Source organism: Solea senegalensis, linkage group LG11, assembly GCF_019176455.1.
Source record: "Solea senegalensis isolate Sse05_10M linkage group LG11, IFAPA_SoseM_1, whole genome shotgun sequence".
Classification (NCBI taxonomy): domain Eukaryota; kingdom Metazoa; phylum Chordata; class Actinopteri; order Pleuronectiformes; family Soleidae; genus Solea; species Solea senegalensis.
The window spans coordinates 14,412,292-14,556,470 of record NC_058031.1 but is presented as its reverse complement, the minus strand read 5'-3'; the positions used below and the strand labels follow the sequence as shown (position 1 = coordinate 14,556,470).

The following is a 144,179-nucleotide window of genomic DNA, read 5'->3' as shown; positions in this document are numbered from 1 at the left end:
TAATGTTTGAGTAAAGTTCAAACCCTGGTTTATCAGTGCATTTGTGCAGATTGTGTCAAATCCTCACTACGAAAACGATCAATAAATATTAGTGAAAACAAAACAAAAAACAAGCAACAACAACAACAAAAATGAAGTCTGCTTCCACACACACATCAATAAATAACGACAAACACAACACACACGCGGAGACAAACTCTCTCTCTGCAGTATCTATCGACCACTCGACACAGCGGAGGTCCCCAAAACAAAGACACTGCACCAGCCTACTGAATATGAAAGTCATGACGCTTGCCAACAAATGCATTAATATGTGATGTGTAGAGCAGAAACGTAAGTCAAACGTCTCGCTCTAAGGCATTTGTTTGTCTCCTATAGCCCCAGTGATTACTAATCAGTGAAATTAAAAACAGCTGGGGGCTCTGCACGCACCTGTGAATAACTCACAGTAAAGCAAAGACTCTGCGAAGTTTTATTAGTGGCAGCGCGTTTTCTTACCTTAGAGGTGTTTGATTTGCTCTCATGTGTAGAAGTAGAACAACTCTCAGGTCTCACATTCACCCCCATCATGGTTTGGTTAGCTCCAATCCTTTATAGGCCGCGACATCACAAAGTAACACCAAGCAAATGTGGTTGACTTTGTTTCTTAGCCTAGCATTAAAAACAACGACCATAAAGCTCTACAGCACATAACTTGCATAACTATTTTAATTAAAGCACTACAGAAAGTTTAATCTTTACTCGCCCTGATTAAAAACACAACACATTCTGCTACCGCCTTCAAGTCCACTGTGGTGGCAAGTCTGGTCCTAATTGACTCTCTGGATTCACAAAAATAAGAACACAATTATATTACTTTTTGTTTTCAGCAAGTAAACCCTTGTTTCCACAGATAATGAACCGTATTGTAAATAATCTACAGGAAATGCTGCACACGCTTTTTGTGGGGACTACTTTTTTTCACTAGAAAGTAGTTCCAGTAATAACTGTGTGGAGCCTAACATCATACACATTTAGTCTTTTCTTTTGTGGTTCTTAACAAGAATCTTCATTTTCTGTCCTTATTTTTTATTATCACTAGTGGTAGGTGAAGTAGAAACACAAAAGTTGTCCATTTGCTCTGTATGTACGACTAAAGTGAATTGGTTCTGCAAATTATGAGACTGATGAATATTTAAGTGGAAAACATTTCTAAAAAAGACATAAATGTAACACTTTTACATCTTTAGTTTACAATCCACTGATAATCTACACTACAAAAAAAACGAATTATACAAATTTGAATGCAAATTACTTTTTTATGGCATTCATTTGAGATATATTAAATAAGATACATGTTTACTGCTAACACTGTAGTGGTGCCATCAAAAAAAAAAGAACTGCATTTTCCTCGCAAATTTAAATAGTTCCAGGTGCAGTTAATATGGTGCATTAGTGATCTGCTGTTTCAAATGCAAGTGCATATCAGAGTAGAGGCGCAGCAAGCTGAAAACAAAATGCTATATGAAGTAACACAAAAACAATTTTAATTTTTCATGAATTATGATGTACTGCATGTCTGGAGCTCCAATGCTTGGATCCTATCTGCTGTATTCATTTCTACACATGCTGCGGCACCATATATCAGTATAAAATGTAATACCTCTCCGTTTTTGTTATTTCATTTAAGATAAAATCAGTAGTTCCAAGTGCTTTATTTTCCCCTGACTAACAGCCGCTGTAACTCTTGTTTGTGCTGACTTGCAGAAGAAAGTCAGAGCAAATTCGTGCCACACGTTTAAACGCGCGCAATCTGTATTCACAATGACCCTTTTGTGTGACAGGTCATACGAACACACAAAATTTATATTAGGGAAGTGGTTGGGCAGAGGGCAGAGGAGACGATAAGCGGGATGAGTCTGGCGGATGCAAAGACGGAGCTTGCTGACCCAAACTCTGTTTTCAATCAGGCTCCTGTGAGTCACAGGACTATGCTGTCACAGGCTGTGGCAGCATACTCATTCATCTGAAGGTTAATGGAACCTGGAAGTGTCCACCACTAAGCGCAGGGATAGACAGGAGTTGGGGAGGCATTGTAAATTTTGTGTGCGCCAGGTGTCCCATGGTCTGCCGCTTAAACTCAAATGACTGCCTTGACAGCACTTTTCCCCCGGTGAAGATTTTTGAATAAGAAACTTGGAGGGAGGATGTTTGCTAGAAGAAAACATTCCCCAGAATAACTTTGTCACCAAATGCACTGCTGCTGAACCGAGTTTCATCCAGTTCCCATCATATTAATGCAAATATGACTCTAAGAGTAAATTAATTGCAGAGTTTGTGGGTCATTGGTAGCTGAGTGAACACAGTGCAAAGTTGTTTTATATTTAACATCAGACTCTGATGCTTTTGCAGGATTTATGTACTCCGATGACCCCACTCAACAGCTGCTCAAGGATATGCAAAGACCAAGGGATTGTATCAACTAGTCAGAACTGAACTACATGCACTGCAGTATCGTGGTTTCTCCTTCATGTAAGGAAGCGTATAAGCCCCAATGATGCAAATGACTGACCTGCACTGACCTGTCAATAACTGGTCTAGACATCAAGTATGTCAGGGTTATGTTGCATAATTATAATCTCTGTCTTTTCCGGTCAGACAGGCGACTGCTTTTGTTCTTGAATTGACTGTTACACCTGAGTGGAAACCAGACATCCACAGAGGAGAAAATGGGCTTCAAACATAAAAGCAGTTCCATTCTCAGTAATACTGAGTTATGTTGCGGTAAGGCAGAAATAGTGTTGAGATGCCACTGTGAAAACACCATATCCTCCCTAAATCGCTGTGTGTTTGAGAGCAGAAGGAAAGAACAGTCTTCTGAGGGTTGCAAACATTACTTATGCTCTTTGTAGTCAGTGCAACTTGGTGTGATATTTTGTACTCACATTTCGTAGAGTTGAAATATTAATAAAGATACATAATAATGAATATAATACAGAAATGAATGAGTTTGTAGTATTCTTCTGCAAGATCCGAACCTCAAGGTCCGTTGTGAGCTATTACAGCACAAATTGACTGATTATTAATACAAACAGTGTCACAACAAACCTGAAATTACACCAGCAAAGTATCCAAAAGTATCAAGTATTGCATGTTTTGGGAATTATGCTTGTGGTTTATGGCAGTACTTTCTAACCCTGGTGAATCATTGTTCCCCCAATATATGAGAATGAGAGGATGAGACATGCAATATTTGAGTGGCATTATTTCTTCAATTAGTTCTAATTTGATTTAATATAATATTAAAGACCGTGAGTAATTGTGTTGGTGTACCGGTGGTGTATCTTGCAGGCACACAGTTAATGCAGCGCTTAATTTCCTTTTAGAGCAAACTCCAATAAATAAATAAATAAATAAAAGCAAAAACATACCACAGTCATGGATCGGCAATAAACACGAGGGAAAAACTGACATCACCTTAACTGAGTGCACACCAGCAAGCCCTTTTTTCCACGAGACTGAGTTGCAAACTCTCTTGCAGCATGACTCCTTCCACATGATTAGCAATATTGGGAGCATGAAGCTAATCTCTTGCTGCAGGAAAACCTGTCAGGAGGTGTGCAGAATCTGTGACTGTGCTGGAACCACAACATAAGTGGAGGACGGAAAGGAATTAAGCACCTTAAAGAAGAGCAAATTACGTTCTATCACCTGCAGCGGTCACATATATGAAAATTTCAAATCATGTTCACCTCTCCTGTGCAGGGATTTGTGGTTTATTGAGCTATTAGAGGATATTCAAGGGTGAAATGGTGGGTAAGAAAGAGATAACTCAAACTTTAACTGCTAAACTACATACTCACACTGGGATTTCATTGGAAATACAACCGTAATAATAACAAAATGGCATTAAATCGTTTATTAAACACACGTCACATTCTGTCCAGGTCAGATTTTTACAGATAAATGTAATCTAGCTTAGTTTATAAATTAACATGATTAAGAGATATTTTTTGGACTTTTTTTAATATGGATTTGATTAAAGCACTCTAATTAAGAAATAACATATTTGACCACGTTAGAGAACAGAAGTGATGGGAAGATATGGGCTTACTTCAGTATAGCACTGCAGCACAAGTCCAACTCAACAACAACAAAAAACAACCAACAAAATTCACTGTGCTTGTCAAAATCACTGTTGCACATTCATTATTTATGTTGATTTATTTTGTAGTGCCTCGCACTGTTGCCCTGCAGGAAAAAGACCTGGGTTCGCAACCTAGTGAGAACAAGGGTCTTATTGCATGGAGTTTGCGTGTTTTCCCCTTTTGCACGTGGGTTTTCTCCGGGGATCTCCAGTTTCCTTCCACAGTCCAACAACACAGGTTAATTGGACACGCTAAATTGACCGTAATTGTGATTGTGTGGGTGAATGGTTGTTCGTCTCTGTATGTTGGCCCTGTGATAGACTGGTGACCTGTCCAGGGTGTATCTTGCCTTTCACCCTGTGTCAGCTGGGACTGGCTCCAGCAGCCCTGAGACCCTCATGTGGAGGATAAAGTGGTGCACAATGAATGAGTGAATTTTGACTGAATCTAATTTGTGATACGAGATCCACAATTTACCCCACAGGTATTTCAAGTAATGATCTGTGTTTGAGCAGGAAACTCCTATTGGCATTTTGAACAGACATTTCTGCACTAGTCTTTATAGGAACAAATAGTACAAATACGATTAGTGAACTAGATTACCACACTCCCGTGAAAAAGCACTGGAGCATCTGAGCTCCTGAGGAATTTTCTGATAAAACATCACAGGACTGGAAACTGCTCAAATCACAATGGGGCACAACAGCAGGGTAGTAGGATTATGCACCTGGCACTGCCACGTGAATGTTATTTGTCAGGGTACCATCAGAATTATGTTAATGTTAATATTAAAGTCTTTGGGCACGTGCAACACTCATGAAATGGATTTTCTCTCTGTAATTCCGGTCTTTGTATAGCTGAGGGACTTCTGATCCAATGATGGGAGACAGCCAATGATAAAAAAAAAAAATCCCTCTATTATTGTTGTTCTCAAGCCAGCACTACTTTAGATTAGACTTTCAACAGCTGTGGAACGGTATCTAACGTTGTTGCTAAAAATAGAGAAAAACACCCATTTCTTCTTTTCACACAGTTTGCTCACTTTCGAGCCCCCGTCCCCTGCTCTGCCTCCATCTCCCCTTCACTTCCCTCTCACACACATTTAATATCGCAGACATTCAGCACAAGCTTCAAAGAGCATAGATAACTTGGCGAGAGCAAGACTGACGGTAATTCACCACAGCACATTTTCACAACCTCACTGTGGCGCTTTGGTTTAATACACCCTGAAGTCTTACCTACAGTATCCTGTGACTGAAAAGATGGGGGAACCACTGTAAATGAGCATCATTGTTTGATATCAAGTTGTTTTAAAGTTTAGTTTGACTGGGAAATGGGACACCGATAATTCTATGCCATGTGTAATGTATAAATGTGGAAAAAAAACTGAACATTTAATATGAATAGCATGATCAGCCTGTGATAGTTCAAAGGGAAATCACATCAGCTTGATAAGCATCCAACCATTAAATCAGATTTACTCTGCCTGCTGTATTCTGCATTTCAACTACGCTGATTACAAATAAGGAAATCGACACACACAAGGAGTAACAGCAAGTGTCTAATGTAAAATGTGTAACTGAAAGAAATCAAACATTTTCCATTGCTATCCGACTGCAACAGCAAACCACTTTTTATCGATGGATGAGAAAAGACACAATTCACTTCGCTCCAAATAAAAGCTCGAATTTTCTCTTTTCAAAATTTTTTACAAATTTCCTTTATATGGCAACAAAAAAAATCAACCAACTTGCTCAGCAGATACACATGCCAAGTCCATGTGTCTTTGAGGGCGTGGTAAAATATGTTGCTACTGCAAGAAAATACCATCATATAAAAACAGCAGCATGTACAGCTCAGGGTCTGTTCATTCATCCATATTAAATGGAATCCTGAAAACCATGTACAAAAAACACAGGAACAGCATTTCCCCACAGAGAGCAGAAAGGTAATATGAAAAACAATAGAAGCCACACCGTGGAGTAGCGGTTAGCACTGTTGCCTTACAGCAAAAAGATCCAGATTCGCGACTTGGTCCAACTGAGGGCCTTTCTGTATGGAGTTTGCACGTTCTCGAGATTAATTTGACACCCTTAAATTAAACGTGAGAGTGAATAGTTGTTTGTCTCTGTGTGTTTGCCCTGTGCTGGACTATAGTGACCCGTCCAGGGTGGGTGTACCACGCCTTTCGCCCCGTGTCAGCTAAGACTGACTCCAGCAGCCGTCACATGGAGGATAGAGCGGATAACGTCTGTGAGAAATCACAGTTTAGTCTGCATCAGGTCAGCCAGGGCCATGCGCTCTCATATTCTGTTTTATGGGAGGTAAATATGTGACGCCCTGTAACTGTAGCTGACCACCTCAGAATGATTTGTCATGCTGTTGGAGATTGGTCCGGGGGGGAAATAGCCTCATCAAAGTTGAGGCAAACAATTCACACTGAACCAAGTCACATATACTAATGATAAATACATGCACCCATGGGGAACGCGGTAAACATAAATAGCATCATGTAATGTATTATTTTTCAGTCATAATCATAATATGTGCTAATTTACTCACAGCCTCAGCTGTGTTTGACAAGACAAAATCTTATAACAGTGAATGGGAATCCATAATATATAGTCTTTCCTGTTTAATACCGATGCGACACATATTTAAATAGAACAGTATCAACATCGTAAAAGGCATTTATTCCTGGACTACTGATTAGATTAGATTAGATTTCTGTTCATTTATTCAAACTATTGTATTTTAACTCCATCAATTGTAGGTTATAGCGTGCGGGTGACATTTTTATTTCTTCTTCTGCTAAGACCTGTGGCACATTTGGTCAGACACTCATCAAAGGGTTTTACTCGGGGTGAATTCTGTGCCTGCGAACCCATTCGCTCATGCTCGTGTGCGTACACACACACACACACACACACACACACACACACAGACGCACACATAAAGGCAATATCACATTCTGTCAACATTCAGATATTGTTGTGTTGAACTGCAAACCACTACAGATGATTCATTCAAACGTAAACGCTACGCTCTATGTGGATGTAATGGATGTAAGTATGGTATTGAAACTGTAAAATATGAACTGTGCCTTTTCAGAAGTTTTGCAGGATCCACCTTTCTGTAATCATGAATAGTCTACTTTGTACACAGCCTGGCCACTCGGAATCTTTATTTAACATTAATACAAAACAACAGATGGACGCCGCCTATTATTCAAACACGCATGCTCTCCAACCAAACAACCTAAAATCAAAACAGTGCAAACAAAACTTTGTCATTTTTGCAGACTTTCTGTGTGGATGTGAACACTCACTGGCTTGCATCAGTTGACCCTGACGCCCAAACACCTGAGAGAAAGGGCTTCGTCTGCAGGTGAGCATCTCCTCCATGGCTGAGCTCCTTGGGGAGGAGAGAGGTTTCCTCCGCCTTCAGAAACAGACAGTGCACCGAGGGTCAGTCTCCGAGTGTGGAGAAGGTTGGCTGTTGTACTGGAGCAATCCTCTCACTCTCTCTCTCTCTGACTGCTAATTTGCCTTTGAAGCCACCTCACAACCTCTCCTCCGCCTCTCCCAGGGCTGTCATTTGCTTTTTTTTCCTCTTTTTTTTTTTTTTACAGCTGTTCCCCCACTGACTGCAGATCAGTCATCTGTCTTGTTGCCTCAGATGCCGTCAGAGCTGCTGCTGCTGCTGCTGCTGCTGCTCCTCAACTGATGGGTGATCTGCGTTGGGCTGCACTCTGTCTGCTCATTAGTGCTCCAGTTTGGTGCTGCTTCAGACAGGGAGCACAGGAAAAAAACCCAACATGAATAAAGCGGGAGGAGAGAGGGAGAGAGAGAGAGAGGGAGGGAGAGAGAGAGAGAGATGAGAAGGAGAAGCTGCTGCAGAGACAGGACTGAGTCTCTCCCCTGACAAAAGTGTGAACAGAGATGACTGTGTGTGTGTTTCTCTTTCATCTCTCTCTCTCTCTCTCTCTCTCTCTCTCTCTCTTTAATACAACGACACCTATATATCGTGTTGACAATAAGCACAAATATAGACTCACAATAAGATAAGTGTGACAACATTTGCCTTATAGGCTGAAGTTTAATGATGTGATAGCACAGCCGAGAACGCCAGCATGTGTGGTCTAAGCTCTCATCATTCAATTGTCATCCATTTTAGATGGAATCCTTGATATGATGGTGAAAAAACACACACACACACAAGTAAGAGCTACACTGAAAGCATACACTAAACGTAAAACATTACAGATTCAATCAATATGGTTTTGCAGCTTTCCCACTTCACTAATTTGCATGTGCACTTTTATTTTGAGTCCATTATCCACTACAATAGCTTGCATCTCATTCTTGTCTTGTCTGTTAAAATCTAAAACCAAATATCCTAGTAATAATGTTATATAAAAGTTATATACTGTATATATCTTTTTTTTACCCCTCTCCTAAGAACTATTTTTCCAAAAATAGACAGACAGAGACTGTTCTTCCATCTCTCAATCTCTCACTCGCACAAAAACAGTCAGGTGTGCGTCGATTTTAAGCAGCAGTTTGCTTGTGGAGGCAAAAAAATAATAAAAAATAGCACATGCACAAGCCCATCTCGAATCAAAGCAGGGATTGTGAAGAGAAAACGAAATCTGTTTTAAACAAAAGGGGCCGGTGGATAATTAAAAATGGATCCACATCCTTTATTCATGACCTTGTTACCGTGTCTGTTCTGCTTCCACATAAAAAAGCACACAGAGAGGGAAGACGAGGACTGTACAAAAGACTCGAAGGCAGTAATTCACTTAATGACTTCTCTAAAAAGTAGATCACTCTCACTCCAGCCGGAACAAGCAGGGACAGAGGTGACGTGAGCGTCTCCTCATGCTTCATACAAAACAGCGTGATCCCGGCTGGTGCCTGTCATCTTCTCGAGCTCTGTTCACCTGCAGATGCAGAATTAATCCGCACCTACAGATGAACAGAGACACACAGACTCTAACTGACAAAAACAAGTGCAGGGGAAGGTGTCCAACTCCTCGACAGACGTGTAAATAATACAGTTGTGTTTTTCCTCAGGATGATGAAATTAACGAGACAGATATCAAAGGTTTCTCCTCAGACTTCTGGGATGGAGGCTTTAGGTTTTCAATCATCTCTGATCATGTGTCCTCACTTCTCATCACAACGTTCCACTGAGAATACAACCTCGCCCTGGGCTAAGTTCCTAAGCTATGTCGAGAATACAAATGCAGCCTCGCAGGTTTGAGGTTTGAGGCTGAGCTGCTGACCTCGGGGAGATTCTGTATCTCAAGGCTGTTGGCCATGAGATACAGGGTGCAAAAAAGGTGCAAATTGCACCTTTGTTTTCATAATTACCGATGACTCTGCTTGATCTCTGTTTGACAACAAAGCAAAGTGTTCAGTTTTACGCTGACATAAAAGAAAGAAAATAAATCTTCTGCTTCTAAATCTTGTGCTGATTTGTGCTAAAAGCTTCTCTGCGGTGGAAATATATTACGCCGGTATCCTAATAAGACACAGTCAGTTTCACTTCACCTGCCTTTTATTAAACTGCAAGTTAAAGCCTTGACACGAGGAGATGGAAGCAACGGTGTTCCATCAATGTAACGCTTTTTGATGGATCCTCATAAGACGGATGGATCGTTTATTCATTTATCTTTAAATAAAAGTGTCGTGCACTCGAACCCTTATGTTAGGCTCATAAAAGATTCAACATAACTGCCCAAAGTCCTATTAAATGTCCGCCCACAGCACTCCATGTTAACTAACAATTAAACTTAGGCAGAGGTGACTTAGTCATAGTCTGTTCAGGTTTGATTAAATAGATATTCAACAGCCATATTTGTATTGCATATTTCACGGGGTCTGGGTACAAAATACATACTTTCTTTGCTGTTCTATGATTCATTTCAGTGAAATAAAAAACCCATGGAACTTTTATCTTCTCATTATCATCACGGTAGTTTGCTTCACAGTCAGTTAGACGAACGTTTTATTAGAAAGGAGACATTTGTGTTAGCAGTGTTGCCAGGTGTGTACACATACATATTAATACTTACAATATTGGTACATTAATGTGCCATAGGCACAAATTATTACACCCATAACACTCAGTAATCAAATCAGCTTATGGTAAAATAAGGATGTGTCTTACACTGTGGTGGTATGATGGGTTGTTATTATTGTTTACATGATTATTTACACCTGAGCCTTTTTGTTTGCCATATGAAGGCTTAAAGTCTATTTAAAGATTTTCATTAGGGAATTAGAGAGCCCACGTCATATCACAGAAGCAGCACCACTATTCATTATTTAACATTATTTTTCTCATGAGCTCAGAGAATGGATTTACAACAGATTTACTCAGCGTCTTAATGCTGCGTTTGTTACTACTGACTACCACTACTTATTATTATCTACTACAGAAGAATGGAACGTGTTACTGGGCTTAAAATAAGTGCACCGGGGTGGCTTGAGCCTTTCCTCGTCAGATATATATACTAATTTGCTCATGAATCTTCCATGCACACGTGAAGGTAATCATGGAATTTTGCAGCGTTCTGTTTTCCCCAGTCCTGGTCCTCGGGGACCCCTGCTCCAACACACCTGATTCTAATGAACAGGTCGTTATCAGGCTTTTGCAGAGCCTGCTAATGACCTGTTCATTTGAATCAGGTGCGACATCTAAAACATGCAGGACAGGGGTTGATTGGAAAACACCGTTTACAGAATTATGCAAGATATTATATCATTTCATTCTTGTTCAAAAATAACTCATGATATTGACAACAAATGTGATATTTAATCACAGGCTAATACAGATTTTAACATTAAGATACTAAGAATGTAGTGAATTCTTTAAAAAAACGTGAACGTTAATGTATATTTCAAACAGAAGGTGGGGGAGCAGAGAACACGCAGCAGTATTGCAATGTTCCATTTTTACTGAACCCACTGCTCTGGAGGTTTAAGTGAGGAAAGTGTGCCATCACCTGGATGTTTTGGTACACTGCAGTCAGGTCAATACTGCAGTAGGTTTGGTAGAGGTCTCATGTAAACACTAAAATATGAGCCCCTTATAGTCTCAGCTGCCCTACACCGGCTTAAAGATCTTCCTCCTGTACAAAGCACTTCATGGGCTAAGACAAGCCACATTGCTGCCAACTCCCTTGTTAGCTGTACTGCAAAGAACACTGCAATCGTCCTGGGTTACTGTAGGTTCCCCACAACAGTCCAAAAAAAAAAAAAAAGATTGGGGACGCCCCTAAACTTTCGAACACACAAAAAGAAGACCTGAAAGTTATCTTTTTACTCTAGCCTTCAACTAGCTCCTTTTTATTAACAGGATTTTTCCTTTTCCTTTTCATTCCACTCCCGTATTGTGCTTTTTAAATTTAGTTTTATTGTGAAGCACTTTGAGCTGCAATCTCAAAGATTATTATATGACTGTTATTTGACCCAGCAGAAAAAATAATCTACATACACAATCTTATTATTACTAGTACAGATTTATTAAGGAAAGCTTTACACAAATCACACATACAACCTTAATATTCTCACTTTATTTTTGGACACACCCTTGGTGGGGGAGGGGAGAAAAGTGCAAATTATACAAAGTAACCATTCAAAATATTGATAATGTGATTTTAAATTATTAATAAATATACATGACTCAATCCCTACTTTGAAATGCTACAGCACTTTTCACAGTTAAATCACAGTCTCCCAGACCATCCTGTTCATCCAGCACTTTACAGTGTATCTGAAACAAAGGTTACCAGAAGCTTGGAAAGGCATGAACACAACATAGATGTAAATTACCCTTTCAGATACAGACAGTTGTCAAATTTTAGTTTATCCAAATAAACATAACCCCGTTCAGTCATAATGATAATTACCCTGTATATCAATGCACCTTTAAACCAGTAGCTTAAAAAATTAAATAGATACAATGCATTACTTATTCTTTGTGGCAAACGTCTCTCAACACATTTTAATATGCATATAAACATGGATTTAGCAAAAAAACAAAATAACCCCATCACTGATCTCTCATTTGTTGTTGTGATTTATAAACATAGGAATACAGTAAACATAATTCACACACTGTTGACAACTCATATAGATTATATATATATGTATACACAGTGATGAAGTGCACGTATGCGATATGTGATAGGTGGCAAAGACCTCAAGACTGCACTTCTAAGATTAATATTTCTTTGAATGGGGGAAAAACAAATCTGCACAATCATATATTTAAGGGGATATGTATAGGAAGTGCAACGTAAAGCCTAAAAGTAAACTTAATGCTGGTTTTAACCGTGTCGGAAAACTTCTTATGGAAGCAGCATTGATAGACCAAACTGTTAAATACTTTTAATTACTTCTGTTTGATAATCGAAATGCTAACACATCAAATTGCAGTTTTTTCCCCCAAAGTTCAGAATTTATTTTCAATGTCCATGAAAATGGAAAATATCTTGAATAATCTGCATTTTCAGCTGCTCCCACAAACGTGTGAAGAAATAAACACACAAATCTGCGTAAAACGGAGGTGAATCTATTTTTATTGCACCACCTAAATAAGTTCTTTATGGGGAAATCAATTTAACCAACTGACCTGCTCATGCTTCATCACGATTATGCCATCATTTACATTTCATGGGACATAACCAGCATTATTTTTCAAACCCTTCAAATAAATAACAAAGAAACTAGGCCAAGCAAGATAATGAAGAATTTGATTCGAGAAGGCCATAGCATTAAATCTACAACTTACATTCATACAATAATCTACACATCAACTTCCTGAACAGTGATCAACAGTGCTTCTGTTCTACAGGAATTTAATCAGGTAGCTTGTGACCATGCTTTACTATAGAGCATGTTACTTTTCTATGATTCTCTAGTCATGTGTTCAGAAACAAACTTATGCACGTATTTGATGCAATTACACTTACTATTCTCTGCCATATCAGAGCAACACTCAGTGTTTAAGGCCAAATTACATCAACAAAATCAATTCCAAATTAATTTAGCCGCTATACGAGCTCACAGCATGCAGTAAGAGTTTTAACCAAAAAGGCCACAGACGACAGATAAGGAAAAGTGCAAATGCATGCTGAAAATGATTGCCACCTACTATCCTCTCAAAACAACACACATTTGCAACATGAAGCGGTCAGATCAACTTCAAAAGTACAAATCCAAGCTGTTAACACAAAGTTTTACAGAAAAGGAAATATAAACAAAACTTCAAGCTACTATAACAGCTAGCAAATCCTCAAATTAAACACGTTCACTCACAGCAGGAGCCTGGGACATCTGTTTTATCCGTTATATGTTCGGCCGTTTATACTACGGTAAAATACGATCTACGTGGTTTACACTGTGAATAGCAGTTATCTCCCTTTAGTAGGACTGAGGATGTGTGAGGATTTCCATACAGCAGGGTCCTGAAAGTGACAAAAACACACACACACACACACATCACAACACTCACCATGATTGTGACTTAATTTTGTGCATTAAAGGTGATCTTGTAATTTACAGTATCTCCTACATACACAGCACGTGATCACTAAGCCCAGCACACAACACAAGAAAACAGTCAAAACATAAATATCAATAGACGAACCATAAAAAAAACCACCCAAATAACTACATCTTTTATAATAAAACATCTTTCATTTTGCTGAGGCAGAAATTCAGTGTGATTACACAACGGTACTCCCGAAAAGTCACTTTTTAGTTGTATGTATGCAGGGTATAATCGCTTTAAAATAAAAATGATTTTGTTTGCGTTGCCTCAGAATAAGTTGTTTTAAAGAGGCCATCCATGTTTCTACAGCAGCAGCAGCCTGAACAAGTTGAAGCTTACTGCACAAGGGATGAAGAACGGCTCCTCACACATAAACCTGATGCATAAACCAACAAAGAAGGATGACAAAATTGCGGAGAAAGTAGATGAGTTGTGTAAGTATTTATATAATTACTGACACAAAAAAAAAGGCCACAAATAATTTATTTGTGCCCCCCCAGATTTTATTTAAATTGTGCCATTACTTACTACCTGCTGATCGTGTAGTGGCCGTGGGCGAGTCTTCATGTTGTAGCTCTTTGTTCAGTGTTGCTGGATATGTCTCCAGCTGCATCTTCTTGACTCTGGGTGGGGAGCAGCTCTTCCTTCTGTGGTGCAGTCGGCTGTGGTTTCACTATGGTAATTTTAAGGGGAAATCCTTTAACACCATTCTGCACTCTACTATACTGGCGCATGGAAGGTTTGAAAGTTCGTACAAGAGGAAGTTCATTCAGGGTTGGGGTCTCTTGTTTTGGCTGCATGCTCTCCTTTATGACTATTTTGCTTCTTTTGTTGGAAAAGACAGTCTGCACAGGGAGAATAGCAGGCCTCTTAGTGAGGCCAGAAGTCTGGAATCGTGTTTTATGCTGAGGTGATGCCTGTTGCCTCTTCTCTTCAACACACGTGATGCCACTGTGCAGGTGTCTATCGTTTTCCTTTGTTACAGAGATACCCCCTTCTCTTCTTTTCTTCACCTCTTTCGATTTCTTGGGGCACACTGCCATGTGTTTGGTTCTGCAGCGACGCATTGTGAACTCCCTGCTACAGTGTGGGCAGACAAATATCTCATGCTGTTCACCCACCTGTGTGGATGAGGATTTATTTGACGAAGAGACTGACTTGTGTCTCTGTGGCATAACCCTCTGGACCAACCTTTTCTTCCTTTTGTTCAGTACTTTGAATTTCATTTTTACTGCAGAGTCGGGGTTAGGTTTGGACCGGTTTGATTGGCTTGCTCTATTCGACGCATTAAGTCCAATAGTGGAATTCGTAGTCGACAGCACTCCATTCTGAGTTTTTGCAAAGTGCCTTAGAGGGATGGGATTCTTCTTAGGTGTGTATCGCCTTTTATCGCTGGCATTTGCACATGCCAAAATATGCTTGTGCAGCTCTGGCATATTGTCAAAGCTCTTTCCACACTTCGTGCACCGAATAGCTGTACTGAAGGTTTGTGGGATGTTATGAGTGGTGAAGTTTGTTGCTGAAGCCATGGAGCCTGCAGGTGATCTGTTATGGTAGGGAAATGGGGGTGGCTTGAAGCTGGGATAGTGTTGGTTAATGCCCAGACGAACATTGGGTCCTTTGATATTCCCCCCATCTGAGGCCATGATTTTTATTGTTGTAAGCAGCTCCTCGGCAGCTACATCAACTTCACTTTCCTCCTTTTTCACCGGTTTCTTTGGTTCCTCTAGAACAAGTGGCACTGAAGGCTCCTCAAGAACCTTTGGTGAGTTGTTGTAGTTCTGGGGTCTTAGTTTTCCCTTCTCTTCTTCTGTGTATGTACACTGCTGGCCAGGATGCAATTCCTCCTGATGCTGTTTCAGATTGCAGAGGTAGACAAATTCTTTTGTACATGCGCTGCAAACGTACGTCTTGCCAACGCCATGGAGGGCCGATCGATGTTCAAGCAGAGCGGAGGGCTTCCCAAAGAGCAGCACGCAGAATTCACATTTGTAGGGCCATCTAGCAGCGTGGTCACCTACATGATGGCCGAGTTCTTTCATTGAATGAAAGAGCTTATCACACACATTGCAGATGAAATTCTTCGCAAAACTCTGCTGTTCATCACTTAATGCGTCATTTAAGGACTTGTCCTCTTCAGCCTTCTCAGAGAGGGGTGGGGTTTTACATGGCATTTCAGGTTTGGAAACAGCATAGTCAGTCGGTTCCTCCTCTTTTATGGTCGGTGGCTCTGCATTAACAACTGGGCTGGGACTCAATTCAGTCACAGGTGGACAACCAGATACCACTGAAGTCGCGGTGGACAGAGTTACGGACTCTGCAATGGAGGACACAAGAATAGTAGGATCCACAATTTCAGTGTTGGGCACCGATACAATTTGTTGCTGCTCAATGTGATTAACAACCATCTGTGTAGGTAGCGGAGCATCAAAAGTGTTTTCTTGTAAGGGAGTTGCCGAGGGGACTACACTACCTGGAGTTTCAAGAGCTATTGTGCACTCTATCAACACTGTGTTACTGGTAATGTTATACGAGTTGATGAGAGAGTCGTTTAAGTTTACAGCAGGTGTGAATGGTACCTCTGACATGGCAGAGGATTCACCTATAGGCGGATTGAGAGCAATTTGATCAGTGAGAAACACATGGCTAGGTAAATTCAAAGCCGAGTCAAGGGGTTGGGAGAGAGTCACAAGATTTGAAGAATTTGCAGTTGCAAATGCAGCAGCTAAATCACACTCTGAAGAAGTCAATGCATTATCTGTGCAGATTACTAAGTTCTCGGGTGTTATATTTGGGGACAATACCTGGATTGGTTGACTTGAAGGGTTTGTAATAGGTGGTGTTGGTGCTAAAACTGTGATTAATGAAGGAGTAGAAGAGAGCATGGTGTGTGGGGCTGGGGAAGCAAATGCTATAGTGCACGGTGAAGCCGACTGCAAGGTTACAGGAGTAAGTGAGGCAGATGAGGGGGTTAGAGAATTGGGGGGTAGAGCAAGCCCATAAACAAGACCATCTGCAACAGGTTCCACTGGGGTCATTATATCTGGACCTGTGACAATGGTAAAATCTGTAAGTAAAGGAGCTTCAGGATTCCCTAAGCTGACATTTTGCTCTCCAACATTCATAAAGGGTTTATCCACCACGCACTTAATTGATGGTCCTTCTTTCAAAACTGCCTGTGAAAACAAATTTAAGGTCAATTCAGATTCATCAAGGCTCTTTTTTTGCAAACTCAAATCCAGCACGGCATCAGCTAAAGCTAAATCACTATTTCTCTTAACTGTATTTGAGAGATCCAGTGGTTGTTGATTACAGGAATTACCACCAGTCATGGGTGGCCAGTGCTCGGTTAAGACAGGTTTTACCACCGGCATCTCCACAGTTGCTTTTGGGTCATCTTTTTCACTGGCTGTTAGTTGCACAGGTGACATATTCTCTGTCTCCATATGTCCTTCAATTACAGCAACAAAATTACCTGTGTCAGGTGTAGGCATTTCCTCCGATGCTAAGTTTTGAGGAGAGCCTGATGGAGATCCGGTCCTTCTCTTGAACTTTCCTGTTCCAGTAGGCAGGACAGAGAGAGAGACCGGCGAACAAGGCGTCTGTCCATCTGTGATAAGGGCAAGTGTAGGTTTAAGGCCATCTTGCTTTTCCAGAATCTGCTTTAACTTTGGAGACAGAAACACTGTTCTTTCCTTCTGCGCAACTGTGGACTCGGTATTCAGGGGAAGCAGATTCTCGATTAAAGAGGATACAAGTGTGGATGAGGAGGAAGACACCACCACCTCAGACTCAATTTCAGTTTTAATTTGTGGTAAAAGAGGTGGTGTTGTAGTTCTTCTCTTCGCCAGTAGTTGACCTTGTATCTCTTTGCCTGATACTGAATCTGGATTCAAAACCTGGGTGATATGGGTAGGATCAAGAATCAGGGCATCGAGTCCAACTACACCCGTAGAACCTGCATGAACCTCAGCCACTTCACAGCTACTCACTGTACTTGTTGACACAATCTTTCCATCAAGGTAAAAGCTGAGATTCTCTGAAATATTACTCGAGACATCTAGCATGTATTGTTCAGCGTGTTCCCCTTCATTGACCAGTTGGGTTACAGGTGCTAGACTGTCACCAAGCTGTGTCTCCTGTTTAGACGTTTCACTGAAACACCTCTGAAAAGTTTCCTCCTCAGGCAGCTGTTCTTCTTGCACTTGAGTGAGCTGCAGGTGCGGCTCATGGATCATACACCCATGATGTTGCTGGTTGTCTGGTTCTATGTTAGTTTCTCCTTGATAAATATCCTCCTCCTCCTCCTCGTCTCTACCCTCATTGTTGCCAAATTTAGAGCAGTAGGTGTGAGGGAAGTCCGCCATCTCCCGTGATTAAATCCACTTATCGGTGGGATTTGTCACACAGGCCTCTGATAGGTTTTACACCTGTTGGATGGATGAAGACACCGTTATGGAGTGGAATTGTAATTTAAGGAGATTTGTGCAAATTAATCAATTATTCAACGAAATACACCAATGAATATGTTTTAATCAAAACTTGTGAAAGTTGTGAAAAAGGTGTGTCCCGAGATGTATTAATGTTTATAACCTAAGAGTGATTAATTAATTTTTTTTAAACATACAGAATAGGACCACTCGCTTTAGAAAATTTTACTTTAATAGTCTTTATTCTACAGCTGACCATGATACTGGATGAACTGATTATGTAATTTTTTTTTATGTATAGGCTACTACTCGTATTTAATAGTAGCAATATTAGTAGCTACACAACTTAAATAATTTTACCATATTAATGGTCCAGTACATGTTTCCTTTCACAGACGATCACCAAGGTTTGTCTCATCTTTCTAATAGCCCATAAAAAACTGTTAAGTTTCATAATAAATGAAAGACAATTTCCTATATGTCCTTGGACACCTGGCTGATGATTAAGAATGTATGCTCATGACCCTCCTCAAGTAATTGAATGAACCAGCAAATGCAGCATGGGCCCACACTTCATAGGAAAATGAATTAGAGTAAATGTTCAAAAATAAAGTTCATCCATCTCTTATCATTTCATAATTACCACTGGCATGGTTGCTTTACACCACAAGCGACACTGATTACACATATTCAACACCTGGCAATTGCAACTTACACAGCTGTTCTTATTTGGACTCTGCATTTCGTTTGGACAGCTTTACCAGTGAATGCCAAACCCAACAAGATCAACCCAACTATTTTTAATATCTCAATCCTAACTTTAACCAGAGCCCCAGAAATAAGGTTATGTCTCATTAAGACTGGGCTTTGATCTAGACCTAGAGTCCTCTTCAATATAACATTATGTGACAAAATGGCAGTCCCATCAACCGTATCATCGTGCTCTTGACACTTTGTAACTGTATACAAGACGCTTTTTTTATTTAAATCATTGTTTAATTTAAATGTTTGCTCGTATAAAAAAAAAATCGAAATATTCTTTATTTATCCTGTAAAACATCGTGAGGCTGTTGGCATATGCGTTATATTCCGATTATTTCAAGAAAATGTGTTTCCGGTTTCACAAAACAATCATGAAATCAAAGCGAAAATGCTGTATAATCTCAACGATCGAGCTAGTTTCCTAATATTCAACTTCTCTTTTTATTAATCTCCACTGCAACAGACTTGTGTGACATATATCACACGTGACAGGGATTTAAAACAATATATATATACACACATATGTATATAATTACCTATTTTATCCTTGCATAATATGTCGGTTTAGCGTTGGGGTGCAGCTGCTTCACCTGGTTTGATGACGCTCCCCCCTCGTCCTTGCACCATTGCTAACTGGTCACACAACACGTCGTCACATTTATGTTGTGCTACTAAACGCTCGTTCACGTCAAAGCTCAACTCCCTTCCCCACAACAACAGCTCTTCTGCTGTCCTCAACACTTAAGGCTCGTTCGTGTTGATTGCACACTTGAAACAGTGGCGGTTTAGTGACAGTTAAGACTTCACTTACCAGGTGAAAGACATCAGCTGTTTAAATTAGATCAACAACACAGTGCTAGCAGCAATGCTAGCTCGCAACGCTGTCATCACATGAAGAACATAAGTCAGCTTTGCTCGGCTGATGTTTGAGTGTCTATCAGATGAGTAGGTCAGATAGTTGGACACTTCGACCGTTGCAAAATTAAATAACGAACGTTACATACACGACCCAGTGGCCTGTCTAACCGTCATCTGTGTCTGACTGGTCCAAACAGTCGTCGCCGTATTTCCAGTGCGCACTGCTGCGCAGCTGAACTAACACTTACGGTAATCGCCAAACGACAGCGGGCTTCTTCTCTTGTCCTTTAAAAGCGTTTTGCAAACCGACTTTAGGCGCATTACCGCCGCCTTCTGGACTGCAGATTGATATGAGTGACAGTATGTGTACAGCTTCACATTCTCAAAAAACCTACATTAGAATTTTCAAATATCCCAAAAAAATTTACAGAATTATTGTTAAACATTTAAATAGGTCTGATTTTGTGCAAAAATAAAATCCTATCTTATTTTGAAGTTTGGCTCGACCAGTAGAGGGCGCAATATACCAAAGTTTCAATAGAAAGAAGTTGATCATAACTTCAGTGCCTTCTAGCCCCTTAACACATTTATTATAATTCCCCAGCTTCCCTAAATTAACAGCATTGGTAATTATCAAAATCCTTTGTTGTTTCAGCAATGGTTAATAGTCCAGTTTGTTGAAACTCTTTCTCCGAAATTACATTTTTAATGCTAAAATATCATTATTATTGTTATCCATTCATTTTCAAATGTACTGTTTTACTAAAAGAAACAAACTAACAAAAAGACAACAGAAAAATAGTAAAGCCCATTATTATTGGTTGAATGTTTTGCTTGATTAATACATAGCATTATACTGTACATAGCATATGATATATACATATATATATATATATATATATATATATATATATATATATATATATATATATATATATATATATATATATATATATATATCTTTTAAGTCTGAAGTTGAACGTGGACCATATACAGAACAGTTAGTGTCTATATATAATATATATAATGCTCACACCTACACTGATGGAAAGTAATCCATTATGTATCTCATATCTCTGCCTCCACAATCATGCCAACATAAAGCCCGTCTTGAAGAGAATGTACAGGAATTCAGCAGATCCCACATACATCTGTGAGCACATGGGTGGTGTACTCATGGTGCATGCATGGTATGTCTCTTGTAATACACTGTATGTGGGTTGAGGGGTGTTTTCACTGTCAAACGACATGCCAGACCTCTGCGAGCCATAATGAAAGTTCATAAATAACAGACCTCTTTTTACTCAGGCGTTTCTCTTTCTCTCGCTCACTCTCTATGATTCAACTTCAAACACTGCCTGACACGTTTGCTGTCTGCTTGGCACACAGTACCCTCCCCAGATAAACTAAAATGTTGCAGACTCAGTGGCAAGTTCACTGTGATCATGTTTGTTTATAGTTCTTCAGAGCGAGTCACTCTGGCCTAAGGCTCCAGTGTGTCTTTCTTTGGCAATTGCAGGTGTTGAATTATGATGACTTTGTTGGTCAGACACATAAACCAGATCCCTGCATAGGCAGGTGCTGACGTCCTGGAAGCCATGTCACACAAATGGCCAAGCAGTCAAAAATTGTTGCAGCGTGTTAATAGGATTCAACATATAATAATCAATTAAGTCAAATGTATTATTACAATGGTACCGTGCACATGATAGCACTGTAAATCATATGCTAACTTGGCGTTCAGCGATATTATGTGTTTCATTTTGGTGCCACATATGCATCCTCTTCTGAGAAGTTGTCAGTGGGGAAACATTATCTGCCCCGGATAAAATTGGCAACTTGTTTCACTGCCCAATTTAAGGTCAACATGTAACCCTCACCTGGTTTGACCGTAAATAACCCTGCTGCTGTTGTTGTCATATTCTTGAGAAGAAAATGTTAAAGTGATGAGAGTGCATGTGGGAGAAAACGTGGACCTATTCACCTTTTTCACCTCCTTCAAAGACATTATTTTTCACCTGTGTCCATCTGTTGGTTTGTTAGTATGGGATGAAGAAGAGCCCATTTCATTTTTGGTATGGACTCAGATAAGGAGGCAAATCCAGGAGTTAAAATGGAGCGGTTATTTATTGCATATTGCACATTTGTACATGCATATGTCATAAATGCACGAGTGCAAGTGTACGTGTACATTTAGCACGGTAAACTGAGTGACTGTGAGACAAAACCTCTCCACTGTGCCCCAGATTAGATGCATGGTAACATATCATGTGGCAGTGGGCACCGGTTTGTGCCGAATGTGTCTGTGCACAAAGAAACATTAACAATGCACATGAACACACAGAACAAGAAAGACAGATAGGGAGAGGTCCACAAGCAGGACGTGATGTGCTCCACACAGACCACACAAAGGCACGCCTGTTACTGGACAACAGGTCATGTCACTGGAACAAAATCAACATTTTATTGCGTCGTGTCAAGATGCCAGATGTGCTGGGAAGAACATGCAAATGTGGAGACATTAGAACACAGATTACAATGCAAAGGCACACAATGTACATGCACACAACACAACTGAAACCCATTGTACTCCTGAGTTATGTTGTGACAGTACATGCACTCACACATTATTTTACAGCATCCTTTGTATCTTTGTAACCGTCACAAACAAATACCGAACACTTGCTCTTAGCCGAATCCTAACATAAACCTTCACCCTCGACCCTGAAAAAGCCATTTAAAGTTATGCTTTATGTATTTTTTTAGGGGGTCCTCGCAATAATACAAGTGTACACACACACACACACAACACCCATGCCAATAATCCCCCAGAGTCCTATATACACACATGTGCCTTCCACAGTCCTGCTGCCCCTTCTCAGTTCTGCCCACACACACACACACAAGCATGCACACAGACACGAGTGTTGGAGATGCACCCTGACCCCCATAAAGTAACACGCCATATGCACAGATACTGTACTCACACACTTAACATACCACACACACACACACATCACTAATCCCTCTCCTCTTTCACTGTCTCTGCCTCTCTGCTGCCACATGCTCAGCTATTCCCTGCATTATCCACACACACACACACACACACACACACACACGCACACACACACACACACACACACTGTTTGTGCCTGTCACCTAACTTTTGTGCTCCTCCGCCAAACCCACCCCACCCCACCCATGCCATCCACCCTTACACCCAGCTGTCTGTGGCTCTCAATGCCTACACTGCCACGGGTTGACACTTTAACACGACATCCCAAATCCATGCGGGGCTGACATATCACACTCCTCGCTCTCGCACACACGCAGACCTACATATAGCTGGCATTCACGTCACATCCATAAGATGAAGAGCTATGCGTGCAACACACTTGGAGAAAACTATATGTACCAGGGCCTGGTCAGTCATATGTGATGTAAATCTATTTATTCTCTTGTGCTTTTGTGTCTTGCACCTGTAAAAATAAACCACATAAAAAGTGATAACTCACTTGGTGGCGTCTCTCTTTTGTCCCACACCTAAACACCTAATGGAGAGGTTTTATAAAGGCACAGAATTGAGGGCATTCGATGGTTTCAGGTTTGATAATAGCAAACTCGATATGACATAATACTTTCAAGAAGGACCAGGTTCTGTCCATGTGCAGTTTGCAAGTTCTCTGCTTCTCCTCCACATACTTTGATTTTATTCACACAAGTCAAAGACATGCAGCTGATGAACTGGCACATGAGTCTGCCTACATTAATGACCTTTGACATATGTAAGCGGAATCTTTTTAAGTACATCACCTTCTCAGAATTGCACAACCTTGTCTATGTTTTCAATAAACCCACACAATGAACAATAGAAACTCACAGTTATGTGCACACTGGCAGGACTCTATGCTCAATGGTTTGTTTTTGGTTGGTTTTTGTCCCTTTAATGGTACACATTAAGGCACATGTAAAGATTTGAACTAGACATTATTGTTTGCAGAGAATAAAACTATACAAGGCAATACAAAATGACCCTTTTAGCCACCTAAGATACTGGTATTGTGAGAGTTTTAGTAGCTGCTTAACAGTAAGGAGAACTAAATGAAGTCACTGTCACCACAGTGCAAAAACATTTTTTTTATAAATCCTTTCATAGATGGATTGTGCCTTTGTTTTAAGTATAACTTGTACCAGTGCTATGTAATTATGATTTAAAAAGGGGTAGTTTCATCATCATATTTTGAATATTCATACTAATATTTGCACTATTTTGAGATTGTTCATTGTACCTCAGATAATCAAAAAACCTCCAATGAGATAAAAAAAAAGTGGGCATTTTTTTTATTATTTATTAGCAACTTGGGTCATGTGAATGCTCACACTTTAGCTGTAAGCCAAACACGTTTTGTAGGACAAACAGCATCATCACCCAAAAACAAATGCATGAGCGTCAGCCTGATGCCTTGTGTTCATTTTCATTCATGCTTTTGGAAATCCTCATTCATCCGTTGTTATGCAATCTGTATAATCCACAGTGTGAGCATTATAACTTGCTGAGTGGGCACCAACAGTTTTCCTGCAAGCCACAAGTTTTTGTGCAAAATGGAAAAAAAAAAAAGGAAAAGAAAAAGATCAGACTGTAGTTTTCCTCTGTGTGGAATACATCACACGCAGTCAGCTTAAAGTAGTCGTGCACTTCTGGTTGCTACTGTATGGGCAAAAATAAAAACGCATTCTTCTTTTAAAATCAAAATACACAAGTCTGGTTTTATTTAGAGGGAAAGATATTGCCTCATCCATCTGTCTAGAGCTCAGCAGCTTCTTCCTTCCTTTCAGACAGATTTCAGTCACCTCCAGATGAGCACAGGAAAAGGGATGGAAACTGTGGGGACTGAAGTCTGAGGACTCCCTTACTGGGATACACTTTTTTTTTTTTTTACATGCATACATATGTGCTCACACATGTTGTAGTTATTTAGAGATACTGTATGTAACCCGTGCAAACCAAACACACACAATAGACCACACAAAAACACATGTTTTGTCCGTAGCCAACACATAAGCAGTGGTTTTGAATACGATAGTTGGAGTGTGTGTGTGTGCAATTTGGCCGGTCCTCACACTCTGTCACACCATAAAGGGCTGTTTATGGGCTAAAGTCTGGTTTTAATGTTAGGGTTAGAATTAGGTTTAAGTTAGGGTTAGGCATTTAGTTGGGATGGCTAAGGTAAGGATAAGGGGCTAGGGAATACATTATACAACATTCACACACTTTAAGACTTTTTTGAGGCTTCATAACTGCTTTTCTAGGACATTTGGTCGGAGCGTGATGGGTTTAACATGCTCATCTGGACAAAGTCTCTTGTCTCTGAGCGTGTGTGTGTGTGTGTGTGTAAGTGCACATGATCAATGTTGGCATGCCCACCAAGGAAGTGGCTCCACCCTGTTGCGATCTACAGAATTCCCCTTTGCTGAAAGAGGAGAGAGGGAGCTACTGGCGAGCAGCTTCACAGCCATGGCCCATAGCCTCTCCATCTGCCCGTCTCAAAAGGCTTCATTGTTCCCAGCAGTCTGAGGCAAGAGAGAGAGAGCTGAGAGCTAAAGAGAGCTATAAAGCTCACCGGTGGGGCAGAGGTTGGGGTGGTGGGCGTTGGACTGCTGCCTAAAACCACATGGAGGAGAGGGAGCCAGACACAGAGCATCTCTGTGCGACTCACAGTCTACTATTGGAGCCTTGCCTTAGCTTAACAGCAGCGTATGAAAAACTCCACAACATGACATAAAATACACACCTAACCGTCAAAGGGCCCAACCGTCTCAACGGTTTGAGGTCATATGGTCCTACATATTTGATGCTGTTTGTTTGCCTTCAAAAAAAAGTTGTTTTTTGAATTTGAACGGCCCAATCAGAGTGGGCAGCTGGGCGTTGTCCCTATGGAAACTTCTGATGTGTGTGAGCTGCACGAGTGTCATGTGATTTCAACTGTCACAAGTATTTTGGACTGATCCCATATGAGTAGACTGCTGCTCACAGATGTGTTGACTGTTGGGCATCGCCACGGTAACTACATAATCAAAGATAGGAAATGGAGGGCAATTGGAAAAGCTCAGAGGTATTTCATGAACAAAAGACAAAAGAAAGCTTTCAGAGAACTAACTGCAACCATTTGGGGATTGTTTTCAGTTTTTTTATTGAAACAGTATGAACCAGAAAAAAAGACAACAACACGGCAATTAAATACAAGGTTCAAACAAGTCAGATGGCACAAATTAAAGAGCTAGAACTGATAATATGTGGCAAAGCAGAAGGGAGGACACAGACTTGTCGTTGCAAACATTTGCAGTGTCTAAAGCCTATTCATTATACATTACGTCATTCACTCAGTGCACATATTAAACACGTTTGTAAAGCCAGCAGAGCCGAGCTGAGACTTCATAAATTGTACACCCATTTAGCACACTTACAATGCAAAAAGCCATTGCTGCCTAACACTGTGCACTAACACTAAGTGCAACTATAAACTGTCATCCTGTGCATGCAATCTGGGTTTAGCCCAATTTAAAGATGAATGTCTGTTCTGGTAATCTACCTATTAACAAAAATACCGTGGACACATTGTCAAGACATGCCTGACAGTCACTGGCTGCATGAAAGGCTTCAGCCAGACGTCAACAAAGATGTTCTGTTTTTGGAATGGGAGGCAGTTAATTAAAATACGGTCAATTCACATTAATAACACAAACATCAAAACTTGAAAATCCTCTTAACTACCTAGAGAATACCAGAGACAGTGGCACAAACCCTTCTGCTGAATTTCACAGATATGTATTAGGTTTTTATAAGTCAGTGTCAAAGTGGGCAGAATGTCACGTTACTCTTGCAAATGAGGGCGCGTTTTCCTTTCTGCTAGCCCCATGCTGGCCAACAAAGCGTGTGAGTGTCATGTCAGGAAACCTTCTGCACATGGTGCTTCATACAGTTGGCCAACATATCCGGGATCTTTGGCTTGTTGTTGGAACTGGTGCTCAGGGGGGTGTGTTAAAGGCCACAACAATTAGCCAAGGCTGCCTGTGTGTGCTCTGTATTCCACGCTATCAAATACTAAACTATGCTAAACTGCATTATGAGAAAGTCATTAGCTGTATACTGTGTAGTCCCCTTGCATCGTATATACATCCGGAATTAAGTCGCTCTTGCATTTGTCCTGTTCCCATCGTCCTTGTGTGTTTTTAAATTCCTTTTATTTTGTCTGTATTTTCCATTTGTATGTCCTTTTCAGAAACTTAAATTCAGGCCCCCACACACATGTCAGAAAATCCCCTTCTACTCCTTTCTTTTCATTTTTTTATTTATTTATTTATTTTTTAACAAAAATGCATTTAAAAGCCTTGAAATTCTTTGTGACATCCTGCTGTCACCTTGTTTTGTTTGATGAGAGAGTAGGGAAGCCAAAGCCTTTTGTATCTCTGGCTTGAGGGGGAGTCATGGAGATAGCGGGGGAAGGTGAGGATGTGTGCTCATGTACCCCTCTTGTCTCACACTCATATACATTACATACATACACATACACACAAAGTCCCTCCCCCAGTTTCTCTTTCTTTTCTTTTTTTTGGCAGTCCAGAGTCCTGGTTAGATTGGATTAGTCCTGGCGTTGTACTTTTTTTCTAATGGTTGGAAATGACGTCACAGTTCAGTAGTTCAGAATTTCCAGAACTTTGGGTTCTCATGCTGCTTGGCAGATTTTTTCTTCAAGGGCTATGGAGTGAGACGAAAAGAGAGAGGAGAGAGAATCAGTATTTGCACAGTAATGAATCACAAAGTGACGGTCACTGGTTAAAAAAAGGGGGTGGGATTAATGGTGTATTATCTTACCTACAGTATCACCATATCTGAGTTGCAATTTACTTGTAGATTAAAGGAGCTATATGTAAGATATTCAACTAGAGTCTAAACAGGGTACTGCAATACAAATGAAAAGCATTCCCTGGTGTTGTCCCCACTCACCCTCATCCCTACAGATTTAAGGCCCTTGTATACCCAAACTGAATTTCCGTTAATTTTATGTGGAGTATTAAAACCCCGCTCACCAAGCAGATAAACTATTTCGACAACAGAAGAAGTAGTCGCCAAGGATAGTCATCCGAGCCTCGACCTGGCGACCCTCGAACTTCCTGACACCCCATCTCCCCTGCCTTTTACAGCCGATGACCCTGACACGCGGAGTACACCAGGGTCCGCGATATGTGACGCGCAATGCGGCACGTGATACGGAAGTATAGCACGGCCTTTAAGGTAGTTGGGTAGTTTGAGGAGCGACACGCATGAATCATAAACAGTGAATATATTGGCTGTACCATTGTTTTGGATTTCAGTTTGGATTCTTTAGTGACATACCATGGCCCTTTTATGAATTCAAACAATACCTTTCTTACATATATGTCCTTTGGTTCACCTGTTACAGTACAATTAAAGAATTATTAGGGCTGAGGGTAAACACACATTTGCAAGATGATTAGTGTAAAAAGATGTTGGTAAATTTATAGAAATAGGCTACAAAAAGGAAAAACAACATTAGGCTTTAATGTTTTATCAAAAAAAAAGTATAACATGTATAAGTGTATAAGTGTTTTGTTTTAAAGCAGTTGGCTTTAGTGTTTAGTGTTGTAGACTGCAGGTTTAGACAGCAAGATTTCAAGATATACAGTGAAGTGAATGTTTGTAAAATAGACCATAGGAAGGCTAATAATGAGAACTTTTTTTTTTTAAGAAGCTGACGTCTTTACCTTGCTGCCCCATGTCTGACAAACACAAGCCCTCTGTTGATCTGAGATCAGATTAAACTGCTTGGTGACCACTAGCCACACAAACGGACACTGAGTCAACAAACATGTTAATTTCTCGCTGTGTCAGCGAGAGGTGCAGCAACCATTAGGCCTTGGTCAGTAGAGTTTTTTTTGGGGGGGTGGGTGGTGGGGTGGTTATCAGACTGTTACACATCTGAGATGATAATCAGGGGGTTCAATAATCAGCTGAAACAACCAGAAATTTACAGAAATCATAACGTTGTCTTTTTTCACAGGTTTTTTGTTCCTGACAGACCTGTGACACAAAAAGAATACACATCATTAGAGAGACATGCAGTTGGAGAAAATACTGCCAATGAGATAAGTCCTCCTTTACTTTCATGATGTTTGTTGTAATTCTGCACTGGAGAACAGTTATAATGTCACTCCTATACAGTATGTGTTGGAAGTCTCTAATTGGTCGTATCAATAAGACTTGACAACTCATCATATTTAGAGGAAAACAGAAGATATGACTTGTTGAACACATCATTACCGTAACTGTCTGTTGTTACATGGATTCAAGTCCTGTGCATGTGTCTGATACGTGTCCACTGGGAGAAGTGAGGTACTTACGAGTATTTTCCCATCCTCCGCACCACGACAATCACTACAGCGATGACTATGACCACTGCCAACAGAGCGCCAATAACGATGCCAACCACCTGACCAGAACTCAGCTCCCCTGTGAGACAGAACAACAACAAGATTTTTGAAGATTAAGATGGAACAGGAATAAGAGATATTTAGTTTAAAGCCATCATTGGTGTTCAAAAACCACATCAGTCAAAACTAACACCTAACTTTAAAAGTAAAATCTTTGCACTACCCTAACTTCCATCCTCACCCTCTGTGCCATTTTCAACCACAACCTCTTCGTCTTGTCCCATCTTGTCTGCGTTGGTGGCTACCGTCAGCTCGGGTTGGACCTCGGGAGCTTCTGTCTCCTCGGGTTGGACCTCGGCAGCTGCTGTCACCTCGGCTTGGCCCTCGGGAGCTTCTGTCACCTCAGGTTGGATCTCGGGAGCTGTTGTCACCTCGATGGCTACTGTAAGGTCCTCAGTCTCTGTCTCCTCAGGGGGGGTTGTGGTCTCCTTAACAGGAGCATCACTGGTGAGAGGTTCTGCTGGAGCAGCAGCAGTGACAGTTTCTGTCCCAGAGACATTCTCTTCAGTATTAACATTCATGGCAAAGGTGGACTCCTCAAGTAGAGCTAATGCTGTGGACTCAACAGGAGCCACACCTGGCAAGGTTGGAGGGGGACCAGTGATAACAGTGAAGCCCTCTCCTGTAGCCTCAGTTTTTTCTTCTACATGGTCTGTCTTAGAGAACAGGGTCTGTAACTCTGCAGGGATTTCTGTGGGACCTGGGGAGAGCAATTGGGACAAAGATCACAAATGGGTTCACATCTACAGGTGTAATTGCCACTAATACATGGATTTGGACGTTGCTGTTTGGTTTTTACAGTTTACAGTTTATTGTTTGGTGTCATATATGCAGAGAAACCACATTAATAGAACTTGGATGAGGCCCGTTGTTTCTTTCAGATGTTACTGTATACGACACTCATGTTAATGAGTAAAATGTTCAATTCAAAACGAAGCACAAGTGTGTATGTGCGTACACAAATCACACCAGGATACCATCGCCCTAACATATGGCACACAGTGATCCACTCATATCCACATATGCTATACAAAATACCAGGGAGTATTCCAAGTTCATCATCTGTTAAAAGCATGACATAGTCCTATAGAGAAAGTAATGTTGTAGGATATTAATACAACATTTTTAAATGTTGCATAGATGTTCCTCCCACTAAGATGAGTGAAGACATTTGACTGTGAACCTCACAGAACAGAATAGAATATGGAATGATTGTGATGACACAGTACAATGTGCATTACCTCCTGAACGGTCATGTTAATCTCAGTGTGACGACAGCAGAGTGTTTTAGCACGGGTCCAAATAAGGTCAAAATGAACAAGGCAAACATTGGGATTCCTCCGTGACATGTCATGAAATGACTGTTCCCCCTCTCTCTCACGCACAGTCTCTTTTGATGATTCTCCCATCATCTGCGCATGGCCAACGTGACCACCACACCCCATGACTTCATTAAACCTACATGCCACCTCCTTCCCTCCAGCCCTCCATCCTGTCTTTAAGGCTTTGTGTTTGCACACACACACATGCCACATCCTCTGCCTCATTTCCTGTGGATGGAGCCGCTGCCACTGCAGCAGCAGCAGCAGCAGCAGCAGCCGACATGTAAGGAGAGCGTGGAAAGCCTTGTTAACTCTCAGCTGCTTAGCGTGTGCAGACATTGGAGGGTGTGGCTGCAGAGATTGTGCCCGACTGTGTGAGAAACACCACTTTTTCAAATTTGCAGTTTCCTGACATACATTTGAAGAAATGGTGAACTGGACACACGGCGAGGAAAATTCCAGCCATATATTTTGGTTGGATGAGACTTTTAACTAGCAGTAAAGACACTGGTAAATGTTAAATACTTTTTATATAAATAATTAACGTCTGAAGAAGTCTTTGTCAGAGCTCAGAGGTTCTATGCTTGCACTAAAATGGAGGACTTCCATGTTGTATTTAAAACATGTATTTATCCTTGTGTCTTTTCATTAAGGCCGGGGCTATGAAGTGTCCTGGGCTGAACCTAATCATTTCCCTCCAATAACCCGAGCTCCATCTCCCCACGTTTAACATCCTCCTAGCCACAACTGAAAACTCTGCTTGGACAGCACTGCTTCAAAATTAAGGAGGTAGATTTCAGTGTGGCACCAAAATTATGGTCTGCAGTTAACTTTCCACTGACACAATGTTGGCCTGGAAATCTGTCTTCTCCTTTGAGGAAAAAAACCCAAAAACCCCTGAAAAAAACCCCTTTAAATCTGAAAAACGTACTTCTTACTGTAGAGAGCAGAAAGAAGCCAGTCTTACAAACTTAGTGCCTGACGTCATGCTTTCTCCATCTCAGTTTTCTCTAATTGTTCTGAATACTTATAAGAAGAGAGAATACTTCACTGGGGTAAAAATAACTCTGAATGGCTGGACACAATCGACGCAGTTATTCCTAGGCTTGTGCTGGATGGCGTATTCATTAGCAACAGGCACTGTAAATATAACAAAACATTTGTTCCCACTTTGGCAGAGTCCCGGGGGTTTTTTAAAAAAAGAAGAAGGAGGGGAAAAAAAAAAAACAGTGACTCAGACTGTTTGTTTGGAGTGATGATAAAATGGTCTGCGCTTCAATGAGTACGGCCTTATGCTTTGTGTAATTGTCCCTTTAAATTGCACAAACAATTCTATCATTATGTGTAAAGTTCCCAGTATTAGCCCCGAGTATAGGATTTCCTCCCCACTGTGCTAAGTACCCTGAGTTAATACAGCTACATGAGTGAGTAACACAGTGAGACTGTTACAGCCCCCAACTCCCCCCATTTCCTTTTAATCATCTTCTCCCTTGTCTTCCTCTCCGTGGCCCTGCCACTCCCTGAGGATACGTTGCTGCTGATACATTTAAAGAAAGATGATTCCCTGGGGTGAAAGGGAGAGAGAGAAACCAAAGGGAGGATGGGGAAGAAACGGTGGGTGGCTGGAATTGGAATTGGGGAGGGTGGGCTCTGAGAGAACGGTATGTTTCTAAACTGGAGAAGCTGCCCGATGTCTCCTCTGCTGCTTGATTTCACTGTGAACATGGCGGGACCTCTGGTATGCTGACTTAACTCTCAGCAAGATCTGTGTGTATGCATGTAAATAGGCCCTGAGCAGGGTCAGATCAGAACAGGACCCTTGGAGCTGGTGAGGATTTCCACCAACATGTGCCTGGGTCTAAGGACAGCCTCTCTTGATATATGAGTTTTGAGGTATATGAGGCAGACATGCCTTTGTGTGCCTGCACTCTTGAGGCAGCTCCAGCTCCTTTTTCATTCTTTCAAAATCCTAGACTGACATTACGTAATCGTGGCGGTGCACTTTATTATTCCAAATTTCTCAGTGGTATGCCCAGGTCATTTTATCCATGACTACATCATTTCGACCACACGTTCTCGCTCCCCCTCTCTCATATCCATTTCCATGTGACGCTCGCAACGGCCTGAAACCATGCTGCCACTCAGCAAACACCAGCAAGTAGCACTGAGAGCATACTGGATGTCTTTTGAAGTACTGTATGTAGGGGAGTGTGTTTTTCAGTCACTTTATATAAGCATTACTAGGATGAGGACCCATGTTTTTGGACAAATATAGTGGTTAGAAAAGTTACAACACAAAGTTTAGTGGCGGATCATAAATTTACTCTGGCCCTGCATAAATAAAACCTCCAAAGCGAGTGGCAAAGTAAGGCAGGAACAGTGTGTACAGTGTGAGACAGGAAAGCAGGGAGTAGCAGCATCCATCCATTATGATCACAATCAGCTGTCACTAAGTTCCCCGTGTGTGTGTGTGTGTGTGTGTGTGTTAGTCAAGTGAGCAAATTCTCAATCCTGTTTAAGAGGGAGAGAGTCCGAGCGGACGGTGTGAGGGAGTGTGAGTGTATCCACCTTTGGTGCCCAGGAATGTTTTCACAGTGATGAAGGAGGGAGAAGTGAGAGACGGGGGAGACCCACACGTCGTACTGCACTCTGATTAGACGCTGAGCAGCATATACTCCCCCACTGAACCAGCGGGAGTTGGCCGTGAAGATACCAGGGCGTGCCATGCACTGCACCCCTGAGGATTTTTAAGCAGCAGACGGCATTGAATATTCTCAGCTCGCCTTATCACAGACGCAACACAATGAGCACAAACAGTCACACGGGAACTGAATTCTTCCCCTGCTGGTCTAACACAGATAAGTCGACGTGCAGCACATCCCATCTGGACTCTATCACTAGGGTTGAGACTGGTACCAGACCTACATCAAGACGGCCTTTAATCTTAGCCCTAACAAGTTCCTAACATGTAATGATTCATGAAATGCAACCGCTGCAGGAAGGACAATGTAAACAGACTGTGTGCAGCAGCAGCAGCAGCAGCAGCAGCAGCAGCATCGCTCTACTCCGAGGGCCGAAACTCTCCCTTTTCTTTCAAACAAAACACTTGACTTGACCTGACCTCTACGGTTTTTATCAAGTCAGCCTCTTAATGTATTCCTAATCTTGCTAACCTTCAAATCCAACTCCCACATCATAAAACATCCACCCAGTTCTGTTAGTGTTACTTAGACAGCTACTCCATGAGGTGCCAGAGAGGAAAGGTGCCAGAGATACATGGAACAGGAAAAAACACACACACAGGAAGATTTTGGGCTGGACTCGGCTGCTTTTTTAGTCATGTTTGTTTTAGGTGCCACAGCTGAAGGCCTGCTGCTGTCTGGAGATGTCAGGTTGGTCCGCACTGTAACGGCCTCTGACTCCTTTCCATAAACAGATTTGTCTTTCTCCATGTGGAGGTTTTTTTTTTTTTGTTAAAAACAAAATGAGACTTTGGGTGAGACGTTGAGGTGCCTCTTTAAAAGCATGTGCCTCATAATTGGAGTCTACGCGCAACATTTGAGTCACCTCTCAACTTGGGCGCGGACAAAGGGCATTGACCTCTGCCTTCAGCAGCCAGATGTGACAGGGATGTTATGGGCTCAGAGATGCAGACAAAACTCATTAAGAAGGAAGGAGGTGGTGGTGGTGGTGGGGGATTGGGCAGCATTGTAAGGGAGAAGGTGAAATGTTTTACAGGATACATGACATTTGCGAGTTAACTGAACAGGCGCAAGGGAACTAAAAGGTCCCATTTGAGAAGCAGAGATGTGAAATGTGCTGTTTGTTATTTTGTCTTCTTCAGGAAACTGAGGACGCCAAAATGAGAATCATACTCAAACTTTACAGACTCCTTTTCAGAGTAAACCTCCATGGAAATGGGGCAGGCATGCCATCTGCGACTGGTAAAGGTTGTTGTTAAACAGTGGACCCAGGGACTCACTGCTCCCCCGGGGTCCAGACTCAAGGGAGGGGGGGGGGAGGAGGGGCTTAGAGAGTTGCAGAGTGGAGAGGGGGTGGACGGGCGTTGAAGTGATCGAGCTTGATACCCCACCAAAGATGGGTAAATGCCAAGGGGCGGCACAGTAAAAGGGTTTAATGGCACGTCACGTAGTGGGTGCTCAGTCTGCTCCTGTCTCTTGTTCGTCACTCATGTGTGTGACCCTCCATATAGAGCTTCTCTCTATTAATACACACACGCACGAACACACGCCCTGCCCTGCCCTGCAGCTCCGTTAAGCTTCAGCCACACACGCCCTCCTCCTCCCCAGGCCGGCTGTTTCCCCTGGTCAACAGGAAGGAAAGAAAGAAAGAAAGAAAAACAGAAAGAAAGAAAGAAGGACAGGGTCCCAGCAAAAGAGAAATAAAAGAATCGAAAATCTAAATGGAGGCTGGTGGATAAGCTTACAATCCCTCCCTCCCTCCGTCCCTGAGTCTGATCACTGTTCTGGGAGACTTCAAAAAGATATTATTTTCTTCTCAGTCAGTGCCAAGAATTTACAGACATGAGGCAGCTGACCTCCTGCTATTACATCACATTTCTCCCTCGTGTGCGCAAATCAAACTTTTCCTCCCGTCCAGAGCTCTGGAGTGACGTGAGAACGATGAGTCAGAGCACGTTCATCCGTTCAAATAAACTTGAGTCACCGCAGCGCTTTGTTGTATTAAGGCTTAAACCCAAAAAGTTTGCTATTTCAACACTGATTCTCAGCTGAGGAGCAACAGCGGTCAAACACAAAAGCAAACAGTGTCCAGAGAAGAGTTTTCAGTGACTTGACAACATAAATAATCCAGAAAAAAAAAAAAAAAATGTAATTATATTTGAAAACATTTGAAGTTAGAGGATACACAAATTAAAAGAGGTTTTTATTTTCACTCTGAAAGCAGCCTTCAGAGTGTGGTTGTACAGTCATTAGGGATTAAATTAGACAAAGAGGGGTTTGGGCACATGGAGGCAGACGGAGAGAGGGGACACAGTGTGCTAAGAGGAGGACTTTACTCTGTTCACTTACTTGCATGTGTGAAGGCACAGAAGGGGCCAGCCAGGGCCAACAGGAGCAGCAGCTGAACATTCATTGTGGTCAAAACTTTTCTCCTCCAGTCACGACCTTTAGGGACTCCCTCAGCGTACACAGAGCACAGCACCAAAGCCCTCACACACGTCGACACACACACCAGACACACACGCCAGCTGGCTTCTCCAGGCGGGAAGGGTGAGCAATCAAAGAAAAAAAGGGTCAAGAATGAAAATAAGGTCTTCACAGGACGTTTGAGGGGAAAATAGAAGCCTGAGGTCTTCTAAACTGGGAGCTGATGATGAATGGGCGGAGCTGGTCACCGGTGCCGGTTGCTCCCAAACCTGGAGGAAGAAGAAGACGAAGAAGAGTGGAGGGATGTAGAGAGGACCAGGGTAAAAAGAGCAAATCTGGCCACTTTGAGGAAATGGGGAGGGAGAAAGAGAGAGAGAGAGAGAGAGAGACTGGCACACAGCAGGAGAGGGAAAAGAGCATGTAAGTGACGGAGCTGAATGGAGGAGGGGTGTTGATACTGGTGGTGGGCTGGGCGGGTTGAGGAGCAAAGGGGCAGGTTAGGTGTCCGATTTTGAGCAGGAGGTGGTTTCAGAGGTTTCGAACCCTGCAATATCAGCAGCACTCACACATGCAGACACACAGATAAACAGACCATCAGATAAAGCGTCTGGCACTTCGCAGCTATAATTCCAGTTAATGAAAGTGTACAGTTAGAGGAAGGTGTCTCCCTTTTTTCGCATGCATGGGGCTTTCTGACTTACAGATCATTCTTAATTAGAGTTAAACAGGTTGTGCCTACGTTAGTGTTAAACAAGCAAACGGTGAATGAAACATGCTTCTGTATTGATCTTTTCAATTCACCTATTCATCTTGTTAGTGCAAAGAAAACACATCTGTGTGTAAGAGATTGCAGCAGGAGAGAGAGAGAGAGAGAGAGAGAGAGAGAGAGGCTTTTTAAACTGGTTTCCCCTCACGAAATAGAGCCATGAATACAGTTGGAAGAATGTGTGACTTTCTCACATGCAAACATGGGTGGTCTCCTGAGTTTAGGGGCCACGACGGTCAAACCTGGACCTAGCCTGACACCTGTTGGACAACGAACTCCGAGAGTCAAAACAGCACAAAGTTATTTTAGTTTTTACGAATTCTGAAACTATGTTAGACCACGCGTCTCACATCAACTTCACCGGCATTTTGAAAGTTCCAGTGTGTAAAATGTAGGGCCAATCATTTTAATTTGACAGAAATTTAAGATAAAATGATTAAATGTTAGTTCAGGTGGCAGGTCACTAAAGATTTTTAGAATTTTGATGCAAACCGAAGGCTACATAGGTTCTCCAACACACTGGAAATGGGAAAACGGAGGTGAGGGACATTCCACTGCATGCAACTTCACTAATAAATGTTGCTAAATAAAATTTCAATGCCTCACGAGTCATATATCTATCTATCTATTTAAGATATAATAAAAACCTGCAAGCAGCTGATGAAATAACGACAGCAGACGCGAAGTTAGCGCAGTAAAAATGGTCAACGACATTTTAATAAACACTGAAACAGATTTGAGCTGTTTAACCGCCATACACAGATTATTTAGGACACACAAAACGCTAATGCCAGCTTCTGCTCTTTTTTTTTTTTCTTTGCTTTTTTTAAACCACTTATTTACAATAGACTGAATGTATGTACATGATGTGTCTCCTGAATTACAGGTAACAAAATACTTTCTCTCCATTCACTGTTTTCATCAATCTGTGTTTTTCAAGGGCAAACAGAGTAACATACCTTTATTTACAAGGACAACAACACACAAACATACTATATATTATGTGTCTATATATATATATATATATATATATATATATATATATATATATATATATATATATATATATATATATATACACATATATATATATATATATATACATACATTTATATACATATATATATAGACACATATATATGTATATATACTGTATATATACATATATATGCTGGTCAATGTGATACAGCATTTAATGGCAACAATAAAGACTATTTTTCCTTTTTTTTTTTCTATAGTGAGACCTTAATTTGACGATCCAAACAATTACCGAGTGCTTCCAAACCAAAGAGCACTTTAAGGTCATCTCACTGTTTACCTACATAATACAAACAAAGTATTTGTTTCTTATGTGTATTTTTTGAGCCATATGAAGCTGTAGGCTAAAGCAAATCAGAGAGGACTATACACACTTGTACACACAGACAAAATTAAACATCACGGTAAAAAAAACAAAACAAAAATTAAAGTTGAACACTTTAAACATTTGCTTAGTCGTTGCTCTTTTGCTAAATGTCTTTTGAGACAAAGAAATTAAATGTTGAACCATTTCCTTTCTCTTTTTCTCCCTGTGCAAAAAAACCTGCTCGTCTTCTCCAAAATGAGGCCTTGTGAAATCACAGGCAGTCTTCTCTGCCTGCTTGTAAGTGATATGCACTTCCCCACAAATGAAACGTCTCAGAACATGATGCACAACTGTTGACAGAGTCAGCCAGCGACGCGTCCTTACTTCAGTTAGTGGTTGTTGTTTGAATTACTCATAAAAAAAAAAAAAACCCACAGTATTTCACATTGTTTAGCTTATGAGCTGAACACTTTTCATTGGGATGCTCGCTGTTTGCCAACAGGAAGTGATCGCTGAGAGCATCGCACAACACACATCACATATAGAGATGTAAATGGCAGAATCAAGATGTCAAGATGCAACACCCTGAGAACATGGCACCATGAACAGTTCCACACACACACAAAGAGACATTTAAAAGTAAACTGTAAAAAAGTTGTAAAGGATAAAGGATTAATGTCCGTTGTGACAGAGCAAAGATAGAGAAAAAACTGATTGTGGTGCATAGAACTTTTTTTTTTTAAGTAGAGGAAGCAAAAACAGTTTGTGTTCACCAGAAGCTGAAGAACAACAATGAAGCCCAAATAGGTGGACAAATAAATGTCACAAGAACCAACTGATGTGCTCATTTTAACCTGCTGAATGTAAATTAGTTTAAAACATTTTCAGCTTTCAATGAAGGACAAGGGTTTTCCATACGTATGCGCAGGTCGTGGAATTTTCTTTACGACCACAAGTTGCAGCAGGATACACAAAATATCAAATAACAAAATGTAAATAATTCACAGACTAAACGATTCAGCAACACTTTGGCAACTTGTAACCCTGTTGGCGCTGTGGGAGACACGACATGAGACAAATCAGAGAAGAATCTGCTCCTTTGTTTACAACTTGGATTGGTCCAGTCCCATTCACGTCTCATTTTTTTTTAAATTTTTTTTTTTATGATTGTCTTTAGAGTCATCGACCACTGGAACAAGAAAGAAATGGCCAGCAAGAAATAAAAACTTCCCTTTTGTTTTCTGTTGGATTGTCTTCCATTTTCACACTGGTGAAAGGAGCAGGTTGGTCCAATTCTTAACCTTACCTGTCATCGCAGGACTCTGTGTCTCTTTTCATCTCTCTGTTCAACCGACGGCTCCATTTAGACAATAGAGTCCCAGTCAAAGTCGTCCTGGATGTCATCTGCTGTGAGCATGCGTCTCACCTGAAAGTGTCCTGGGGGAAGCGTGTGTTGTTGCTGGCTCAGCTGGCTGTGATGACCTGCACATGGAGGAAGGCGAGAGTGAGACTTAATACTGATGAATACTGTGAATTCCTTCAACAGGCTCATTTAAAACATTTAAATTGTTGAAAACTGACAAATAAATCAAATTGTATACTGTATATATTTGCAATTAATTCATAAACATTTTTTTTTTTAAAAAGATACTCAACTACTATGTATTAAAATAAGTTGTTGTTTATTGACAATTAGTATTAATTATCCTGTGATGTTACAGGATGTATACAGCTGCATGTTTTTCCACTTGGAACATTTGAAAAATGTAGGTTCAGGTTTTTATATCATGGACTTTTCTACATAAATATATTGTTTATTGTTTTTAATTGGGCTCATCTTAGTCGCTGACTTAAATCAAGCACCACAAAGTGACTACAGTGATGCCACAAAAGTTTGATATGTAGGACTTAGTGACATCTTGTGGTAAAGTTGCTTATTGCACTATTGCAGTACACTGTACATGATAATCATAACAATGTGAATATAAAGGTTTCATTCTAAGCTATTGCACACAATGTTTTAAGTGATACAACACAACTGATCTCCTTAATCCTTCACAATTATATAATGTATAAGTATTAATAAATCACTAATACTTTTACATTGAGTGTGGAATATTACATTATTTATATATAATGTGGATTTTACTGTTAACTACTGACACTAATATAGAAGAGGTAGAAACAAATGTTGGGCTTCAGTCCATTCCTTTTTAAGGTAAGTGAATCTGGTGGATGATATATTATGTGACAGACACTGTTACAATCCTGATACTGGCAGGTGTTTGCACACAGTCTCCTGTTAGTTGTTATCTCCAGTGGCTCTTCCTGACTTATTAAGAGAGATGGAGGACTCACCTGTCATGGTTGGAGCTGTGTTGCTCATAGGAGGCATGTGGGGATATCCTGGTGGTCCCATCAGTGAGGAAATGCTCTGTCTTGAGTCCATGTACATGTTTCCTGTGGGAGAACAGACAGATTATTATCCCAACTTTCTCATATGCTTATGTGTTATGTGCACACACAGATATATATATCTATATATATATATATACATATATGTGTATATATATATCTATATATATATATATATATATATATATATGTGTATATATATATATATATATATATATATAGATATATATATATATATATATATATATATATATATATATAGATATATATATATAGATATAACTTGATTATACCCTTAAAATGCACCTGTTGTCAGTTAAACATTACCTCTCTAAAGACTCAGTAACATGTAGCAGGAGTAATCAGCAGGAATTTATTACAATATCCATTAGTGTGTATAATAAAAATCAGTTTTTATATAATATAATATATTATACCATTTTCTTTCACTGTTGAGAAACAGTATGGATTTCTAAATTACGGCTTACTATTTTATTTCTGTTGCGTCCCACCAGGCTGATGAAGTGAGAGCTGCACGTGCTTTTATTAGTGTGTTCACACTGACCCGTGCTGATAAGTGGGCCATGCTGGTTGTGTTGGGTTGCCTTAGGGTGCATGGCCCCGTGCGGCTGAGCTGGGTGCTGCGGTGCCCCTGGTGCCGTTGGGTGTTGGACCTGAGCTTGTGGGTGGGGGCCGCCCTGAGGGGGGATGACCCCTGTGGCTGTGAAGAACTGGTTAATGGAGGAACAGAGGTCGGCCATCTGGGCGGCGTCCAGTGACCAGTTGTTGAGCTCAGCCTGCCGCATGCTCTCCTTTAGACCTGACTCAGACACACAGAGGAGGCAGTGATGACTGTGGTGGTGACTCACTGTACAGCTTAGATTATCTTTTAGCTTCTTAAATCAGCTCAGTATGTCACATCACTTTCATCTGAAGTAGCGTCAAGGTTCATTAAAAGCAATATCTAAACTTTAACATCACCTATAATGCTACATTACACTCCATCCATCATCTTCTACTGCTTTATCCCCCACATGAGTGTCGCCATCCATTTCACATAAATCATCCACTAAGAACACCCTGCAAAAATGTACACTGCTTATTTCTTCTGAAGAGGAGCTTTTGAAATAAGTGGTGAAGGATTATTGGTCAATGCAGAAATGGTAAATTCAAAGATGTGAAAACAACTGTATCAGACAGAGATCGGAATCTGTAGATACTCAAGGTTGCCATGTTGGTATTGGACAGATTGGCCCAGAATCAATGTTGTTGGTGTGGCTTGTGTTTGAGAGCAGCAGAGACCAGAGACTTGGTTCCTGCCCTTTGGAGGAGAGACACATGCAGGCGGAGGATGATTGTATTATGGAAGTGTGAGGGAGGTCAAGCATTGTAAGAGGAGAGAGAGGCAGCGGCGGCTTGTGTGTTATATGACCAGCCATCATCATCCATCACATGTGGCTGTTGCCTGCTTTGTGCACTGACCGTGATAAGAGGCTGTTACTGAGCCAGGGACTAATTGGATTATTCACATCCTACAATTGATGTGTGTGTGTTTGTGTGTTTGTGTGTGTGTGTGAGGGACGGATGGGGTGACTGTGGCAGCCTCTCTGATGCAGGAAAATGAAATTTATTAAGCCAATACTGCTACAACACTGGGTATTTTAATATTGTGCCTCAAGGGCAGGTTTATATTAAAGTGTACAGAAGATTCATAATGGTTTAATCAAAATAGCTGATCAGCATCATAAGCACTTTATTTATTCTCTCGGTGCCAAACCAGGATGCAGTAGACCGCTTCATCAGTGCTCCTTTCAGAAGTTATTCACATTGATGGCACCAGGACTCTTAGGCTACATCTAATCCTTGCATACACTTTTCTCCCAGCTACTGTTTTTAATCTTCTCTGTTGTTTTAATCTCATCCTATCTTGGTTTTATACCTTTTTTTTACGAATGTTACACTCTTAACCTGTAGCACTTTGAGAGTTTGATTATGTAAAGTGTGTGACCGATAAAATGTATTACTATTATTGTACAATACAATACAATAATATCAATACAACAGCCTTTGCAGATAAAGAGGATCTGTGACGCAGTGTTTCAGCTCTATATCAGCATTAACACATCTGAAAACCCTTTTCAGAGCCTATGCATGCTGTTGTTTGCTTAGTTTCAGAAAGAAACACTAAAGTAAGAGCAAGAATTTTGGACAATGAGGTAAGCGTGAAAGTAAGGGTTAACAGCGCTTTCAGTTCACAGCTGGTAGTGTAGTAATTGCTGATAAGAACCATTCAGGATGTGAATACTAGGCAAATATGTCATTGTTTCCAAGGGTTTCTGTTTCTGCCCACCCAAGGTAAATTAGAGACTGTTTTCAGACTTCTCTGTTCTAGAGGCTCGATAACGGCGAGGTAGTGTGTGTGTGTGTGTGTGTTACCTTGAAACGGAGAGAGGTCCACGTCAGCCCAGTTGTAGCTAGTAGCAATGCGGCAGCTCTCCCTCAGCCAGTCCAGGTTAGGGTACCAGTCAGATGAAATGCCTGGGAGACCCCACACCCACACACACACACACACACAAGCTTGTTACTTTTCTTATAACAGGTTCAAAAATCAAAGTGGATGACCTTCATGACAGCCAGTGAAGTGAGTGATCTTTTGAGCTGTTGTCCAGACATGGGCTGCAACGGTAAATAAATAGTGAGTGTTATTTTAATAATTAAAACATTGCCTAAATTGACGAAACAACTAATCGATTAATTGAGAAAAAAAATCTATAAGAATTGCAGCTCTAGACAAAAACTTTGACTCTGGGTCTTGCACACTTTACAAATAAGGACAAATCAAATAACTGAGAAAATAATTAGCAGAATAATCAATATAGAGTATATTCAATATCAATCCATCCTTCATGAAGAGATAAAGGTTGCAAATCTGCAAATATGAATTGCATTGATGATTTGATATTGATGAATATTGATATCGGCTGAGACTCAAATGTCATTGTGTGCTATAACCGTTACAATTGTGAGGGTACGATACTGAGCAGTATAACATGGTCAAACGATTTGAAAACACTTAATCTATACAAGAAGTAACATTTGTACCAGTCCAATTTTAACAACAAGCCACAAGATGGTGCCACACATCAGAAAAAAAAAAGAGGAGAACGCTTTTCACTGTCCTTGTGGCCAACAAAAACTAAACATCCAAAGACAGTGGAGCGGATGCAGATGTAAACTTGATGTGTGAGGTGAATTGATTTTACATCAGTTTTCTATATACAATATACTGATAAACTATCTTCTTTTGACTTCTCCCTTTAGGGGTCGCCACAGTGGATCATCTGCCTCCATCTTGTCTTATTCCCTGTGTCCTCTCCTTTTCCTCTTCCTCTTCCTCTTCCTCTTTCCCTTTCCCTTCCGCCTAGCAGCTCCATTTTCAACATCCTTTGTCCAGTATAATGTGAAAACCAAACCATCTCAACCTTGTCTATCTTAGTTTATCGCCAAACTGTTCAAACTGAGCTGTCCCCCGAAATATGTTCCCCTAATCCCGTCCATCCTGGGTCACCTCCCACAACAATCTCAGCATCTTCAGCTCTGCCACCTCATGTCTTTCTGACAGTGCCTCTGTCTCAAAACCATACATCATAGCTGGCCTCACTGCCAATCTTGTAGACCTTCCCTTTCACTTCTGTCACACATCAGCCCTGACACTCATCTCCACCCACACCACCCTGCCTGCACTCTCTGCTTCACCTTGTGCACTGTCCATTGCTTTCGATTTATACTCATCCACGTTCTCTACCTCTACTCCTTGCATCTGCACCGTACCACCTCCCTGTCTCACTGTCATTCACACACAGGTATTCTGTCATGCTCCTAACCTCCACCTCTACACTGATAAAAAAATGACATATTGAGAATTCTATTACAGATTTCCTGGCTGAGGCTCTTTTTCATCACACAATTCCTAATACTTTATATAAATATAAAAGTATAAAGAGTAGAACTAGGAGAGCTGTCATTTGCTGCTTTAATTTATAATGTGAACTGCACTAATCCTTAGCCAACCTTTATCCTAGAATAATGTCAAATGACCCACTCAAGAGATCTTTATTACTGCAAATTCTAAATTCTGTATGTTTTGAATATTTTGTGATAATCACACTTTTCCAAATACTTCTAATTGCATATACAGTATTACTCTTCCAAACCATTGCTGCTTTTCGCTGAATCATTCAGGTATAATCAGCGAGTATTGCTGTTGGCCTGCTTGATGCATTAGCAACCAGCAGGTGTCACCACTGTCAGAATGAGTCAAACCTTTTTTTCCCCCGCCCCCACCAACACCCCCCCCACACACTGTATGCCTTATGACTGGCAACAGGGAAACTGTCCTCACCTGTTGTGGGACAGTTCTGTCCAGTGTGAGTCTGGTGAGAGAGAGACAGGTGCTGCTGGGAATGTGCAGAGTGTTGCTGTCGGTGCTGACCGTGTGCTTGGTGCTGGCCGTGGGTGGAGTGAGGGGAGAGGTGCTGCTGAGTGTGGTGGGGGCGGTGTGATGCTGGGCTGTGGTTGTGTTGATGGTGAAGCCCGCCGCTGCTTCCAGCACTAGGTGAGTGCTGGTAAGAGCAGGCGGTCCGGGCCTGCTGACTGGAGTCACCAGGGATACCCATCAACCCTGCTGAAAACACAAAATTAACAAACTGGTCACGCTGATGTGAGGGGAGAAAAAAAGAAGCACTTTCAACCTTGAACTGTCAGTCACCACTGTTTTCATCAATATGAGCTTTTTTCCCCAGATATTCTTCAGAGTGTTCAGAAACACTACCAAAGATCAGCAAAGTGAAGCTCTGCTGGTGACGAACAAACCTAAGGAAGTCAGGTACAGTGAATCAACCTGAGCACATCTCAGTTAGTTAATTTTCACAGCTGCTTTCAGGGAGGCGTTACTCTTCACCTGCTTCTATAAGAACTTTTTTTAATTCCTATTCCTTTATTCCCTCTGCTATATGGTTATCCAGTCATTTATAAAAATGATTAAGCACTCAGAAAGCTCATTTACAGGACATCTATTTATATTTATTGCTTACCTTGTTTGTTATTCCTCTATTTAAAAGCGCTTTTGATGTCACTATCATTTGTCACATAGATATATTTCACTGAATCATCTAATGACTGCAGATCGTGATAAATGGAAGACTCCTCCGCTCACCCCTCCCTTTACCAAGCGTGTCAGGACACTATGGTGGCCTGTAAAGATGTTCTTTGTTTGAGTTTTTGGCTTTCATTTCCATGATTCCATCCATTTTCTACCACTTTATCCTCCACATGAGGGTCGCTGGGGGTCGCTGGGGGAGTCTACATCTACAAACGCACTTATGGATAGTATATTCCTGTTCTACCAATAAACCCAACCATGAGATTTATCTCCAATTGATGTTTTCAAATCAAAATGTATTAATGCTTCATTTTGTCTCTTTTGCTTGACCTGTAACTTGTGAGGATGAATCAGAATGAGGATCTGGTAGAAACAGTGCTGCACTCCCTTCACCTGAGTCACCTTCGACTCAGTGTGTGGCTGTGGACACACTGCAGATTTTCAAAGGAGACAATGAGCTCCACTGTCTGGGTGACTCACTGTGACTCTCGAATTCTCAAATCCAATGATTGCTGACACTGTTTTCCTGCTCAGCCTCACACTTAAAGGGCCCTTGCAAGCATCTGCTAAATCCATTTTCTCCTTCATGTGTCTCTGTGCTGTCGGATTTTTTTTTTTTTTGTCAGCTTCTCATTGTTTTATCTTTTTTTTTATTATTTGCATGTGCCCCTGACCACATACTGAAGGGAACTTACAGAGCTCAACAGAGAGAGTCAATCTTCATCTACATGGTGGTGACCAGGAAGAAGAAAGAGAGACTGAGGGTGATGGGAGGAATGGTGGGGGGTCCAAGTGGGAGGAGGCCTGGTGACCTGAAAGCTTCAGGAAGCAATTAGCGAGATGCTTCACAAAGTTTAGAACCAATCTAATTAGCTGCTATCAAAGCTGCAGAACCCTTTGCTTTGCTCGACTGCAGTTGTGTTTGAGCGTTTTTTTTTTTCCTTCTGTTGAATTCTTGCTCTTAATTGCCTTTACTCATTTGACTGAGCCAGTGGTAAAATGCAGATATGCGGAACAACAGATTGTTTGTTTATTAATATACAATAGAGTAGGAGTAGTGTGTGGTGGAGGTTAATACTGGCATGATTTTACTGCGAGCAAAGCAACTCCCCACACCTCTATTTCTACAGCAGCTTAAGCTTGACAGTTAATTATGTGAAGTGAAACCCATGAATGGTTTTTTTGTGTTGGTGTGGATGTTGATCGCGGTGACACGAGGAGAACACACTAACACACACAGAGAGGAGAGTTGACGCTCACCTTGCTGCGAGAAAGACTGCTCAAAGACGCACTTGTAAAGACTGCGGAAAGAAGCGCTGAGGTCCTCGAAGTCTGAGAAACAGAGCTGCTTGTCCCGTGACTCTGGGACGGGCAAACCATACTGGGGCTGTTGGGGAGGCGGCGCAAGCTGTGTGGGCTGCTGGCTCATGGACTGGGACGAAGGTTCTGAGTGGTTACTCACCTTCAAAACAAGACAGGAAGACAAGACTGAGACACACAAACGACAAACTGGGACATGATTTATACTGAAGACTTAAACTAAGGATTTCAGTGATACCAATAATGCAAGAAAATGTATCTTAGTTCAACATTCACTGGATTGGATGTATCCGTAAAACCCTAAATAACCTAAATGTAAATGCTTAAAAATGTGAAGTGTAATTTTGTTTGTGTTAAAATTGAGTAGCAGCATTTCAGTCCTGAGTCCTGTTCACACAGGTACATTATCATTGTTCAGTCAGGAAATCTTACAACAACAGGAATAATAAGAATAATAATAGTTATTTTCCTGCTTCTCCCTCCCAGGGGATTTTTACACTGGATGTCCTTCCTGACACAGCCCTCCCATTTACCTGGGCTTGGGAACGGTACTGGATGTAGCCTCCATGGCTGGGTTCAATTTACAGTGTCCAATTAACAATGAGCCATGGGGATTGTTTATCCATCGGTTACAACACAAGTTGCCTTTCCATTTGGCCATGGGCTGCCCCAACAATAATGACAATAATAATGATTAGGGTCCGAGTGCACAAGGCGCAGAGGGACCGTATTGAAACTGAAGGAGTTCGAGTTCCTCGAAATGAATCGCGTTTTGGAGGGCCTTAGCATGCCCCAGCCGAAAAGCTTCTATTAGGTTGTCTGGTGCAAGGTTTAATTATTATTATTGTTATTATTATAATAATATAATACTGGTAATATACCTATGTCACTTAACTTATTCACCTAAATCAGGTATGTCGTTTAGGTAGCAACAGCAGCTTGGTTGAGCCAGTGTTACTACAAAGCTATGAAGCAGCTCAAAAGTGAAAGGAGCAAAAACCCCAGACTTCACTGTGAGAGAAAAACAGTTTATATGTTGCCGATTGAGGAGTGTGAGGCCACGGAAGCACTGGTGTGGGCTGATCCTAACTGTCAGTCAACACAACAGGAAACAGTGCTTTTAATAGCTGGGAAGGAATTGAGAAACCTGAATTTCAAATGGGAGAACTGCACTTAAAAGGAGATAGAAAAGCAATGTTGTGCCATTCAAATTCAAATTGATTAATTCTACAAATAATTTCTCCCCCCTTTAGTTATTCAATGATGATTATACCAAATACATGCAGTTAAAATGAAATCGTTCTCAGGCGCTCATTTCTTTCCATATAAACACACAAAACAAAACAGAGTACTTGAAATTCCGGTCTTGTTTTGTGAACGCAGCCTGTCTTTCCTCCACCCTCAATCATCTCATCCCAGCTGTCATCGTCTTCACCACCATTAAATAGTCGCAATATATGCTGTGATCAGCGTGCCTCCACAAATATGAGCCAACTTAGCATGACCCCCTCACCCTCACATCTACCTCCACCAAACAATGGCAGCTTTCCTATCAACGCTTTTGAGATCTCTGTCAGCGATGCCACCAGTAATCACTGTCAGTCAGAAGGGTATCACCTGCGCCAGGTAATGAGGCAGAACTAACCCCGATCCCACCGGACTAGACCAGAGATGAAGTCTGAAACGATAGAGGAGATGGGCAACGGGTGGAGGAGGAAAACAAAAGATGGCCTCCAGAAATGAGAGGTTAACGAGATGAGATTGCACTGACCTTTGCTAATGCAGGTGTGAGGTGAGTGGGGACAAGTGATAAATGGTATAAAGGTGAGCAGCTGTTACAAGGGAAAAATAATGACTGGGCGGGATCTCTTTTTTTTTCTGCAATGCTGTAATTTTAGTCCAAATGTTTAGGACAGAGACAAAACATATTATAATTAGTTTAACTGGACAAACACACTTTGGCAAGTGCACAAACAAAGGTCTCCATAATCTGATTTGGCCAAATGCTAATTTAATGACTTTAATTGCCCAAAGTGAGCTGAGGAGCAGCAACACGGTCTACAATCAAAGATTAATATCAAAGTGTGATGAGCGGTTTATCCTCTGCGATCATGAATGCAGTATTACATTGATTACAAACCGAGCGTATCGCAGACGGCACGTTTCCACAAGCGCACTTTGCATTACCGTAATTGCACGAGTTTGTGCTATCAGAAAATTTCCAAAAGCTGAGAAGTTGCACATCAAATCCACCATGTGGTCATTACGGTAATTTCACTCGCACTGTTGCAGGAAGTCGGTAAATCGGTGTCTTTTTCCAGAGTTGGAAACACTGCCTACAAATACGGTTTCCAGTTTTTGGACATTGAGACAAAAACTCGAACAAATTCTAACGTTTTAAAATTCAACACACAAAATCTGGTGTTTGTGTATAGCTGCATTGTTTTTCTTCAATGTAAATTGTTAATAAAAGATATTTTACGGTTAAAATAAGCAAAAATGTTCAGGCGGACATTTTGAGACTTAGGTGCTTAGGATTTTCACAGTGGGGCTATAATTTTGACATACCTCTATTACATAACAATACATACGAAAAGATAATCAAATAATTTAATCGAATTTAAAAGATTAAAATAGTAATAGTCGACAAAACAGACATGCTGCTTATTGGACCTGCTAATTGCATGATCTCTCAAAGTTTATCTGCAAGGAACCTTGGTGTTACCTTAGATCCTGCTGTCTTTCAATCAGCACCAACTTCAGCTTCACAATATTTCAGGTCCTTGTTGTCAAAAGAGGATAAGGAAACCCAAATGCATTTGTTACATCTACACCTGATAACTGTAATATTCTTTTGTCTGGTTTTCCCAGGTATGAGCACCAAAAGCTCAGCTAGAATTCTGACAAGAACTAAGAAATTTGAACATCAGTCTTAGCTTCTCTTCATTGGCTCCCCGTTCATGTGAGATCAGAGTTTGAGGCGCTTCTGTTGACTGACAAAATTGTAAATGGGCTCGCCCTGCCTCACCTGTCTGACCTCATAAATCCTTGTGTGCCGTCTCGAGCTCTACGCTCACAAAGCACTGGGCTCCTGTTGGTCCCCTAAAGTTAAGGGCTTTTTCCTATCATGCCACCTTCCTGTAGAATAACCTCCCAGCTGACATCAGATCCGAGAATCTGACTCTCTTGAGGCCCTTGAATCAAAATTCAAAACTCCCTATTTCAACTGTGCGCTCAGCTAATAAATTGCCAATTCTTTTAGCCTGAATTTCTTATCTGACCAAATCAGTGGCTAGTCTCAGTCTTAAGGACATTTCAATCATTGTAATTAGAAGTCTAGGTTATCCTGCTGACTGTAAATTACCTATAAATGATCTATTCATTTTCTCGAGTGACTGCATCTCTTTTACTCCCTGCTGTCCGTGCTTTGTCTCCAACCTTTAAACTGGGTCTCTCTCTCTCTCCAAGGCACATCCAGACTCCTCCCAACTTTCCCAATGATGGACCTGTGATCGTGGACCACCCACAGTCTTGTGATCATGACTAATTGCCTCTCTTGTATTAGTTTGTTTTAGAATTCCTATTTTCTACATTTTGCACTTCTGCGATTTATGTAAATGTGATGTTTTTGCAATGTGCTTAGCTTGTCTGTGTACATGTGACACCTGCTCGTCTATTCATCCAGAAAGAGGGATACCGCCACTCCATAAAGTGTGTCCTGTCCACTGAAAATATCTTGTCTGTGCATCAAAGTCAGTCTGGATGCAGCAGTCAGTGAATGATCCAATATCATGTTACAACCACATGAACAGAAAACACATGATACAAACTGTATAAAATCCTGTTCATACTGGGTATTAACATCTGTCCTGAGAGATCCAATCACATGTGGACAGCATGACGTATGACTCAGGGTTACCACACCTTGGTTGACATCAAAATCAAGGACTTTCCAGGGCCAGTTCACTCAAATTTAAGAACAAAATGTGCTGACAAAACGCAGGGCGTATGAAACTGTAGGTGTTCAATGATCCATGTCTATTTAGGGCAATTCTTAAAAGCTTTCAAGGGCCGCAAATATTTTTTTTTCAAATTCACAAACTTCCAAGGATTGTAAGGACCCATGGGAACCCTGACTATTAAAATGTATCCTGTAAGTGTCTTTATGTGATTATATCTCACATCCATCAGCTGCATGCAAATGTACACCAACATGTTTTTAATGGTTATTTTTGTTATTAATTACTGGTAGAAAAATTACACATATTTTCGTCAAATGCAGCGCTTTATTTAGCAAATATAACTAGTAGTAGCAACAATGGCTGGTTATAAAATGTCCAATTGGTCAACTTCTAATTCAGAGCTGTACTCCATGTTGTTTGCATGTGATTGGATCACTCAGGACAGATCAATCACAAGACTGTCAACCTTAAATAAGGAGGAGGTCTTACTGGTGTGTAGCTGTGGACGCTGCTGCCACTGCTGACGGCTGTGTTCAGGTTGTTGAGGTTGACAGACGCCAAACTCTGCTCTGAAAGACTGTTGCTCAGGCTGCCGCCCAGACTCCCTGGACTCTCACTGCCCTCCACCTCAGGGTTGTACAGAGCTACCTGCGCACACACACACACACACAATGATCCAAGTTAATAAAGAAGACAATGCATCAAGTAATCTTCTTCACAAAACATTTTGAATGATTTAATTGCTTCCCTTCTGGTTGGCACACCTGCAACCCATCATCACATCACCTCCTCGCCAGTGCGTCTTGCGTCTCCACAATTCCTCAGCGCTTTACTTGATCTCTATACCACCAACTAGTATTTGTTCTTTTGTTACTTTTCCCATCGACTTATCGCCCGTGTTTCTTTTTCACTTTCAGTATCCAAACTCAGAGCTCTGCCAGCAAACGGGCAGGACTTGTTTCTTTTGTTGGGCCCTTCAAGGCTTGATTTCTGTGTTTCCTAGTTTTTTTTTTTATATATAAATAAATCCTTTGTTAGCTTTTGTCAAGAAGCAAGTTTGGCTTCCGTTTATTTTGCGTTCAGCTAGTCTTTTACATTTGTGTGAGTGTATAATAACTGTAAACGAAAAAATATTTAGGTTTCAATAGCCTTGGAAAAGATCGGTGCTGTGTCTACATCGACTGTCATGGTGAAGAAACAATTTGCCGGTCGATCTACGTTCATATCCTCACCTATGGTCACGCTGTGTGTTGTGACTGAAAGAACAAGATCACGGATACAAGTGGCCAAAATGGGTTTCTGTGCTCTCCTTTAGAGATAGGGTGAGAAGCTCGGTCATCCTGGAGAGGCTCAGATTAGAGCCGCTCAGATGAGGTGGCTTAGGCACCTGGTTAGGATGCCCCCTGGACACCTCCCTGGTGAGACTTTCCGGGCATGTCCCACTGGGAGGAGGCCCCCGTGGATGACCCAGGACTTACTGGAGAGACTAGCCTGGGAACGCCTCAGGATTTTCCCGGAAGAGCTGGACAAAGTGGCCGGGGGGAGGGAAGTCTGGGTTTCTCTACTCAAGCTGCTAACCCACGACCCAACCTCAGATTAGCAGTAGAACATGGATGGACGGATAGCTTCGGAGGGCCTTGCTTTATTGAGGCTGCCGTATTCCTTACAGTTGCCCAAATGGACAATGCATTTCATGTTTTGAAGCAAGAACTGCTTCCATTCTAATGTGTTGATGGAGGTATGTGGAGGACTCCGCATGTTCACCATAAGATGTCACTAATTCTCAAACCCCAAACATAAATGTCTGTTTTTTCCATGTCAGATCACTGCCCATGTACCATTGACTTATGAGACAATTCACAAGGAAATATGGAAATGAAAGTGCTGAAGGCAAATCAGGCCTGCTGCTGGTGATTGTCCTTAAATTTGGTGAATTAGATCAAGTGTCCTGATCCACAGACCATGGAGAAACATAAATGACTCCAAACCCACCAATGAGGACAAAGGTTTCACTTCAGAGGATGTGTATTACATATTGCTTAGTGGAGACGGATCAGAAAGCGTTTAAAAGCAATGATTCAGGACTGTGTTGAATCATATTCCTCTTGTTTTGTTTGATTGTCGGTACTTGTGAAGCAGAGTGACAGCATTACCTCCAGGCTACATTTAACTGTATAGATAAATCTGAAAATATGGCTTCAGGGTGAGAGACAACACTGAAGGCTCTCTGGGGCAGTTTTCTACCATGTAAAACATCACATTTTGAGTGTTAATCTTTGACATTTCTTTTAGTGAGTGATTCATAGTGAGGGGAGTCTGCTTGCTGTGTCACTCTAGTAACAAGGAAAGTATTTAATTTATAAAGACATTTAAGTATTACATCAATATACTAGTAAAGAAAGGAAAACATAATCAGAATGAAATCCTTTTAGAATAAGCAGAGACTCATTTACTAGGAAATCCAATAAAAACAGTATAATACCTTTCTTGTATCATGTTATATGAATGTACCTTCCAAGGCTGCCACAGGCTGCCCAGTGCATCAGAATTTTAGCAAATGTGTTATTAAAGAGGCTCTGAAACACCACTACGCCTGCAGGACACCACCTGTCTCCATGTGGGTGGATTTCGGTGATGCTGGCACTGGCCACATTATCATCAAGGTCTTCCTGAAATGTGAAGTGAGAACTAAAATAGACAGAAGTTGGAGTCTTTCCTGGAGTAAAAGAGAATTAAGGTGAATGAAAAGACTGCACCTGCCGACAGTGTACCAGTGTACCTTTTTTTGGTAATTAAACTTTTGCAGAGTGGATCAAAACATGATGAGCATTGTAAATACTGCTTAAGGGAGCAGGCAACTCAGTTAAAAAAGAGCAGATGTCTCATAATCTTCTGCTTTTATCAATCCATTGTCTATTCACTTTTCATTTAATAGTCCAAAAAAAAAGATTTGTAACTTGTTACTTAAAAAAAAAAGTAATATATAACAGTAATGTGTTACTTATGTTTCTTCTCAGATATTCAGCTGCAAACATGCTGTTTCACCGTTGGATGTGGCCAAATTCTACACACTGTAACTTCAAGTGAGAAGTTAAGAAACCACTGATCTACTGGGTGAATGCACAGCTGTCCCATGATTTACAGAGAATGGTCAGTAAAAGAGAAAACATCAAGTGAGTGGCAGTTCTCTGAGCACAAATGTCTTGTTGATGGTAGAGGTCAGAGATGAATGGACAGACTGGTATGAAATCAAAGTGACGAATTTGAGCAGCTGGGACCATCAATTGTTTGACATTACAACTTGAACAATAGCTTAAATGTTACACTGATGACCAAAATAGGAACTGATTGTTCTTCTGTTCATCAATTTAAAAGATGACTTCAGTCATATTGCACAACAGCAACACAAAAATGAAATAAATTAAGTTCATGTAAGTTGTTTTCAAAAGGGAAGAATTTTAAATCAGTGCAACAAAATGCAATTTCACAAGAAATTGTGGTGGGATTTCAGGAATCTGATAAAAACTTCTTTGCTGGCTTTAATTTGTATGAAAGAGCAGTTGATGTAGAATTGTGATAGAATAAAATGTTAATCTGTTAGAGTGAGAAGTTGAAGAGAAATGTTAATAAGAGTTGGTCAGTTGTTTTCAAACTTGTGTGAGAGGTCAGACATTAACAGTAGACGTGGACAAAAATGTAAAACTCCTGAGAATCACAAAAATTCCATTACATCGTCTTTGTGTCTTTGTGCTGTGTCAAAGTGCAATTTCTCACAAATAGGTTTTGAATGTATGATTAGAGAGAACAGGACTGGAGATGAGAATTTCTTGTATTCACTCACATTATAACTAAGGGTCAAAACTAAAGTTAAATTAATGAAATTAGTTGAATTTTTAAAAGTGTCTAGTCAGCAAAAACAAAAAAGTGGATAGCCAAAGACTTTGAAGAGGTTCAAGAACAGAACAGATACAGGATGTCACTCCCAACTGAGCTAAACACAACAGTGAAGCAGTTTAAAGGAACACTTCACCGGTTTTAGCTTTTAGCTTTGTATTACTAGAATAGGGGTAGTATTTTTGAAAAATTGTGCTTCCAAACCTCAGTTTCCCCTGAGCGTAACTGTTAGCAAAGGTGGCGGACACTGTTTACATTCTGGGAATGAGGTCATGTTTACATTGTACAAGTGGGACAATGTAAACAGTGTCCGCCATCTTTGCTAACAGTTATGCTAACAGGACCAAGTGTCACTGGTGGGCACGTAACAAAGAAAAGAATGAAGATATTTTTCAAAAAATACTACCCCTATTCTAGTAGCACAAAGCTAAATGCAAACCGGTGAAGTATTCCTTTAAGGGAGTGTTTTAGCCACTACTGTAGCACAACTATAAGTGGAGAGTTGTGTACCTGTATCCGTTGCTGATACATCAGGGCATTCCTCTTGAGGTCATGCTTTTTTCTTTCATGTTTCCTGTTTTATTGTGGAACTTACCTCTCCTCGTGTCAGATCGCTCCACTTCCTGCCCCTGTGTGTTCTCCCTCCAGCTTTGATTGTCTGCCCCGCCCTAATTAGAGTTACCTGTGTCTCGTTGTCTCCCTCTAGCTCATGTGTATACGAGCTGTGTTCCCTTTACCCTCTGTGTCAAACGTTCCAGCCCGTCTAGCTATTCATTGTGATCTGTTTTCCTGTTTTGTTTTTTTTGGACTATTGACTGTTTACTGACTTCCACCTTTGCCTTACCATTTTTGGCTTTGTTTGCCATCTAGTGAAGTGATTTTGTTTGAAATCTAAACTGATTTTGGAGTTGTACTTTTGAGTCCTGCTTTTTGTGGAGTACCAGTCTTAACAGTCTCCAAATCTATGTCCAGATTTTCAGATGCATAAAGGTAAAAAGGTGTAATTCATTTTGCTCCATGGGCTAAAAATGTGATTCATCTCAACTCAGTTCTGGTTTTACACACAACTTGTGTGTCACTAAACCAAGAGTTCCATTCACCTCTTCATGTTCAGATCAGCTGCTCTTGAATTCTGACCTTCACTTAAAATCCATTGAACTGTCCCAGAAAAAAAAGGTTTCTCAATTTCCAAGATGTTGAAATTCATGGAGAGGCTATAAAATGTAAGTGTTCCCAAGCACACCAAATTAAATGAGCCAGGTTTTTTTTTTTACAAGGTAATAATACAAAGTATAAAACATGTCCTTCTAAAATGAAAGGAAATTAAACTCCACTCACATGTGTAAGTATAGTTTTGCAGCATCAGTGGTCACATACTGTATAATAATAAAAAAATAATGTGTTTTTGAACCACAGAGAAAGATATTGTGGAGGCAAATGATCTTTAAAAACTAGAAGTGACCATGCTTAAACTATATATAGCCCTTTTTTCCACCACAGAAGCTCAAATAAAAGTTGGTCAGGAATTACATTCCTACATCTGACCATAAATGAGAAGAATGCTGTGTTAGAAGAAACAACGGCCATGCAGCATTACACTCAGAGAAACATGCCTTTTTTTCTTTTTTTTTTACTGTTTTTAATAACAACTGATGAATTATAACACAGATATAATCTGGCATAGCACACCGGCTGGCACCGTACCTTGTTGGTTACAGCGTTGATGGCCAGAGTGGGAGACGCCCCTCCTGACATGATGCAGTCCATTCTCAGAGACTCTGACTCGAGGCTGTACGGAGTAGATGCCTGGAAGGAGAGCAGTGCAGAGGAGGGACTGTTTAACCAATAAATAATGAAAAATATCAAAATTATAATCTATGCTTCCAGTGCTTTAGATGTGAAAAAATGATCTATGTTTTTTAGAACACAGAGAATTTAGGCTGCTTTTTTTCCATGACTATGTTAAAACGTGTGTCTTCTATCCTTATTTTGTCAGCACAACCGAGGCAATCTGATGAAATATTTTTCACCAAATATTTAAGCACACCTGAGCAAGGAGGTACTCAAACTTTTCAAAGTCTGACTGAATTTGTGAAATTTGGAAATACATCACAGTTCAAAGTCCGCTTGGCTTGAACAAAAGTAAAATAAAAATGATGACTATTACACAATTATCGCTACTCCCGACGAAAAAAAGCATCTTTTAAAGCCTGTAGATGTGACCTATTAACACACCCTCAGTATGTCCATATAAGGAGTTGTATATTATTCCCACGGCAATTCACCAAAGGTACGCCCGTGGCACAGATCCGTGCCGCTTAAGCACTAAAGGTTAATTCCACCTCTGCCACTGTTTCAGAAACCTGACCGTGTTCATTCTGGCTTACTGTTCCACACACCAACATGACAAAGACACTGTATTTCACCTTATTAATGTGCAAATTTATGCAGCAAGACACACAAAAATCTTTGGGAAGTTTCAACCTCCTTGAGGTATCAAGTTAATGAGAAATATCAATCAGTCAATTCCCTCCAAATTAAGTCAATTAAATGTGAAGACTTAGAAAAAGTGATTAGTACAACCACACTACATGAGTGGTATCATACCAGGTATCTTATTATCTATCTCATTAAAATGAGAGCGATGCATGTTGAATATGACTGCATGGTTTATGCTTAACCTTACATAATATAGTACTTTTAAAAACCTAAACCTGCTGCACATGAATGAATCCACACACTATTGTTTAGCGATAGAACAAATGCTGATCTCGAACCAATACCAAAGCCATTATCTCCTATCTCAATCGTGATTCACGGTATTTATATAAACAAAAAAAAGCTGCTGCTAACATTTAAGGTAAATAAATATGTCATGTTTTATCAGGTGAAAGGATCATGAATATATCATGCATTTCTTTTTTTTAATTAGGATCAGTTTTAATAAAACAACAAAAATGTCAATTACTTAGAAAAGGTCCTTAATCAGTGGTTGTGGCATTTAATGGGCATGTCAAACATTTTAATAGTCTAGTACATTTACAGTTTTCATACTACAGTTGTAAAGTGAGCATTAAGGGAACATTAACATGTTTTAACGGGGAGCCGTTAAGTGTTTCCACTTAATTTATATGCAAACGTGTTTCAAATATGTCCTCTGCTGAGTGAAATATGCAGGAAGAGCGTATTCAAAAAACGAGGATGGCAATAAAATGTGACAAAGGTTTTGAGAGTTTCCCTGAATGCTGTGAATTGGTGATTCTGTGCCGGGCCTCCTGAATCACCAGCACGACCCGGGTGCGCTTCATTTAAATGGCTGGACACTTAAACAGCCTTGATCATGGACACATCACTTGCCCTTGATGAGATAAATCAAGCCAAGCACTCAAGAATGATTCACAGATCTAAAATGAATTCACCAGCTGGTTCTTTTTTTTTTTTTTACTGTCCTCACACAGAGAGTTACTAAAGTAGGGATATGAGAGCTGAATATGAGCAACTACTCAAAGATCAATGAGAGGCTAAACTGATGCCCGCAAAAAAATAAAGAGGGGAAAAATGAGGACAATATTTTTTCTCCTTTTCTGATTCAGGGTTCAAGACGGCTTCTCTGCCTTCCCAAAACTGCTTATAGTAAGAGGATTGGTTGGCAACAATGCAATCTTTAATTTATGATAAACACCAAGCAAAACGGTTTGTCTGTTCCCTGGCGGAGGCACTTAAGAAGACAATGGAGAGGTGAAGAGAGGAAGTGAGGAAGGCTTGTGGAGGAATGGGGGGAGAAAAGGACGAATCAGTCGTGAGATAATTGAGTGGTGACGGACAGACAGACCAAAAAAAAAAAAAAAAGATGTATACAAAAAAAATGAAAGAGAGTGATTATGCTAAGGGCAACAGAGACACAGGCAGTAAAAAAGAAAAGAAAAGTGTACACTGTCTACACATTTATACAATGCATTTATGCAGCTGACGTTCAGCCTCGCTGTCAACTTCTAATATTTAGACTTTAAAGACTCTGACTGTGTAGCCAAGGTGCAACAAAACCCCAGTGAAAACAGCACGACACATATTTAGCCCACTCTTTTTTTCCTCCCCCCCGAGCAGTAACACGACTATAAATCTTAGCACTTAAAACCTCCCTGTTTCTCCTTAGCCCATATGACAGCCCCACAGTGTGTCTGCCAGCAATGCAAGTGAGGCGTGAAAAAAAAGAGGGGTCGAAGGGCCCATCCATGTAAGAAAAGATGACAAGCATCTGAATTAATTAATGTTTGTAATAAAAAAAAAATCGTTGGTGAAGAAAATATGTCTAATGGCAGCCCCGGGGCCTTCTGTGGTAATTAACTGGAACACAAGCCTAGAATACTCTCCCTCCCTTTCCCTCTTCTTACTTTTTCCCTCCTTCCCCTTGCAGCTTGACTTTTTCCTCTCTGCTCTCTCTACCTTGATGTCTTTTTTTACTTTTCTCCCCCTGCATCCTTTCTTTCACACTCCCCCCCTCACCCCAACCCTCGTTTTTTTCCCCCCTCTCTCTGTTTACCTCAATTCTTTCTCCAACGAGCAACTGTGATTGTGCACTTTGCTGCTCCACGCCTGCCTGTGTTCCCTGGAGAGGAGAAGGCTAAAGCAGCGATACAGGCAGAGACAGAGGGAAGAGTGGCAGACAAACACACAAACAAAAAGATAATGATCAGGATGCACAAGCAGACAGTGACAGAGACACAGGATGGGGGGGGGGAGGGGGTAGATGACTGGTTGTGATGCACCGTGATGAAAAACTCTGCAGGTTTTCTTTAATGCAACAATACAGACAGTTAGGTCGGTGTGCAATGTAAATCCAGGATGTTTTCAATGCAGCTCGGCCCAACGCAACACTAATTCACTAATTAGCTGCTCAGCCTTGGCTGAAGGAAGCGTTGTCATTCAGCCGAAAGACTGTTTAGTGACGCAGATACTTATAGCGAGCTTCTTTAACCATTAAGACCTTATCTTAAGTATTAGTATGTTACTCCCTTCTTCTGGGGAGAAGTGCAGCTTCTTAGGGAGCACAAGGAATGTCTTCTAACATCTGTGTTGTGAACTCAATCTGCTTTTTAAATTTCGGAAGCACAGCGATAGCTATTTAAATTTCTGTCATAGCAACACGGTGTTAATCAGCCGCTAAAGAGAGAAACATCTCAATGCAAAAATATACAGCAGCCGGAGAGTCAACAACACAGATGCAGGTAGACAGAGGTGAAATGAAGTCACTTTTGAATCCGGATCCTGAGGATAATGACGGGAACAGGATCTACATTCTGCCAAGCTGATGCAGGGTTACGTAGAGGATATTTATAGCCTTGGCCACTGTCAGTCATTTCACCAAAACCAATGCTCATTGTCATATTTCTGTATTCTCCCTCGTCTCTGTTCTGTTTTGCAGCTTGATCCTGCTGTTTCAAACCCCACCAGACCTGGAGGAATATACAATCATGGCACAGTTTGATTGAGACTGTGCAGGCTGTAATTGTCTGTTATGGCACTTGGCGTATTGGAGCAGGTACTGGAGATGATAGCAATTAAATTATACAAAGCAAGGACATGACTCTGACTGGAAAATGCTGCATGATCTGGTGGAGGGCAATGTAGTTTTTTTGTTTGTGGCTTTATTATTAATAATAATAATAATAATAATAATAATAATAATAATGATGCAAACAGAGATCAAACATACTCTTCAACGCACAAACTCATTTTCTTCTGGTACGACTGACAAGGACCAGAAAAAGGACATTAAGTGGAGAACAGGTGAACCTGCACGTTTCCCTCCCTTCATTGAAAGATTATTGAGAAATATGGTCAAAGAAATAGCCCATTATGTGGCTTTAGCATCACAGACAGAAAAGAAATTCACCAAAAAATGTCAAATCACAGGTCTACCACATTCTGTGCATGTTGCTTTTCCACTGAACTGCATCCTGTTCCAGGTGAATAAAGTGTTACTTGATAGACTCAACAAATCATAAATATAAATAAATATAATGACCTGCCTAATTTGATGCATCAGATAAAGTCCTCACTCTGGTTCCACCCAACCCCCATCCCTATAAGGCTTTTATATCTAAAGGGGTTTATTGAAGCTACTTACCCTTTCTCCAGACCGCGGTCTCTTCTTTGGCCTGCTGGGGACTGTGTCTTCTTTAGGATTAGTATCTATGGCCCAGTAGGAACCCTGAAAAAAGAAAAGCTGTTAGCTCTTGTGTTTGGTTGAAGCTGCTTATGTAGTTCTCTGATGCTTTTGATTGTTCTGTAGGTTTAGGTCCAATTTTATATTCTTTTCCCCCCCTTTTTTACTTATAAGGTATATATGTGAAACGTTGAAACACCACAAACATTCCATCAATTATATTATTTGAAAATGTAACACAAAAATGTACCTTATAAATGAATCATACTGAAACATTCACAGAAAGTTGCACAGCATTATTGATGAATTAGAAAAACTTAAAACCAGGTAGTGTGTGGAACTGTACGAGTGCTGGGAAAAACTACGGCAAATGTATAAGTGGGTTTTCTCATTTTTAATGTAAAATTCAAATCAGAAGGGTGACAAGTATTTTCCACACAAAAAAAACACAAAAACTGTGTTTCATATGGTACATAAATGCTTGTCAATGATTTAGATTCATTTATTGATCACCGTATTTGGCAAAAGTGACATGACACAAGTAACACACAGGTTACAGTTAAATGATGCCTCAGCGAGAGGACACTGATACACACACGGACATATACTCTAAGGCAGGTCAGGGTCGCTTGAGACTCTGCATTGCCAATAATTAAAAATGCCGCATTTGGTTGATTGACAAAATGAACAGCCAGCAAAAACAAACACAACATACTGTATTTTACAAAAATATACAGCAAAGAACACTATACAATATAAGAATTGTCTCCTATGTAGTTTAACAGAAAGCACTCAAATTATTTTTTAACACTAATATCTATGTTCCTTTATCCCAAAACCTATATTTGTAATTTCCTCAAAAATGTTCATATTCATCAAACTAAAACAAATGGAATCATTATCCTGACTTTGAATTAACTACTTAACTAATGTCCCCACTGTTTTACATAATGGCATATTTGGTAGATTTCATCATATTCTGTACATAATATTATCCAATAAAAGCTTATGTTGGTTTAAATGTATCGGTTTATATCAGCGAGAGTTATATCCATCACACTCTAAAGCGTTTCCATTTGTCTCTGATGTAAGAAGTATCTCCTCCACTGTGGCTGCTATTAATTCTGTTTTTGTCTCTGCAGAGGAAAAAGCCAGTTTCAGTTCCCCTAATAGGGCGAAGCAAGTGTCACTAAACTAAAAAAAAAAAAGTGCAGTTGATGGAGCTCCCCTGTGTCCCATAAAACCAACGTATATGTTGTTATTCCAGCTCTGTGTCCAATCAGTTTTCTCTAGGTTTAGTTTTTTGTTTTTTTTGGTACGGCGGCGTGTGCTCCTACTTCCTTTCCCCCAGAAAATCCACCGAAAACCTTTTGATACACAACATTAAAATGCAGCAGGCTCCAAAATAAAAACACACAGAGTGAGACAGGAGAAATCAATTGCTTTTAGGTCCTTGATTTCCTCCTGGTCTGATAACCCCCTTCAATTTTCCTTTTCCTTCAAAAGCCTGGACTGATTTCAGGAGGTTCATTTGGGCTATCACGCACACACACACACACACACATGCATTCAGCTCCCCACCTCCCACAACCTCGCCTCTTCTCCTCCCTCATCTCTCAGCCCAACTTCACTAACAGTACACAGCCAATTAACGTTAGCACATGCATGATTTAGCTTCTCTCTCTCTCTCTCTATGGCTTCAAAAAGAGTATGTACATTCAACCGCTTCTCCCAAACACACACACACACACATACACAAGGTATCGACCACTTCGATCCACGTCGTGAGTTAAAGTGCTAGTCAGGTCCAAGTCAGTCTGATCAGGGGGGAGCCTGCTCTGTTTTTGTCTTTGCAGACTATGGACCTCCACTCCAAGATTTAGTTTGAATTATTTAAACCTTCTTCCCCCTAATTCATTTTCAATGGCTCCGATGGTAAACACCTCACCACCCACGCAGAGTGAGAAGAGTTCTAAAAGGCTCGATGAAAAGTTTTTCGGCGTGTATGTATCTATCTATCAGGGTTTTTTTTTTTGTAAAGGTGATAAATTGCTTCTCCCATAAATCATGTGACGAGCTGAAATGTAGACATTTGCGCTTTTATTAAAAAATCTTGTAAGGACAAGCTTCGGTGATCAGCTCTAATTATACACTCTCCCCCGTCGGAGCAATTCCTTCGATTCAGCACAAACAAGGACTTGACAAATTGTTGTTATCAGCGCTGCGCTGTTAAGATGGTAACTGTGCTTCCTAACCACAGCAGTCGCAGTGGTGAAACATGTCTAAAACTCACTCTGATTGCGAACGCGTGTGTATGTGAAGCACGGCCTGATACAGTGTGACAGACGAGTGAATCGCCTTGCATGTGATGGAGTGTATCTACATATACATATTATTCATTGCTGCCCGTACCACATTATTACTTGGCAGAATCAATATCAGACGAGCAGCCGAAAACAAAAAAGCAGCATTACGCATTCAGCACAGACGGTCATAGAGGTACAAATTGTGCATAAGTGCAGACACTCTGCGTGCCTGAGTGTGTGTGTGTGTGTGCACTTATGCACAAACGTGTGCACAAATGCGGCACAAGGGCAAATAAATACATGAAAAGTAATCACTGTAGCCTCTGTCTTATTTGTATGCCTGCTGAAATGGGTTTGCATTTTCACTGTGATTCAAAACATAATTCGAGCCGAGATTCAGTCACATTACATTGTTCATTCAGGAAATACTTACTTTCCCAGGGTCGTCTTTGGAGCGAGGCACTTTGAGAAAGCACTTGTTCAAGGACAGGTTGTGTCGTATAGAATTCTGCAGGGAGTGACAGACGGACAAAAAGAAAACAGAGGAGGAGGAGGAGGATGGAAAAGAAAAGCCGAGGGGGGGGAGAGAAACAAGAAACAAGACAAAAATCTTTAGAGCAAATCCACTAAACCCACATTTACAAATAACTCAATTACATTTACACTCACATTACTACACTAACTGATTCTGGTCCTACTTCTTTGCCTTTTATTCAGAAGAAGATGTGATATTCTGTACTCAAAAGCAGTGGTTCACAACCTGTGGGGCAGGACTTCAGAAGGGTTACAGAGAGAAATCAAGGGGATAAGAAATAAATCAGGGTATCAGAGTCCTTTAGGGCAGGCATGTCCAAAGCCCGCCCCGCGGGGCAATGACGACCCTTGATTCAGATTTCAGACAGCCCGCAGCTTCGGTTTTATAATGTATTATTTGAGGATGGGGAGCTCATGGGGATGAGCCCTGCTCATCCCCATGAGCTCAGCTGGTAAGGAGTTGAGTCCCGGGTTGGAAACCCAGCTATGACACACAGATCCATGCATTCACCTCCTATTATGATATTTGACTCTAGATGTGAAAGAAAGGCAGAATTTTTCACTCCTGCGTGGCTTCGATTTGGTTACATTGCCATTTCAAAATGATGTGGCAATGATAATTAAATTATCATAAAACAGTGCAAAAACATTTACTGTAAAAAAAAGGTCTGAATCTTCACCTTATTAAGTATTATTAACATGATTAAGTACAGAATTCTATCACATTCTAACTAAACAAGACACAGGATGCAAGATACAAGAAATTCTAGTTGTATCCATAAACTGCTTGATATGGGAAGACTGCTGCGGTTGAACTGCTTAAAAGCCTTTTAATAATCTATATCATTTAAGTTAATTGTAGAAGTAGGAGGAAAGAAAGTCATGGAGAAGCACAGAGCTTGTTTGAGTCAAACCTCTAACATCCCAAACACTGAGATACATCCAGTTTCCTGGTGCTCTCAGTCTCACTCGCCTCTGCTGCAACCGCTGCAACCTTTGCAACCCGCTAACCAGCGCGGCTCTGGACCACCGTGTCAACCATTAGTGAAGGTATTAGAAAGTACCAGGTTTTTTTTTTTTCTCTCTGCTGTTTAACCTGCTGAATAGAAAATATGCTTCAGGTCACAGGCAAATGCAAAAGATGGTACTGCACATGTGTACGGCTTTATTGATTAAAATTGAAGCAAATGCATTCCAAGACGGGGGGCAATGTGAGGTTTGTGTGTCAGTGGTTGTGGGGCTGTCCTTGCCCAGTGTTTACCCGGGTTTGAATGGATTTTTTGAATTAATAAAAAGTCAAAGTTCAACCTGACACTGGGGGTGCAAGTGGGATTTATGAATGCTCCAACATTCTGGCCATAATGAGGGAACGTTGACATTTGTACGATTTGTAAGACCTCCTGTAGTAAGAGTGTGTGTTGTGCATAAGAGATGGAGGGAGAGGGAGGAAAAGAGAGACCACTGCATCGGCTAACCAGACATGAACCTGTTCTCTTCAGGCTCACATTCTCTACTCATCTGCTGCTCTTAATTAATACCACTGGGGAGGGAGGAGGAGGGAAGACAGAGGGATGGGAGGATTTTCTCTTCTCCTTCTACGAGGTCCCCACTGCGCAACACTTGCTTTGTTTCTCCAACAACAACCACCTTCTCTCAGCTTGGTCCAACCTCTGCCTCACCCTGCCCTTCCTGGAGAAAAGCTCTGGCAGTGTCTGGCTCCTCTACTTAGCAGGTCACTGGCTGTTTGTGACTGTCCATCAAGGTAATGTTTGACAGCTCTGTGATGAAAAAGGCGAGGAGGACTGTCACCAGCTTGGCACACAAAGGCAGCCATCTGTTCCAAAAACTTTCCTGTGGGAAGTGGCGACGGTTCATTAACACCGAGTCTGCCCGTTACTTCAGCAGCGAGACCGTCTACTTTACCAACCTCTACCAACTCTTTGTTTATTTATTTACATCCCCCACCCCTTTTATTACCCATGCTTTTTTGTTGTTGCACACCTGTGCATTATTTGCAATGTTAGCACAAACCCAATATATTTCTGACTTTGCACACTCTGGCACTTTTCACTTTCAGGCACGTGAAGCCAGGTGGTGCAACTGAAAATTTACAAATGTGGGTGTAGAAAATTTCATATTGGTGTCACTTTGTGGGGCACTAAGATGTAACCCTACAATAAAGCAGGGGTAATTATATTATATTGTATTATATTATAAACGTATACCCTATAACCTAACACATAGCATTCTTGCATCATCCTGGCTTGTTGAAAATGTTAATGTCTTAAAAACCTGCTGCACAAATCTACTTACCTATAAATCTCTCAGGAGAAAAAAAAAACTGCTAATAGATGACATAACAAATTAAACGCGAGGCTTGCAGCCTTACTACTGTTCTATATATTGCTGACCTAATTCACTCTTCACATCTTCGTTGTTTATGCATTACTATTTATTCTTGTAGTGTACTTTTTGCAATTATAGCTGTGCAAAAAAACAACCCACACTGTTACATAAACTGTAAATATCTTGTATTATGTATTATGTATGATAAAATGATACACAGCCATGTTCTGAGAATCTGTATGTTGGCAGAGCAGTGCTTTGAGCTCAGTCCTAACACAGATGAAGATGTTTTAGCTTAATTTCACAGAAAGTGGAGCCACATTGCTGATGGGTTGTTTTTTTGTCAAATGAACACCCACCAATACTCATACCGTTACATCAGGACACGTTGATTCCATGTTGTATCATCAAGAATATACATTTCATTTAAATGTGTTGTACTTAAATGATAATAAGAATAATAATTTACAATGTGATTATTTCTGCTCTGGTCACTGAGTCTAGATATTTTGTCATATATACCACACAGACTCTTTGTCAAATGAAGCCTGATACACAGTACTCTCTCTCTCTCCTCTCCCTCTTTCTCCCTTTCTCTCTAAAGACACCCACGCATTCCCAAAAAGGTCAATGACACATAAAGCAGAATGTTTTTTTCTTGCCAATGACAGCAGCCCCGACATAAAAGAACCCAAAAAAGACCACAATTTCACCACTCAGATAATTGCAAGGACATATGTGTTCAAGACGGAACTGTGAGAGTGTGTGTGTGTGAGAGAGAGAGACAGAAAGAGAGAGAAAGCCCTTATATGTGTAAATGAGGAGAGAAGCTATCCTTCCACCCAGAAAGAACATATTGTTCATGTGGACACAAAAGTGCAAATGCCCCCTTTCCTTCATGTTATGGAAACAGTAATCTGCTTTTACTGAATGGGAATGGTCATCATCAATAAATGTACTGATAAGCAGCGCTGTGAAGTAAGATAATTTGATTCACTGCTGTGTCCTTCTTCCACCCACTCCTCTACAGGCCTGATTAATGAGCTTATTGGGTCGGGCCTGGGGCCATGCCATTGCTGCCCAGCAGCTGATAGATGACACAGTCATAGGCATTGTATGGCACGTGTGTGTGTGTCTGTGTGTGTGTGTGTGTGTGTGTTAGTGAACATAGGAAGGACACTGAAGAGGATGCTCGTCTGGCCCCATCACTTTGGCATGGAAATACGAACAACAACATAAACACAGCATGAAAATGCCTGTGGATACAGTAAATCAGTGTTGGCCTTGTCTGTTTGAGGCACACAAACTTTTGCTTGTGCAATGTTGGCACAATTGTGTTTTCTTACACGTTCAGTCTTTTAAGCTCAAGCTCAGCCCTTAAAATAAAACATAACAAAACTGAGGGGGGAAAAAAAAGCTTAACTTAAAAGATCACTACACTGGTCTGGGTTAGGGTTTCATATAAGTCTCTGTTTCCTATTTAATGCACATGGCTGCTTTTGGTCACTGAACATAACAAAATATGACCTTAAATATTCATTAAACATTTTCTTTCAGATTAAATGTGCAAACGTGTTAAATAAATAAATAACAAATTATTTAAAGCTGCTGAAGGTGATCTGCTGCTTGTAGCAACCCGGAAAATCAACAAGCAATGTGATGCAGCGATAGTCTATTACGTGCTGTCACTGCATTGATGCACACAGTATACGTGATATGTGATAATAACACGTTGGTTTGAGTCATACTGGTCATTTAGAGATTAACTAAATTAAAGATTTAATTTCAAACTTAATAGATTAAATGTAATAATATAAGAGATCCTGTATTTATTTATTTTTTTATATATATCTATATATATATATATACATAGATATGTATATATATATATATATGTACACACATAAATATATATACACACATGCTTATATATATGAATGTCAAAATCGGTATGTGAAAAAAAGGAGTAACTGTGGTAGTAATTGCAGCAATGAGGAATTTACCCCACCATCTTACCAGAAAAATACTCTGATACAAAGTTCAGCAAAAATAAAATTATAGCCCTTAAAGGAACACTGAAACAAATGAAATAAATAAATGACACATCTACAGATAGATGCGGATCATGTGGGTAAGTTCTTTAGATTATGAATGTGTGTGTTTGGTTAATACTGCTTCCTGCTACATACTGGTTGTTATGGGAGGAGTGCATTCCACACAGTTACATAAGCTGTGCTTAATAAGCATGGATGAGTTTCTGACGAAATGTAATGTGATATAATGTGATGTGTGATAATAAAAAAAAAGTCAGGTTTTGGAAACGTGCTTTTGGGTGGAGACGTGTGTGCATGCGTGTGTGTGTATGAAAAGTTTAAAGTTTGACAGCCGTGGTTTAAGAGATTAAAGTATATGCAGGTTAAAGGAGCTGGAGGGATATTCCGGTTAAAGGGAAGTGGGATATTTATGTGAGCGTGTACGGTTATGTACGTCAAGGGATTAGGTCACACTGGGGGAAAGAATGAAGTTACATAAGTTGGTATGATTTGGAGGTTTGTGTCAAGGCAGCGGGAGAAGGCATTTGTACTGAACTAAATTTAACACACTGGCCAGCAGGTGGGTCACATGGAGGACCTGTGGCGAGCATCGTTGCCTCACAGCAAGGTCACCGGTTCGGATCCCAGATCGACCGATGGCCTTTCTGTGTGCCGTGTGCGCATGAGTTCTCTCTGGACACTACGGCTTCCTCCCACAGTCCAAAAAACAGTTTGGGGATTAGGCTAATTGGACATTTGTAGATGTGAATGTGAGAGTGAGAAGTTGTTTGGACGGGCCTGGTGATATATAGTAGTATTATGACAAAAGTCTTTTTGGGTAACTCATTTTCCAGAGGTGACAACCTCATTTGTAGACACTGTAAGGGGACATCAGATGATAGAAATGTTAAATGATTTCGTTCACAGGTACAAACTCATATATATATATAACAACGAGAGAGTCAAAAAGGGCAACTGTGACTATTAAGTACCACCATCTGTTTTGTGAAATCAATATATTTTATTTATTTTTCTTTTTAAATAAGAATCCTCCTTGCTATCTGCTCAGCTCTGTCACACAAACTCAACATAAGCTCCTCCTGCTTCACATTTGCACTCCCCCATCAGTTCACAGGGAATTATCTCTTCTGCCTGGAAGGCTTGGGCTTCATTAACAGCAGCTTAACTTAATTATCAAGTACAACAAAGAGCAATTAGTTAAATTTATCAGTCAGTGAGTGTAATGTGCTACTAAAGGAATAACTACTACTTGTTAGACGCACATTTTCATGCTCCTTACAATACCAATGGTTTTTTAGATCGGCGGGTTTGGGGACTTTTTTAATTTTCTGTTGGGTAAATCCGAGACACCTGCACAGTTGTGAATCCACGGGGAGTTCAAAGGGCAAAAGGTTTGCTGGCCAGTGTATTAACGTATTGACCACTGACGCGTATGACATTCACACACAAACGCACACCCGCGCCGCAGTAGTCAGGAAAGTCTCTCGCATGCCCTTCAGGGTGTCACGGAGGTTTTGCCCGTGAGCCCACAGACGGCAAGAGATCTAGAGAAAGAAAGAAACCTTCAGCGGAACCCATACAGTGCATAAAGAGGGTAAAATGTGGTGACGGTGGAAAGGTAAGGCGCAGGAGAAGGCGTTGAGAAATAAAGAGCCGGAGTCAGCTGGAAGAGCATGTGTGGCGGTGGTGGTTGTGTGTGCACGTATGGACAGGTGTCTCAGATGTGAAAGTCCCCTGGGCTTTGAGCATCATTGAGACACCTTATTATATCCTAACGGTGAAGGAGTGACAGACGCTCTGCGAGAACGCTGGGTTGAATACAAGTCACTACTTCAAACTCCATCTAATACATATTCATTTCATTTGATGGACCCCCCCTCCTCTTCACTCCCTCACTGAAGCACTTCACACGAGTCAACTGAGGTGTGTGTGTGTGTGTGACTGCAGGATGTGTTTGTGAACTGGTGTGTGCATGTGTGTGTGTGTGTGTAGCTTTATGTAATTCTGTTTTGCCTGTGTATACACTTGCACCATAGAGGTGTGCAATATAAAAATATAATATATAATAGATAATTGGTCGATACTCTTTAAAAGTCCGATTGAACAAGTCAGCGAGTTATAAATTGTTGCTTACAGATTATATCAATGATTCAGGGAAGTGATTCTTGTTTGAACGACAGTGTAGAAAAATTTACCTCACGCCCTACTGTGAGGTAAATTGTGCACGTAGGCGCACTAGTGGTCAAGGAGGGTTTTCTACTGCCTGCATTTCAGTGCGTGTCTTGTGGTTTTGTCACTTAAAAACTCAGTTGTGTCAGTTTGCACATATTTAAAACGACGATCGCAACATTATCTCAGATCAGGGGTTCTCAAACACTCAAGGACCACCGGAGAAAATATTCTCAAAGTGACACCGTTATCGCCAACGTTTTAAATACAGTGGTGTGAATGGGTCGAGCAAAGTCAGCTATACAGACTTTTCACAGGAGGCAGATTTATTTACTCCCAAGGAGATCATTTGGCTCCTGTGCGCGACAGCAATCAGTTACACGCACAGCAGTTTATCCGCTGCGTGTGTATACGGAACAATACAGTATATACATCCACAGATGTAAACAGCATACGTATAACAGAGCCTCGTCAAAAGTACGCGCTTGGTTGTATGAAACTAATGCTCTGCAGCAAACAAATACAAGTTTGAAGATTGAAGAGAAGCACCTCTCGTCTTCACCATCTCCCTAATCACAGCATACACTCACTGACCACTTTATTAGGCACACAGGACAACTAATAGCAGGTGGAGTGGAACTGGGCCTGTGTGTTCAGAGATGGTATGCCTTCTGTAGACCTTGGTTGCAATGAGTGGTTATTTGAATTATTGTTGCCTTGCCATAATTTCAAATCAGTCCGGCCATTTTGGGCTGGAGAACTGCCAGTCATTAGATATTTTCTCTTTTTTGGACCATTCTCTGTTAATCCTAGAGATGGTTGTGCATGAAAACCTGAAGTACTCAGATAAACTCGTCTCGCACCAACAACCATGCCATTTTCAAAGTCAGTCAAATCACCTTTCTCCTCCATTCTGATGCTGTGTTTGAACTTCACCAGGTCATCTTGGCTATGCATGCCTAAATACACTGAGACGCTGTCATGTGATGACCTGTGTACCTAATAAAGTGACTAGTGAGCATATGAGCCAAGGGGGGGGCGGTGCCAAATCACCAGGTTCTTAATAACTTAATTAAATAGAATAGAAAAATGTTTCATCAAAGTCATATCTTTTGAGGTTTTCTTCAGTGCACTTTCAAAAATTGTTTGCACGGCAGCAAGAGCTCATGGTGCCACACAAAACTGTTGCTGGTTGTGTTTAGCAGAATGCTGCAGCACAATGACAGTTTCTGTTCGCAGCTTTTCAGGAGAGGGAGAGAGTGAGAAAATGGGGATGAATGAGGTGGCAGTGAGAAGCGCTCTGGGTGTACTGTGCATCACCATGATGTTTGGCAGCTTTCCTTTCTGTTCTTGTTCTCACCTGATGAAATGAAAACGGTTGTACATTCAGTTTCTGAGCTACACAAAGGCCGTTGTGTCACACTGAGTTCATAACTACTTGAACTGCACCGGATAACTAGTAGAGAGAAAATCCATTACAACACCAATTCTCTATTCAACGATAAGTTTTGCAATTTGCAGATAAAAGCAACCAAATCGGCGTTTGCAATATGTGAACTCCTCAAAAGGTGTGATAACGGAGGCTTGCTGTTGCACCCGGTCACAGTCTGCAAAACTCCAATCAAAGACCAGGTCAGGCAGAAGAGTTCGGCAGAAATCTCAAAATGGAATACAACACCAGTCCACCAAAGAGAAGAAAGGACGAGGAAGAGCAAGAAAACATCACCAAACATGGCAGAGGTCATGGACGGCAGTGTTACAGGGAAAGTTCAGTTGTTGACCTGGAGACAAGAACCCGAGCAACATTAAACCTGGTATACCAAGTCATTTCCTGTGGTAGTTCTACATGTGGTTTAGAGATGAGACACAGTGTGGGTCACCTCCTATTGGTAAGACGGTAAAGTGTGTGACCCCTATTTTGGTGTGTGAACACACAACAACATTAGCCCAATCTAGTCGTAGTCGAACTATATTAATATACACTGATGTGTTTAAACATTGCACAAACACTAACGCATGCAATCACTTTGCATGTTTTGCCTTAGATGTGTGAAATGTTTCTGTTTTTAACAAGATCATGTCGTTTCCTGTTCATAAAAACATTTAAAACCACACTTTGACTGTCACTCAAGAGCAAACAAAGTGCCTTTATTTATGCCGTTTTTATCACGATAATAATCCATAGAGAGTCCAAGAGTTACTTGAAAATGTTTTACTAAGATATTTTTTGGTCATCACACAGCTTTACATTTAACCATCAAAAGTTTTGAAAACTATGATAAAACCCTGCTCAAATTTAGCCTGAAAGTACGAATATTAAGTTGAAAAAGTCTGATTAGTGTCTTCCTAAACTCTTTCTGTGATTAAAATGTCAACATCGCTGATTGAGTTATGCAGGTGTTCTCATTAATCCGCATTATGTCGAATGACAAATAGTGTCACATAGTGATTTAGTTAGAATCTTGGTGTAGCAGCACGTGTGTTGATATTTGGTTTCATATTATATAAATATGTAAATGAGAACAAATTAATTATGAATTAGTTTCTGAGGTTTAACTATGTTAGAGCCGTACGCGGCGCATTTGGCCCTCTTTCTTATGTTTGTCAATCAAGCCAAAACTGACGGAAAGATGGACGTCCACATCCGTGTTTGCACAAACTCTGCTTTCAGATTGGTGTGGATGCTCTGCAGTCTTAGACAAAAAGACATTTAAACTTTGCAGTCACAGTGTTCTGAACATAAATAAGCTCAACTGCCAACATCTGAAGAGGTACTTATATCAGCTTTATGTGCTGTATCATTGTTAGTTCAGTATATCCACCATCTTATATTGATTTTTGAAAAGCTCAATGGACCATCAGCAACTGACAGTCACTGACAAAATCAGCGGTGATCGGATGGCGATTCAGCGGCTCTGTCTCACTTTGCCAAACCAAAAACATGTCCTATGAAATACCCTCACGTTATTTAAGGTCACACAAAAGGCCCGTGTCTCTCCACTGCATACAAACCTGGGGACTAGAGGATAAGCTCATTCTGTGGTATAATTATTGCATTCCAGAGAGCTAGGGAAACCAGCCTTAAGCCTATTATTAGCCATATGGAGAGTGCTACAGGCCTGGCTGGTTAGAGAGGGAAATGTGTTGCTGGATGGGTGCCAAATCCTCAAGGAGATAGCAAGAGAAATTCCTTGCTTTTAATTAAGAATTTAATACTGAGACTGCTATTAGTGATTAGTATGTAATTAAACGCTCTAGCAGGGTTTCACATGCAAGTTTAATTAGATTTAATTAGAAAAACTTTAAAAAAAAAAAGAAAAAAAAGAATATGTTGTAGGCAGTATAGTTTGGCTCAAATATCCAAAGATATTTTCATGTGACACAGGTTAGGTCAGTACAAAGATGATGAACATTTGATGATGAAGATTTTCATTACTTTGCTTGTTATGGATATATGCATCAATCTGAATCTGCTTGGCAGGTTCTATTCATAAATGAATTTGCTTTAATAATATAACATAAAAAAAGATATATTCATATAGTCAAGGTTTGATTTGAAATGCAATAAATCAATATCACATACAGTATGTCCAAAACAAGCACAGGAGGGAGACTGTTACCTTGAGGACTACATACACACATCTGGACAGCAGATGGGTCCACATCATGTATACCGGGAATGCCAGGGTACATGTAGCCATTCTGTATGTGTTACTTATGGACAAGGGAATAAACACACTCACATAAGACAGCTGTCGCATTTTCCCAGTCACAAAATATAGACAAAAGGTGCATAAACTGAGACGCATGGAAGTGGCTGCACGCACAAATACAACCCGTACACACACATAAAGTCATCACTTCAAGCTCAGGAGCTTCAGCACAGCTATGGCCAAATAATTATTCCCAGCAGCCAATGACGACAGGCCGTACTCCACATATGTTAAGTACACTTGACACTTTGCACCGAACTGCAATTCCCTCAGTCACAAATCTCAAACAGAGCAGACGGGACACGACTGGAGCCAGAATAATGGCCAAGTGCTCGTTCAAATCAGGTGATGTTCTGTGACGTGGTGTTAAGCCAAAGGCCATCGTGGTTGTGCTGCCCTTTACAACGTCACATTAGGACTAGCTAATTTGCAGGCAATTAGCCTGGCTACATGGGAGCTAGCCCAAGGCCACGGGGGGTCAAAAGAGATCAGGTTAGTCAGCACAAACTGCAACAAACCATTTGGTGAACATACAGGTCTCCACTGCAAAAAAAACAGATTTAAATTACCAGCATCTCCCATCATTATACGCAGAATGAAGAAAATGATATGCACATAACTTACATTTAATTGCAGAGTCCTTAAAAAGTAATACAATAATGAAAAATAACCATCGCCAGTTCCCAGAGCCAAATGTGCCAGAATTCAGTTTGCTTGAGTTTGCCAAATCTGCAATCCAAACCCCAAATACATTCTATTTGCAAAAACACTGACATAAAACAGTGGAAAATTAAAAAAAACACACATCAATAATCCATTAACCATATTGCTCTGACATCTGACTAACTACTGCAGTAATCCTCTCATCTTTAAAACCTATAAACATATAGAAGGCATTTTCTTTTCTAAGACAAAATGTCGGCATTACAACAGAGTATTGCGCGACAAATAACGACATACCCTTTACGATACTGAAACAGCTTGCAAAACAGGCTAATGAAAAGTCCAGGGTGTAACACTTAGAGAGATGTATTAAATCCTGAGATTTAATCCCAGTAAATTAACAGTTTTTTAAACATATCAACATACCATCAACTAAACTGGTCATTTCAGACAACACTAAATAATAATTTACATAGGATTTTTCAACTTTCAATCAAATCAATACAAATATCTCAGGGCACTATACATGGCCACACAATGAAGAAGCACTAGGTGTCAGTGGAGCGGAAAAAAACGTTTAACTTTTAAGGAAGAAATCTCTGGCAGGACCAGACTCAGAGATGTGCAGCCATCTGCCTCGGCCGGTTGGGGTGAAAGGAAAAATGGAAGACAGAGGAGAGGCCAGAGTAGGGACAGTGGAGAGAGACCACTGTCCCTACTCTGTATATATGTATATCAGTTCCTAATCTGACCTTTTTGCATATTATTTTCTATCACAATTAGGGCAAGAGAACACACATTTGATGTCCATCACAGATGCAGCGCACCGCACTGATGCTGTGCCATTAACAACTCCATTAGACTGCACAGGATAAACAACTGCACTGTCATTCAACCTGTCTATAAGGGATGAGGACGGGGAGAGGGACGAGGACCACTGAAGTGTGTCTGTGTGTTAAACAAGCACAGTGTATATGCATCATTTAAATAGAAAATACTGCGCCTTTGACTTTAGACCAGGTTTTTCTTGGCACTGCACCAATAACGTGTCCAACCACACCTCCTTTTAAGACCAACACACCCGTGATTAGAGCAAGGGCACAACCCGGGTGCAGGGCATGAAAATGACAACGGCATCAGTTGGAAACTAGCAACAACAGTCGTGCACGCAGCCATGCACAGTCATGCACTGCTTTACTCCAGGTGTAAGATAGAGTCCCCTTATCTTAGCTTGTATCAAGCTTGCTGTGCAGCGTGATCTTCCAATTTCCTGCACCGCTGATTATGAAATGCCAACTTTACGGCTATGCCTTACAAAAGTAATATATTTTACAGATCTTCATTATGTAAGTCATTTAACAATTTCTAAGCCATTCTCTTAAACTAAGTCTATTCTATGGCTGTTCAGATTGTGTGAGGCTGCAAGCTCAATGATCACTCAAAGTTAAAATAACATTCCGTTATTAGGGCAAGGCATCAGTATTTTTTTTATTTTTTTTTTGCTGCGTAACCTAAAAGTAGTTTATGTAAACGAAGGAAGCAGCCCACAAAATGTACACCTGTTGAGCATGCATGAGCTATTTATTGTTTTGTTTAAACAGGCTGTGTTGCATTTTACTGGCACACAAACATCGGCTGCATATAGTGTGACAGAAAACTGTCAGCTTACATTTATAAAATAATAATATGTTTCCCATTTCCCGTCATTATCAGGAAAACAGAAATCAAGAAATGGTCCTGATTGGATTTCCAGAGATAAAACCCTGCTGGAGAGACGGCTGTCACAGAGAGAGGACTCCTCCGCTCCCCCATCCCTTTCAATAGCACATAAGGAAACAATGATAGCCTTCGGAAAGCACGTTGTTCTTCTTCTTCTTTGAAACATAGCAGCCCAAGATGGCGACCTCGGCAAAGCAAGGCCCCTCTCATGGATAGTATTTTCAATTGCCAATCAATTGCCCATAAGCCTTTTAAAAACATTTTTTTAAAAAACAACAAGAGACAGAATGTTGTAGCTCTTTTTGTGGCATGAACCCAACACCTGAAGTTCCACAGTGCCAATGCATGTGATGCAGACTTTCTCAGGACAGAGTCGACGCTCACCCTGTTGTAAGTTGACGTACCATCAAAATAATATTGGAGACACTACTTGAAGTGGAATTTCCTACATTGCATCGCTTTACACAAAGAATGCATGAGAGCAGGTTCTGAACGAGTGTGATCCCACATTCTCAAAACACCAAATACTGAGTTCATTGAGGATGACTGACTGTTACAAATTGATGAATAAGAGACAAAGACAAAATATATATATATATATATATATATATATATATATATATATATATATATATACATATACATATATATACACACATATATATATATATATATATATATATATATATATATATATATATATATATAGACATACTAGAATGACGCAGCCTGATGCAACACAGTTTGTATTCCACCCCAGTTCAATGCTTTTCTTTAAAAATGCTATGCATGCATGTTACACAAGATAAATTTGGAACCATCAACAAGATCCATAAACAAATAGCTTATGCATGTGTATGTGTTTTAATTTTGTGTCCTTTCTTTTTTGTTACAGATTTTAAACCTCCTCCACAGCTCTGGAGGAAACTGCTCATTATTACTTCTCAGATGAAAAAGAGCTCTCAATATTAATTTCGCAAAAATCTCATGAGCATGGAAAGATGCATGATTGCAACAGCTAACTAGATTTGCTGTTAAGTGCATTTCAAGGTGTGCGTACGTGCGTGTGCGTGCCTACACATGCAGAGAGGTAAGACCGTTCTATCGGTGTGTGGACGTGTGTGATTTCTGACGACGCAAACCTGATGTATGTGTGTGTGTGTATACGTGTGTGTGCATGTGCACAGTGAGTGGGTATGACTGTGCTGCCCTGGTTTCAACTCAGCCGCTCCTGCACTCTCACATTATCATACAGAGCAGACGGAGTGCGTGTGCTGGGTTGTAAAACTCTCCTCTGCTCTCTGACAGTCACCCCCTCATCTCCTCTCCTGCTGAGCTCCCCCTGTGTAATCTGTAGACTGCACACGTACACTGCCTACCTGAGTGGGAGTCTCTCTGTTGGTGTACAAGCCTGTGTGTGTGTGTGTGTGTGTGGCAGAGGGTGGCAGAACAAGTGCAGCACATAGGAGGTCTCTCCTAAAAGTCCGTACATTCACAAAACACATTTCAAAGTGTGTACTCGCGACGTGTGCACGTGTGAGTCAAGCATGTCGGCAGAACATGGCAGCCGGGCAATCTCTGTGTCTGTGTCCTACTGAGCACAGCTGACAACAATCACCTGAACTGGAATGAACCAGACTTGCATAACTTTCCCTGAGATGGTCGTGGCTGGTACACACACTGGATCCAAAAATTCAATTAAAAGTGAAGCCCGGGAAGTAGGAGGGAAGACTGGCCACCAAGGGACGACGCCACTGGTTACAAAAAGAACTCCATTTGAATGGAAGCCTATGGGGAAATGGCGCTACTTCTCACTCGATTTATAACATCAGTAAACATTTTCCTAGGAAGTTAATGGTCTCATTCACTAGTTTCAAGTCTTGTGTTAATCCTGTCTTACTTTGGCGGAAAAAAGATAAGACACATGTGTGATTTATATCATTCAACAGGCGCCTGACGTCTGTGAACTTTTGGTTGCTAACACTATAAAGGTGCTGGTCAAATAGTGAATATCAAAGTTTGTTTAATAACCAGAAGTTTGTATAAAGGAATTTTTATACAAGGTCTTTAAACTGGTATATAACAAATCCACTGTCAGTATCAGGGATCGGTCCAATTCCAGGTGCATGTACTCGTATTCCAAAACAACTCTGATACGACGACATTGGCGATGTGGCAATGGTGGCTCAGTGGTAGAATGAGCTGTCTTTCAACTGGAAGGTTGTGGGTTTTATTCCTGGCTCCGCTTGTCCTTTGGTAAGATGTGTGATAGAAAAACATGCTGCACATAGACGCATTGAACGAATGTGTGAGTGAATGGGTGAATGGCAAAACTGTAGCCTTGAATGGACGTCAAGACGACGTCGATGCAAACTGTTTACCATTTACCACAGTGTGCCCCCTGCATTCATTCAGCAGCAGTGCACCGCTGTGCTGCTACAAAAATTTCACACAATCCTCGGTATCAAGGGGCTGAGCATTTCCCCTGGTATTCATTAGGAGCAGCACATGTTTTATTTTAGTTTGGTGTGTGTCTGTAGAGCACTTCGCTGTTCTCGCTCCTCCACTCTCTCTCATGTTGGCATGGCTTCAAACAGGCACGCACACACACACACACACACACGCACACACACACACACAGCAAAGGAGACACAGCTGGAGTGAAAGTAAGAAACCTGGTCTGTTATGGGGGATAAATACTTCTCGAACATACAGTACGAACATAAGTCGACCCAAATGTGAAAGACAGGCCGAAATATCAGCACTTTCTGAACTGTACTGCTACTTATCCTGCGGCCACACAGTCTGCCACAGCTGCTCAACCTGCACCAGGTTTGCCCTGGCGCAAAGCACCTGCAGCCCTGAACAGCGCTAGAATGGGGATTATTGTGATGTTCTCCTCCTTGCACAGGTTTGGCGTGAAACTAGATCAAAATGTAAACCTACAGTGAATATATACGCATCCTGTAGCACTTAAGACGAAAGCTAAAGCTATGCTACATCTTGTGTTAAGGAAGATGAAGAGACAGAATATAACACATGTTTGTTACCCAACCATTGGGTATAAACAGGGAATATTGCAAAAGTACAGTACTGTGCAGCAGCCATAGGCCACTATTAGATTAGTTGTTTTAGAAATGCTATTATGAACATACAGTAAAATGATACTCAGGCATTTAGCTTTGTATTGCTAGAATAGGGGTAGTATTTTTGAAAAAATTTGCTTCCTAACCTCAGTTTCCCCTGAGTTGAGAAATATTTTCAGTGGGACTATGGGAAGCACGTATGCAATTTTAAAATAACAAATTGTTTACAAAAAAGCAGCTTCTACAGGGTAAAATGTAAAGTATTTAGTGTGACCTACCATCACACTACAAAGGATTTATTAATTAACTAATTAATTAGACTGGTAAAACCTGTGTCTGTCCTACTATTTCACGTCGACAAACATCTGCTGTGGAAAAGGTCTATTTGCCAGGTTTATTCTTGGGCATTGCATACACATGTTGTATGAGTTCAACTCTTTATTTAAAATATAACTTAAATATAACTTTCAGTCAACTAACATTCCAGCCTAAATTATTTTTACTGTAATGACATCATTAATTGTCTTGGTACTCATACAAGTACTCATACTGGGTGGGAGTCAATACAAGTACTCATACTGGGTGTGACAAGGGCTGGTGAATAGGGCTGGTGCAGATATGTGACTGGTGTATGCTTTAACTAGAAATACTGCCGAGGCTTGACTTTGTTCCAGTTCGTAAACAGGTCAGTGTTTGGAAAATCCATCTCCTCCACAGATCTGTTGAATACTCCACTGTCCTCTAATGACTTGACAGATAACAGTCTCAGTATAAAGAAAGAGACAAACTTACTGGAGAAGTATCTCAGAGCCTGGAGTTCTTCACAAGTCCAAACATGGGATTTTGTCAAATACTGTCGCACTGACAAATACAAAAATATACATACGTTGTGTTCATTTTAGTTGTGTTGGTTCAAAAACATAGCCCAGTGGGGGTAATGGGTCCTAGTTTACAAAGCATCTAACATTGCATCAAACCAATTAAAACAAGTGTGCTTATCCAAAATCCTTCACCGTCAACACTGCACTTCCCCAGGTCCTGGCAAATATGCCTGCCAATATTAAATTCAATCAATGGAAGCAAAGACAGAAAGTCAGATGGAGATTTGTGGATAAATTAGCAGGATGAACATGAAGGAGGCAAGACAACTTGGGATGATGCATCTTGCAATTAACTCCCTGCACTGATATCAAGTTATGTGAATGTGTATACACAAAAAGCACAATGCCATTAGTAGAGCGCTTTATGACGCTACTTGAATGCAGTGTCACACAAATCGCTGAATATAAAGGTGTGATTATGGGACACTAACCCTGGCACCCAAACCCAACCAGAAGGACAGCAGAAATGAGCTGAAGTCAAAGAAGGACGGAATTGTCTAAATAACCCCCATTGTCTCAGAAAACTGAATGATTGAATCCCACATGCAGGTAAGAAGCTCAGCCAACACAACCTGGCTTGTATCATAACCTTTTTGTCTCCATTTATGGCATGCATCTCTGCTGAGGGAATGGTGTATTGAAGATTACAGACTGGGAACAAACACAGGTTCGTGCAAAGGAGAAAAGGAAGAGAGGAGTGAGTGGCCAAAGGAGTGAAGGGGAGATGAAGGAGGAGGTGGTGGTGGTGGAGTGCAAGTGCTGGGGAGACGAAGTTAGAGAGTGAAAGAGTGAGAAATAATGAGAGAAGAAGAAAAATGTTCCCGCTCTCAGAGAGATGAATAGGGTGATGGTTTGGAGACAGCCTTTCAATGTGTCAGTGAAAGGACTATATGCATCCCCTTCTTCACTAATAAGGTAGAGAATCCCCAAGACACATCCATAGGGATCTATTCATTTGTATCCAATAACACAGCCAGCCACCTTTCTGCTCATATTAGCCAGAATTTGCATAGCAGCATTTACATAAGGATTTAATAATGTCATCTGAATGAGACAATATACACCTGCCAATCATTCCCGGTTCACTAAAAGGTTTCTGTGCTCTTCCAAGGTACAACAGGATCAGCTTTTTGCATTTGGAGCTCAAGCAACGGGGCTGGGTTTGGGATTATTATTTGAATCTCATATAAAATGTGATTTCTTCTAATCAAATTTCACTTTAGATTTCAACACGTTATTAATAACTAAAACAGGCACTCTCTTATGAATACTTGGGTGTCATTATTGACCAAAACTGGTCTGCAAAAAGACAAAACAAAGGATCTATTTCCTCTGACGCCTTGGGTCATATGGGGCAAGTAAACAAGTTTTTTTGTTTTATACCTCTGTGGTAGTGGGTGTTCTGCAGTACTGTAACACCACGTGGTACAAATGTCTGCCCATTGCTGTGAAACCAAAACGTCTTCATCAAATAAAAAGCAAAATTGTAGGTCAACCAGTTGAAAAACTTTATGAATCATGTTGAGACTGGCTAAGAACATGACCTCTGACCCTAACCATGTCCTGAACCATGAATACAAACTATGACCATCTGGCTGAAGGTACAGGGCTCCAGTTTTTTACCAGTCAATCTTGAAACTAAATGTGGGACTTTAAGGAGCCTTAAACACTAGCATCTGCTCCTCTTATAATGTGTGTATTTATGTTTGTGGTTCTTAGGTGATTGTAATGTTTAATGTCTGTTGTTTTTCCTGTCCCATATGTCCCATTTGCAAACAAAGCTGCGGTGATGCAAGACAAATTTCAGACATGTTCTGACAATAAAGTATTAACATACCGTATCGTATAACTATAAAGATTTGACTGCGATCAGTAATCGCCTTTTTACTGGCTAGGACGGTAAAGAACCATGAGGCCAGCGGGGTCATACTTTTCACATCTGCACAGAAGCAGAGATACACAAGAGTCTGTGTGAACCCTACATGGAATGCGTGCACATGTCTGTCTGCTCTTGTTAGGTCAAAAAATACAACAAAGGAGATGGCATTCAAAGGAACTTGCTTAAGGTTATGGGAGAAAGTCCGCTAGTACCCACACGCATACAACTCAGTGCCCTCAGTGCATAAAGAAATACAACTGAGGACTATGACATATACATTTTATAACGCAGGAAAGAAATTAAACTCATCAGAAGCACAATGCAATCATTTAATGACCGCAGGTGTGAGAGTGAATGGATGTTTGTCTCTGTGTGGCCCTGTGATGGACTGGAGACCTGTTCAGTCTGTACCCTGCCTTTCACCCTATGTCAGCCCCATGGCCCTCGTGTGGAGGATAAAGCAGTTGACGATGAATCACAGCGATCTTCTCAGTTGAAGCACTGACAAGTGTTGTTCCTCATCTATCCTCCAGTTTACCTTATTATCTCTGAGAATGTGTCTTATATCATTTCATAATTGCACCATTCATATCTTGTATTCATTTTTAACCTCACTCAGAATGGGTCAGAATTTCAGTTTAGGACCACACGCGTACGCCTACTTTTGTGCATATATAAATGAGGCCCTTGGCCATTACAAGTCACTTCAACATGAGAATATGAACATGAGTGCAATTAAATACTGAAATAGTAGCATTCACCTGTGCAGTTATTTGAATTCACTTTTTTATGAGCGACCTGCTTCAAAACTGGAGGTCAGAACACGCTCGACAAGACTGTAGAATCAATATTGTGTACTTTGTACACTTTTATATAAAATCTGTTAATAATAGGAAACTGAGTACTTTGACATTCTGGAAATCAGACCGGTCTGTGAGCAGCTGTCATAGAACACACATAAAGAGCAACACCATAAAACAAAGAAGTTCATCTATGGACTTACCTTCCACCCGCTGCCCGCCTCCCGGTAGTAGGGGAAATTGTCACAGATCCACTGGTAGATCTCACTTAGGGTCATCCGTTTGCGTGGTGAGCCATTGATGGCAAAGGTGATGAGACTGGCGTAGCTGTATGGCGGTTTACCGTCTCTGTGCTGTGCGGCCTCCTCCTGATCTAGCGTTGTTCCCGGATCCAGATGAACAATTTTCTTGCCCAGCCCTTGGCCATGATGGTGACCGTGGTGGTGGTGTCCATGGTGGTAGCTGTGGTGGTGTCCTGTGTCTGCCTTCTGGATGGCCGCCCTCATGCTCAGCTGGGGGAGCCAGTCCATTGAGGTCAGGCTACTCTCCAGCTCAGAGGTCATGGCGCTTGTAGATCGAGAGGTGAAAAGGGAAGGTTGAGAGGCTCAGCGACGTGGCGTGTGCAGGATCTCCCGTTGGCTCACTGAATGGGTGCTGTGCAGCAGCCTTGGCTCAAGTCTGGAAGAGCAGGAGGTTTGTTTACTACGCCTATTCATCTCCCTTAGCGGGAGCAGAAAGCACATTTGGCAGAGACACACAGATGATAACTTCCACATTATTTTCCACACACTGTGTAGCTTTGTATTAATGGAAATCTAAATATTTTGGCATGTTCATCACGTTGTCTTTAACACTGACTGCACATAATATGATATATAATGTGAGCTATGGATAAGACGAAAGCACAATCAAACTGTTTTATTCCATAAATTACACAGTGGGAGGGAAAGCTGTGGTGGACTAGGCATGAGTTCAGGGTCTTACTCTTCCCATTCCTTTCCATCTTTCTTTGGGCCAAAGCATCTGGGCAAGTCAGTGAAGTGAAAGGTAGAGTCTTCCCCTCGTGCATGTTCACAAGCTCTTCATGTAGCCACTGCGATGGCCGCTGCTGCTGCTGCAACAAACAAACACAAAACCACACAAGACGGTGAGCTTGCTCTGCCAGACTGCCTTCATAAGATATTAATATCACACAAGCGCTCAACTGGCCTCGGCATCTGTCCAATCCCATTAAAACTCTTCTCCTTTTCTCTCTGTGTTCTGTCTATCTGGATTGCCTCTCACTCTCCTTCCCTCCAAAGTGGAAATGGCAATTGGATCTGCAGAGTGACTAGGAGCTGAGGAATTGTTTTCACAAGTGCCTGCCAAATGGGGGAACAGCTCGGGAGGAATTCAAACCCTCTAGAGGAGCTGAAAGACTCGTCTCCTTCCCCTCCCTGTGTAACCCCCACACACCGTGTTCCCATTCTCTGACTCTCGACGTGCCTCACTCTGCTGTCAAGTCCCTGCCCACCCCTGTACGCCGCGCCTCCCCCCGCATCGGAGATCCATCGGAGACAAAACAAAAAAAAAAAAGCATTTTAACTGGATCGCTATTTTTAGAGTGGCGCTGAACTTAAAATGTGTCTTGTGCAAGTAGCGTAGGAACTCCCTTTTTGGCTGGTGTGGACGACTACAAATAATTTCATTCAGGACAAAAACTTGGGCATTTTGGTATGCATGAGAAATGACACACTAATTGCTCTGCACTTCTCTCACTCGCAGGACATTAAAATTGTCATGAATTGTCATGGAGCTCATGTTACTCGTCATCACTGGAGTAGATGTTAAATTCGTAGCGCGCAACAAACTTCTGGAGTGTCTGGTGCTTCCAGAGGACAAACAAGGGTTTGGCAAGATGTCAAAATAAACTTGATAAACACATTTAAATTGGTTAATATAAATACTTATTGTGATAAGTGTAAGATAATTGATATTTGCTCCAAAATGAAATTAAAGAAAGAAAAAAAAATCATTTTGGACATTTCGCAAACTATTCAAACCACTAGCCCTCCAACAAGTTTGGTAAAAGAGTCAAGGCAGAGTGAGGGTCAAGGCTATGTGTGAACAATTAATAATGCCTCAATCATTTTGGCCTAGACACAGAAATCTAAATCTGAAGCATCATCTACCAATAACCTTCAGATGTCCTTCAGCAACAAAGAGCCTTTTGGCCCACGCATTTTCCAGTGTGTGAGTGTATATAATCAAGATGGGAGAACATCACGAGTCTGCTCGTCAGGAGGAACACGATCCCCCTTGTCTCTCTTTCCACCAATGCCCCTGAAGAGTCACATACGGCAGGATTAAAAGGAAGAGGGGAAAAGCCTCGCCTGATTACAAGTAAAAGAAAAAAAAAACCAAAACACATTTTTAGCAGCAGATTTATCAACCCAAAAAAGCCAGGAAGTGGAACTAAGGAAGGAAATATGCCTGGTGAGGCTTCTCTCACATCATCCCATCTCTTCCTCAAGGCCCTGCCTCTATGAGGGAAGCACATGCTAACCCCCCCTCCCCCAAATCCCAGGAAGCCATCTTAATTAGTGCACCTTTTTTCACTAAAGGGAAGGTAGCACTGCCAGTTGTAGTGGTGGTGGGTAGTTGGGGATGGGGGTGGTGACACACAAGACACAGAACAACAAGTACTTATTTTCCCCTCATTAAAAAGGAGGCACGGGCTGCAAATCAGCCTGCCACAAGCCTCGACCTGCTGTGCTGCCGTGGCGGATTTTTATTTTGTTGAGAAGTTTGGGAGCGTGGGCTGGCTGCATGGCGGCGCGATGTAGCTTTGCATCACCAGCCTGGTGAGCCATTGGAATGATGAGTAATAGAAGAGAGTGGAGAAAGGAGAGGAGGGGCTTTGATTTGGCTTCTGGAGAGAGGGCCTGCTGGGCGGGTAGACGCAACCAATTACCTAGTCGACTCAGTCAACTGGTCCCACAGTGACTGGGCTAACCTCGGCACTGTGTCTTTTGTTTCAGATATCTGTTGTGTTTCACATCAGCCACAAAGGCCTTTGTGGTACCAGGGGAGAGAAATGATGAGTGCAGAGAAGGCGGCTCGGCTCACACTAAATCTCATCTTATCTCGGGGATATCAGTTTTCTATAGAAATGCACAGTATTGTATGCTTAGATCTTCGACTGCTACACTCTCTGAACACAGGTTTGCATGCTTTGCCAAAAATGTCCAATAATTGTTCACGGTCATATGAGTTTACACAGAAAAAAAAGCATGTGTATTTCAGTCTTTAATAATAGTTTTCCTTCTATTTGCAGAGGGCAAAACACGGTCTCACTTACACATATGCCACTATGTGTACTGTATATACTATAAGTATATACAGTACACTTATAGTATATATATACTATAAGTATATACAGTATATATATTTATTTATTTATTTTCCCAGTGCTCAACTGCACAGGCCTATTTAGCCTACTGCTGTATGTGCCGATATCCGATAATACATTTAAAAGCCAATATCTGCCGATGCCGATATTGTGCCATTAATATCACCATTTATTTCACTTAAGATAAGAAAGTCCTTTATTTGTCCTGAGGAAATGTACAATGTTACAGCAGCAAAGACAGTAAAGATAAAGATAATAAATAATAAACCAAAAATGACCCTATGAGACAACGTTAGGACTTATTCAGTATTAAAGCTTCGACTGATTAACTGCTGCTACACTTTGTTCTTTAATTTATTAAGAGATAAAGAGCCATTTTACATATTTAGAGCTAAATACGTAAAATGCTAGGCTTGCCCACTATTTTTATTATAATGATTAATGTTCCAATAACAATCTTGTTGTATGTAGGCATTGGACAACATGACAAATTATCTTAAGTTATTTGTGAAAATCTATCCATACTCTTTATTTGGTACATGACGTATGTTGCCAAATCATTATGGACATTAAAAAAATCACGCTACTAAGATACATATTTTTAGTTAACATTTTAAAGTGAAACATGAATTCCTGGAATGACTGCTAAGGTTACCCCTCGTGGCACTTCAAAATAAATCGTTGTACAGTATGTTGGCAAGCCGGATTGCATTTTCTGCTTCAACTTTTATTTCGGTAATGGAAACTCTCATAAATCGAGTAATTGTGAGAGCTGTAATGTATTTATGTGAGCTATTAAATATAGTGTAGAGCTGAAACGATTAATCGATTACTCAATTAATCAACAACTATTTTGAGAATGGATGAATCGGTTTGAAGCTTTTTTCATGATTAAAACAAGATTTACGATTGTTTAAGCTTCTTAAATGTGAATATTTTCTTAATTTCTTTGCTCTGGATAACAAAGAAATCATTAAAAGTGAATCATTTTGGTTTGCGGATAAAACTAGACATTTGAGAACATCATCATTTCCAGGTTTGATGAACATTTTTTAAGGTTTTCTGATATTTTATGGACCAAACGAATAATGGATTAATCGAGAAAGTAATCGACAGATTAATCGATTATGAAAATAATCGTTAGTTGCAGCTCTAATATAGTGTATTATACAATAATACCATTTTAAAAAAAAAACTAGATAAACTGCATGTTTAGCGGCAAAGCTGGAAATCTGTAGAGCAGAAATCTAAATTCACTTCAGAGAACTGCTGGTTAAAGAGGATTTGTTTGTTGGGGACTCATGGAGTTACGAACCAACAAAATATCTGAAAAACTGACTTTATTTAACTCTTAATCACTAATCGGGAAAAAACATCAGAGAGACATCAGAGAGCTGTGGTTGAATAGGAAATAATAGAAGTATTGTGGGGACATTCTGGCAACTCATCAAACAGAAAAGCAATGTTTCATTGTTCATGTCTCATTAGTCTGAATGATAAAAAAAAGAGTGTACAATAGCTCAGATTTTCATCTTTTACCTGAAGAAAATAGTGAAAGTTGAGAAATATTAGCTGACACATCCAGAGAAGAGTAATGTAAAAAGAAGAGCCACATTTCGCTGTTGACGAACAAGAAATCAGTCTCCTTGAAAAAATGTAAATACATTACTCCCCGCACTCACTGTGGACAAACCTTTCATGACTGGAAACATTGTGTGACTGAATGTATTCACCCATTAGTCTTTGTAGCTGTGATGCGCACATTCAGCTGTGTGCATCACTAACAACTAACAGTCCCCCGCTGCTAGCAGGCTTTTAGAGAGAGAGAGGGGCTTTACAGTTCTGCATTTTAATAGAGAAGTTTGAATGGAAAGACAGGGGGATGGGTGAGTGAAGGGGGTTGGGGAGCCAAAGGAAAGAGGCATCAAAATATTTTCAGAGGAAAATGAAGTAATGACAAAATACCCACCCCGGAGTGTGCACAGCCGAGGGGGTTTCTGGGAGGGCTGCCTTGGCAGGAGTACAGCTAATGTGTCAAAAGAAAGTCTGTAGGCATAGTGTGGGCTGTCATGTCTAGAAGTGTGAGCCATTCAAAAAGAAGGGGAAAAAGGTCCAAAAAGCAGCATTGAATGTCTTAATTACTTTCTGCTTCAGCACCAGAAAACATACCCTTGAAAAGGTTCAATTATAAGACATCAAGGCAAATCAGCTGCCCTTATGGGAGCTGCTTGCTCATCTCTCAATGGAGCTGGGTTAAGCAATTATCGTTTGATACCGTCTCCTTATTTTAAAAGCAGACCTGTGGAGACATTGATGTAATGCACCGTTTCAAATTTAAAAAGAAAAAAAAAACATTTGTGGACTTAGCCCTTCAAGCTATTGGTCAGGCAAACTAATTCCTGAAAAAATGATGAGGGGGATTAAAGTGGACAAATGTTTATCCATGACAGGACACTTTCTTCAGTGATTTCTAAAAAGTGCCTGCCTTCCCCGTGTCACTCAAGTGAATGCGGTGACTCCCCGACAGAAACAGAATGTACTCAGTTCACACCGTTTTCCTCGGGTCTGAAAGAAAATCCGATTGAAAGATGGCAAAAAAATAATAATCAGCCGGTTCCACTGATCCCCCGAGGGCCCAGAATAAAATATTAACTCACTACAAGCCCACACAGAACATAACACCTGAAAACATCTGCTGAGGAAGAGGGAGTTAGCGACCCAGAAGACTTACCACCGCCGACAAGGAAAAAGCTATCACAGTTCCAGATTCTGACAACGGCAAATTTGAAAAGGCATATTTTGTCATAAATAAAACATAGGAGTGCAACATTTCGGCAAACTCCCCCAGCGAAAGGTCCCAAGAGAGAGGTGGGGTACTGTTTGTGAACTCACACTTTGCACAGTGGGGCTGTAGCACTGCGTCACCACAACTCAAACTGCAGCCCCACATCCAGCACTATTCAGCAAGGACTAGTCCTCTTTAAAAATTCATTAATTTACAGCAAAAAATAGATTAAAGCCCCCAACTGCACTAACCTAAAAAGTTTGGCTGGTGAATAACATTAATAATAGAAGCGAATCATCCAAAAACCTAGAGGTCGTGGCTCGGAGGCATGGCTTAGGTTTTGTTGCGCTTTATAATGGAGAGTAATTTACATTTTTTAGAAGTGGTACAGCTTTTGATGCTTGTTTATAATTACATTGTTTTACATGCAAATTGTCTAACAATTGGTGCTCATTAAAAAATAACCAGTAGAGTGCAACAACGCTCTCAGCTTGTGTAAGACACAGGCTTTTTGCGTCAGGTTCACAATGGAAGCTTTGCACTGAGCTCTTGTCGCTTGCAGCGCCACTGCTGAGTTCAATCCAAATGACGGCGTTTAAAAGTGATCACTCCCCATCTTATCTTTTACATCTTTCTCTTTCAAACCAAAGCTGTGCTTTTCTAACAGAATCAAAGAGGATTTTGACAAGATAAAAGGATTTGCTGCATTCGGATTCAAATTAGGTGTACTTTCCAGCGGATGAGACAAAAATCACTGACTGGGAGCACTCAGAGAACTTAAAGGTACTTACAAAGAGAGGAAATCTGCCCGAGTCTAATGCGTTCACATTTTCACCAGATGATGAAGATGTTTGCTCTGGTGCAGTAGTAGGTAAATCAGCATCCGAGCAGCCGCGGATGAAGAGCCAGGGACGAAGGGCGGATTTCTTTCACACCCTGTCAATTGCAGGTGTCTGTCAGGTCATTCCAATGATCACTTTGTCTGAGTGATGATGTGAACAGCTGATTATTGATATGACATGAGGTAATTAAAATGACCTGGAGACCTAGTAATGTTGCAGTAGCCTGATAATTACAAAGGCAGATTAGAGGCGGGCAAAGGAAACATCCTCCTCCTCTTCCTCCTCCTCCTCTTTTTTGAGCCATGTTTGACCAAATGGTTCACTGACAGGTGCTGTAGTGAAAGTGGTCATGATGGTAAAAGAGGCGCAAATCTTTACAACTGAAGAGCATGGCCGAAGGGCGTCTTAATTGGTATTTTTGTTTGGTTTAATCAAGGTTACACACAGATGTGTGTGTGTGTGTAACAGCAGCGGTTGGCAAATGTGTTTACAGAGGTCAGTGGTGCAGTTAGGACGACTGAGCACCTTCTGCGCAGCATGTCAAAGTCTTGAGACTTCTGAATGACACGCGGTAACATTGACCGTGCTTGTGCTTTTCAATAAAATGGGCTCCGTGTGAAAACTGGAGACACACACAAGTACGCCAAGACTGTGTTCCTGCACGTGCCAAAACACAAATATAGAACTTTAAACTGTGTGGTTTGTTTATAAAATAAAAAAAAATAAGCTGCTAAACAAAACTCATTTTAGTCATAATCTGTGAGGAGTTCGGCATCTCAACTTCAACATCATATTTTTAATTGGGTGGCAAATCTTTCTCGACAGGCACGGGGAAGAGGCTGGCTGCCCAACTTTACTTTTTGAAGTCACACAAAAAAAGAATATATTACAAGTCAAAATGATTATGCAGGGATAGCACATAAAATCTTGACAGCCATGACTGATTTATACACTGGCATATGGAGTTCATCTATCAAAGTAACTGAGGTGTACGCAGAGTTTCCACAAATAGCTCTTAATTCAACTTTCAAAAGTCAGCGCCTCACTTGTTTCTTGGCAATGCATTTGCTGACATTGGCATTAATTACAGCGACCTTTCCGATGATAAAACACGAATCAGTAAAACATTATGAGAGTTCCTTCTCTTCACGTTTCACGCCATTCTGCATAACGATTTAATGAGGCATTTAGGGGTCTATGAGTGATCTACTGAGAAAGTCTACAATGGCAATCAGCAGTGAGTGTGGCAGCTGTTCAGCAATTAAAAAGCCAAATTACCCTCAATCAACACCATTTACAAGCGCAAGTAAATCTCAGAGCAAATAATGATGAGCGAAATCTGTTCAGACAGCTCTCATCTTGATAGGAATTAGTGGTGCATCCAAATCAGGAGCAGGGTACTCTCTCGAACACTTTACTTTTTTCTCAGACTGTCATACACAAACACATGCAACGCCTCCTCTTATCTGTACGTTTTTTGTAAGTGTATTGTAGAAGTGTGCACTGCAGCATAATGGAGAATGAGGACTCTTTTTTTGACGATAGGACTGAAAATAAATGCCATAGTCTTTTTTGAGAATGAGTGCACCATCAGAAAACTGATTTTTACAAGTTACAGAATCTGTCACCTCATTTACTTCTTTCACATGCATCAAATATGAAGCAGCATAGTCATTTCAATGATGTTAAAGTCGAATAAAATCTTAATTAGACGTCCCAAAATGTTGTATAATTGCATTATTCTGGATTTAAACTCCCTCCTTTCTGAATATCTCACTTGTCCATTTGTCCTGATCTCTAAATGTTTGTTTGGTCTTGGTATTTTGCAAATACTTATACATATATATATATACACACACAACAAAAATACATGAAAAATACAAAAAGGAAGAATTATTTGTCATCATGTAATCATGACACAATTAAGGCATGTCAGGTGTGAGTGGCCTCATTTCTATCCCCTTCTTCTTATCAGCCAAAAACACATCCAATGTATAATTTCACAGAAGGTGACAAACTTCAGTACAATTACGTTGACATCCCTGTGGAGGTGTGTGTAATCACTTCAAAAGTGTTTTCAGCTGTGTGCGCGCACACACACACACACACACACACCACTGTCTTCTGACCACTGACGTTTGCTGCGTCTCCAAGTGTCCGCATGTGACCACGACACAGTCACTGCGAGTGTAGAAGTTGACTTTATGTCACAGACAGTTTGCACGAAGACAGAAACGCTCCAGTGTGTGTGTGTGTGTGTGTGTGTATGCAACTCTGCACGTTTGCATTATGGTGACAGGCTGCGAACTATAAGTGAACCGCTTCCCTCTTTTTTTGGGGAAGCAGTGCCTGTTTCCCCCGGTAAATCCTCATTTACAACAAACCTGCACTCGTGTCTTGACATCCAGAGGTTCTACTCACCGTCGTGGCTGAACATGAGCCGGTTCAGTCTTTTTTTTCTCCCCTCCTCCTGCACTCTTCCTTCAGAAGCTCCAGACGCCAATCCTGCACTTGAAATTTCACCTCGAAGACAAAAGCTTCAACAGCGGCGTCCAGGAGGCGCTGTCACCGGAGCTGTGTGCGCGCACAGTGACAGAGTGTGTCCAGTCTGACAGGCGTCCAGCTGACTGATTGTCTGTGTGTCTGTCTGCTCTGGTCAACCGACTGTCATGACGGGCAGACTCGACCCCGCGTATTCGCGTTTGCGTTGAACTGCACGAAGATCCCGGGTCTGTGTGCTGCGCTCGTCTGCTGAACCACCGGAACTACTTCCAACCAACGCCAGCCGGAGCACGTTGAAGATGAATTCATGCACCACAATAGGAAAAAAATGAAATCACATCCATTCAAATAGTTCCCAGTTTCAGCAGCGGTTACGTTCCCTTTGGACAACACGTAGACTTACCACAAAGATATGCACCATCGTAAAATAATAACAACAATAATATAATAATAGTCTTCACCTTAAAACTTATATTATATTATATTATATTATATCATATTATATTGCATTATATTATATTGTATTGCAGTGAGTGAGTGAAACAATATAATACCCAGGCACCAAGCATCATTTCAGTAGTCAAACACCTAACTGCCACTTTATTAGGAACACAAGACACCTATTAATAAAGTATCAAGAGTAGCTTCCAGGCTTGATGTGTGCTTGAAGCTGTTTGTTTTGAGTTTCTGTTGCCATTTTATCATTTTCAATCCAGTCTATAGCCTTTTCTCCTCTGAACCCTGGCAACTACAAGGCATTGTTGCTGCCTGGCACCAAACAAACATGCCACATTTGTCCATCCATCTTCTACCGCAGGGCCGCTGTGCCACTCCCAGCTGACATAGGCAGGGTACACCCTTGACAATTCGCCAGTCCATCACAGGGACACACAGAGAGACAAACAACCATCTCACACTCACACCTATGGTCAATTTAGACTGTGCAATTTACCTAATCCCCAAATCTGCATGTCTTTGGACTGTGGGAGGAATCTGGAGAACCTAGAGAACATACCACATTCAAAATCAATTATATTCTCCTTTGTTTACATACAAGGTTTGATGTTTTCATTGTTATACAGTGATGTGCAAAGGTGTGAAATTCAGTGATCACTGGCATCTGTGTTGGAATGATGTGACTGAAAGCCTCACTCCTCCTGTAAGCAAACTGTCAAAGAGTCTTGAATAAACCTGGGGTAACAGCACATATGTTTTGATGTGAAATAGCAGGATAAGCACAGGTTTTTACCAATAATGTTGTAAGAAAGTGTAAGAGGCGGTCACACTAAATACTTCATACTTTAACCTGTAGAAGCTGTTTTCTCCCCCAGAACATTTATTATTTTAAAACTGCATACACAGTTTCCTGTATTTTCTGGATGTGTTCCAAAAAATGCATAGAATGCATTACTGAAAACAACAGATCTAATGGTGGCCTTAGACTTTTGCATAGTAGTGTATATATTGAATGCAAAGTGTAGGACTGGTGGTTTAACAAGTTGGGCTAAAACTGATTCTTGGTTTGTTAGTGAGGGTCATTTTAATGTAGAAGTGTTTGTGGATAACAATATCAGGCAAACATTGTTCCAAGCACAGTATTTTCATTCATTTGCAGCCACTTTATCCTCGGCAGAGAATTTCAATGAACAGTGATGTGTTGCTTTGGCGCTTCCTACTGGTGCTACATGGTTACAGCACATCTAAAACTGACTCTTCCATAGAAGGCCCATCATGAAAAAAATCTCACCAGCCACCACTGTATTAAGCTACACATTTCTCTCATCGTACATATTTTCCATCAAAAGAACATCTAGAAAAAGAGGGATGTGAGGCTCACGTCTGCCAGTCAATGACCAAAATCATTTTAAAGCTGTTGCTTTTAGGTTTTTGGGTTGTTTTAAAGACACAATTTGAAATGGCATTTGTCTTTAAATAAGACAATGTTTACCCCCTCAGTAACACATGTACAATGTTCTTTACTGGGATTATCAGCCACCACATACCTACATAAACGAGGCTGTCAGTGCCAATTTAAATAACATTTTTTTCTCTTGTAGAGATAAAAACTTAGACACAGTAACATAAGACTCTTCGTCACTGAGGTGCTAAATAGATAGATGTAACAAGAAGAGGAATATGACAGTTTCTCACGTCAGGTGTCTGTAAAGCTTGGATGTCTTACTGCATATAAAACATAAATAAACGTAAGATTCCTTTGCTGCTGTCAAAAGAAGAGCATCTTCATCTGGACATGAGCACAAACTTTACATTTTTAACAACACTCTGTCCCCCTCTTTAAAAAAACCTTTAATTATTCATTCATTATCTAACGCTTTATCACCTGCATGAGGGTTGTGGGCCAATTGGCCAATTAACCTCTGCATGTTTTTGGACTGTGGGGAGAAAACGCCAAACTCAACTAATGTGCCCTAGAAATAAAGTTGACTTGCTGTGAGGCAACAGTAGTAGCCACTACACCGCGGTGTGCCATAGAGCATTTGATCACAACTGGAGTTTGCATGTTCTCCCCGTGTGTGCGTGGGCTTCTTCCCACAGTCCAAACACATGCAATATGGGGATTAGGTAAATTGGACATGGTTGTTTGTCTCTATGTGTGTGTGTGTGGACCTGCGACCCTGCGATGAACCGTCCAGGGTGTACCCTGCCTATCGCCCTATGTCAGCTGAGATTGGCACAGGACCCTCTGGTGGAGGATAAAGTGGTAGATGACGGATGAATGAATGTATGGATGAGCAGATTTGAGGACACTGTGTCATTACAACTGTTTTTATGGACCACACAATGGGATGACACAATGGAAGCTTGAAAACTTAAATAATCAATAAATTGACATTATAGGAAACATCTTGCATTCAGCAGCTATACTTGGGAATATCTACATATTGTGAATATAAGGGAGGAATTCCATTTAAGGTAATTGGTGAAAACCCAAAAGACCTTTTGGGATTAGGGTCTATGTTCTCTATGTAATAAACTGTCTTCTTCAATCCAAACAAAACAACTCAGTGCTGCACTCATCTGGATGGAGTGGGTTCTTGCAATGGTTGAAGAACTATTTATCATATAACTGGAGGAGGATTATCAGAGCAGCAGTATGCTGCTATGCCTCGCTGAATTCCTGTTCCTTTATAAAACTTTGGGTGAAAGAGAATAAAAGATTATATAAACATACATACATACATATATATATATATATATATATATATATATATATATATATATATATATATATAAATATATATATATACAGTCCATCATTTTAAAAAAAAATACAGTAACGGTTCAATTACAGCCATGAAAAAAAAACAAAACGGTGTGAAATTTGGAATTCATTGACTCAAGTGTAATTTGTAAATCCACCACCAGAGGTCTCTCTAGGCCAAGACATGTGTGTGTGTGTGTGCATGGCTCATAAAAACCCAAATAAAAACGTGCACGTAGCCTCGTCTGTGTTTAACCATTAGTTGTCAACAGACGTTGGTAAATAATGGTTAAATATAGATGAGGCTACCAACGTCTGTTCAAACACTGTCAACTTTGTTTCAAGTCATTCAATGACTCCTCACATTGCAACAAGCGTCCCTGGTGTGTCCAGACTTCTCTTCAAAGCCAAACACAACGGAACGTTTGTTAAGTCGTTGGTTTCACTGTGAACAGCGTCTGTGTTAATACCCCGGCATCATAAAGTCCACAATAGATATTCCATTGCAGCACAGTCTGTGCCAAGTATGATCCCGTGGTGCCTCGGAACTGCAGCTGCACAGATGTGCGGGGGGGTATTCGTGAATGGTGACAACTGCAGCAGGCTGGTGTTACAGCAGAAATCGTCCGCCTGCTGTTTACTACTAGCTCCATTGTCGTGAGGAATGTTTCCGTTCCGACGCCTTCCCGCCTCTGTGTGGTGATTAGGCAGCACAACTCACTCTGTCCGGTTTGATCCTGCTGTGGGCTCTCATGTGATTGAAAATAAAGAAACAAATTAAGAAGCGTAAACACAAGGCCTAATTATAATATAGTGCATCAGTATAATAGATAGCTACCCATTAGTCCTGCATTAAATATGTTCATAAATGATAAAACTCTGAAAATAGAGAAATACAAAATTATTTAAATACATTATTTTTAAATTCTAAAGCATTATAAAAATAATTAAACCTCGACCACAAGGCCTGTACAAACTAATAGTTTAACCGTGCAAAACTACACTACACTATACAAGTCTCTGGTTAAATTAAACTGGTTGTGATTAAGGTTAGAGACAAAACTTTGGTTAAGCTGTCTAAACGAACGGAAGTCAGTGTACAATATGCACTTAATAACGGCCTACGTCTTAGAACTCCACTTCCCATAATGCTTTGGGAGGGGCTACACAACATTAACATAATGGTGTCGTCTGTGCAATTAAACTCCACATTTGTTCACATTTTGCACCATTACAAGTATGCCGAATTATCAATCAGTATTTCCTATTTACAAAACCCCCACGGGTGTTCACTGAATTATGACAGGATTACTGTAACACTTGATAAAACGTAAAAACGTGACAATTATCAGGCAAGATCGGTTGTTGTAAGGAGTGGATTTGTGGCATTGTTTTGTCAAGTTGTGCTATAAAGTCTGTTTTAACATTCTACGAAGATACCCCCGCCACCAATGATGTCGTGGCACAGTCCCTTTTCACGCCACACGGAACGAGAGGGAAAAGAATAGCAGAAGTGGGTCACTCGCATAATTTCGCTTCATTATCACGCGGAAGAAGTGTTTCCCCTTCACCGAGCCGAGCCGGGGTTGTCCTCGGGTGACACAGTTTAAAAAACAAGGTATTTGTAAAAGAAACTGCCCATGGTCTCTAGAAACACACGAGAGAAGACAGCGCGAGGGAAATGGTGGCGTCTTTGATACGCGACGTCCTTTTTTCATTTCCTGCCACTTCAGCATGGAGACAACGCTGACGGTATTCGCCAAACCTCCTTGCACCGTCTGGTCTGAACCGGTTCATAAAGTGCGCGATCTCGTGCGTACTGCAGACTGACTCCACGCACAGCACTCCGCGCGCCCTCGCCAGTCTCCGCCCTCGCCTACGCCTTCCGCGTGCTGTTTGGACAATGGGGACGTTCATGTTTTGTGATTGGTTCGCGCCCCTCCAAGCCTTTTTATTGTGGGGCAGGTCCCGTTAACCGTCCACGGGCACGCGGAGAAATGGAGTTGTAAACCAATCGTGTGCACTTTTCAGCACCAACACCTCGTGGACAGCAGCCAAACGGAGACGGTGGTTGATGATGTGTGTTCGCTAAGTTTATTGTCATAAACTGAAGATTGACTGCTGCGGTCACTGGGAAACTTTACTGCGAGTTTCGAGTCCGCGAGAGGAGCACACAGCGGCGCAGCTCGCGCTTTGTCCGCCCCAGTGGGCACGCTGAGCCAAGAACTGCTCCTCGCTTGATAGAGGCAAGTTTTTTTGTGGTCGATATCTTTTTGTGTGTGTGTGTGACTCGCCTGTGTCGAATTGGCGCGGCCTGGCTTCGTCTAACAGCAGAGGATTAGATGGCTGCAAAGGAAGGCAAACAAATGTGATAAGGAGCACTAGCTATCCTCGCCGGTTCGGCCCAGACAACGGTTGAGTCGTGGTCGCGTTTCCAGCCACATCGCAGCCTGCACGCACCGCTAGCCGCCGAGGTCTCCATTGTGTGAGCATCTCTTGTGCTATCGCTGCAGCCGCCCGACCAGAGCCCCGGATCCCGCGCTGCCATCACGCACCGGCCCCCCCTTTTCCTCACAGCTACACCCGTTGTGTCTCTATAGCCTTTCTGAATCGACGCATCCAAAACAAAATGTGTTCTCGGGTTTGGTTCGTGACCGACCGGCGCATCAGCCAGGAGTATCCACAAGTTCAGATCCTGCGGGCATTGAAGGAGCGCTGCGCCGAGGAGGATGTTGAATTCCGCTCACTTCTCATGGATCAAATTGTGTTGACGATCACCGAGGGACAATTGGGTGAGTAGCAGGCTGCTAATGAAAGCAATCTGTCTGTTCGCGGGGTTGTGTGAGTTAATACGGCTGTGGAACGCGGGGTATTATTTGAGATCGCGGTCCACACACACTATTGTTTGGGGTCCCCTCCACAGAGTACAGCGAGGGGAGGGAGAGCTAGCTGCTAGCAGAGGAGCGAAGTGTGCCGTGACCGCCTAACCCACTTTCCAGTTTCTTGAGAGCTACCTCTCCGAGGGGAGCGATCACTCTTGATTCAGTTTTGCTGAGTGTCGCAATCCCAACAACGGATGATCAGATTTACAAAACCGAGAGAAACCGAGTCATGAGATCATAGAAGATAACTGGTGTCATTTTTGGGGGGATTTTCTCTCAAATGTAAATGTAGGGAGGTCGCACGTACAGATAAGGGCTGCAATAATTAACCGATTATTAGTTGATAATTGATTGGCAACTGTTTTGATTTTTGATTAGGTTAATTTCTGTTTGATAAATTTGAATATTTTCTGTTTTCTTTGGACAAAAAGTTCATAATTGAGATTTGGAAAACATGTTTTTGTAATTTTAGGCATTTTATAGACAAAACAACTAATTGATGAACAGAGAAAATAGTAAGCTAGCAACATATGAAACACACAATGTTTTTTTTACACTAAATAGTAGATTAATCATTAAATGGTTGAGTTTAATAATTTCTGTATAAAATATCAAATTTGGAATTTGATGCACACCACATTTACATACATTTTCACAAGGGTTTATATAAAATGCATTGAGGTCAAAACAAGGAAAATATCAAGCACATATGCATATATGATACCATTATTATCATTTACTATATTAATCTGTCAAGTCATTATTACTTGACAGGTTACTAACAAGGGACATTGATAATTAAACCAAACATTCTAATAATAATTGTAGTATCTTGGATCCACAAAGTAAGTAAGTAACGACTCCACTTTGATAAATTTCATGGTGTTCATGGTTTTCCATATAATCTATAATCCCTCCTCTGTGCAATCGAGTTTAAGCTCTAATGACACATCTTCAGTCTGTCTTTTGTTTTCCAGCCCACAGCTTTTCCCAGAGCACAATATTTGTGTTCAGCCTGTTCTTCTATGACAACATTTCATGGTATTGAACCCAAAGGCCTTGATTAGGTGATGGTAGCAGTAGGAACACTCGACAAACAGACACACATGGAATTTGTCAGGGCGGTGTGAAGTGGGGCTGTGTCGCTAGATGAGAGGTGTGGAAGTCTCAATTAACATGAGAGTAGGTTGGCATTAGCAGTGGCTGACTAGTTGGGAGAGGATTTGGGACGAAGAGAGGTGAGACAGGGCGCCATGTAATTTTCCTCACTTCTTCACGCTGCCATGTTGTTCTGTTACACCTAGGCAAAGCTTTATATTGAACATTAGGGTTTCAAATACCAGCAATAGAACAGAAGGCCCGATATGTGATATGTGTTTCACATATCCAGCTAAAGGGATATTTGTGACCATAAACAAGTCTTAGTCTTAGTGCTTGCATAGCTAGAAAATCTGATCTCAACTATTGGTTGTAACCCAAAATGCTAAATGCATAGTGTATATATGGAGACAGCTGTCCAGACCTCTCGCGTTGCAAGACACACACAACTAGAGCAAGGCAGTTAGCATGACCTGTAATCCATGCTGGCTCTAAATTGTCTACACAGTAAATATCCTCTGACCCTTGGCTTGACATCACAGATTAACATCCAGTAGACAGTCTAGCCACGTTATATGTTCTAAAACACAGGAAGCAATGGAGTACATGCGCTGCTGCAAGGGATGCTAAGTGTATAATATCCCAGGGCACTCTACATTCACCTAGATATAAATTAACCATGCTTCATTTACATATAATGTACAGAAGCTCCAAAGTTGGAAGTTTCTAAATCCGTTGATAATGAGTTAAATTGATTTTTGTTCAGGTTGCTTTAATCCAAAATGGGCACATTCAACAACTTCTGGCGGGGGAATGGCACATGTAGAGCTTGATTAAAGCCTGGTAAAGGCTATAAATAACCAATTTGAAGTCCACTGTGCCCAAGAAAACACTCAAATTATGGACATTTTGAAATTAAGGCATTTGGATCTCAAGAGAGCAACAGAGAAGGAGGAAGCGGCCACAAAAAGCCACCAGCAAGCTATATTTTTCTGTATTGCCATTGGAGCGTCATTGTAATTTGGCCCCGACATGATCCACTCTGTGCTTGCACTGTCGAATCCTCCAGAGTCTGCAGTGTTTTAGTCTACAACAACGTTACATGTGTATGGTAAGGTGAATGCTGGTCTTGAATGAATTCATTAGCTCATAATGTTCATTTAAATTCAGCTTAAAAACCCTTAAATGTGTTCTTGCACAGAAGTGGTACTTCTTTTAGGGTAGGTCAGGATGCAGTCACAGTCCTAAAACTGCTAACTCTTTTACAGCTCACTATGTCAAATCGTCATTCTGATGGCCCCTTATTGTGTACTCAAGCTAGGTTGAGGTCCGTTTTTCACTGTGAAGTTAATGAGTTCAGTCTGTCCTCAGGAGGAGTGATAAATACACACATGCACATGCAACCACTCTTTTATTTTAATGAGCATCGATGGCTGCTCACATTAAACAGCCAAAGCCAGCCTACAGCTGGCCGGAGGCATTTCACATCCCATGACCTGTGCTGTTAGAAGCTTAAACAGAGCCAAGACATCACTTGATGTCACAATCCTTCGTGATCCTTACACATGGTCACTCCAAACACGATAAATGTAACGCGTCTATGTCAGTGAGTAAGAAGATGGATCATATAGATGCAGGTTTGGATTGTTCATTTACCGCTAGACATGTGAGCGTTTGTACCAGCATCAGCATACATGATATGTTGTAACTTGTTTTGTTATGACTATACAACCACAAACTTTAATTATTATTTTTTTAAGTTTGTAAAAAGACACCACTTTGTTTATTGCACACTTTAGGTTCTTTATCGGGAAGGAAAATATACTCGAAATTTCTTTTTAAGAAAATGAAGTGATTTGATAGCACAGACTAATGCGTCCAGGAAACATCCCGGTTAGTAATTAACACACAGTGTCTCACTTGTAGGAACAGGAACATTTGCATTTTATTGGGTTTGCCAAAGAGCTCATGGCGCCTTTTCTCTAGGTACAATAAGATTGCATACCCTGACATGCCCGGAAAAATCTGTTGACGTCCATGGTGCAGTTTTCTTTGTTTATACAAACCACTAGTTCTGGTGGGTAACAAGTATTTTCACACTAGCATCATGTCTAAATTATAGAAATAGTGATTCAGTAAGACTTGGCAAGTTTATACACTCTCACTCTGCCATTATACTGACTCATCTATTGTCTACAAATACATAATGATTTTTACAAGCTTGACTCATGGGTTTAATGATACATGCATAAATCATAAACGTACATCTATTGCTGTAGTGCTGTGCTTGCCAAATAGCAGGTAAAATGAATACACTGATGTTCACCACTGTGAAGTAGATGTTTTATGGTGCCACGTCGTATCTGCCGGAGATCAATGCAAAGTAGCCAGCAGCCATGTTGGTTCATTATCTCCACGCTTGCCTGGCCTCAGAGTAGGTCCACACTATATTCACATACATATACTGTGTATGCAAATGGAATATTGAAGGCCTTGTTAGCCTACAAAGCTAAACATTCTGTAGGAAATTGTGGGAAAGCCTCATTTAGCGAGGATATCCAGGATTAGACTGAGGCTACATTTAGCACTGTCAGGAAACCACCAGCCAAACCTTGCATACAGCATTTTGTTGGCACTGCTGGCTTTGCGATGTTGCAGCGGTATGGTATGCACAGAATGCTTGTTATGCTTGACAGCTTTTGTCGGGGAGATTGAAAATGCGATGCACATGTACAGTTCGTTGAAGCATGAATAATATGACAGTGTGATGCTGAGGCAATAATGATAATTAGAAACAGGTCACACAAACAGAAAATTAAGACATTGTTCCACAAAAACGACAATATGTCACCTTTTGTTTTTGTGCACCAAAACGTTTGTCTGTGGTGGTCATATGACAGATAGTGCAGTGAATCGGTCCTATTCATCTGGCTGCCGCACTGGTCTCTGTTTGGTTCCCCTGGAGATGCTATGAGCATCACTAACAGTGAACACTGTCAAAAACCATGAGACCACATCCCCTGACACTTGCCACTGTAACACCACTCACTGTCTTCCCTAGCGGCTGCACAATCGGAGCAGTGTGAGAGTGTTGAATAGGGCTAGAAAGACAGTAAATCCTCTCCTACACTGAGATTATGAGGAGGAAGAGGGAACACAAAGGAGGGACAGCAGCAGGCTTTTCATGGCTTCATCTGCCCTTGTGTCACCCCTCCCAGTTGTCCACGCTACCACTACAAGACATCTCTAACCTTTCAACTTAAAGTTTGTGGGTTTGATTCCTGGCTTCGCTAGTCTACATTCTGATGTGCCTTATGGCAAGACACTTAATCCCATGTTGCTCCTGATGGCTGTGCTGGCAGGGTGTGAATGGCAAAAACTGGTCATCAAGACTAGAAAACCGACCATTTACCACGGTGTACCTGCAGATTCTAAGATGGCTGATGAATTCAGGACATGGTAGAGGTGGAGTGCTGCACTGGTGTCTCCTTCCCGTACGTACAGTATACTTTGTGCATACTCGCACGTTCCCACAGGTTTTTGTCACCCACTCGGTTCGTCAGGATGAGCTGTTGAGTCGCATCGCCTGCTGAAAAATCTCACAGTATCTCTGTTTCCTCTTCTCATCCAGGGTGACAAAGTAACACCAGTCACCAGATAAGTGCTGCCAAATCTTTGGCTAAGGCTAGTGAATTTGCCATCTGTGTTTGGGCAATATCGAGCCAATATTCTGTTGTCACAAAATCCTGTTTGGCTGTGTTGCTAGAGACTGAATGATGAAATGGTGACTTTCAGATGTATGAAGAGCGTATCAGGCGAGCCTAATTCTTGCCATCACACACTCACGCAGTGCTACACTGATGACTGATCAGAGGCAGGTTTTTTTTGTCCAGGCGAGCATTCAAACTCCACACTAGAGCATAATCGACAGCCATGTAAATGTGCTTGAAAATGCATCTCTATGTTGCATCACACATGGATGGCACGTCCAGCCCATTGTCACAGACTTGAATAATACCCTGCCCCCTGTTCCGCCCATGTGGGCAGTTTGTGTCATTATGAAATGTAGACTTTAACTGCACAACAAGGTCAGCAACGTGTTTACTTCGCTATCCATGTTGCACTCACCACTGGTAGTTGAAGCAGCCTCAGTAGACCTCCACACAAAAACCTGGGAGTTTACAGATTAAAACAAAATCAGTCTGAATTGCTTGAAAACACTGGAAAAATAGGGATGCAACTCTAACGTGTGCTTCAAAACCTGGACATGTAAAATAGAGTAATTTGAAATGCCACTTGCAATTTGAGTGTCCAGCTGTGATGTAATTTCACTTCCATTATACACCAAATATCCCCCTAATTTTGTTTAAAAATAAAATCAAAAGAGGAATTAATCACGAACCACACAGAGTGGACATTTCCCTTAGCATGTAGGTAAACAAATCACCCACACTTGATGTAATTCACAGTTTCAGTTTTGTCCAAAAGTCATCATACCACTTTCAAATAGGAAACTAATCTCAAGCTGTATGTGGGCTAGGATCTTCATGTGCTCTCAAAGCACATGTTTGGAGTGTGTTTACACTTAGTGCACTAAATAACCCGGAATTTAAAAATAAATAAATGCATGTGTTGTATTTATAACGATGTCTTTACCACGCTTTAAATTCAAGTTGTGACCCTTGGGCTTCCAGATAGGGCTGCCCATTCCTCTGTCCTACAGTGAGACAAGGAAGTTAACACTGCAGGGGAGTAATGTATATGGATATGGTCTGAATGTAAATAATGGTATCAGCAGTCAGGACACGTTCTAAATTCATGGCTGAACCCACAGGCGTTGTAGCCTGGCCAACTCTCTGTCTGGGGCAGTGTGGTGACCAGACAACTGGAGCAATGTCCACAAACAGTCTCCATGAGGAGGAGTAAACTTTTCCACCAGCCGGTAGATGATGGATTCAAAAGCTCACCAACCACTTTTTGTATTATATTATGTTCCCAGCTAAAGTGAAAATATAAAAATCAATTGCCCTGGAGTGTGCAAATGATGTATTTACATCTAATGGTCTATTTTCTATAATCTCACCCTTCAGGTCTGCGAGTGGAACAGGAATTGGTGACATCCTATCCACAGGTGGTGGTGGTGCGGGTGCCCACTCCCTGGGTGCAGTCAGATAGTGACATCACTGTGCTACGCCACTTGGAGAAAATGGGCTGTCGACTGATCAACCGACCCCAGGCTATACTCAACTGTGTTAATAAGTTCTGGACCTTTCAGGAATTGGCTGGCCACGGGGTGCCTCTTCCCGACACTTTCTCCTACGGTAAATCAGTACCTGATGTTAATTATTCTTTTTTTTTTTCTCTTCTTTTCTTCATTGTGTTGATTTGTTTTGTTCGCACTGTGTTGTTGTAACTAAGATGACTGAAGCTGTGAGTCTCCACAGCGCCGTGAGTATAATGAGGGAGTTAGAAGATGAATGTGGTATGTAACCGACTTTAATAACACATCTACTTCTCAGTGTGTGCATGGTTTATTTATGCCGGTAACATTAAAAAAAACAAACAAAAAAAAAAACAGAGTAAACATAAGCCGTAGATTATTTGAAAGTAACAGTATAATTTAATGTCTAAATGTATGAATAAACTCAGTGTAATAAATCATATCTGGAGGCAAATTTGTAATTAATTCCACAATCACCAGTCCACTGAGATTACTCAAACAATTGAGAGAAATGCTCTACATGGACCAAACTTCTCATATGTGTCATTTTAACACATATGAGAGAGTCTGATATGTTTTGTCACCGCTCACACCACAAGCTACAATCCTGTTTTTATTGTTACATCTTGTTGATATATATATTTAAATATATATATATATATATATATATATATATATGTTTATATAAAAAAAAAACAAAGACTGCAAACATCCAGGGAGAAAGATGCAGACAGTGAGAGAGAAAAAAAGAGGAAAGGGGTGTTTGGCCTACATTCCATTTGTCTCTCTGCACAGTAGGCCAGGCAATGCATGCAGAGCAGCTGGAGAGCTTATGTAACAACCCACCCCCACCCCGGCCCACCCCGCCCCCCATTGCTCCACCCCACAACTCATGATTTTTCAAAATACATGAAAAAGAAATCCGTTGCCCCCTCCTCCTGTTCACCGACTCAGCAGCTTGTGACGTGGAAGGGCCTACACTTGGTGTCCACCCTCTCCTTATCCTCTGCTCTCTCTCCCACTCACTGCAAAACACATGTGCGTCTGTAAAACAAAGCTACGTGACACTGTAGTTCACATCTGTTCCCTTGACCGAATGCCACAACGAGACCAGACAGGCAAACTGGGGCTGGGGGTGGAGAGAGGAAGGGGAAATAAGTTGTTGTTTTTTGAGGTTTTTTAAACACATTTTTCAATGGGTTCTCAAGCCAAGGCTGAAAAGGCTTAAGTCCATCTGTTGCTGCAAGCTGTTGTAATGATCCTGTGTTGCATATGGTCAGCTGCTTCATATTAATGCATTCTTCAGCAATCACTGAAGTTCCAATCACACGAATACAGCAGCAAGACAAGTATAAGTGAGGGTCATCTCTCCGGATGACTTGTATAGCAATGTTTGATCCCAGTCTTGAATTCCCTCCTGTATTTTTTTATTTTATTTACGTTTTTTTAAATGTTCTGTATGCTTGTGTGTCTGTGTGCGTGGGCATTTCCCAGGAGGGCACGACAACTTCCGTAAGATGATTGACGAGGCCGAGCCACTCGGCTATCCGGTTGTGGTGAAGAACGCACGTGGCCACAGAGGTAAGACAAACTGTCTTCTCCATGACACCACACCTCTGTGCACTGCAGGCCCCTTATTGCAGCTCAGTCCACCCTTATATGAAATTCATTAACAGAGTGTTAAATTATTAGAGCTGTGGTGCTGCGACAGACGCTCGCACAGCCGCTGCTAGGTTCTGCATTTTAGTTTCCATTTTAACAAATTGACCCTAGTTTTCTCATTTGGCCTCAGTTCACAGTGTGAGACATATTATGCTAGCAAGACATCAGCCCCACTGTCCCTGCCACTGTGTGAATGACTAATAAAGGCCCTGAGCTAGCCCAGACTTCCCTCTTACCACACTGTTGGGGAAAGAAGCTGAGGGTCAGCCATGAACGTGACTTTTCAAGGCTTTCCCAAGGGTTGCTTTATTTCCTTCTGTGGTTGACTCTTGACCCTGGCCGAAGTCCAGCTTGCCTTTCTTTTCTTAAGCAAATATAAAGGCGTGTGAACAAATGGCTGTTGGCCATTTTTTCCAGTGACTCTCTTTATCTTATTTTGTCCTGAGTCTCTAATAGTCCCGCCTGCATGCAGCCTGCCTGTGAAGAAGTGAAGCAGAGATGAAGATAGCAGAAGTAATCAAGCGAGTCAAAGAAACATGGCTAAAAAAAAAAAAAAGCAGGCTAAATTTAAGTTCCTCTATAAACAGTGACCTCCCCTGATTTGTGTGTGTGGCTTTGAGGGGAGGGGGTGGGACGTATCGGTTGCTCTTTTTTTATAAAGACACAGATGTGAAATGGTGAAAATCCCCAACATTAGTTAGTGTGTGTGTTGTTTGTGTGCCTTTAGGTGCACAAACAATGCTGTGTCATCAGAACAGACCCTTCATAATCTCGTGTCTCCCTGAGTCACAGCTCCTTGTTTGTCTTGCATTGCATCAAGTGTTGATGCCTGCCAGGGTCCATATTCACATCTTTATAATGTTAACCAGGGACCACGTCCTCACACACTCCGTGCACGTACACACAGCAGTCACATGATATTCCCTGGTGCTGGAACAGGGGTCAGAGGGCCTGACAAACAGGAGACAGAGCCAAGTGGTGCTAATTAAAACGGGCGTCTTCTATCCTCTGTGAGAAGCCATTCTGTGGCTGACAAGTTTTTTTTGTCCTGTCCATGATAGCCATACATCAGAAATGGGAACTGGTGTGAGACTTGGTCAGCAAAAGCAGCTACATGTCAGCAGAGACTTTGAGGAAGTAATCCTTATATTACGCAAATATTAGACCCGAGAAGCTGCATGTTTACACGTTAACATAACACCACTTCAGTTATCTTGAAAACCCTGACAACTACAGTAGCTTGTCTTTCATTCTTCCCCTCATCTCAAATCTTTTTCCTCCTCCCAGGAAAGGCAGTGTTCCTAGCACGGGACAAACACCACCTGACAGACCTGTGCCACTTGATCCGCCATGACACGCCCTACCTGTTTCAGGAGTATGTGAAGGAGTCGCACGGCCGCGACGTGCGGGTGGTCCTGGTGGGCGGCCGCGTCATCGGCTCCATGCTACGCTGCTCCACTGACGGTCGCATGCAGAGCAACTGCTCCCTGGGTAGGCAGACGCTCAGCCAGAGTCCGCGATGACACAGTTAATTGTTTAACTATTGAACATTATCTCACTCACATATTGAATTTCCGCACTCTCCCCCCCCCACACCTCCCCATAATCACTACTTAATGTGGACGCTCCTAAATGCCCTCATTACTTTGATCGCATGAAATCTGTGCTCAGTTGAGTTGACTGGTTCTAATGTTTTTTGTTTCCAGAAGTCTGGTTAAATAGTTTCTTTGGTTTTGGATACCAGTTTTAAATCATATTTCTTTTTGTCAAATTACATTGCACACGCTATTTCCGCCGAGTTGAGGATGTGACATCCGCTATCAGATTATTTTTTTATGTGACAGATCATGTGGGCACTTTCACTAGCTTAGTGTGGACTGAAGTGGCAGTTCTGATATTATTCAAAATGACTTGTCAAAGTCATTTTTTAGAGGTGTGTATTAACCTCGCTCTCTCTCTTCCTGGATTGTTAGGTGGTGTGGGCATGATGTGTCCACTGAGTGAACAGGGAAAGCAGCTGGCCATAGAGGTGTCTAATATCCTCGGCATGGATGTGTGTGGGATTGACCTCCTGCAACTCAACGACGGCTCATTTGTGGTCTGCGAGGCCAACGCCAACGTGGGCTTCATCGCTTTCGACCAGGCCTGCGGCATGGACGTGGCGGGCATCGTCGCCGACTTCGCCCTGTCGATGCTCCCCAGCCGCCTCACCCGCAAGATGTCCTTGCTGTCTGTCGTGTCAAGCACCAGTGAGACCAGCAGTGAGCCTGAGGTGTGCGCGGTGCCGTCTGGCGGTGGCTCGCTGCCCGAGGCCGTCTGCAACATGAGCGTGGGCTCTACTTCCAGTGAGAGTGACCCGGAGCTGGCCGAGCCCTCCCAGTCGTCGCCACGCCAGTCCACCGCGCCCACCTTGGCTGACCTGCCGGACCTCCCCGATCCAGCCTACAACTTCAACACCCTCCTCGCCAACGAGATCAAGTTATTGACTGAGTGAGATTCAAGCGGCTTCATGCACACACTGACACTGACACAAACACACATCAAAACACGCTTACCCACACGTATGTATGTATGGCAACATTCCTTAACACATATCAGTCCAAAAACGATACAAACACAGGATGTCAAATGCAAAGCTAGAAACTGAGTGAAACCGAACATACAACAGAAACATAAACAAACTAGAACACAAGCCTTTTCCTGCTTACTCCTTTCAACAAAAGCAAAGATCTGAGGCTGCTCCCCTGACTCTCCTGCCTTTGCACCTCTACTCCCAAACTGCAAACCTCAAACCTTAGCTCACTCTGCAGCACGGTGGCGTGATAATAGTACACAAGACGAGTGCTTACCGACTCTTCTAGTTTCTGTTTTTTGGAAAACAATGAGGGTAAAGGTGTTTGAATTTAATGGGAAACATTTCTTGTGTTGATATCCTCAAAAACAAAACGTTATTTAACAGAGAACAGGGAATTGCTGTTGATAGAAAAAAAGGGTTTTGTGGTGAGGCTGTTTGTCAGAGTTTGGCGGATTAGAGGCGAAATGAGAAGGTGGTTAGCTTAAGCACATCCTTGTGCAAGGCATATCCTGTACCAGTCCCTCCAGGAATTCGCAATGTTGTGATCACAGCAATTAATGCCAATTCGTTACCAAGTCCCTTTTCTGCAGGTTTGTCCAATCACCATAGTTTTCTGCAAGGCAAATCACCGTGACAGAGGTTGTTCATCATTTGTCATTGGTCAGTCTTTTTCCAAATGATGGGTTTGGACCAAAAAGTGGGTTGCAGGACTGGACAATACCATTTACATCAGGAGCACATCAGACACAGTGAGCTGCAGACACTGTGTCATCACAACTGAGGACTTTACTGTGCAGCTCTGCCTCCACCTCTTGGCAAAAATCCAACTTGACTGAGAACAGTATTTTCTAATGAGTGGTAAATTCAGTCAGTTTGTAGGTGAAACTGTGACTTTACGCTGCTACTGCTCACGGAGGGGGAGACAGACGGACAGACAGACAGAGTGCAGTTAATAGACCTACATACAGAGCAAGAATGAACTTAGTCCGGTGAATCAGACACTGCACATATCTTTCTGATTGTTAGCAGTTGAATTTTGATGTAAAAATAGACACGAAGTGAGACAGACTGCTGTGAGCGAGTGTCTCACACGCACAAAGGCTGCAAATCTCAGACAGGACTGTGATGATCCTAATTCACGATCAACATCACCCACGTCAACATCATTTTAACTAACCGTACGAACATTTACACTGAAGATACTGAAACTGTAGGTCGCTTAGACAGCCTGTTGTTAGCCTTTAATTTCACATTATGTGGGGGGGGGGGAATGCAACAACATTTTCAACCATTTTCATCGCAAAAAAAAGCATTTGCGGTCACAACAGTCACAGAAACAGCCTGCGAAATCCTGGAAGGACCGCTATACTGCCGAATCCAATGTAGCAATACAGACACACACAACAGAACGGGGACCAGGGAATGAAGGAAATTCAAAGTTACTGCTATTCATGACGGGAGAAAACGAATGTACACTCAGTGTCAGTCTTTTTTGTTTACCAGGTTGAGATTCGGATGCAGATCAGTTCATTGAATGAAATACTTGAGCTTCAACTCTCTTTGCCTTTAACTTTAAGTCACATGGTAACACAAGTTAATGTCATTACAATCCATGGAATCCCAGTTTTCAGTCATTGGTATTACAATGTTGCGTGAGCTGCTTCATTTACAAAGAATAAGAGTCACAAAATGTCCATACATTAAATCTCTGTTCAGTGTGAGTGAAGCAGACGCGTGTTAATGTCAGCAAAACTGACCTGACCTGTGCAAGGTAGTACATATCACACCGCACGTCTGGAATTACATGTATAAAACATTTGACTCTTTTTCATTTTTTACATACCTAGATAACTAGTTTGATTAGCCTTACCGACAGCAGCGGTAGCCTGTTGCTTTTTTTTAAAAAAAACACAAAAAAGATTCCACTCAGTGTTTAGCACTTTATGATAAAGACAAATTTAGGAAACACCGTACTGTGTGTGAAACCTGCATTGTCACATGCAAGCAAAATATACCTCAAAAACAACGATGTCTCACTGCCATAGACAGACTGATATTCAGATATACAGTGCATATCAGCCAGGATCCTCATGGTTTTCAAATGACCCCTGACTTACCAGCTGTTCTCTCTTTGTGTCTAAGAACTTAAAGGTAGTTGTGCATTACTATTATGATCTTTTTTTCTTTTTTTTTTCCAATTTTCTTTCTAGCCTTTTGTAAATATTAAGGTAGTGAATTAATGTACGTACATGTGAGTATCCAGCTGATGTAACTGGAATGGCTGAAATTATTCGCCAACATAGAAAATTTCATAAGCTATTATAGCAAACGTATTTGTACAGACCTGGAAAATTGAGAGGATACAAAAAATTGAAATGAAATTTGGTGCTAAGATTTCTGGATTTAGTTGGAGTTGATTTCTCGGACTTTATTTCTAGATTTTTCCGTCTTGTTTTTTTTTTGTCGTTGTTTTTGTTGTTTTGATAAAAAAATAAATACATAAATAAATCATGAACTACAAAATATGCTGTCATGACATTTTTGGCATGGTACAAATCAATATTTTTGCAGTCACTTTGAATAGAATGTTACTTTCTCTTTCCTCAGGAAAACACAAAACATTACCAAACTGGGATTTTAGTGACCAAGTATTTGCTGCCCCATGTTTTCTGCTCTCCATTTTTATTTTATTTACACCCTCTGAGATTTCAAAACTGAGGCAGGCTAACGCTGAGGTACCTGCCATTTTTAAGAGTTACTCACAGATCTTAATCGAAAGCACAAATGTTAACCAAATGCAAACTGTGCCACATACAGAGGTGACGACCACGTTTTTTTTTTTTTTAGGCCTGTTGAACACATCTCAGGGAAGCAGCCTGGATCTCACCCCCCGACCCCTACCCCCTGACCCCAAATCATATCCATCCAAACTTAACACACAACAAAAACATAACACTTACCCACAGGCAGACAAAAAAAAGACACGCAAACATCAAGGAAAAAAAAGGTTGAAAGAAATGTGGTGTGTGCCATGGCTCCTCCCCCCCGTTTTGTATTGTTTCCTTGTTTAATTCTTAATTTATTTAAATAAGTGGTTTGTGTGCACTAATATTGTCTCAATAAAGTGAAACCGCTGTGAAACTTGATTTTTATTTTTCCTTATTTGTGGCCCATTAAATTGTCTAGTATCAAAAAGAGGCCCTGCTTGGGGGTGGGGTGGGGGTGTTCCACCTAAACCCACCACACAAGGAGGAAAAGCAGCTTCTAGTGAAGATTGCTGCTGTCAAGTGAACACACGGGGGGCTTTACTGAGAGAATAGCATCATTTACACTACTGTGATGTCATCCAATATCTCTGTCATCAAAGAATCTGACAAACAAACTGTGAAATCATACGACACTGAAAACACTCCAGGTCCGATAAACTTGAACACTGATCCCCTCTCCAATGTTCAATATTCCAGTGTTCACATTTCACACATGGGTATCTCCAGTTGTTGCCTCCCCCCCCCATTGTTTTTTTTCCTTTTCGAAGTCTTTGTCTTTGTTTTGAAGCCTCTGTCATTCCACATTGTGTACATGTGTGTAAACCATAAATCTCATATCCTTCTCAGACATGAAAAAGCCAGCCGTTTCGAACAAACTCCTCTGTTACGGCCCTGTTATTCGAATCAGTATTTTACACATCAGCCAATGAAGGTTCATTTAACTGTGCCCTAACAACTCTCAATATGCCTTTCATGGTTTTCTTTGGAAGCCTTGTTTTGAGTCAGGGTCCCAGTTCAGACAGGTTTTCTATTGGAAAACGGAAAAAGAGCATACAAGGCATGAACGCTAGAAACCAGGTACCACATGCTCGTGACACCACGGCACAAGACGTGTATGTAAATGATGAAATTGTTCAGCGTGTATCTGCCTGTGTGGTGCTCGGCCAGCGTGGAATAAATGTTTTGACATGTGGACAAGTCACTGTGTGCAACGACACAACCGAGCACAAGGTTGCTTTTTAATTCCAAACTGCTGCTAATGTATATTTGGCTGAATAAGGAAAAAGGGAATATCCAAGTGTTTCCATGTCTTGCTGCCTCTCAACACATGCAAATGAACCTGAATGCCAAAAATAAGAATTTTGTTGTATAATTCCGTACTAATGACACTAGTAGATGAGTGAAATGTGTTTTTTTGTTTTGATATGAAGAATAAATGTGTCAGAATTGTATATATGTTGGGATTTCACAGCGAACATCAGGTGCATTTTATGTCGGCGTGTTTTAAATACCTGACATTTGCTCAAAAGGTTTACAAAAGTTGCAGGAGAGAAATATGATGTTTATGCTTCGTTTGAAGAGAAAATACAAAAATGAGAAAATGCAGCTCTCTGTTGATAGTTAAAAAGAAATAATAATTATATTGACTCTGCATATGGTGGATTGATGAAGATTCTGAACTGCCAAAATGAGCAAAAACATTGTTTAAAAAAGGTTCTCAGCAAATGGGTTTCACTCTTATTCCATTATTCTCTGTATCATTCTGACATTCTTACAAAAAGGATCCAAAATTTGTGTCATTAACAGATGTGCAGGATGTTGTAAATATATATATCCCTCTTTTTTTTAGATTAAAATAAAGATGAGTCATTCAAAAGCAATGAAAACCTGTCTGTTCCTCCTCTTACTGCTTTTATCTAGAGATTCTAAAATTGTTTTCATACAGTATGATTAAAAATGTCTCATCATCCGTTTACAGTACCACACCACAACATCTGGATAAACCCTAAATGACATCACTGTCCGCATTAACCTCTCATTTCTGATTAGTTCAGCAGTTTAGTGCATCTCCACAGTTGTTTTGATGGCGCAGAGACATGAGGAAGATCCAGTGATTATCCAGATTTGGGATGTGGATCCGTCTGCAAACTGCTCACCAGCTGCAGCAGGCTCTGGATGCACTCTGTCAGGTCGTGATTTGGTATCAGCTGGCTGGTCTGCAGAGCTGTGCTGCCAAATCCTGCTGCCTGGCACACAAACACAAACGACAACAAACACAGCAGTTGCAGCAGTCAGACTCCGGGGAGAGAGTAAAGCTGACTTATATCGTAATCTTACTGAAAACTGTCAGATGAACTATTTCATTGACCTTTACAGTGTGTACCAGAGAAACTGGGGACACACAAGTATTGTTTCGAGTGCTGTTGACAAAACCACGCGAGACAAGCCAAAGCTCCGAGTGGAATTCCTCAGGGTTTTGCAGCAGCATACTTGTAATTAGGTGCCTGCAGCCACAAGGCATACTAGTCAGAACCCTAGGGTTCTCACTAGAATGCATTGTGCTGCGAGCACATCTTGTTATTCCAACGGCGTTTATTAGGTGCCTGCAGCAACAATGCATACTAGTGAGAACCTAGAGTTCTCACTAGAATGCATTGTGCGGAAGCACCTATTGATATTCCAACGCGCGTTTATTAGGTGCCTGCAGCTACAATGCATACTAGTGAGAACCTAGAGTTCTCACTAGAATGCATTGAGCGGAAGCACCTATTGATATTCCAACGGCGTTTATTCTGCTTCTTATTATTCTCGCACCCCCAAAAGTTTGGCACGCTTCTCCTCCCGCAGCTTTGAGAAAACCCCAACACAAGTTATATCAAAATGTGCGGCCTGATCGGGAATCGTGAGCTATGACTTTTCTAAGACTTTCGCGTAACCATGGCGACAAAAATCGCGAAAAACTGCGATTAATTTCCACTCACACAATAATGGGAAACGGCCAAAATTTTGAGAAAAACCAAGCCCACTTTGGAGCATCACAGTGTCGTCATACTTTAACGTAGAAACGTGGTTGGAACTTTAAACGAGTCACAAGACTTGGGACTTTTCTGACCTAAGTCAAAGTTTTGATACATGTTACGGTTTTTAAACAATCGCAGTTTACGTTTTGTACTTTTTTTCGACGTTTTCAGATTTTATAATGAGTGTTTGAGTGGTGTGTGGGCGGCAGCTAGAGTGGCCCACTCTAGCGAGATCCAGCAAAATAATCACCAAAAATCTCTAAACAAACTCCTCTCCTGCCCACAATTTTCAACCTACACGGACAATTTTTACATCAAAACGTTGCCATGGGCGTCGTCTATCCCTGTGTGTGTTTTCATGTTCATATGACTTGTAGTTTTTCTTAAAATCACCTCAAAGCGCAGACAACTCCAGTCACACTCTACATTCACTCCCATGTTAAAATGTCTGCTTTTGAGTTCTGGGAAAATCAAGACGAGGGTGATTTTAAAACTGTGATTTCTCTGTCAATTCACGTCCGTTTGTCACCAATTTAAATGTGGGAGTTGCCGAAAGCCTCCTGACGCTCACAAACCAAAAATTTAATCTCTATCATCAACCGTTCTTGAAATATGACCATTTTAAAACATGCTGTTTTCTCAGCTTTCTCTGCTGGTTTTGGAGAGATAGAGACAAGCGTGTGTTTGCGTGTGTGTGTGCGTGTGTGTAAGGAGCAGAGGGGACTTTGGGAGGGGCTTGTCAGTCTCTCTGTATTCTTCCACCCAAAACTTTGACGTCTAACTCCTCCCACAGTTTTGAGAAAACCCCCACACATGTTATATCAAAACGTGCGGCTCGACCGGGACTTGTGTGCGATGACTATTTCTAAGCGTTTCAAGTAACCATGGCCACAAAAATCGCAAAAAACTGCCATATAACTTCCACATACACATGAATGGGAAACAGAGGGGCTTGTGAATCTCTCTCCCCCTCTCTCCTTTAAAACTTGGTCTTTTAAAGGGTGACTCCACCAAAATGTCCACGTACTTCCAAGGTGGATTGGATCCAAATCATATAACTTCCACATGCCGCAAGAACTGCAGGCACCCTCGAAATTTCGGCACGGAATTGCCGATCTAGTTAGGTGCCTGCTGCTGCAAGGCAAACTAGTCAGAACCCTAGGGTTCTCACTAGATTGCATTGCAGAGCAAGCATCTATTGTAATCCTACGCGTTTATTCTTCTTGATGATATTATTCCTCTTCCTCCCGTTTTTTGCCGCGCTACTCCTCCCGCAGCTTTGAGAAAACCCCAACACAAGTTATATCAAAACGTGCGCCTTGACCGGGAATCGTGAGCTATGATTTTTCTAAGACTTTCGAGTAACCATGGCAACAAAAATCGCAAAAAACTGCGAAAAATTTCCCCATCCACATGAATGGGATACCGAAAACAACCAAGCCCACTTCGGAGCATCACAGTGTCGTCATACTTTAACGTAGAAACGTGGTTGAAACTTTAAACGAGTCACAAGACTTGGGACTTTTCTGACCCAAGTCAAAGTTTTGATACATGTTACGGTTTTTAAACAATCGCAGTTTACGTTTTGTACTTTTTTTCGACGCTTTCTGATTTTATAATGATTGTGTGAGTGGTTTGTGAAGTGTGTGGGCGGATTGCTAGAGTGGCCCACTCTAGCGAGATCCAGCAAAATAATCACCAAAAATCTCTAAACAAACTCCTCTCCTGCCCACAATTTCCAACCTACACTGATAATTTTTACATCAAAACGTTGCCATGGGCGTCGTCTAACCCTGTGTGTGTTTTCATGTTCATATGACTTGTAGTTTTTCTTAAAATCACCTCAAAGCGCAGAGAGTCATGGTCACACTCTCCATTGACTCCCATGTTAAAATGTCTGCTTTTGAGTTCTGGAAAAATCAAGACGAGGGTGATTTTAAAACTGTGATTTCTCTGTCAATTCACGTCCGTTTGTCACAAATTTAAATGTGGGAGTTGCCGAAAGCCTCCTGACGCTCACAAACCAAAAATTTAATCTCTATCATCAACCGTTCTTGAAATATGACCATTTTAAAACATGCTGTTTTCTCAGCTTTCTCTGCTGGTTTTGGAGAGATAGAGACAAGCGTGTGTTTGCGTGTGTGTGTGCGTGTGTGTAAGGAGCAGAGGGGACTTTGGGAGGGGCTTGTCAGTCTCTCTGTATTCTTCCACCCAAAACTTTGACGTCTAACTCCTCCCACAGTTTTGAGAAAACCCCCACACATGTTATATCAAAACGTGCGGCTCGACCGGGACTTGTGTGCGATGACTATTTCTAAGCGTTTCAAGTAACCATGGCCACAAAAATCGCAAAAAACTGCCATATAACTTCCACATACACATGAATGGGAAACAGAGGGGCTTGTGAATCTCTCTCCCCCTCTCTCCTTTAAAACTGGGTGACTCCACCAAAAAGTACTTCCAAGGTGGATTGGATCCAAATCATATAACTTCCACATGCCGCAAGAACTGCAGGCACCCTCGAAATTTCGGCACGGAATTGCCGATCTAGTTAGGTGCCTGCAGCAACAAGGCATACTAGTGAGAACCTAGAGTTCTCACTAGAATGCATTGTGCGGAAGCACATCTTGATATTCCAACGGCGTTTATTCTGTTTCTTCTTCTCGCGCCCCCAAAAAGTTTGCCGCGCTTCTCCTCCCGCAGCTTTGAGAAAACCCCAACACAAGTTATATCAAAACGTGCGCCTTGACCGGGAATCGTGAGCTATGACTTTTCTAAGACTTTCGCGTAACCATGGCGACAGAAATCGCAAAAATGTAAAATAATTTCCACTCACACAATAATGGGAAACCGAAAAAAACCAAGCCCGCTTTGGAGCATCACAGCGTCGTCATACTTTAACGTAGAAACGTGGTTGGAACTTTAAACGGGTCACAAGACTTGGGACTTTTCTGACCTAATTCAAAGTTTTGATACATGTTACGGTTTTTAAACAATCGCAGTTTACGTTTTGTACTTTTTTTTTATGTTTTCAGATTTTATAATGATTGTGTGAGTGGTGTGTGGGCGGGAGCTAGAGTGGCCCACTCTAGCGAGATCCAGCAAAATAATCACCAAAAATCTCTAAACAAACTCTTCTCCTGCCCACAATTTCCAACCTACACTGATAATTTTTACATCAAAACGTTGCCATGGGCGTCGTCTAACCCTGTGTGTGTTTTCATGTTCATATGACTTGTAGTTTTTCTTAAAATCACCTCAAAGCGCAGAGAGTCATGGTCACACTCTCCATTGACTCCCATGTTAAAATGTCTGCTTTTGAGTTCTGGAAAAATCAAGACGAGGGTGATTTTAAAACTGTGATTTCTCTGTCAATTCACGTCCGTTTGTCACAAATTTAAATGTGGGAGTTGCCGAAAGCCTCCTGACGCTCACAAACCAAAAATTTTATCTCTATCATCAACCGTTCTTGAAATATGACAATTTTAAAACATGCTGTTTTCTCAGCTTTCTCTGCTGGTTTTGGAGAGATAGAGACAAGCGTGTGTGCGTGTGTTTGCGTGTGTGTGTAAGGAGCAGAGGGGACTTTGGGAGGGGCTTGTCATCAGTCTCTCTGTATTCTTCCACCCAAAACTTTGACGTCTAACTCCTCCCACAGTTTTGAGAAAACCCCCACACATGTTATATCAAAACGTGCGGCTCGACCGGGACTTGTGTGCGATGACTATTTCTAAGCGTTTCAAGTAACCATGGCCACAAAAATCGCAAAAAACTGCCATATAACTTCCACATACACATGAATGGGAAACAGAGGGGCTTGTGAATCTCTCTCCCCCTCTCTCCTTTAAAACTGGGTGACTCCACCAAAAAGTACTTCCAAGGTGGATTGGATCCAAATCTCCGGCCATATTACTTCCACATGCCGCAAGAACTGCAGGCACCCTCGAAATTTCGGCACGGAATTGCCGATCTAGTTAGGTGCCTGCAGCAACAAGGCATACTAGTGAGAACCTAGAGTTCTCACTAGAATGCATTGTGCGGAAGCACATCTTGATATTCCAACGGCGTTTATTCTGTTTCTTCTTCTCGCGCCCCCAAAAAGTTTGCCGCGCTTCTCCTCCCGCAGCTTTGAGAAAACCCCAACACAAGTTATATCAAAACGTGCGCCTTGACCGGGAATCGTGAGCTATGACTTTTCTAAGACTTTCGCGTAACCATGGCGACAGAAATCGCAAAAATGTAAAATAATTTCCACTCACACAATAATGGGAAACGACCGTAAACCAAGCCCGCTTTGGAGCATCACAGTGTCATCATACTTTAACGTAGAAACGTGGTTGGAACTTTAAACGAGTCACAAGACTTGGGACTTTTCTGACCTAAGTCAAAGTTTTGACACATGTTACGGTTTTTAAACAATCGCAGTTTACGTTTTGTACTTTTTTTTTACGTTTTCAGATTTTATAATGGGTGTTTGAGTGGTGTGTGGGCGGCAGCTAGAGTGGCCCACTCTAGCGAGATCCAGCAAAATAATCACCAAAAATCTCTAAACAAACTCCTCTCCTGCCCACAATTTCCAACCTACACTGATAATTTTTACATCAAAACGTTGCCATGGGCGGCGGCTAACCCTGTGTGTGTTTTCATGTTCATATGACTTGTAGTTTTTCTTAAAATCACCTCAAAGCGCAGACAACTCCGGTCACACTCTCCATTGACTCCCATGTTAAAATGTCTGCTTTTGAGTTCTGGAAAAATCAAGACGAGGGTGATTTTAAAACTGTGATTTCTCTGTCAATTCATGCCCGTTTGTCACAAATTTAAATGTGGGAGTTGCCGAAAGCCTCCTGACGCTCACAAACCAAAAATTTTATCTCTATCATCAACCGTTCTTGAAATATGACAACTTTAAAACATGCTGTTTTCTCTGCTTTCTCTGCTGGTTTTGGAGAGATAGAGACAAGCGTGTGTTTGCGTGTGTGTGCGTAAGGAGCAGAGGGGACTTTGGGAGGGGCTTGTCAGTCTCTCTGTATTCTTCCACCCAAGACTTTGACGTCTAACTCCTCCCACAGTTTTGAGAAAACCCCCACACATGTTATATCAAAACGTGCGGCTCGACCGGGACTTGTGTGCGATGACTATTTCTAAGCGTTTCAAGTAACCATGGCGACAAAAATCGCAAAAAACTGCCATATAACTTCCACATACACATGAATGGGAAACAGAGGGGCTTGTGAATCTCTCTCCCCCTCTCTCCTTTAAAACTTGGTCTTTTAAAGGGTGACTCCACCAAAAAGTACTTCCAAGGTGGATTGGATCCAAATCTCCGGCCATATAACTTCCACATGCCGCAAGAACTGCAGGCACCCTCGAAATTTCGGCACGGAATTGCCGATCTAGTGTTAACTTGTAATCCCCCTTCACGAAAGTTTGCCGCGCTTCTCCTCCCACAGTTTTGAGAAAACCCCCACACATGTTATATCAAAACGTGCGGCTTGGCCGGGAATGGTGTGCTATGTCTTTTCTAAGCGTTTCGAGTTACCATGGCGATAAAAATGGCAAAAAACTAAGAACTATCTTCCACTCACACAACAATGGGAAATGTGTGTGTGTTGCACCAGTGACAGACTCTGTTGAGATTCAGAAATAATCAGAGAAATCCTCTAAACAAACTCCTCTCCTGCCCACAATTTCCAACCTACACGGACAATTTTCACATCAAAACGTTGCCATGGGCGTCGTCTAACCCTGTGTGTGTTTTCATGTTCATATGACTTGTAGTTTTTCTTAAAATCACCTCAAAGCGCAGAGAGTCATGGTCACACTCTCCATTGACTCCCATGTTAAAATGTCTGCTTTTGAGTTCTGGAAAAATCAAGACGAGGGTGATTTTAAAACTGTGATTTCTCTGTCAATTCAGTCCGTTTGTCACCAATTTAAATGTGGGAGTTGCCGAAAGCCTCCTGACGCTCACAAACCAAAAATTTTATCTCTATCATCAACCGTTCTTGAAATATGACAATTTTAAAACATGCTGTTTTCTCTGCTTTCTCTGCTGGTTTTGGAGAGATAGAGACAGAGTGTGTGCGTGTGTTTGCGTGTGTGTGTGTGTAAGGAGCAGAGGGGACTTTGCAGGGGACTTTGGGAGGGGCTTGTCAGTCTCTCTGTATTCTTCCACCCAAAACTTTGACGTCTAACTCCTCCCACAGTTTTGAGAAACCCCCCACACATGTTATATCAAAACGTGCGGCTCGACCGGGACTTGTGTGCGATGACTATTTCTAAGCGTTTCGAGTAACCATGGCGACAAAAATCGCAAAAAACTGCCATATAACTTCCACATACACATGAATGGGAAACAGAGGGGCTTGTGAATCTCTCTCCCCCTCTCTCCTTTAAAACTGGGTGACTCCACCAAAAAGTACTTCCAAGGTGGATTGGATCCAAATCATATAACTTCCACATGCCGCAAGAACTGCAGGCACCCTCGAAATTTCGGCACGGAATTGCCGATCTAGTTAGGTGCCTGCAGCCGCAAGGCATTCTAGTCAGAACTCCCTAGAGTTCTCACTAGATTGCATTGCGTTGCAAGCATCTATTGATATTCCACTGGCGTTTATTCTGCTTCTTCTTCCTCTTCCGCCAAAAGTTTGGCGCGCTACTCCTCCCGCAGTTTTGAGAAAACCCCAACACAAGTTACATCAAAACGTGCGCCATGACCGGGAATCACGTGCTATGATTTTTCTAAGCGTTTCCAGTAACCATAGCGACAGAAATCGCGAAAATGTAAAATAATTTCCACTCACACAATAATGGGAAACGACCAAAAACCAAGCCCGCTTTGGAGCATCACAGTGTCGTCATACTTTAACGTAGAAACGTGGTTGGAACTTTAAACGGGTCACAAGACTTGGGACTTTTCTGACCTAAGTCAAAGTTTTGATACATGTTACGGTTTTTCAACAATCGCAGTTTACGTTTTGTACTTTTTTTTTACGTTTTCAGATTTTATAATGATTGTGTGAGTGGTCTGTGAAGTGTGTGGGCGGATCGCTAGAGTGGCCCACTCTAGCGAGATCCAGCAAAATAATCACCAAAAATCTCTAAACAAACTCTTCTCCTGCCCACAATTTCCAACCTACACTGATAATTTTTACATCAAAACGTTGCCATGGGCGTCGTCTAACCCTGTGTGTGTTTTCATGTTCATATGACTTGTAGTTTTTCTTAAAATCACCTCAAAGCGCAGACAACTCCGGTCACACTCTCCATTGACTCCCATGTTAAAATGTCTGCTTTTGAGTTCTGGAAAAATCAAGACGAGGGTGATTTTAAAACTGTGATTTCTCTGTCAATTCACGTCCGTTTGTCACCAATTTAAATATGGGAGTTGCCGAAAGCCTCCTGACGCTCACAAACCAAAAATTTTATCTCTATCATCAACCGTTCTTGAAATATGACAATTTAAAAACATGCTGTTTTCTCAGCTTTCTCTGCTGGTTTTGGAGAGATAGAGACAAGCGTGTGTGCGTGTGTTTGCGTGTGTGTGTGTAAGGAGCAGAGGGGACTTTGGGAGGGGCTTGTCATCAGTCTCTCTGTATTCTTCCACCCAAAACTTTGACGTCTAACTCCTCCCACAGTTTTGAGAAAACCCCCACACATGTTATATCAAAACGTGCGGCTCGACCGGGACTTGTGTGCGATGACTATTTCTAAGCGTTTCGAGTAACCATGGCGACAAAAATCGCAAAAAACTGCCATATAACTTCCACATACACATGAATGGGAAACAGAGGGGCTTGTGAATCTCTCTCCCCCTCTCTCCTTTAAAACTGGGTGACTCCACCAAAAAGTACTTCCAAGGTGGATTGGATCCAAATCATATAACTTCCACATGCCGCAAGAACTGCAGGCACCCTCGAAATTTCGGCACGGAATTGCCGATCTAGTTAGGTGCCTGCAGCCGCAAGGCATTCTAGTCAGAACTCCCTAGAGTTCTCACTAGATTGCATTGCGTTGCAAGCATCTATTGATATTCCACTGGCGTTTATTCTGCTTCTTCTTCCTCTTCCGCCAAAAGTTTGGCGCGCTACTCCTCCCGCAGTTTTGAGAAAACCCCAACACAAGTTACATCAAAACGTGCGCCATGACCGGGAATCACGTGCTATGATTTTTCTAAGCGTTTCCAGTAACCATAGCGACAGAAATCGCGAAAATGTAAAATAATTTCCACTCACACAATAATGGGAAACGACCAAAAACCAAGCCCGCTTTGGAGCATCACAGTGTCGTCATACTTTAACGTAGAAACGTGGTTGGAACTTTAAACGAGTCACAAGACTTGGGACTTTTCTGACCTAAGTCGACATTTTGATCCATGTTACGGTTTTTAAACAATCGCAGTTTACGTTTTGTACTTTTTTTTTTACGTTTTCAGATTTTATAATGATTGTGTGAGTGGTTTGTGAAGTGTGTGGGCGGATCGCTAGAGTGGCCCACTCTAGCGAGATCCAGCAAAATAATCACCAAAAATCTCTAAACAAACTCTTCTCCTGCCCACAATTTCCAACCTACACTGATAATTTTTACATCAAAACGTTGCCATGGGCGTCGTCTAACCCTGTGTGTGTTTTCATGTTCATATGACTTGTAGTTTTTCTTAAAATCACCTCAAAGCGCAGACAACTCCGGTCACACTCTCCATTGACTCCCATGTTAAAATGTCTGCTTTTGAGTTCTGGAAAAATCAAGACGAGGGTGATTTTAAAACTGTGATTTCTCTGTCAATTCACGTCCGTTTGTCACCAATTTAAATATGGGAGTTGCCGAAAGCCTCCTGACGCTCACAAACCAAAAATTTTATCTCTATCATCAACCGTTCTTGAAATATGACAATTTAAAAACATGCTGTTTTCTCAGCTTTCTCTGCTGGTTTTGGAGAGATAGAGACAAGCGTGTGTGCGTGTGTTTGCGTGTGTGTGTGTAAGGAGCAGAGGGGACTTTGGGAGGGGCTTGTCATCAGTCTCTCTGTATTCTTCCACCCAAAACTTTGACGTCTAACTCCTCCCACAGTTTTGAGAAAACCCCCACACATGTTATATCAAAACGTGCGGCTCGACCGGGACTTGTGTGCGATGACTATTTCTAAGCGTTTCAAGTAACCATGGCCACAAAAATCGCAAAAAACGGCCATATAACTTCTCTCTCTCTCCCGCTCTCCTTTAAAACTTGGTATTTTAAAGGGTGACTCCACCAAAATGTCCACGTACTTCCAAGGTGGATTGGATCCAAATCTCCGGCCATATAACTTCCACATACACATGAATGGGAAACAGAGGGGCTTGTGAATCTCTCTCCCCCTCTCTCCTTTAAAACTTGGTCTTTTAAAGGGTGACTCCACCAAAAAGTACTTGGATTGGATCCAAATCATATAACTTCCACATGCCGCAAGAACTGCAGGCACCCTCGAAATTTCGGCACGGAATTGCCGATCTAGTTAGGTGCCTGCAGCCGCAAGGCATTCTAGTCTGAACTCCCTAGAGTTCTCACTAGATTGCATTGCGTTGCAAGCATCTATTGATATTCCAACGGCGTTTATTCTTCTTATTATTCTCGCATCCTCCCGTTTTTCGGCTCGCTTCTCCTCCCGCAGCTTTGACAAAACCCCCACACAAGTTATATCAAAACGTGCGCCTTGACCGGGATCGCTATGCTATGATTTTTCTAAGACTTTCGCGTAACCATGGCGACAGAAATCGCGAAAATGTAAAATAATTTTCACTCATTTCCACCTCACCCAGCATCTTTTTGACCACATGGGGTTTCTTCCACTTGTAGCCCAGGAGATACGCTGGGATACCTGTGAGAATAATGCTGCTGCCTATCAGGCACTCGAACGGAGCTGCCCAGAAGGACACAACGATCATGAAAACACAGCCCAGCACGAAGGTCACGGGGATGAACAGGCACACCTGCAGAAGGAAAGAAAACACAACAAAGAAGTAAAATAAGTTAATAAATTATTAATAAAAATATAAAATATGAGCAATTATTTATTGTAAATATATACATATTATATGTAACATGTAAATCTTCACTTAAATCTGTGCACAAATGTATAAAATACAGCTGAGTGTATCTTAGCTCTGGAAGCCAATGAAGACCTTGTTTTGCATTGATGTTCTGATGGAAGCAACATTTGATATATTTAGATATGTCTCGTTCCATGAATGGTGTACACATGAGGAAGAAAGCTCCATTTGTTCCTTGTAAGACATTCTTACAAAACAAATGGGCTGAGAGCTTTCAGGCTCAAAGGAGAGATGAAAGACTCAGTCAACCAAAGTAATAATCCAATGATGAAACAGAAACAAAGAGCCATGTATTTGTAAAAACACCACTCCCATCCTGAGTGCACAGTAGGGTTCCAGTGATACAATAAATGCTGGGATATAAAAAAAAAACATGTTTATGTTTTTGGGCAGACAGAGAAACTGGTAGAAGTTCAGGTCGATCTTGCGTCGTTTGTTTACCTTCCAGTGAGAGTCGAATCCTTCAGATTCACAGACACAAGACACCCAGTGAAACACGCTGACGTCTGTCACCCTGTAATACAACCCTCTCAGACATCACCTACCTTAATGGGCCTTCTGAGGTCGGGTTTGGTAAAACGCAGCCAGATCAAACCTCCGATGGCCATGCCGACGCACAGCCAGGTGAAAAAGCTGAAGAGGTTGATGACGGAGAAGATGTCCTTGGAGATGGAGTACATCATGGACAGCAAACACTGAAATAAGGGCAATTTAACACAACATGATGTCAGTCGTTCAGACACAAACACACTATTATATTTTAGTGTTGCAGTCAGTTTCAGAGATACTCTCATTCTTAGAGTACTTATGAGTATTTATAAATCAGTGTTATCTTGGGTTCTCCAAATGATGATTTGTAACATAGCAATGTGAACGTAAAGAAACAGGTTGTCACTGTATAGCAGGAGTCTTACTGTGAAGATGAGGGACGGCACTGGAGTGAAAAGGTCTGTGTGAACCAGACCCAGAGCAGCAGGGAGTTGACCCTCTCGAGCTCCAGCGTAGAACAAGCTACAGGGGAAAGAAGCTCTTTCATGGTTATTTTTTGATGAAACAGTTGGCCTATATACAAGTTTTCAGCCAATCCCAGCCTCCGATTTTGGAACAACTCCCTCTCTGACCTTCCTATCATATGAAACTTCCCGTTTTCCCAACATTTTTTTGAGAGCTATGTCCAAACATCCTGATTTTAATCAGTGCAGGTAGTTTTAAAACTTTTAACCAGACTTTTGTTTTTTTACTTATTACATAAACTCGAGATTTGTTGCAATGGCAAATACAAAAATAAAATTATACACAAACCGTGCTGAGGTGAAGAGGGATCCGTTTACGGCTCCAAAGCAGGACAGTCCCACAAATACAGGGATTAACCAGGACATCACACCAAGGTGGTATTCACCAAAACTCTGCAAAGCAGTGCAGCGAGTCAGTGTAAACTTAACAGCCACTTTATTAAAGGTAAACTTGTTCAACTGCCTTTTTAATGCAAATATCGTATTGGCCAATTACATGGCAGTAGCTCAAAGGGTGCAGACAGGATCAAGACGACCTGCTGAAGTTCACGTGCAGCTTTACAAAGGGACAGAAAGCAAATTTAAGTGACTTTGGTTGTTGGATGTGGAGTATTTCAGAAACGGCTGATCTACTGAAAATGTCACACATATAATCATCTCTTGAGTTTACAAAAAAATGGTCCAAAAAGAGCACCATTTTTCAGTGAAAATGCCGGGGTGACGTCTGGTCAAAGGAGAACGGCTCGGCTTGAAAATGATAGAAAGACAACAGTTTCTCAAATAACTATTTATGCAGATGATCATCTCGGACACAGGAGACGAGCACACCAGGTGCCACTTTAGTGTCCTCTACCTCATACAACGGCTGGCGATGGCTGATATGAAAGGAGCTTCCATTTTGACAACCCCAAAATAACAACAACCCACCATATCTTCATGACAGAAGCTCAATGCTCACCACGGCAACAGCCTCCGATCTAATCATAACTTCAGGAGAGATGGTGGTGAAGTAGGCCAGGTTGGTCAGAACATACACCACGGTCACGATGGGCATTGATATGATGATGGACAAGGGCAGGTTCCTACAGAGGCAAAGGTCATATTAACGACATGTGTTTGTTTCATGCAATGCTTTATGCGATCAGTTGTCTATAGTCGTCAGTTGTCGTGAATTATAAATATTTACAACTAAAAGCATCACGTGACACCTCCGAGGCATCATACCAGCGACTGACAAAACAACTGGAAACGTGTAATACGGCAATGCAATACAATACAGTGACCTGGTCTAATATTGTATGTGAATGCATTATATATTATCATATTCCTGTTCCTTTGTCCAGCTACTACATAATACATTCCCGTGCAATTAACAATTAAACAAGCTCAGACATAAAGAAGTCATGGTATACAGTATTTACAATCCTCAAAACATCCTTTATCACATTTAAGTCACCTCTCTGGATTGATCATCTCTTCGGTTACATAATTCAGGTAGTTCCTAGAGAAAAAAAACATAAAGAATTAAACACTATTGTAGGGATTAGTGACATAACTGTACATGGAGCTGTAAAAGTGTTTGTCCAGGCCTCACCAGCCTCCAAAAGCGAAGAGACCGCTGTATAAAGCCAGGACAATGTTGTCAACCCCGTATTTGCTGCCTTCAAACGCCTTTTCTGGTGTTAAATATGGCACATCACCTGCACACACACACACACACACACACGCAAACATTTAGTTAAAAGTTAAGCTAAGCACTAAATGACCTCTTTCCACACTGAAAGATTTAGTTTGTAACGCAGGTACTTGGCTTCACAGACATTACATTGATTTGGTGTTAACCTCATTTTCATTTATCAAGGCCATTGTGTTGCTGCCAGACTTTAGAAGGTCTTGACATTTTCAACCAGCAAATACTCCACTGGGACTCTTTGTCCGAGAGCCTCACCTCCACGTCTGAGTATGTCCCTCGATGTGTTGGACACAATAATACGTCCTGTCATGCTTGCATAGATATTTTATATGTTTCTGTTTGAAACCCAGTTCTTCACAGCAGCTACAAAATTAGTGCATCATTAGCAAAATAGGTGTTTAAGAGCCTGAGTGTGTGTGTGTGTGTGTGAGAGCTTGAGGTCTCGGTTCGGAGTGACTCTTCACTCTACCTGTCGCTTTCAGATGGTAATGACGTTCCACAAGGCCTGTTACACATTATTTCCTCACTCAGTCCTCTGAAAGACAGACCACTGTGTGACAACAGCCGGCAAGCTTTGCCACCTAGTCTCCATGGAAACGCAGCATGGTGCACAATGGCGGTGAGCATAGCTTTGCAACGGGGGGGGGGGAGCAGATGCAACACACAGTGACTGCTCATTCTTCCCGCCCTGTTTTGAACAATGGGAGTGGAGCTGATTCAGTCCCTTCGCTGTTTCAGATTTAATATTCAGTCTATTCAGTAATATAATATAATATAATATAATATAATAAAATGATATAACATAATAAAATAGAATGGCAATCCATCCTGATCACATAACTTTTCTGTAAAACCTTATATTTGACTAGGTAAACCAGCCATTTCATGTGTCATTTAATGAATCTTAACTTGAAGGCTGGAAAAACAACTCCAAATAACATCTCCTGCTCTGACCCATGTATGGGTCTGCTTTGTGAGAATAAACGTACAGTATTCTATGATGTTCTGCGAGCTAAATACTGCGACGAGTTGTGTATGAAAACCACGTCTTCACACAGTACACCTGCATGGGCAGCAGCACACACATGGCTGCACACTTGTTTAGACTCAGCAGCAGGACTGCGGACAGACGAGCCTTGTGTGTCCCGAGTGAGTCATTAATCGAGCCAACGCACTGAAAGCAGGGCAGTCCGCTTCGTTGAGTTAATTCGAGTTCATCGACAATTTGTCAGTCATTAGAGATGAGAGACCTGTTTCATGACTAGCAGATCTCACACGACACAAATGTCACACACAAAGTAAGGATTAAGCAATGATGTATATGACTATATATCATTTACAAGTTGTAATATTGTTTTGTTGTTGTTTTTTCCATCATTAATGCATTGATTGAACAATGTAAAACTTATATATACGGGGTCAGCATGTACAGGGTTTGTTGAAAAAGACAGAAAGAAATATTGACTTTTTAAAGAAAAGTGATGTATGATCACAATTATGTGCAACCATTCACTGCATGCAAAAGGAGTTTGGAATTAAAACTGAATTCAATTCGAATTTTAACATAACATGAACAATTTATATAAATTGCTCCTGGTTAATTTCGGTTCAGCTTGTGATCACAGGAGATTGTATGCATGTTAGCCCCCTCAAGAATGATCACAGATAACAGATAACAAAAGGTTCCTGGCACAACTTTGTGCCAGGAACCGATTCGGCCCCTACCATTTGAGCTCAAGCCCTAATAATTAAGTTGGGCATGATACCAGATAGAGAATATGATTGAACCCTTTTTCCTTTTAGATTTGTGGTAATTGAATAAAATGAATTCAAAGTGCCTGACAACCAGTGAGAGGAAAACGAAGCCTTCTGTCTGCGTGCTTCTGTCTCCCAGTCAGTGAATGAGTGAGACTCACCTGTAAAAATCTGTATGAAGCCAAACAGGATGATGATGATTAGGGCGAGCAACTTGGAGGCCGTGAACAAGTCCTGGACCTTGGTGGCAGCTCTCACACTGATACAGTTTACAAATGTCAGTAACACTGCAGGACAGAGATGCACACAAAAATAGAATCGCGAGAATTATTTTTGAGTGAGTGAATATTTACTTTTACTCTATGTAAAGTAAACCCAGTCAAGCAAACGTGACTTACTGAGACACGTGCATGCGATGAGCTTGGCGGCACTGTCGGGCACAGTGCAGTTTGGGTAGATCGGCTTCAGCAGATAGGTGGCAAACACCAGTGACACCACATACTGCGACGATGGCCGAATGATGAGCATCTCCACCCACAGCTTCAGGAAAGCTGCCAGCTCGCCGTAGATCTCCAAAATGTAAGTATAGTCCCCCCCTGACTTAGTGATGGTTGTGCCCAGCTCAGCGTAGCACAAGGCACCCATGGTTGAGACCAGGCCGCATACAGACCAGATGATCAGGGAGAGCCCGGCTGAGCCAGTCTCTTTCACCACACCTGCTGGAGTGACAAAAATGCCTGAGCCGATGATGGTGCCTATGATCATTCCCACACCATTGAAGAGGGTGATGCTGCGTTTGAGCACCACCTTATCCCCCTTGGTAGGTGAGCCATCGGTGGGCGCAGAGATGATGGGAGTGGATGGAGATGCTGGCTGCTCCGCAATCTGATCATCTTGATCTGGGTCTGCTGGATGAGAGAGGATAGCAGAGCATGAGATGGGACAAAAAATAAGAATAATCAGCAAAGAGGCCAAATTTTGTTTGAATTGTTCTGGATTGAAACTCATATCTTCTGCTGTCTCTCCATGTGCAATCTGGAAAAGCCATTTTGAACAATCTGTGGTATGTGCCAATTAATGAACATGTCACACTGCCTCATCAGAAAACCGGAAAACCAGTTTCTCAAGAAAGACACCTCCTCCTACAGCTCCTTTGAGAACATAAACACACGTTGCCTTCCTGGCAATACACACAAGAGTACAGCACACATAAATCTGTTGTACAATAATTGTTCACATTCTCAGTCCCATTTCGCCATGACACACTCATCCAAAACAGTATGATCTGCATCGAGTACGGCAGCATTGGTAAAGATTTAAGCTCACTTTACTGCAGGCAGTGTTGCATCAGAGTGCATGGCGGATTAATGCAGCCCTGCACCATGTGGTATCTAGGGGAGTGAGCATGCACTGTACCTACCCCCTATCTTCTCCTGACTCGCCTCCTTGGCAACACTCTCGCGACTGCTGCGTGATTTCAGCTCCGGCTCAGCCATCTTCCCTCTCAGTCCTGGTCCCCTTGTCTGTTCTTTCCTTCCTCTCTTTATGTCCCCTTCCACCCACAGTCTGAATTTGCTCCTGTCTCTCTCTCTCTCTCTCTCTCAAACACACACACCTTCTCTCACACACATGCACACACCGCCCTCCTCATTCACACACACTGTCTCCGTCACTCAGACTGGAATTCATCTGACCCTGATCCTCTCTCTGCCTATCTGTCTTTCCCTCCCTCCCTTCTGTGTCTCCAGGATACAGCAGGGAGGGGCTGAACCTTTGTGATGCTGCTGCTGCTGCGAGAGCCTGGACGATGGGATAGCTGGGGTCGGGATGTAGGTTACCAGCAGGCACCATTTGGATAGGCCTCCATGTGACACCCTAATCTTTTTTGTGTGCTGCCTTAATCCAATGGAATACAGTAAGTCTGTGCGTGTGAGTGTTTGTGGCAGGAAGGATGCTGCAGAGCCGGTGCTCCCTCTAGTGGTGTCAATATGGAAAAGCAAGAGTCTTTGTTCTCCCTCTGTCATGCAGAAATGTGACACCACAGATAAATTGCAGTCCTATTCAGTGCAGAATAATAATGGTGGAATCACCTTACACCTTTCTCACCACATTATGTCTGATCCACCTAGCAACACAGTGCCCGAATCTATGAGCTGCTCCTTATGGAGTGTGCAATATACTCTGTGTAGAGCAAAAATCATTTAATTTGGAAATTATGTGTTTGAAAACTTCTCTTTAAGTTTCTTTAACTATCTGATGTTTAAAAGTTTAAAATAGGTGGCCAGGTTGCGACAGTAAATTAGTGGGATTCCTTCTTTTTCTACTCTGCCACTTTTGGCCGATAGTTCCTCCCACTTCAGCTTCATTCAAATCTCAAATAGTTCAATTATGTTTTAATTATTTGTGCTTGTATATTTCTAATTGGTTTCATACCACCATTTTAAATTGCTGTGGGAATAATAAACAACTCCTTATATAGACATCCTGGGGTGTGTGCTTATAGGTCACATAGTCAGGTCAGGTGCATTTTTTTTTTCCTTCTTCGTATGTGTTGTTGAGTTTTAATACTGATTTAAAGTTTTTCTTTTCTTTTTGTTTTAAAAACGAGCCAAGTGCTGTGACGTATTTCCAAATGTCATAAATTCAATCCAATTTAAAACATTTTGAGTACTTTTTGCTCAGGTGTGTTTATATAGTTGGTGAAAATGATTTTCTTTTTTTTCATCAGCTTGCCTATAGGTTGTGCTGAGAAATAGGATACAAGACTATGTTGCACATTCTTAGACCCTCTGTATATATTGTACATTTTAACATAGTAATGGAAAAAAGCAGCCAAAATGCTCTGAGTTGTGAGGGTTAAAATGAATTGAAGACATAAAATATTCAGCTTAGTTAAACATAGGAACATCATTTAGCTCCATTATGACATTGTTCAGTCCATTCATCCATTTTAAAATATCTTATACATTCAGAAATATATATAAAAACCTTTTTTCAAAGACAATTTCAAATGAATTGAAACTCCATTACATTAGATACATTAATGTTCTTCTACAAATTGGTTCAACATACTTCAAACTTCAAAATGTCATCCCTTAATGCAGCTATTTTATGACTTTGCTCACACCAACTTAACAACTAACTAACTAACAGCTGTGCTGTATCTTGTCTTCCTCTGTGATAGACTCGAAGGCATTTCATTTTTACAATTACAGCAAAAGTAGGAGTTTTCAAAAATGTTCAGATGTTGGATATATTTCCTACTTTCAAATACTCATTTTTAAACTAATTTTCAGCTTCTTAGAAACTTGAACTCATCATCTCAACTTCTCATTTAAACCAATTCAACGCAGCACGTCAGATTGGCTTCAACTCGTGCAGAAGACAGCAATTCCTACTGCAATTTCTTCAGAAATTGCCTCTTTAGTCCTTGTTGCTGTTTTATTGAGACTGGAGTCCAGCTTTTGGTGCATTACTGCCACCCTGCACTCTGTAGTGGGCATCAGCAGCAGACTTACAATCTTGTAAATAATGAACAATGCACAAAGGACTCATGTACTTACGTAATCTTAAAAAATATCTTTATCCCTTAAAAACCCAATCTTAACCTGACCTGCACTTTCTTGACAATCAACAATTCAACAATCTTTTAAATTTTATTATCTGAAATCCCTCAAACTATTCCTAATCACATGAGATCAGTCTTGGTTTCTCAATCCTGGTCCTGTGGACCCACATGTGCTGCATGTTTTAGATGTCTTGTCTTGGACTCAAGATTTTAAATCAAAACTGGACAAGACCGGAATGCATTTATTTAGAAAATCATTATTGTGTTTGTATGGAAAAGTTTAAATGTAATCAATGCCATAAGTAGCTAGTTTTGTCAGTGACAACAGCTGCTACCCCTCCCTCCCTGTAAAGTTAAGTTCACTGAGCTAAAGGAAAACTGAGTTGTTGTTTTTATCTGGCTGCAGAAATGTCACCAAATGTTGTTTTTCTCAGCCACATAGAATTCATTTACACAAATAACATCTAAAGGAAAACACACAGAAAGCACTACATACTGATGTGCTCTCACCCGACTAGGTAGAGGGAAATACAGACGTGACAGCAGAGAGTAATGATCACAAAATACACCCACATGTCTATGGAAAAAATGTATATAGACTAAGTTGATTTGCCTGGGTGTAATCTGCCAGAAAATTATCTTATTAGGGTTATTTTTGATTGTAAATGCACTCATGGTACAAGCCCTAGTCATGGGTTCTGTACTTTGCAGAGATAAGATCATACTAGAAAATTCAACTAATAATGTTTGTGTATATAACCTTTTCAACGGCAACCAAAGCATTACCAGCTACAGTGTAGTTAGGCTATGCAATATTGGCCTTTCACAGATATACATAGCAGAATACGTTACATTACATTACATTACATTACATGTCATTTAGCAGACGCTTTTATCCAAAGCGACTTACAATTGAATTGAGTACAATCAGCCAGGGGTGGAATCGAACTTGCGACCATTGCGACTATGATGTCTTTCGCACACAGGGTACTGGTCTTAACCACTGAGCCACTCCGCCACTCCGCCACGTTGTGAATCTGTGTGGTTTTCCCGTAAAATAATGCAAATATAGGTTTTATGTTGATCAGTAGAATATATTCTGACTTGCTCTTGGTCTGTAACAGTCTTCGTCTTGTCCCTGGTACATTTTTGTTTTGGTTAGTATGGTCTTTTGCTATTACATCAAGTCTTAGACATCATAATTCCATACCAAACTGACTCCTCTGGCACTGTTTTGTTATTACACATGCTCCACCTGCCTACACTCATCTATACCCCAAAAACAAACCCTTCACTTCTTTGTTCCACCTACATTATTGCCACTATTGTTTATTTATTTCCCTTTTACACTATTTATCATTTTCCATTTCAAATTGTACCTTGACTTGCCCTCATTCACTTTCACTTGGTGCTGGTGGCTTGCACGCACGTCGCATTTCCAACCACTAGATGGCAACATAAAAGCGTTTAGACATTATTATGTACGTACGTATTCTTGCAGTAATTTATAATACACACACGTATGGAATATGGAAGAGTGAAATTGTGGCATTTATATTTCACCTTCACCTCAAAAGTGAAAGTAATAGTGTGTTATGTATATCAAGAAAAAGTGCATTCTGAGAATGAGCCCCGTTCTGTTTCAACAACAGTTTGATTTACTTGCATGCCTATTCCAGCTGACAATGTCGACCAGCGATCACCAGCTCCGTTCGTACGAACATCTCTGCGGTATTTGAGCAATCTGCAGAGTCGACAGTGGATTCAACCACGGCACTTTCTGCCACGGGTCCGGGGACTTTCCCCTGGGCAGAGAGGAGAAACCATGTTCTCAGCGTGTAGCCCGGAAAGCAAGCCTTCTGAATGCCCGGATGTATCAAAGGCTAGACGGCGTATTAATACCAGAGCCGAGAGCAAATGATTTGCACACACGGTGTTAGAAATGTTTGTTTACAACGTAACGTCACATTTTTGTCACAAGATACGATACAGGTGGTTGTTTTTAAATCACGTTTCTCCAATTACGACTATGGTATGGGCTGTTTTCAAGACGCTTGCTCTGAAAATAAACGTTGGAAGCAGCAAAGGATCATGGGAAACGTAACGTTAAAGGCGTATTAGCGGAAATAAATGGCTCCAAACATACTTTTTTATGTATAACGTATAACGTGTACATACCAGCATTATATTAAATGATCTCATAGAACCAACTTTTTCCTTACCATGACACCAGTTATCACACTGAATCGTGCCGGTCGTCCTCCAGGGATGGGAGACTGAAAACACCCATAAAGAGTAGCATTCCGGTGCTCGTCTTTATTGCAACCCCCCGGCTCCTGGGCAGAGTACAAGTTGGTATGATGAGCAATATATTCAAACATCTCATCAGTTACTGGAAAGGTGTGCGCACAGATGCTTGAGCTTTTAATCTTGAACCATGACCTTAAAATTCCTCAATATCTTCATGTTTTCAGCTTCTTCTAGTGCCTTCGGTTGGGCCTGAGGGTGAACTTGGCTCAGCGACATCCTGTGGCTCCTCCAAAGAAACCGTTTCCAGGCTGTTATTGTGAATCAAGAGTCTCCAGTCTGTGTCTTTTGTAAAGGGTGATAATCAGGATCCTCTTCTGAATCAACATCATCACTCAAATCAGCATCAGAGTTTTGAAGTACAAGTGTGTGACCTTGCACAATAAAATGTTTTAGCATCCATCTATTATTTGTTAAATAGGAAAACATCTGAATTCCACATATTTATTTAATTAATTAATTGATAACTTAAATGTGGTAAACACCATCCATATGAAATTCTTTCAGGATATTTAAGATTGCAATACATTAAATGTGTCATATTGGCTAAAATGACACAGTTATTCGGATAAATCAATAACATCAGCTTACCTTTCAAAATTCTCATTTTCTGCAGGGAGTGTGAAGAAGCCACTTTAGAAGTACAGTGACATCTAGTGGTGCTTTGCTGCACAACAACATGGTAGAGAAGGCTCAATCAGATTGGGTTAAGTTCAATACACACCTCAAAGGGTTATGGTGTCTGAAAATATGCTCAGCCATTGGGCAGGGCAGGCAGTCAGGTTAATACGATACAATAAAATAGGTCATCACATTCCTCTGGATCTTTTCAGTCCTTGTGTTTCCCCATGCATTTTCCCATTTCTATCATTTTCTTTCCTATGGTGCCAATTTACCACATCTCCACCGCGCTTCAAAGAACATCCACCTCCTGTTCTCACCGCCCCTTCCTCCCAGACTCGGTTTCATATTTCTTTTCATCATTCTTTTCATCTGGCCTCCTCCACCACAGCATCATGCATACTGTATATATCTCTGATAATGACACTCTGCAAGAGGATAATACTGCAGGATGGGAGCTGTATACCTCCTTCTGTCAGTTACACATGGCTTAAAACCTTTTTTAACACATATTCTACACCTGTGTTTCAAGATCTCTCTGTCTGTTTTGTGTGTGTGTGTGTGTGTGTGTAGAAATGTTGCCCACATGAAGATTTATCACATAATTACTAAACTGCGCTCTCCTCTCCTTGCAGATAATGAAAACAAATATATGCTTTTTAAAGTGATCTGCAGCTTGTTCAGCGAAGCAGTGGATGCATTTACTTCAGTGCTACAGCTATGTCTATTTTTGGTGTCTCTTTGGTTTTAAAGCCAATTAGACCTTAATAATTTGATTTAGCTCCATACGACTTGAAGCAGCAGGTGAACTGAGATAATGTGCTTGCTGTTGTTTCCACTTATTCGGTGCTGAATCGTCCCTCGGTGTTTATTATCAGGCACAGAAAGTTCTGGCTTTGAGGCTGAGTGTCACCACTTCTTGTTTCCTACAGATGCGGACCATTAAAGTGGAAATGTCTCAACAAGCGCAGTCACGGTAGTGGTTTGTGAGTTGATGCACTCCTCTGCTGTTTGTGTCAGATGAAAGAGAAGGTACCAACACTGCCTTATTCCAAAAATACATTTTGTTCCTGGGGCCATCAGTAAGCCTTTCTCGATCAGCTGTCACTAAGCTGGCCTGGAAAATGTTGAGACATCTAACTGTATCCTTCATTGCATTTTCTGATTTTTTTTCCACTCCAAGCTCCTTCTTCTTCCCTCCCTCCATCCTTTTTTTGCTCTGTAGCTTATCAGAAATCTGTCCACTGGTGTGTGTGTGTGTGTGTGTGTGTGTGTGTTACACTGGAGGCAATCAGAATCGAGGCTTTCTGCTTGAGTTTGCTTGTCTTCAGTGTTGATGCGCTCTGACAGCTGACCCTGATTTCCCTCTGCCGCCGTGTCCCTGCCTGTCTCTTCAAACACCACCTCTTCTCTGCCTTCCCCCGAACTATTCTACCCACTTATTCTTAATCATACACAGGCATGAATGCATGCAGCATGGACAGAATAGCATTTACTGCTAATGGGTTGCCAAACATCTCAAATCATCAGTCTAATATCATCTAACTAACTAAACCTGTGGATTAAAAGTGTTAATTAATACTTCATAAAGAAAAGAAAAAAAGGACAGTAATAAATTCTGCTTACGTCATAACTTATTAAGGTTTAAAGTATTGACTGAATGTGAGCTGCCAGGTGCTGCTGCTGATGCTGGTGCTGCTGCTGCGGGGGAAAATCTGACAGATTTTGACAGATGTTGTGCAGGAGAAGGAAGAGCCAACTGGCTTTGAAGAGGAAAAACCAGCTAAGTGCCCCAGATTCTGAGGTGCATTTGAAATGATTCTCTTTTTCTTTTTGTAGATTGTTCTCTGAGGTTCCAGCAGCTCATACCACAAGCCTATCTGGTCCTATTCAGTGAAGGAGAAAAAATAAGAATTTTCAGGCTTCGTAATGTACTCAGTGTAATAAACGTGAATATTTTTGCTTTATTTAACTTAAGTAACAAGACAAAGAAATGCATATTTTTACGTCATCAACATGTGACGAACTTTATTTCATGCCAGAAAACAACATAACATCCACATAACAACTGTAATCTTCATTAAAATAAATGAACACAATCTCCTCTTTGTCAGAGCTGAATATACGATCATACTGTACATTTATCAGTGATCTACAACACGTACTCACATCTTACGGCTCTCATTAAGTACTGTACACAACCTCAACTGACTAATATCATCACACAGAACACTTTCTACTCAATTTCTGTAGTCAAAATATAAACCTCTACGAGTGTGTATACTGTGCTGTTGAACTCTTCTGATTTCACACGGCTAATGCAAAATAATGGCTTTGAAGTTTCATTAGTAGAGTAACAGTACAGGCAAACTGCACAATTATTTGGTTAATTATCGTCTGCTAATGTCGGTGGAGCTCTTGGCTTATTAAAACAGCAGCTTATCCTATATTTTCAATAGACAATCTAACAATAAATGTCCATTTGTCACAATAAGGTCCATGTTGAATTATTTCCCTAAAGTGCAAAAGTGTCACATGGACGATGTAGACCATAATCAGTCCTTGACTTTGTTCTATCCAATGAAGACTTAGTAACAAATCTTTGAAGATGACAAAGCACAAAACCACAGAGAGAACAGGGAAATGCAGGTTTACTCTATATGACTATTTCTCTTTTTTATTGTTGTTGTGGAGAATGGGTGACGGATCGTGGCAGATGGAGATATCATGAGTTGCTATTTTTCATTGACATACCTATAAAATGTACAGTGACCACTGAAATAAACTAGCACAGAGGAATAGGAGACCATGCAAATCTTCTTCTTAAATCCTGTCTGTCCATCAAATCAGAAGCAAGAAATGTGCCAGTGCTTTGAAATAAATATTCGGAACAAATCCTTGTAATCACACAACAAAATATTGCATAAATTCTTTCTTTTTCAAGCTTTTAATTTGTTTTACCAATCAGTCATTTGTTGTTGTTTCATATATATATATATATGTATACATATATATGTATATATACACATATATATGTATAAGCTTGGAGAGTCTGGCTTTGCAAAAAACAATCTAGATAATTACATGAGGAAAGAATGAATATCAAGGAACAAAAAGGAGCAAAAACATATATCACAACTGCCTCTTTTTTTTTTTACGGTGTTGAATAACCGCTGCTCCGCTCAGTCAGTTGTTGTTCATAATCCACCATGAAGCTGTAAAATGAAAATATAGATATATATGTCGCTGATTCCAATCAGATGCAAATAATTTGTTCCAGTCCATTGTTAATAAAAACATTTATTATAAATATATTATTATTTAATATTATTTATTGCAGAACGTATATTTGACGATCTTGTGTTTCCAAGAAAATTCACCCGCTCTTAAAACAAGTATTAAAACATAAACAAAGAGTGTGCAAATATGAATGAAAACCACACTAACACACACACACACAGACACACACACATATCTTTGCCGACATATCCACCCATATGTATTCCATGGGAATAATATTTCCAGATATTGCGCAGGGGGAGCTATTACACAGAATATGTATTGCACAGACAGTGGCCATTGCATTCTATAAATATTAATTATGGGAGGTGTTAAACTATATGCAATCCACAAAGCTATGGTAGTGTTTACCTCTACTGTTTCACTGAGAATTGCCGTAATTAATTCATAAAACTATCAATTAAATGAAATTGCACTTTGTGCATAAAACAGCATGTTATGCAAGTTAGTAAATTAGATATTTTTGCTATTATGATAATAAGGTGTGAGGGGTTTCTACCTGGCAGCAGCATGGTGGAGACCATCTCCGGCTCTTCGAGTGAGTCGATAATGCAGCGCTGGAAGGTCTTACTGATGGACGACTGCAGGTAACTAAGTGGAAACAGACATGAGAAACATGGTGTGTGAGCAGCTGGGCATGGTGGACACATTCTGTTTGAGCAGTAAATTAATGTGTTTTTCTTTTTTTATGGTTTAGAATGCATCACACAATTCTTGTGATCTTACCTCATCCAGGAGAGACGATCCTGCCAAAACTCATACATTATGAAGCATGATCTGTCTGGTAGGTTCTGGACTGAAACACTAAAAAAAAATAAAAGAGAGCATCAGTGGCTATCTTGCATATTTGAAACTGGAAGTGTTCAAATCACAGAGAACGCCTGAGGCGAACAAAGACACGTACTGCAGGTTGTTTACTTGACTGCTGGTGGCGTCTGTGTAGATTTTGAGAGCTTGCTGAAATGGCTCCACATCTCTCTCCTTCACAGACATTTGTCTCTGAACCAGAAGAATGTTCTGGAGTAGAATGAGAGACTCGTGTCATTGAAATGATTTGATGAAAAATATGTAATGCAACCGAATGTAAATGGTGACTCTCCACTGTTTAGTTAAAGAGAAGTTGGACTCACTGATTTGTACGTTCCTGCTAATGTGTCCTCATTGAGCGGCTCAAGATGTGGACTCTGAAAATGGGGGCAAAAATATTCCTGTCAACCATGAGAACAACAACAAAGCTGTCACACTCCAGCTCTTTCAATTAGGATTTACAAAATGATTTCCCTTTATTTATCTGATATCTAAGCACATAGCTTCTTTGTAATTTCAGATGCATATTTTTAGTTCTAACAGCAAAATTCATACTGACATAAATGTCTACAGCGACACGAGAGGCAGTTTATGTTCTTTCTTCTGGTGACAAACTGACAGTGGGTATTTGTAAACCTCTCCGTGTCCAGCCTGAGCAGAGTCCATCATGTATTCCAGTCTGAAACCCAATGCACAGCAATGCAGCCTTGCACTGTGTACAAATCATCCTCCCTGACAACATGTTGGATCAGAAACCAGACGGCAAACACTGCACTGTATATCTGCGAAAACAGAGCCTGCCTGACACGTCAGCCGGCAACAGCTGAGCCTCTGTAGTTTTGCAAACAGAAATTTCTCCCTGATGATTGAAACTTTCTGGCTGCAATTATGACTCAAACTAACGCGTCATATACAAACCTCACAGTCCAGTTTGTCAATGAGATGCTCCAGGTGGTTGATCTGGGAGCCCCAGGGGTTATCTGGCTCCACACTCACCCCTGACCTCAGAAAGAAAATATGAGCACACAGAATGTCTGATGAATGACATCTGATCAGCACAATGCATGTTTTGCTAATAATATTACATTTGTATCCAATGTAATAATGTACTGTACATTACTGCTACTACTACTGTAAATAAAATCCAACATCAGTAATGTACCTCACGCTACGATGCAATACATGATACATGGTCCACACTACCAATAATATCACGATACAGCCATTCTGTGATAATAATACATTGCGATTTCCGTCTAACTGAAGCGAATGAAACGCCTGTGGAAAGTTAAAAGTGCAGGATTTCTCTATTTATTCACAGTACAGAGAACAAAGTGCGTAAAGTCTGTGTATTGAATGTAGCTTTCTTTGCCATTATCGTGCTGTAAACTCCCTCCCCTTTGGCTAGCTAACTTCCGCCCCCAAATTTCCCTCAATCATTTGAGCAGCGCCACCGCGAGGAGACATCAATTAGTGACTCCCGGTGAGTGAATCTGGCGGAGACTGTTTATTTTAGAGCGCCTTAAATTGTACATACTCCTTATGTACAATATGTTTCTTCTGGAACTGAATCCACTTTACTAAAACAAAAATGAGCAGTCATACTGCAAACATTGCAGACATTATATTACGTACAATTATGTTAAACTGACCATATGTGACCATAATTTGTTACCTCCAGCATCTTCATTGCAGTGTTTTCTTGAAGCGTACCTGTGGTGAGCATGCCAGAGTAAGGGTCAGTGGGAGAAAGACACATGTTCTTTTGGATACGTCGGCCAGGACGCTTGGTCGCCTTCTGGATCGGCAGCTCCTGGGGCTTCGTCAGTATCCTCTTCCCTGTGCAGCCTTGGTCGTGAACAGCCTCCATGGCACAGTCCAGTGACGACTGAAGGGACTGGAGCTGGGTGGTGGTCTCCCTCAGCAGGAAGCGCGTCACAAACTGACCAAGCACTGATGAACCCTGATACTCCTGGAGGAGAGATAATAGATTCAATAACAGAAATGTGCCATGGTCCTTTTGTTAGGAGTATGCAATAAGGAACAGCTTTCACCGCATAAAACCAATGCAAAAGCAATATAAAACGGGAAAGAATGGGAGAGAGTTGTGAAATAATGTATGCATCCCTCCATTGTCACTTATTCTTTCACACAGGACCTTTAAGTCTTCTCCACGAGTTCTGTATTTCATATACCTTCATCATCTGCATGTACCTTTTTAGCTGCACGTGGTCTTCAGTATAGTCACACAGACCACAGGTGACCTCAGGAGACTGTAGATGCTCAAACTATCTGTTGGTCTTCATTCCCACCTGCCACTTTCAACCAGTCCAAATATGCATGGCAAGTGAATCAGTGGATGTAGAAAACAAAAGGTAATGGAGAATATTATTTTGTAATGTTTCGATGCCTGGTGCCAGTTTTCAGAGACCTTTCGTGACACTGTGGGGATCAGTTTTCTAGACACAACTTTGCCAATTCAGTTTTTGAGGACAATGACGGCTGTCACCTGGTGGTTCACAGAAATAGAGCTTAGAAGAAAATGGAGAGGGAGAAGTGTGAAAAATGGACACAGATCCTTGGTTACATGTGTTCTGTTTTCTTAGCAACAGAGCTGCTTCTCTCCGTGTGTGAATGGAATGTGAATGTTTTCTTTTAATATCAGGGCACCACAGAAGCACTGGACTTTTGTAGTCCGTTGTTTCCTTTGTTCCCATATTTTTGATGCTGGTGCAGAGGTAAAAGCCTGCTTTAGATATTGAAAAGCTTCAAAGACATACTATTATAATATGTATGTATCAAAGCAGACAAGAAATGACATCCTTAGTCTCTCATGTTGCTCTTCCACTCGTTGAGACTAAATAAACTGTTCCTCCTTTGTCTTCTTGTTTCAGAAATATTGTGACTTGTTCAAAATTGTGTCTTGACCCTCATCAAGCTCATCATACAAAACAGGGAACTGGGAAATGCATGATAAAGAAACAAAGGGAGCCACACAGGGAGAGAATGTTGCAGAAGATGGCTGTACAGAGAAAGACAATAAAACAGAGAAGAGGAGGAGAAGGAAAAGTATCTGCTGCATTGATTATTAGATTGATTAAAAAGGGAGGATCTTTTGAAAGAGGATAGAAAACATGGTCAAAACATGGGGAAAGTGTGTGCTGTGGAGCATTTAGGTGGGGGACAATTGACATCTGATCATCTGAACTCTCCTGCTTTCATCAGTAACACCCACTGTCTGCACTGCAGTAGAAATAAGTCACTGCAGTGAAACAATCTCCTGCTTCCACATTCCGACATGTGGACTTTTCTGTTCACAAACCTATTCTCTTTGCAAACAGAGGTGTAAAGATTGATATAGAGTGAGCTGAACTATTGGTTTTTCTCCGACAGATCAAACTGTGTGTTTAACTGTCCTCTGCATGTCTTTAATCCCAGCTACAGCTTGTGGATTAAACAGCTCTGCTCCACTAGGATTCAAAGCAAACATTTCATGCTCTAAAAGGTTATTTTGAGAATGAAAGGTTGTGTCAAATTATTTTCTTAAATCTACATTTACGGTGGAATAAAACAATCGGGACTGGCAACCTGTCCAGGGTTCCCCCCCCCCCACCTGTCGCCCTACATCAGCTGGAATTGGCACCAGCGACCCCTGACCCTCATGTGGAGGATAAAGCGATAGGCGATGAATGTGCTATGACCTGCTGTGTTGTGATTTTCAGTGAAAAGCAAGGCAGTGAAAAGCAGAGGCAGCGTCACCAATATTCACCTCCTTAGTTTTGTCCATGGCCTTCAAAATGGACACGTTCAGCTTTTCCAGAGCGGACAGGACATTGACATATTCTCCCAGAAGTGGAGTGAAGTAATCTGTAAGAGAATATTTTTAAGCATCATTAACGGAAGAAAAAATCAATACTAACACTAATGGCATTAATTATAGTTCAACTCATGAAAGTTTGAGCCTTTGTGATAAACTTTAAAGTTTAAAATGCCAGTACAGCAATGAAACATGTATCCCCACACACACTTTATGACGGACCAAAGCTGCTGAACATTGCTGTTCATTGGCGTTTGGACAGAATATTAATGTAAATGTACTGTTATCAAACCTTTAGGACTTTCTATGAAGTGGCAGAGCTTTTCTGTGTGGTTTTGCATCAAGGTGAGGCAC

The 144,179-nt window shown here is 41.2% G+C and overlaps 6 protein-coding genes across 17 annotated transcripts in view; 1 reads left to right on the top strand and 5 right to left on the bottom strand.

The window, feature by feature from the left end:
• Positions 1–11,639: 11,639 nt before the first annotated feature.
• On the bottom strand, positions 11,640–19,970 carry prdm2a (PR domain containing 2, with ZNF domain a). 7 transcript variants are annotated; one of them, XM_044038379.1, is made up of 3 exons: positions 19,698–19,970; positions 14,223–18,124; positions 11,640–14,070 (listed from the first exon to the last, which is right to left on the bottom strand). In XM_044038379.1, the coding sequence occupies exon 2, from the start codon at positions 18,059–18,061 to the stop codon at positions 14,258–14,260; it is 3,804 nt and encodes a 1,267-aa protein (XP_043894314.1). In that variant the 5' UTR covers positions 18,062–18,124; positions 19,698–19,970; the 3' UTR covers positions 11,640–14,070; positions 14,223–14,257. The 7 variants fall into 7 exon arrangements, with proteins under 7 accessions (XP_043894314.1, XP_043894312.1, XP_043894313.1 ...); XM_044038377.1 differs by having other exon boundaries at positions 11,640–13,608; XM_044038378.1 differs by having other exon boundaries at positions 14,226–18,124.
• A 7,074-nt stretch (positions 19,971–27,044) lies between these two features.
• si:ch211-156j16.1 (uncharacterized protein LOC564557 homolog) lies at positions 27,045–36,113 on the bottom strand. 2 transcript variants are annotated; one of them, XM_044038910.1, is made up of 4 exons: positions 35,628–36,112; positions 29,436–29,954; positions 29,165–29,273; positions 27,045–27,500 (listed from the first exon to the last, which is right to left on the bottom strand). In XM_044038910.1, the coding sequence occupies exons 1-4, from the start codon at positions 35,689–35,691 to the stop codon at positions 27,494–27,496; spliced, it is 699 nt and encodes a 232-aa protein (XP_043894845.1). In that variant the 5' UTR covers positions 35,692–36,112; the 3' UTR covers positions 27,045–27,493. The 2 variants fall into 2 exon arrangements, with proteins under 2 accessions (XP_043894845.1, XP_043894846.1); XM_044038911.1 differs by lacking the exon at positions 27,045–27,500 and having other exon boundaries at positions 29,161–29,273; positions 35,628–36,113.
• A 1,490-nt stretch (positions 36,114–37,603) lies between these two features.
• On the bottom strand, positions 37,604–92,649 carry LOC122777749 (forkhead box protein J3-like). Of its 5 annotated transcripts, none has more exons than XM_044039186.1 (14): positions 92,324–92,649; positions 83,869–83,998; positions 83,088–83,562; positions 63,474–63,548; positions 60,696–60,779; positions 59,109–59,189; positions 56,273–56,374; positions 51,164–51,322; positions 46,653–46,854; positions 44,634–44,915; positions 42,668–42,769; positions 40,797–41,051; positions 40,175–40,276; positions 37,604–39,298 (listed from the first exon to the last, which is right to left on the bottom strand). In XM_044039186.1, exons 3-14 carry the CDS (start codon positions 83,445–83,447, stop codon positions 39,180–39,182), a joined length of 1,923 nt encoding a protein of 640 aa, XP_043895121.1. In that variant the 5' UTR covers positions 83,448–83,562; positions 83,869–83,998; positions 92,324–92,649; the 3' UTR covers positions 37,604–39,179. The 5 variants fall into 5 exon arrangements, with proteins under 5 accessions (XP_043895121.1, XP_043895125.1, XP_043895122.1 ...); XM_044039190.1 differs by having other exon boundaries at positions 44,724–44,915; XM_044039187.1 differs by having other exon boundaries at positions 44,634–44,912.
• A 4,967-nt stretch (positions 92,650–97,616) lies between these two features.
• rimkla (ribosomal modification protein rimK-like family member A) lies at positions 97,617–113,805 on the top strand. The gene is made up of 5 exons (XM_044037801.1): positions 97,617–98,419; positions 104,698–104,928; positions 106,323–106,409; positions 107,778–107,981; positions 108,464–113,805. The coding sequence occupies exons 1-5, from the start codon at positions 98,257–98,259 to the stop codon at positions 108,982–108,984; spliced, it is 1,206 nt and encodes a 401-aa protein (XP_043893736.1). The 5' UTR covers positions 97,617–98,256; the 3' UTR covers positions 108,985–113,805.
• An 11,075-nt stretch (positions 113,806–124,880) lies between these two features.
• Positions 124,881–131,179, bottom strand: LOC122776682 (large neutral amino acids transporter small subunit 1-like). The gene is made up of 9 exons (XM_044037333.1): positions 130,826–131,179; positions 129,804–130,313; positions 129,567–129,692; positions 127,552–127,657; positions 127,414–127,458; positions 126,916–127,039; positions 126,247–126,350; positions 125,859–125,955; positions 124,881–125,639 (listed from the first exon to the last, which is right to left on the bottom strand). The coding sequence occupies exons 1-9, from the start codon at positions 130,899–130,901 to the stop codon at positions 125,475–125,477; spliced, it is 1,353 nt and encodes a 450-aa protein (XP_043893268.1). The 5' UTR covers positions 130,902–131,179; the 3' UTR covers positions 124,881–125,474.
• Positions 131,180–137,899: 6,720 nt separating this feature from the next.
• The window catches only part of LOC122776683 (N-terminal EF-hand calcium-binding protein 1-like), a 15,249-nt gene continuing 8,969 nt past the window's right edge, over positions 137,900–144,179 (bottom strand). Inside the window, exons 5-12 of the mRNA XM_044037334.1 lie at positions 143,778–143,875; positions 141,722–141,980; positions 140,927–141,006; positions 140,332–140,385; positions 140,106–140,218; positions 139,928–140,005; positions 139,701–139,792; positions 137,900–139,116 (exon numbers count right to left, since the gene is read on the bottom strand). Of these exons, the coding sequence (XP_043893269.1) occupies positions 139,088–139,116; positions 139,701–139,792; positions 139,928–140,005; positions 140,106–140,218; positions 140,332–140,385; positions 140,927–141,006; positions 141,722–141,980; positions 143,778–143,875 (803 nt within the window). The 3' untranslated portion in view covers positions 137,900–139,087. The remainder of the gene's footprint in view (positions 139,117–139,700; positions 139,793–139,927; positions 140,006–140,105; positions 140,219–140,331; positions 140,386–140,926; positions 141,007–141,721; positions 141,981–143,777; positions 143,876–144,179) is intronic.

Excerpts from the sequence above, each read along its gene's own strand:
- prdm2a (XM_044038379.1), bottom strand. The coding sequence starts at position 18,061 with ATGGCGGACTTCCCTCACACCTACTGCTCTAAATTTGGCAACAATGAG.
- si:ch211-156j16.1 (XM_044038910.1), bottom strand. The coding sequence starts at position 35,691 with ATGAATGTTCAGCTGCTGCTCCTGTTGGCCCTGGCTGGCCCCTTCTGT. Across the intron at positions 29,955-35,627 it reads CTGTGCCTTCACACATGCAA|GTCCCACAGAAATCCCTGCA; the intron begins GTAAGTGAACAG and ends TGCTCTCCCCAG. Across the intron at positions 29,274-29,435 it reads GGTTGAAAATGGCACAGAGG|GGGAGCTGAGTTCTGGTCAG; the intron begins GTGAGGATGGAA and ends TCTGTCTCACAG.
- LOC122777749 (XM_044039186.1), bottom strand. The coding sequence starts at position 83,447 with ATGACCTCTGAGCTGGAGAGTAGCCTGACCTCAATGGACTGGCTCCCC. Across the intron at positions 59,190-60,695 it reads GACCGCGGTCTGGAGAAAGG|CCTTCTCCTCTCCAGGGAAC; the intron begins GTAAGTAGCTTC and ends TCGCTGCTTTAG. Across the intron at positions 46,855-51,163 it reads GCGTCCACAGCTACACACCA|GTGAGTAACCACTCAGAACC; the intron begins GTAAGACCTCCT and ends CTTGTTTTGAAG.
- rimkla (XM_044037801.1), top strand. The coding sequence starts at position 98,257 with ATGTGTTCTCGGGTTTGGTTCGTGACCGACCGGCGCATCAGCCAGGAG. Across the intron at positions 104,929-106,322 it reads TCCCGACACTTTCTCCTACG|GAGGGCACGACAACTTCCGT; the intron begins GTAAATCAGTAC and ends GGCATTTCCCAG. Across the intron at positions 106,410-107,777 it reads GAACGCACGTGGCCACAGAG|GAAAGGCAGTGTTCCTAGCA; the intron begins GTAAGACAAACT and ends TCCTCCTCCCAG.
- LOC122776682 (XM_044037333.1), bottom strand. The coding sequence starts at position 130,901 with ATGGCTGAGCCGGAGCTGAAATCACGCAGCAGTCGCGAGAGTGTTGCC. Across the intron at positions 127,658-129,566 it reads CTTCATACAGATTTTTACAG|GTGATGTGCCATATTTAACA; the intron begins GTGAGTCTCACT and ends GTGTGTGTGCAG. Across the intron at positions 127,459-127,551 it reads CTCTTCGCTTTTGGAGGCTG|GAACTACCTGAATTATGTAA; the intron begins GTGAGGCCTGGA and ends TTTTTTCTCTAG.